Source organism: Corvus cornix, chromosome 1A (genome assembly GCF_000738735.6).
Source record: "Corvus cornix cornix isolate S_Up_H32 chromosome 1A, ASM73873v5, whole genome shotgun sequence".
Classification (NCBI taxonomy): domain Eukaryota; kingdom Metazoa; phylum Chordata; class Aves; order Passeriformes; family Corvidae; genus Corvus; species Corvus cornix.
In genome coordinates, this window is record NC_047057.1 from 65,301,252 (window position 1) to 65,406,561 (window position 105,310).

Below are 105,310 nucleotides of genomic sequence, written 5' to 3' on the forward strand. Positions count from 1 at the left end.
AACAGAAAGGAGCAATTTTCAGTGTTATCCTCTTAAGAGGCAGCATACAACTCCCACCTCAAAAGCAAAAACCAAACCCCAAGAACAAAACAGCACATGCTGTATTTTTAGAGAGAACTTTAGTCAGGTGGGGCAATTTCTCTGTTCCTCCTTGCTCAGTCCATGATAGCAATCCCTGCCTGCCAATCAGTCTTGTTTGGAGGATTTACTCCTTGTTATGTAATTTCAGATATTTCTTGCAGCACTGAGCTTTTACCGTACTTAGATGGGTAAGAAAGAAAGGAAGAATGACTCTACAGAAGGAGTTTCAGATGCTTTATTTTTACTGCTGTACACATCGTTTTCTGAGGTGTTTGGCACTAACGTGCAGTGTCTTAAAATGATTGATTGATTGCATTTTAAAAATAGAAGTACTGTTCTGATACTGGGATTAACTATTATCACTAAGATATGGCAGAATTTTAAACAGCTTTGAATCTGCACCTTCCTGTGAATGTAAAGTGTCCTTCCCATCCCCCTTCCCCATGTTATACACACAAACCAGAGCATTTCATAGAGAAATGGAGTAAATGCCACTAACTTTGCTCCTCACATGGCCAGTATTGCATCCCTAGGACAACAGGAATAACTGTACAGTGTCCCTTCAGTTTCTGTCATGCATTTTTAGTTTGCTTTCACCATATTTGGAGTCTACCCTGCTGCCTTTTTTTTCCTGAACAATGTTATGTGTTGCTCTATGGGAGAAGCTTAATTACAGCTATTTTAAAGGTTCTTATTTTTAAATATCCTATATTTTCTTGATCAAATCTTGGTTATTGAAGGGGCTAAAAATAATATTTGGAAAAAATGGCTGTGCTGGTTTTGGCTGTGGTAGAGTTAAATTTCTTCCCAGTAGCTGGTAGTGGCTGTGTTTTGGATTTGTGCTGAACAGAGCTGATAACACAGGGATGTTTTAGTGAGTGCTGAGCAGGGCATGCACAGAGCCAAGGCCTTTCCTGCTCCTCGCCCACCCCACCTATGACAGGACTGGGGGGCACAAGGAGTTGGGAGGATACACATCCAGGACAGCTGACCACAACTGGCCACATCTGGGACATCCCAGACCGTATGGTGTCAATCCAGTACACAAAGCTGGGGGGAGGAGAAGGAAAGGGGAGACATTTGGAGTGATGGCATTTGTCTTCCCAAGTCACTGTGACCTGTGATAGAGCCCAGCTTTTCTGGGATGGCTGAGCACCTGCTTGTCCAAGGGAAGTGGGGAACGAATCCCTGGTTTTGCTTTGCTTGTGCACACACGTTTGCTTTGTCTTTTAGTCTTTATCTCATCCCACGAGTTTTCTCACTTTTACCCTTCTGATTCCCTGCCCAGACCCATGGCACGGGAGGAAGCGGGGCTGAGCTGCCACCCGGGGTTAAACCATGACAGTGCTGTAATTTGGTGGCCCAGTACAGTGTAAGCAGGTTCTGATTCAGAGCTGGGTGAGCAACTGCAGCTACAGGGAGACCCTGCCAGCAGCACATTCGTGCCAATAGAAAAGAACAGTTGATGGCATCTACCCAAGGTCAGCTCCTCAAATTTGGGAGCTGGTTTTCTTCCAGACACTGTAAAGTCACTTGTTTAAACGCAGCCAGTCGGCAACAATTAAACGCCTAAATAAAACATGCAGATTTGGTGCTCCTTTTGAAATCTCCCCCACGCCATGCTGTTGATTTTCTACTTCTTACAGTCTTCATTATCCAACAATCAGGCTACAAAATGGCGGTGGGAGTGAGGCAGACATTTTGTAACTGTCTCATTAAACAGGACAATGGGAATGCGCCAAGGGAAAGGCAGTGACCCACGGGGACGAAAGGAGCATGCAGCTCTGTGACGGCTCAGCTTTTAAGCAAATCCTTTATCTTATTTTATAGGAAAGTTAAAGCCAAGCCGTGCTGAGAAGCCACCTGACAGCATCTGGCCACTGCGCAGGCAAAAATATAGTCCAGGGCAGCCCTTTCCCAGCCGTTTCACTGCGGTGAGTGCAGCTCATCACCCATGTGAGCAGAGACTCTTTTCTGGGAGCCACATGGACTCAGGACCACCCATTGACACTGACTCAGTCACTGTAATCTTAACCACATTCTTCCCTTGAAAGTCCAGACACCAATGTTTTCTATTACAGCCCCAGGAACTTCACAGTCTTCAGCACAGCTCTGAAAGCACTTGCAACATTACCAGCAAACGAACACTTAAAAAACAGAGCCTACACCTCCATCTCTGCAAGTGACTTTTGATTGAAATTTCACTGTCTTGTGTGTAATAAGCCAGGGACAGCTAAAGCCAAACAAAGTAACACCAGAGCCGATAAAAGCAAAAAGCACCAAGAATTAATAAGCACATTTTTTCCTCAAGTGTGTGTCCACCAGCCTCCTTGTAAAAGTATTAGCACCTGACAGATCCTAAGAAACAAATATGCAAATCTTCAGGAAAAACTGCAAAGCCCATGCTATTCATTAAAGATTTAGGTACCTGGCAAACTACTGGTTTAGAGATTTAGATATTTCACACTGTTTCCTGAGGGGGAAAGAAAGCACAAACCACCTAAAAAACAAAACCGAAAACCTACAACTTTCTAACACAGAAAAACTATGGTATAAAGAAAAAATGGCTGAGGGGATTTTCCTTCCTTTTCTTTAATGACAGAGAATAAGCAAAGCATCTGAGCTGCTAGTGTATTTGAAAAGGCTGATAAGTTGTAAAAAAGCCCCCAACACCCTGGAATTATATAAGGAAAAAAATCATCATTATTAATTTTAATGCAGCTCTTATTTTGAAGGACTTGTAATGTAGAAATGAAACCAACAGAACAGCTAAGGGAGACACATCCCTATACCAAGGCATGCCGAATACACAGGATTACACAGGTACACTGAGGCTAGAAGAAATTAGGCTGAAGCATTTCTGTTCCCTCTGTTCCATTCATGCTCCAGGGTGATGCTGCTACTTGATATTCACAGAACGAGGAAGAGGTGACCGAATGGGAAGGGCTGGCCCTCAAAAGCCAAAGATAGGTAACTCTTCCCACAGTGCTGGTGGCAGACTGAACCAGCTGCTTGGAAAAACAGTCAGAAAAAGCGTATTTTGAAACTTTATCTCTTGGAAGAAATGGCAGACAGCCTGACGGTGTTGAAAGAAAAATACTCTGAGCCCCCAGGGAGAGCAGGGTAAAATGTTCTCAGAAAAGGGAAGAATTTAGCCTATAGTTGACATACCACTGGGATACGTTTCCCAGTAACCCACCTCTAAAGCCATGGATTTAAAACCAACCTGGATTACAGCTGTCCTTTGCTTTTGTTACAAGCCCTCGAAATTGTGGAAAGAATTCTGAGTTTTGTTACAAACTTCAAAGCAGGTCAAAGTTTATGAAGAAGTTCCCTATGGGTTGTGATCCTTCAGAGTTAAGATAACTAACCTGAACTGGGAGAAAAGAGCTCTGAATTAACACATGGCTTTACCCTGGAAGTGTGGGAAACTCGTGGCTTGACAAAATTTCCTTGCAAACCCAGGTGAAGTTGAGTGGTTTCTGTGATATTTCACAAAGACTGTCTGGATGCCTTTGAACTTGAAACTCAAAGCGGAATCCAGCAGCTGCAAACTTAAACACAGCAAGACAAAGATTAAGAAAAAAATGTTTTCATGAGCTCCTGGGAAGAATATACTAAGTTTCACCTGCTGACATTGGAAAAGCAGAAGTTTACACACCCTCCAGTTCTACTTCAATTTAAATAAAGACAGTAGGGAGCGCTGGCAGAGGCACATTTGTTACATTTTTGACTTACCTAAGAGAGGTGGCATGAAGGAAACAAAAGAAAAGGACTGTAAGCAGAAAAAGAGAAAGGTAAAGTGAGATGATTACAGACAGATGAGAGTAAGGATTTAAAACCTGCAAATATTGGGAAAAAGCTTTAAAAATCATGCTGAAAATCAGGGAATGGGAATAAAAAGACTAAGCATGTTACTCATGACACATTTCTTTGACATGCTTTTTTTCTTAAGTGTAGAACTCTTTTGAGCAGTAAAGAATTTTGATTCGACTGTTAAATCCCTAGAGAACGTGAAAAAAAAATCCTAAATTTTGGCAGCACACTTCTATTCTCTTGGGTTCCACTTCTTTGGTGAATTACTCCTTAGCAACTTGGAAATGCTGCAAATCACATATGCTGATTCTAGAATAATATCCCCTGCCCCCCAAGTCTCCAATTATCCTTTAACTGAGCAAAGCTGTAAGAAAAGTAGCAGTTTGTATAGAATGGTCAGGCAGATCACCTAGGGGGCATGGCAGAATTCCCACTATCCTGCCATTTCTGCCTATCTGACTGGGAGAAGTTTTGGAAGGGAGGAGCAGAAAAACATTTGGGGGAAAATCACGAGGTATCAGATCTGGTTTTTTTATTATACAGTTCTCTGTCTGTTTTTGACTAATAGATATCCTATGGAGGAACTTAATAGTTACATAGACAAGAGAAACTGCGATTGATATAGCTGTGAACAGACAAAGGCAGCAGTTTTTGATTCTGAACCTGGAGAATACTGAAGTAAAAAATCACCTGGATAAAATGAACTACAGCAACAAACCCCAAAATGCTTCCTTGTTAGTTTAAGAAATACTGGATTCACCATTATGACCTAATGTATCTCTTTACATACATTCCTTCTTTCTACATCATTTATGTAAGACCAGTTGCCGTGACAACTGAAAGACTTGCTTTAATAAAGCAATGTCCCCCTATTTTTAAATACTGCTGGTTCCTGAGACAAAGAAATCCACCCCACAACTCAAAGATGCAAAATAATACAACACAAAAGAAACCAAAGGAAAAAAAAGAGAATCCTGCACACCAAAGGAATTTTGTGAGGAAGGTGGTATTTCTGGTTCACAACTCCAAGCACAAGCTTGCTGCCTTTTATAAGCTTTATTACCAATACCTCCTACATCTCTAACTTCATTCTGTGTCCCCATGGCAAACCAATCCAAACCTGTGTCTCCTGATTGGGCTCCAGTGAAAGCATAACGACACATAATGTAAGTATTGCAAGGATAGAGCATTAAGTGCTGAGCTCTGCATGCACTGAGACACCTGAGAGCAGGTGAAATGTGCTGAGAGGCTCACGAGGGACCCTCTGCACATCTGAGCAAACAGCCTCCAAGGAGGGACGTCTCTGCAGGATCAGGTGAGTAACAATCCTAAAGTTCTCTCTTAGTTGCAGAGACATGGAGGTGTATTGGCTGCAGATACAACCGGAGCCTGGTGGGAAATTCTGCGAAGGCAAATGTGAGCATCTTGTTTCACTGCAGTGGAATGCTAACTCTGCACACTGCCATTCTTCAGACAAGGACTTCACTGCTGTGCACTTTGCGCTGGCCTGGAGGGACTTCTGCCTATACCAAAACATCACCCAGACCACTAAGAATTAACAGAAAATGTACAAAAGAGAACAACCACACATTGTCATGGGAGACAAAATTAAATATCCCAACAGACATTCCTGTTCATATGACATTCTGGCCAACAGCCTCCTCAGATACTACAGCGATAACAGTGCAACTACTTTCATTACTATTGCTAATTCAACGGGAATTTAACGGAGTAAGTAGTTTAAATTAGCATTTTTTTTTTTAGGAATTCCAGGCTGGCAGTAGTAACATCTGTCTCTCTGAAGTGACAACAGAGACCTTAAACTTCAGGTCTGCCTGCTCTGCAACATGAGGCATTGCATTACTAACCCGGAGCTAGATAATCATTCTTCTGCCAGCCTTAATGAGTTTCCAGCTACCTAAGAGTGCTTTGAACTAATGAACACCGGTAGCATGAGTGGCAGCGCAGGAGGCTGGACCCTAGACCTGATCTCTTGTGCTGCCACATCCAGGCGGTGCCCTGGACCCCACTCTGGGTACGTTCTAAGGTGCAATTCTGGCACAGACCTCGACCTAGTTCTTACTCATGTGACAGTGACTGCCCCCAAACCCAGCCCTGGACTCCCAGGGCAACTGACAGAGGCACAGCCTGGCTGAATCAGCAGCTGCTGTGTTGCACCAACTCCAGTTTCTTCCTTGCTTTTTGCTCATTTCAGCACTGGGAGCACTTGTCCTTCAAAACAGGCTCCCAGAGGGCTCGCTGACTTCCATGGAAAGCACGCTCCACAAATGGAGAGCTTTCTGTGGAAGGATGAAGCTAAGGTCCCAGGAACCCTTGTGTTGGGTCTGTAGTTACCACTTCATGCTCTTCCCCCCCCCCACCAAAAGTATTTATTTTCAGAAATTCTTTTAGAACTGTCATTAACACCGTGTTTCTGATTTTACATAGAAGCTGCTTTTTGAAGATATTTTGCAGCAAAAATTCTGCACAATTTATTCCATATATGTTTTTTACTTTTAAAAGCATCCCTCTCAGTCACACTATGCATTTTTGAGTAGGAATTACCTACTTTAGAATAGGTTACAGTTCAATGTTCAAAATTTCCATCTTTCATGCCTTTGCAACTGTGAAAGAGTTAATATCACATCTTAATGGAAGTTTGCCCTTAATAAGAAAGCATTAAAACAAGCCAACAATAATAAGCTAAATGAAGGCCATTCTTTTGCCTTTGGTCAATATTTTCATAGCGACAAAACACAAGATATTTTTTAAGGCTTCCCCCCCCATAAATCATAAATGCTTTGGTATATTTAATTTCAAAATGAGTTCCCTGTGGATCAGGCCAACACAATGGGTGAAGAAAACCTTCCCAAACTCTGCTGCATCTTAGATGGAAAAGTACAAAAACCACTCTTCTGCAGTTTCCCCCTGCTCCTTTTTTCAACTGTTCCTCTTTCCCCTACACCAAAGGACCAAGCTGTTGATGCTAATCAAAAGTTTCTTAGTCCTATTCTGAGGCTTCAAAACACTGTAACACATATTTCTTCTAAATAAATGAAGGCTTTTAGACTATATTAGGAGGAAAATACTCAGGTGACATATATTTGCTACACCACACAGATATAGCTCATATATTTAGAGATAGAAAGATCCCCCTGCAAGACAAAAAGCAAAGGGAATACCTGTGTTTTGTGACAGTCTGCACAAGTACTGCTTGGTGTCTGCGAGAGACTCAGTGGACTGTTACTCTTGGATCTGTACCAGTTTTAATTCTGCCCAGTGAGGTGTTTGTAAGACCTGACCAACTTTTCCATGCAAGGGCATTGGCCAGACTCTGAAAATACTTGTTTCCAATACTTGCTTGTCATAACGGATTTAATTTGCAGACTTGAATGTCCTTTCTCCTGTCCTTCTGTCCTTACTGGTTACACAATACCAAGGGCTCCTCAGTGAAATGTACAGCACAGCTGTTCACAGCTGCTTTGACACATGCACACCAGCCTTGTTACTGGAACAGGTTGGGACTTGGTTCACCACCCCACTAAATCTATCTGATGGTAAGTCCTGTTCCTGGAAAAACTTCTGTAGGAACTGCAAGCTCTGGTCCAGCTGTGGGCAGATGTGAGGGCAGCAGTGGCAGGGGTGGCAGCGAGAGCCCTATGGATATGGCTGCACTATGGCCCCAGTGCAGAAGGGTCCTGCCTCCCTCCTCCTGCAGCTGGACCAGAACAAGCTCTCTGATAAATCCCCAACTCTTCCAGCTGGCCTAGGCAGCTGTGATGTTCCGCCCACCAGAACACCACGGAAGCAGCCTGGGATCACCACTTCCACAGGTGCTGGGTGCCACAGTTGGCCTTCATCCAAATAGAAAGTGTCCCCTCTAAACATTTTGCAAGAGTGGTAAAAGTAGTGACAATTTACTTAAAATGACACTGTAAGATTTGCCAATGTCTTTGGAGACAGAGGCCAGCGTGCAGTGTGAACACGCGAAGGCTCGGGGAAGCAAAAGCCCCAGTGCAGCTCCAAAAGACGGTGAATTTCAGCTACTTTGCGTGGATGTGGTTTTGGCTACTTACCACATATTTGAAACAATTGAAGTGGGTTTTTTCCATGTTTACTTTGAAGCCAGCTATTTTTAACGTCACAGTCCCTGCTAAAGGAGGAAACTGTGTCTCTGAGGTATTGGGAATTAAACAGAGGGAAGAAAAAGGCACAGAGAAAGTAGCTGCCTTACAGAGAGAACTCAAATATTTTGTTTCCTTCCTTGTTCACTCTGTAGTCAAAAGAGAACTTTACAGTAAACACTAACTCATATTTTTTAAAAAAATGAATGTAATTCTGAATTCACAGGAATTCTTTTTTAACTCCAGGAATCCCTTTCTGATAAACTGCAATATAAAGGGACATTCCCATTTGCAGATTTCCACTTGGATTTTACAGTCTTAGAGCATAGGCTGACCACTCCCCTGTCTGTGGTGACATGTGGTGGCACATATATCCAGTCAAATATTTTGTGCAGGCAGTTTTCAGACCTGGAGATACAGATGAGGAGGTGGAGGAGAGGCAGCAAATGTTCTGAGGACCTCGGAAATGCCAATCAAGACAGAAATCGGACACTGCAGAGGGCACACACTGTGCTGTGACCACAGACTTTTGCGCCAGGAACCAGAGGAAACCAGTGCCAAAGGGATGGTGCGGGAAAGGACAGGAGTGAGGGGACACAGAGGCTGCAAAGACAAGCAAGGAATTCCACCCTAGGGAAAATCAGGACCTACTGTTACCAGACTGCAGCCTGCCCTGCCCCTGGTGCAAGAGGTCATACACCACTTTACCACAGCAGAGCTACACTCTGTATCTGACACCAGGCATGAACTCTGGAGCCTTAGGTCTTAAATAATGCAGAGAAGGATCAAAGCCAGCAGCTATGTGAAAAGAGGCTTCTTTCATAACTTAATTGCTCATTTGCAAAATACCAACGTTATTTATTTAAGTAACTATGACCTCTTCTGATGCACTGGTAATGTAAATGCTCATGTGTGGCTGTAAGAAGAAAATCATGATAATAAAATACTAATACCTTAGATTAGGAGTTGCCCAATTAACTTTGCTGGGATAGCATCCCTAAATAAATGGATCTGCACTGTACCTCTTTGAGGCAGGGGTTACAGCTGTTTCCACTTCTGTCCCAGGCTCTGAGCTTGCAGAAGACAAATGCATTTGGAGCCATTTTGCAGATGCTTTATTCTCATGCAAGTACCATGAGAAATACACCAAGACTTTGGGAATCCCTCCTTTAGCTGCCCTCTGCTGTTCTTGTCATAGCTTATGGTGGATGCCTGTTCCTCCAGCTGTAGTGCCAAGAAGCATTATTTTGAGGTGCAGAAGATGTCTTCCATGGCTCTAATTAAATAGATCAAACACGTACAGGCAGGGAACAGCATGTGCACACCAGTCCAGAGGACATGTAATATCAACTACAATTGCAACAGTTTCACTGGAACAACATCAGGAAGGCCAGGAAGTGAAGGAAGACTCTTCCATGCCTTGACAGTGGTACAACACTGGACATCATCATCTGTTCCTTACATAAACGTCAGCAGCAAGATACAATGATTGAGGGAATGTCATTAGTATCTCCTTATTACTTGGGCCAAACTGGGATAAAGAACTGCAGTTCTTGAACAGAAGATGACAAACTCTGGGGAGAAAAACAGGGATAGGGGAGGTATATACAAGAGTTCTATGAGTGGAAAAATAAGAATTTGTATGAGTTACTCCTTCATGCTCTGTGTGACACCCAGGTATCACAGTAAGGATACAGCTTCTGTTTCAGTTGATTCTCAAATCTGGGACATTAATAAAAATAAGACAGGAGCCCATGACAATGTAAGATAATTTTCTCTTCAGAAATTGTCTTTTAGATGCATATGCAATTACCTTTAGGTGATGTCTACACGTTCATATGGAGCCTCACCTGAGTAGGGTACATACCTGTATTTACTTTCCAGTGACACCAAAGAGCTATGCAGTCTTTTTTTTTTAATCACCTGCACAGATACTCTGTAACACATGTGTTAATGTAAGAAAGCAAAAACACACACCAGAGGTGACTGCTACTGCTGGGAAGAGAAAATGTGTGACCTCTCAATCCCAAGTAAACACATTAGTAGGCTTTAATCAAGTCAAGTGGTATTGTTAGCTGTATTAGCACCACTAAAGAGTCCTCTAGGTATAAAAGAACCATGCATGCAGAATGATAGCATCAGTGCATTTAAGGGCGAATAGTATTACAGCCATATGGTTACCGCTTTAAAAACCAAGCTTTCGAGGGTTCAAGAAAGAGATTAAAACCCCGTAAATCATATTTACATAGTGAATACACAAGAGTTATAATTTTTTTTTGGGACTTGTTTTATTTAAATTCTGCTGCAATCAATACATATTTTGGAAAGCAATGCAAAACTCCTCAAGCAGACGATACTCTTCATTGTTGTTTGAATATGAGAATATTCCTCTTGATGTGCTGAGGTAATGCAGGCTTACCAAGAAAGATGTTCTAACTGAAACAGGTGAATTAATAACCCTGAAAGAAGGTGGAAGTTGCACAGATAGGAAGAGCACTGTTACACCTGACCAAAACCAGAATGCCACGCTGTGGAACTGTGGATTTCTCCACAAGTTTAGGCTGTGGCAGGATGTTCTAAGCCTTCCTTGTATGAAGGTTTGGTCTTCTAGCCCTCTGAAGGAAGCACTTTCCAAAATCCAAACAGTCTACTGTGCTTTTTAGCAATGTTTCTTGAAAGTACACTTTAAGAACAAAGAGCAGAAAAAGTATCTGTTACCATGAATGATCACTTTCTCAACTTCTTAATGCACATAATGTGACTTACCAAAATACTTCTGGTTTTGAGCCATACTACATCAAGTCTCCTTTGTTGGTTTTCATGTCATATCTGGAGCAGCCAATGGTTAACAGATTCTGATTTGCATGTTTATCAGTGAAACTGAAATAAAGAACAGAATTTTGTTCAGAGTTACTTTTATTCTCCATGCCTCAGGGAATACAAGCACTGTCAAACTTCAGTACTGACGTATTTGAAAATCCCAGTGAGCTGTTAAAGACAGTATCACACTCATCAGAAGCCACTACCAATGATTCCACACAAGATGGACCTAAGTGAAGGCAATTTTGAAATAGGTCTCATCTATGAAATCTTCTAATCAGTAACACTTACTGTTCAGCTGATGTCCATGAGTAAGTCTGGAGCCTGTTTTTAGTAGCATGCTGTTCAAAATATAATTATTTCTTAAAAAACCTGGAAAATTTTCTATTTATGATTCTCAAGATTTTCACTGTGACCATTTAAAAAACTTACGAAAAAATGCCACATTTGTATTTATGATCAGCATGGCTCGTGCACCTTCATACTGACTGTAATATGTTATTACAAGCAAAAATCTTCAGCTTTTTGTAGCTGAACCTTGTCAGAATGCAACACAGCAACCCAAAGTACCCATCTCATTTAGCTCCATGGCCTTGATTTTATACATTAATAATTTGACCACTATTATTACCCAAAATCAAAAAAGGGTCCATATCAGCTGATATTGGAAAAACAAATCTCTGTCACTGCATGGCAATGTCAGAGATCGAGAACACAGTATTCTGGTGGGCTCTGGAACAGCTGTGTAACTTACACCTTGGGGCTTTCAACACTGACTGTGTTCTCAGCTGCCATAAGGTCCAACAAATTATGTGATGCAAAAAAATCCTGCTGCATTGAATGCAAGAAACTAACTGGAGGGAAAAAATCATCTACCTGTTATACTATGCTTTGTTATCTGGGAACAATCCCAAATTGCCCCTCAGGACTGTTCAAAAGTTGTACCAGAGTTTTTCAGAACATTTGAGTTTACATCATTTAGCTGTAAAATCCCATTGTGGATGTAACAATTGCTATATCTGGAATTACTGCAAGCATCCTGGTAACAAAAGCAAGAACACACCATCTTCCTCCACTAGAAAGTTGCTGAGAAGGTAGTTTTAGCTTCAAGAAACCATGACCACTCTTATTAAGCAGGACACATTATAACAATGATCTTTTCTGTCATCCTCAGGTCTGATAACACAAGTATCCAACCTGAAAATTATCACTGGCAAAATATCTTTTAATTCAGAAGGAAAGCACACCCATAATGGAATCTGAATTGTGTTTTACCGCTTCTAAAACTTCACAATGTACTGATTCCAAGAAGAGATTGGCCTCCATTTTGGTAAGAAAGTACCAGCTTTTTAACTTACTGTCAGCCTGCAGCAGCTGCTGCATTTATTCATATATTCTTTCACCTTGCCAAAGGTGAGGTTCATTACTCTTTGTACTAGTTTGAAAACAAACCAGTGGGAGGCACCAAGTCAGAATAACAATTTAATGGGGAAGTTAAAGTAAAGGAAAGAAAACAACGAAAAGAAAACACTGGTTCAAACTGACAGAGTCAGGATACAAGCTGAGTCCCTGTTAGGCAGGGTGGTGGTAGCAGTGTGGTAGAATGGTGGCTGCAGTCCTCTGAAGCGGTGATCCTGTAGAAAAAAAGGGTCTGCTCTTCCTCAGAAGGTCCAGTGGTGGCTGTGTAGCTCCTGTCCTCTGGAAATCCAGTGGGAAGCCTGTGTCTCTGGTGTTCAGCCTCAGCTTATATCCACGATGGGATGCTTGGTTCCTCCCTCTGGGTGGAGCATCTCACAATGGGGTAATGAGTCATGAGGCCAAGTGTTGATTAGGCTCATTAACAGAAGATAGTCCAGAGGGAGTTATCTCTGAGTCAGGTGGCAGGACAATGATGGGCCATTAACAGCAAGATAGTCTGGGGGGAGGAGGCAAGGAAACACTGCCCCACCTGATTTCAACACCTCATGAGGATGGTGATAGAATACACTGCAACCCAGGACATTATCCACCCCTTATTCTATTACCATCTACATCATCCCAAATCAATACCTTCTTTAAACTCTAACACACACATACATATATATATACAATGAAACCCTACACACAGTTCTCACCTAAGATTAGGTCTCCTTGTGGTACACAACGGGTTTCCCCATCTTTCTGCATTACCCACCAAGTGCAACCAGGTCCTTGAGCAAAGACAATCCCACGGATGGGTTTGCCTTTGCCTGAGGTGGGATTAATCCAAACAGTCTTTCCTAAAATACCCCTCAGGTGTACCACAGGGACTCTATCTCCATCCACTGTGTGCAAGGGTTCAGACTCGGCAGGACCAGCTCGATTGATGGACCCTCGGGTATTGACCATCCAGGTGGCCTTTGCTAAGTTTACTTCCCAATTTTTGAAGGTCCCCCCACCAAGTGCCTTTAGGGTAGTTTTAAGTAGTCCATTGCAGCGTTCAACTTTTCCAGCAGCTGGTGCATGATAAGGAATATGATATATCCATTCGATACCGTGTTCTCTGGCCCAGGTGTTGATGAGGCTGTTCTTAAAATGAGTCCCGTTGTCTGACTCGATCCTGTCAGGGGTGCCATGTCTCCACAGGACTTGCTTTTCCAGGCCCAGGATGGTGTTCCGGGCTGTAGCATGAGGCACAGGGTAGGTCTCCAGCCATCCAGTTGTCGCTTCAACCATTGTCAACACGTAGGCTTGCCTTGGCGGGTTTGGGGAAGGGTGATGTAGTCAACTTGCCAGGCTTCACCATACCTGTACTTTGACCATCGTCCACCGTACCACAGAGGCTTCACCCGCTTGGCCTGTTTGATTGCAGCACAGGTCTCACAACTGTGGATGACCTGTGAGATGCTGTCCATGGAAAGGTCCACCCCTCGGTCACAGGCCCATCGGTATGTTGCATCTCTCCCCTGATGACCAGAGGCATCATGGGCCCAACGAGCTAGGAATAATTCTCCCTTGTGCTGCCAGTCCAGATCCACCTGTGATACTTTCACCTTGGCAGCTCGGTCCACCTGCTCGTTGTTGCGATGCTCTTCATTAGCCCGACTCTTGGGTACGTGCGCATCCACGTGTCGAACCTTCACGGTCAGCTTCTCTACTCGGGCGGCGATGTCCTGCCAAATCTCAGCGGCCCAGATGGGTTTCCCTCTGCGCTGCCAGTTGGCCTTTCTCCAGCGATCCAGCCATCCCCACAGAGCATTAGCTACCATCCATGAGTCGGTGTAGAGATAGAGCCTCGGCCACTTCTCTCGTTCAGCAATATCCAAAGCCAGCTGGACGGCTTTAAGCTCTGCAACCTGACTCGATCCACCTTGTCCCTCGGTAGCTTGTGCAACTCGTCGTGTGGGGCTCCATACTGCAGCTTTCCACTTTCGGTTAGCACCTACAATTCGGCAGGAACCATCAGTGAAGAGGGCATAACGTCTTTCAGTCTCCGGTAGCTCATTATATGGTGGGGCTTCCTCAGCACGAGTCACTTGCTCTTCCTCTTCTTCAGAAGATAATCCAAAAGTCTCACCTTCAGGCCAGTTTGTTATAATTTCTAGAATCCCAGGGCGATTCGGGTTTCCAATACGGGCACGCTGTGTGATGAGGGTGATCCACTTGCTCCATGTGGTGTCGGTGGCATGATGCGTGGAAGGAACCTTTCCCTTGAACATCCAACCCAGCACAGGTAGTCGGGGTGCCAGAAGCAACTGTGCTTCAGTGCCGATTACCTCTGAGGCAGCTTGGACTCCTTCATAGGCTGCCAAGATTTCCTTCTCTGTGGGAGTGTAGTTGGCTTCAGACCCTCTGTAGCTTCGGCTCCAGAATCCCAGTGGTCGGCCCCGAGTCTCACCAGGCACCTTCTGCCAGAGGCTCCAGGACAGACCATTGTTCCCGGCTGCAGAGTAGAGCACATTCTTCACCTCTGGTCCTGTCCTGACTGGGACAAGGGCTACGGCGTGAGCAATTTCCTGCTTGATCTGGGCGAAGGCTTGCTGCTGTTCGGGGCCCCAGTGGAAATCATTCTTCTTGCAGGTAACCAGGTAGAGAGGACTCACGATCTGGCTGTACTCGGGAATGTGCATCCTCCAGAAACCTATGGCGCCCAGGAAAGCTTGTGTTTCCTTCTTGCTAGTCGGTGGAGACGTTGCTGTGATCTTATTGATGACCTCGGTGGGAATCTGACGTCGTCCATCTTGCCACTTTACTCCCAAGAACTGGATCTCTTGGGCAGGTCCCTTGACTTTGCTCCTTTTGATGGCAAAGCCAGCTTCCAGGAGAATCTGGATGATCTTTTCTCTCCTTTCTCAAACACTTCCTTTGCTGTGTTTCCCCACACGATGATGTCATCGATGTATTGCAGATGTTCTGGAGCCTCACCCTTTTCCAATGCAGTCTGGATCAGTCCGTGGCAAATGGTGGGACTGTGCTTCCACCCCTGGGGCAGTCAGTTCCAGGCGTACTGCACACCCTTCCAGGTAAAAGCAAACTGGGGCCTGCATTCTGCTGCCAAAGGAATGGAGAAGAAGGCATTGGCAATGTCAATAGTGGCGTACCACTTCGCTGCTTTGGACTCCAGCTCATACTGAAGTTCCAACATGTCCGGCACAGCGGCGCTCAATGGTGGCGTGACCTCATTCAGGCCACGGTAGTCCACCGTCAGCCTCCATTCTCCACTGGACTTACGCACTGGCCATATAGGGCTGTTGAAAGGTGAATGGGCCTTGCTGACCACCCCTTGGCTCTCCAGTTTGCGAATCATCTCATGGATGGGAACCACAGAGTCTCTGTCGGTGCGGTATTGCCGGCGGTGCACTGTTGCTGTGGCGATTGGCACCTGTTGTTCTGCAACTCTTAGCAGTCCCACGGCAGAGGGGTCATCTGAGAGGCCAGGCAATGTACTCAGTTGTCTGATATCTTCTGTCTCCACAGCAGCTATCCCAAAAGCCCAACGATGTCCTTTTGGGTCCTTGAAATATCCATTTCTGAGATAGTCTATGCCGAGAATGCACGGGGCCTCCGGGCCAGTCACGATGGGGTGTTTCTGCCACTCGTTCCCAGTTAAACTCACTTCAGCTTCCAGTACAGTCAGCTGCTGGGATCCTCCTGTCACCCCAGAAATAGAAATGGGTTCTGCTCCCACATACCTTGATGGCATCAGAGTACATTGAGCACCGGTGTCAACCAAAGCCGTGTATTTTTGTGGGTCAGATGTGCCAGGCCATCGGACCCACACAGTCCAAAAGACCCGATTCTCCCTTTCCTCTACCTGGCTAGAGGCAGGGCCCCTCTATTCCTGGTCATGTTGCATGTTGCTCCCTTCCGGTGAATACGTTCCTGAGGTCCCTTCAAGAGGATCGGTCATGTTATCATTCCGGTACCGTCTGGAGTTCTGTGTGCGAGAGACCGGAGCAATATTGACTCTAGATGCGCTTCTTGTGGTAGTTGTCCCTCTTTTTAGTTCACGTACCTGAGCTGCTAAGGAGGAGGTGGGTTTTCCATCCCACTTACTCATGTCTTCTCCATGTTCCTGAAGGAAAAACCAGAGGTTACCTCGTGGGGTGTATCCTCTCTCCCTGGTTGGGGGACGCTGGCTCCTAATGGCAGAGACTCTTGTTGGTTCTGGCGAGATGGGGTAAATCTCTTCCTTATGTTCCTTTTTCAATTTCTGATGGCCTTCTTCAATCAAGCTCCGGACTTGCTCAGCCGAAAGACTTGTTTCCACGGATGAGACATGGGTGCGAAACGGGGCTGTGACGGTGTCCTCGTAAATCCTCAGTTTGTTCACCAAGACGCCCACCCTGTCCTCGCCTTCCCTCCATTGCAGCGTTGCCAGGTAACGGGAGTATATCTCTGGTCCAAGGCGTGCGAACCTCAACCACATCTGTGACGTGCACTGGACACCATCTGGGCTCTTAGGAAATCTCTCATCTTCTGAGAAAATGATCTCCAGCACAGCCAATTCCCTCAGGCACCGGATACCTTGTTCCATTGTGCTCCATTTTCCTTGGTGCACCTGGAGGTCTTCTTTACAAAGGTACCTGTCCCTTACACTTGTAAGCAGTCGCCGCCAGAGGCTGAGAGTTTCTTGGGTTCTCCCGATCCCCTGGTCAATGACCACATCCCGGGACAGAGATCCCAGTTGCCTGGCCTCACTTCCATCCAGAATGGTGTCATTGGCTGCAGCGTCCCAGATGCGGAGCAGCCAGGTCAGGATAGACTCGTTCGTCTGGCGGGTGAATTCCCTCCGCAGGTCACGCAGCTCACCCAGGGATAGCGACCGAGTGATGATCTCTGGCTCTGCCTCTTCTGCTGGGTGCGAAGGTCCTGCTGCATCCTCGTCAGTCACTATGCGGACTGATTTGCTTTTTGATTTCTTCTTCTGCACGGGGGCAACTGCAATCGGTTTAGGCTGTTCTGGTTCAGTGATGGTTTGCATGGGGACGCTGACAGTGCTTTTGGTTCCCTTCTCCTCTGTGTCAGTCTGCGTGGACATGGACGCTGTTGTCTTGTGTCTGGATTCTTTCTCCTCTGTGTCAGTCTGCGTGGACATGGACGCTGTTGCTTTGCATTTGGTTCCTTTCTCCTTTGTGTCAGTCTGCGTAGCCATGGTGTTTGTTGCTCTGCTCTTTTTCCCTCCCTCATCCTGAGGATGCTGTGCCATAGCTCTGATTCTAAGCATGGTGTACATGGTGCAGGCTGTACAGAGAAGACAAAGCAGAACTGACAGCAAGTTTATGCCGTCTTTGACATCCAGAGGGAATTCAATATTTTCAAAAACTGCTGTGCCTGGCCTGAAAGGCTGGAAGAAACCACTCTCTACTTCTCCCACCAGGGGCTGGGTGCGATTGTTGAGGAGATCCCAGACATAGGAGCCCAGACTAGGACAGCCAAACAAAACTGAGTATATACTCCGAATGGTATTCATCGCCTCGCAGGTTATTATGCTATAGACATAATAAACCATTAAAGCAATTCTCATACCATTCCCTGGTTTTAACAGGAGTAATACAACAGGCAGGTAGTTCCCCATGTGAGGAAAAATATAGAGAGCAAGATACAGTACCCACGTAGACAAGCTGAGCACCATGGTGAATAGGTTTCCGTTAACACAAAATTGTAATTCTGACTTTCTCTCAGAGCTGCCCCACATTGGGCGCCAAATTATGTACTAGTTTGAAAACAAACCAGTGGGAGGCACCAAGTCAGACTAACAATTTAATGGGGAAGTTAAAGAAAAGGAAAGAAAAAAACTAAAAGAAAACACTGGTTCAAACTGACAGAGTCAAGATACAACCTGAGTCCCTGTTAGGCAGGGTGGTGGTAGCAGTCTGGTAGAATGGTGGCTGCAGTCCTCTGAAGCGGTGATCCTGTAGAAAAAAGGGTCTGCTCTTCCTCAGAAGGTCCAGTGGTGGCTGTGTAGCTCCTGTCCTCTGGAAATCCAGTGGAAAGGCGTTGTCTCTGGTGTTCAGCCTCAGCTTATATCCATGATGGGATGCTTGGTTCCTCCCTCTGGGTGGAGCATCTCACAATGGGGTAATGAGTCATGAGGCCAAGTGTTGATTAGGCTCATTAACAGAAGATAGTCCAGAGGGAGTTATCTCTGAGTCAGGTGGCAGGACAATGATGGGCCATTAACAGCAAGATAGTCTGGGGGGAGGAGGCAAGGAAACACTGCCCCACCTGATTTCAACACCTCATGAGGATGGTGATAGAATACACTGCAACCCAGGACACTCTTTAAGGATTAAAGGACTTTTTATGGGACTTGCTAGTAGCCAGGTAGGGGTTGGTCTCTTCTCCCAAGTAACAAGCAACAGAACAAGAGGAAACAGCCTCAAGTTGTGGCAGGGGAGGTTTAGGTTGGGTAACAGGAAAAATTTCTCCATGGAAAGGATTGTCAAGCATTGGAACATGCTGCATGGTGGAGTCACCATCCCTGGAGGGATTTAAAAGATGTGTAGATGGGGACATGTTTTAGTGGTTGCCTTGGCAGTGTTTGGTTAATGGCTGGACTTGATATGAGAGGTCTTTTCCAACCTGAAGGATTCTGTGTTTCTGTAACACTACAGCAACAAAATATAACTTTTCTTGTATTTCTGAATTTCTAATGATATAAAGTGGTATTAATAAAATACTCATAGGGCAAACTAAAACTCACCAAAAACACCAGAAAAAATGTGTTCTGACACAGCTTAAAATATATTTAAACCATTCAAAATTCACCTGATTCTATCCTTCAAGTCAAAGGGAGCAAACCAGGAGGAAAGTTTCTCAGGTGTAATTCATGATGCAGCTTTCAGTGAGCACTTGCGACCACAGACACTGAACAGGCACAACCCTTGCTACTCCTCAAAGCACTGCACAAAGAATGCCCAGATGAATGGAAGAATCATACCCCACACATCTGTGTGCCTAAGCAGGCTTGCCCCATGCACAGGGAGATGAGGACAACCCTTGCCTGGGCTGTGACAGTTGTGATAACACTCATGGTCTGGCTACAAAGACCAAAACTCTCCACAGGGTGCTTTACTGTGATTTAATCTTTAAGGCAGAAGTATTTAACCTTGCTAATGACATTTTCTAGGAACTGCTTCAGAGACATTCTTTCATGTGAGAGACTGAAATGTTAAGGGTTAATGACTCAAACGATGGGCCATTTGCCAAAGCAGCAGGTGCTTTGCTGAGTCCCCCAGCTGGAGCAGAGGAGAGGATTTGGGTGCGTTGTGGGGGAACCTCTGGTCTGCAGAAGCACCACCCCAGGGGCAGAGGCAGTGACCATCCACCACCAGAGGGTGACCACGAGAAAACCAACCTTTGTTTAGCAACGAGCTGGTTTTGAGCCAGGTAAGGGAAGAGGTCGATAAGAAGCAGATCCTGTGAGGTGGACTAGTGCTTTTGATCACGGCAATGTCCTCCCTTACACAAGCGGCTCAGGTGTAAAATCCCACCTGAGGAAGTATCAGGACATTCACACAGAGGCCTCAGAGTTTTCATCCCTTCTGATGGGGCATAACCAGCTCAACTGCACTGACATGAGAGGCAGGGTCATGTCTTAGAGGGTGTCATAAACCATCAAAGATACCTGAAATGCCCCCAGACTCATTTCTACAGCCTTCCACCAGAGAACTGTGCATGATCCACAGTGTTGTATCAGACAGTGTAACACTTCCCACAGTCCAAGGAGAGGTACCTGAGCATTCCCACCTGAACCTGAACACTGAACCCACTGAACTTTGTGTTTCATGGATCAAGACTGAGACTATCACCTCAACCAACAGACAATGAAATTGTAACAATCAAGTCTTGTCACTGGATTCATGGGTGGTGATATCTTTCCACTATCTACTCTTATCTTTTCTCCCTTCTTTTCCTTATATGTTTTCTTAAGTGGTACCTTTATACTTTTATATTGCTGTATTTCTGTAGATACTAACCAAGCCAGCTACATACTTCCTTTCCATTGCAATCAAATGGTTCTAAAATAAACCTGCTATCTATCTCCCTATCTCTCTCTCTAAAACCACAGTGTCACTTCACTCTGATCCACCCCAAGGGATCTATTAACAAGAACCTCAGTTACCCCACCTTTGTGTGTGGGTCATAACATTTCCCTCATCAAAATTATTTTTATTGTAATCAGTACAAATTAGGCTTCCAAGTCTGCTTGCACACAAAACGTCAAATTGAATTGATCTAAATCTATTTTCTTTGCTTCATAGATTTTTTTTTCTACAATGGATATATACGTATTTGTGTAAATCTGCATTCTAAACCTTACTCTATTATTTTAAAAAATAACTAGTAGTTTTAAAGACAAGGTAAAATAAAATGTAATAAATTATAACAACTTCTTAAATTATAAATAATACATTAAAAAGAAAACCAATACTCAGCTTCCACTGTCAAACCTATCACTTCAAACTGCTCTGCTTCTATAAGGAAATTAAAGTTTTATGCCCCCAGTACTGGGAATCCAATAGGAGCCTGATCCTTTGCACATGAAATGCCTTCCTTTGCCTCAAATCTCAAAGCCAGCTCTGTTCTGGTTCTCTCCTTCCCATTCCATCATTGCACTAAGGATTCCTTTCTGCTTTCCTTGGCCCATTATAACTGATACACGTTTAACTATGCACATACATATCCATAAAATAAATAACATGTTCTTCATTTTTATCCTTTAAAATATGAATTGAATTTTCTTTGGTGACAGTCTGCTCTTTTGTCTGTGCATTACCAGCAAAAGAATAACAATGCTCAATGGATTTCAATCAAGAATTAACAAGAGGAATGAAAAATATTTTATGCAGTTCCTTTTCTTCATATGCACAACTAAACCAAGCGTGTCTTCTCATATTTGTGCAGACAGACACAGTTTTCATACAATCATAAATAATCACTGAGAGTATCAGCACAGTAAAAAGTTAGTGGAGAACAAACACATAAAAAACCTTTCTGGTTTTGTTTATTTATCACTCTTTCACAGCACTTTTTCCTATTGTAAGTCAACCAGTTTGACATTGCTGAAAGAACCCTTGTCCAACAACAGCAGGACAAAAAAAAAGAAGCCTTGGAATTATTTTCTGCAACAAACTAAAAGTAAACCAAAATAGGGCTCAATATTCACATGACATTTGAAATTTCATTTCCCAGATTTTACTGTGGGGAAAAAGGGCAAGCTAAGCACCCCCCTTTGGCTCTCCCATTTTGGTAATTCCTCACTAGTGTGTGTACCTACAAAAGACTTCCTCTGAACTCCAGTTTAATCTCTCCCTTGACTATCCTGGAGACATTCTGTTTAAACACGTTCTCGTTTTCTTCAAGTCATGTTACGCGTTTCTTCCCTGAAGTGCCGTGTGTTGTCCTGAGAGGGTAATACAGGTAACATTTAATACCTAATTGTAAAATAATAGTAGTATTTATCAACCTTGAGTTCCACTGGCACTACTAATTCTCACAACATATACCCACATAACTGAAGCCACAAGCTCTGGGACTCCAAAATCCATTTTTAGGTCCAGCAGCAGGGAAGGAGGAAAGAGAAGTCCCTTTGCATGGAGACCAGTGACTAAACCAAATCTCTGTCCTGGTTCTGACAGCTGCCCTTAGGATTTTCTCTCACTCTCCCTAAAACACAGATTTTGTGCAACCACAAGGAAGCAAGAAAAACAAAGGATCCATAAAACATATCTGAATTTCCCTTACAATGGCAGCTCATTTTCCATTTGTAGTGTTGTACTGAACATTCATTAATTCAACAACAAAACAGTGGATGATCCACAAAGCCTATGGGGAAGTCTTTAATTTCAGTTTCCTTTGTATAGTTGTTGATAAAAATATCCTCAGAGTAGACACTCATTAGACAGAAACAGCTCTGCATCTGGCTACAAGGATGTAGGTGAAATATGTAAACTAAACAATGTAGAAACTAATACATACCACTAATGCAGGTATAACCTTAAAAATCACAGCTTCTCTCTAAAATTCACAGAATTTCAGTTTACAAAAAGATCACCACCTTTGCTAGTGGAATACACCGCTTTCACCTGAAATATCACTGCATTTTCCAGACTCCTGGAATCAAGTGGCTGCTTTGCCACATGCACTCTAACAAACACTGTTTCAGCAAGGGTCACTGGAGGAGCCCTCATGTTAAACAGCTTACTGGAGGTCTGACGCCCAAAAAAAAGACCTAAGAAAGTCTTCCTATAGTTGAACACATATCTGCTTCAAATATTAATATGATGCTCCAGAACAGTACAACATTTATGAACATCTGAAAACATTCTGGCCATGTGGAAACACCATGCCTGCATTCTACACTTCTAAATTTTATTTTGCTTTCAATTTTAATTATCAAAGCAGACAGAAGTTTAAATATTGAAGGATCTAAGCATAATTCATTAAACTTCTAAGTTTATTTATGTAAGCAGAGAAAAACAGGAAACTAAAAACAATTGCAAAATATTTTCAGTAATTGAAATGAAGTAACTGACATCAAGTATGGAAGGGAAATCTGTATTTTGTTTTAATATGCAATTTTAATATAACACCTACTTAGGGTGGCATTTGAGACCTCACATAAATATTTTAACATTCTAAATTGCATCTTTACTGAACTGTACATAATCACATTTATTATTGCAATTTTCACTGAAACAGAAACCTGGTAAACATACATTTAATCTCAGTACCTTAAAGCAGTAACAGAGCTGTACCTTTGCCTGCACTCTATGTCCATCTTCGCTGTGCCCAGGACTATTTCCAAGTGGAAATGACTCCTTAAGCTATAAATGCACAGTAAGATACATAACTGGCTGTATGACTGAAATGGCTTCCGGAAGGAGGAGGCAAAATCTGAACTGTCACCTCCAACTCTGTTTCTCAGCGACACGGAGGCAGACTCCCACAAATAGCTGGAAAGTTATATTAAGAGGTTGTGTGATGTCCTGCCAGAGTCTTTACTAGGCTTCTAGAGTACAAAGGTCATATATTGTTTATTTATAGATAAGGAGGATACTGCACAAACCATGAGGTTTAGGGAAGCTTGTGCTTCTAAGCTAAATAATTCTGTGAAATAATGCAATATACACACACATTTTGAGAAATTAATTAAAAGGTGTACCCTTTAACTAATATACAGTTTTGATTTGAGAAGAAAAGACACGTCTAAATCTTGCTCAGCTGTGGCAGAGTTGACTTACTATCTAAAAGAAATATACAGGAGATTCCTCCTCTTTTAGATAGGCTGAGCAGTGTCATGATGAGGATTCCTCTCACTATGTATTTGTAGAGCATTTAGCGCAGCTGTATCTTTTGTCTCTACACACAAAACTACCTTCTCCTCTGCATTTGATGGTTGGACTCGATGATCCTAGAGGTCTTTTCCAACCAAAACAATTCCAAGATTTGCATAGCAACTGTAGATGTTTTAAGTACAATGCTGTGTGTCCACCTTCGGTTGCAGGGCTTGGTTAAGGTTTGATTCTCACTCCAGTCCTGCCAATCACGCGGTCAAATGACTCCTGCCTTGCCTCTGCTCCCCTGGGAACAGGTAGTGGAGCGCTAATGTTTCCCAGACAGCTGTTGTGTGCCTTAATTATCTCCACAAAGGGAAACAGAATTACTGCAAATTCTCGTCCAAGGACATTAAATGCATGCAGTGTCTGTCAGTAACATCAGCAAATCAATCAGTATTTTGAGTGCATACAAACACAGGCTGTTCCCTAACAAATAAACATTTTTTTTCTCTTTTCAGTTAAAGAAAGGACTAAAGTAGCCCCCAGTCCTGTACTGAACCCTGCTTTACCTCCCACTCCTCACTTATTAACAGGCTGGAAAACAGAAGCATATTGTGCCTCTCTCTCCAGACACTGTTTTTTATTTGAACATTTCTGATTTTCAAACCTGACAGAGCCTTTAATAAGACATAATAGGCAAGCTGAATGTCAGTCCCAAGAGTCAGAAAAACACTCCATTTTAACCTGTCTGAAATGCAGCAAACAGCTTCAAGAAAGAAAATGAACAGAGAGAATTACATCAGTATTCTGTGTTAACACACTTCTACTGTATCAGTCTGAAAGACGGGTGTACGCTTGACATATATGGCCTCTGGAAGATGTATAAAGTCACTGATTTTAGAAGTTTATATTCAGGCTTTTTGCTTAGGCTGCATTTAGTTTGATTATAAACAGTATTTTCCCAATTCAATTCAGAAATTAACTGATTTCTTACCTTATCTGAGAAATACAGCTAATGGGGATGCTCCTAAGGCAGTAAAGCTGGTCATTGCTGGTCACTCCTGTCCCACAGTGCTGAGGTTTATGGTTTCCTGTGATGATGAGCAGGACTATTTTCTTAATCTATTGACCCCCACAGTTTGCTTCCAATTTCTGCTCAACAGCAACACCTGTGGGAAAAATAATTCCGTTTTTTACCGCTTCCAGCATCTTCTTTTGCTACTTTTGGCATGGCTTTTGATGGGTTGCATCTTTCACTGACATCAATGTCCATGGCATTTTCTTCCTACACCTGCTATCCTGCTGCCCTCATTCCTCTCCACCCTAATGATGACTTTTCATTTGTTCTGTTTCCTTCCCCCTTACCCTCTGCCTATGAAGAATACTTATGAAAACCCAGAAAGGTGTTTTGTTTAGACACTGGGTTAAATGTCAGCATCCACATTTATTTCCTGCACTGAAACAGATGTTCCAAACAGCTTCTCTATTTTCTACTGCTAGTGACACCACTGGTGTCAGATTTCCAAGTGAGCACAGCATCAACCTGTTCCTGCTCCAGTTCTTATGATCAGATATTTGGAATAGCTCAGGGCCAATAGAGCTAAGCATTTTTCAAAGTCCAGTCTTCTGTCCTGCAATCTAAATAGGACTTCAGAATTTTTAACAATGTGACCCTAATCTTTCAGTGCCCCATTATGTCATACAAAAAAGAAGGTATTTTGTCTTCTCCCAAGCTTTGTCTTTGCATAAGGAATTTAGTACATGTGTGGATCAAATATGGTATTATACCAGCTTGTCTTGAATTTTAACCTGGAACTCTACTCATTTTGGAATAACACTGTTATGTAATGTAATGTCATGCATTATATTTCTTATATTTTGCCAAAAGAGAAGATTTGATTTTTAAGTTTAAGATTTTTAAGTTTCAGTGGACTAAGATTTGCAAAGTCCATTTGCATTAAGAAACCTTCTTAAAATGAAATCTAGTAAGGAAAAATTCCCACAGACAGCAAGACTCTATGGCGATTTAGTTAAAATCAGTCTCTCAATTGTCATGATTTTGTATGTTTGTTTGGCTGGTCATTTTGTTTTGCAGGAATAATCTTATTAGTCTACAAAACCTGGTGAGCAAATTGTAATTTTAATACTTTTCTCTTTCCACTGTTTTCCATTTGAAGCTCTTACTGTGTTTTTATTTCACAGAAGGTGCTACAAAGGGGAAACCATGTCTGCAGACACAGCAGCTCAGGCAGCTGAAGTTACTGAAGTATTTATTAGCCCATCCTAAGGAGATCTTGTGTCTCAATATGTAACAGAGTGATGATGATCTACGTTCTTCTTATCTTCCATAGATGTCAGGGTTCCTCATGCACCTTTAACCTCTCTCTTCCCATTACTTCTCTCTACCATTCACGCCTTTTATCACTGGCAAGCAGAAACATCCCAGAACACGTTGACGTCAATAAGCTCCTAGTTAGAATCAGGGCTCTACACAAAACAAACACTATCCAACACAGGATAGCAAAGTCAAAAGCCTACGGTGTTTATCCAGCAAACAAAAAAACCCCACTGTAAGCGCTGCAACAGGATCAAATTTTACAGAGAGGTACTTCCAGAGTAACACCCAGACTCCGTAGTCCAGCACAGCTCAGACTGAAATGCGCAGAGCAGTTAAATGCATGCTCAAATGCTTCATCAACTGGAACCCATTGGGGTTTTTCTGCTATTACCAAATATGCCCACGCTTAAAACTGATATGGCTGCTAAGACTTAACTTCTCTTGAAGCACAGACCCTTTAGGCTACTGGTTATTCCACTCACAAGGCAACCCGGTCCTGGATTACTTAACTGTGCTCTACCACACTTACATAATGCCTAAACATCAATTACATTTCAAAAATACAATCTTAAAAATTCTTTTCCAGTTTCACTGTTGGACTCTATAAGGCATCCTTCCACCTCCAACTAGCACGAGGTAGTTTCAAAACAAACAAAAATGAACTGGCTCTTCACAACAGGTGTGTTATGCTGTAGGACTCCTTGCGAGGGAGGCTGCAAGGCTCAGAGGGAGGTCGGGAAAGTTTACAGAACAGAAATCCACTTCAGTTGCTAATGAGAAATAAACTATGCCTGGCTGCATGTTTCTCTGGGGTGGGGGAGCACCAAGAGATCACTTAGCTGAAATACGATCTACAATTTCCTTGTCCTTACACACTTCCTTAGGCATTTGGGTTTGGACAGGGCTGAGGACAGGTGCCAGTCTGAGCAGCTGGAAAGTCCTTCTGCTGCAGGACGAGTCCCAGCACTAAGCTCAGATGTTCCAGCCCTTCCTGAAGGGAGCTCTGACTCCGTGCACACTTCTGTGGAGCAAGTGATCAGCAACAGTTAAACAAAATATACAATATTACACACTGAGGCTTAACCAAATCCTGTTTTAGCCCACTGGCTCAAACCGAGCAAAAAAGTTTCACAGTTTTTAAACTTTACTGTTTTAAGGAAAAACTACCCATTTTTTTCAGTTCCACACAAAACTAAATAGCTCCAAATATAGTTAAAGAATAATAGAGATTTTGTGAATTTTTAATGCAGTTCACCTTTATAGTCCAAATTAAATTTCATACATCCAACCAAATCAAAACTGCTCTACTGATCACCTCAAGTTCTACCAATCCATTACCAAGTTTAATGACTTTTAATTCAATCTCTCCACCTGCACATATGAGTCCTTAGTATTCTTAGCTAAATCACGAAGCAAAAATAATTGAATCTGTGAGAAACACACATTTGCCTCTTCCCCACTCCTATCTATTCGTATCAGAATCAGGTGTAAGAAGAAATTCCACCAGGAAAGTTTTTTTCAAGAGGATGCCAACTGATTCTGCAGATTCAGCTAAAGAACAGACTTCAGTGCATTTCTCCAAACAGATTTTCCTCATCTCTCTGTACAGAATACAGGAACAAAACTAGAAAAGGGGTAGGGGCCATGACTACAGTAACACAAAAACTTCACAGATCTGTACAGGCCCTTGTGAGCAGCCAAGGTCTTACTTTCATCTTTCAGGTGAGAATTTTAAGATACTGAATCTTGAAATGGATTATAATTTTGCCAGCTGAAATTTCACCCAAACACACTTGGCAATCAGTTCCACCAATTATAATTCATACACAGTGCCTTGGCTGCAGCCTAGTATGAAGGATGTAGTTATTTGGAAACATGCTTTCAGTTTCAGGGATGAAAAGCAAATCCTAATGTTTTAAGAAAACTGTTGAATTGTTTAGATTGAAGGTGAAAATTTTGCCTCCTGTCTTTATTCTAAGCAATACAACAGTTTTCTTGAACTGCTGAAAAGTGCCCTGCATTACCAACACTGAAAGCAGGCTGATAGGATTTAACCAGGTGAGATAACCCTTGGAGTGGGTGGTCTCCGTGTACTGTTGCAGGCTCAGGGTCATCCTAAGTGTTGTGTCTTTGTTTTTCTAAGTGTAGGGAGAGAAAAATCTAGCCCCTCTGAGGTTTGGTATCTAACCCATCGTTGTATAATTTTTAACACTGATTTTCCTGTGTCTTAAATCAATCCTCCCAGTATGCACAGGAGGCTACCAGGATGTGTCCTGAGAACCCCCTCCTTTTCCCCTACCAGACTTCTGCCTGATGATCTCATTCTCCACTCATATCTTCTCATCCCACCTGTAGGCCAATAACTCATAAATCTGTCCCTTCTTTCATGGCTTGTCTCACTTCATCTCATCCTGTCTCATGGCTCTTCTTGGGTGTTCTGTTGTCAGTTATGACTCACTATAACTCAGACTTAATTCATATCTGAAACTCTCTTCCCTCTCCGTATTACTTGTCAATAAATGCTACTTAGGTCCAATGAATGCCCTGCCTCCAGAAAAGAAAAATAAAAGGAAAAGAAAAAACCCCAAATCATGTTTTTGGACATTATCAGGGAAACCAAACGTACAGACCACAAGTTCAGGAACTTTAGAAATTAAGGCTGTCCTTAAGTTTTTTTCCCTTCTTAGTGTCATCACTGCATTTATATTTTTACAGCTGACATTCACCAAACCACTCCTCCCTAGTCTTCATTTTGCATCAGGAACTGGTCTAATTAAAATCCACACAGCTCTGGGCTGTGTAGTAGGTGCAAAGCCATGGTTTTGAAACAAAGGCATCCAGACCTCCCCACTAACTAAACAGCACCCGGACATCATGATCACCACTCAGTGCAAACCCAAAGTTCCAAACAAGGAACTGACCCTTCTGCACTGTCTGGAACCATTGCCTTGGTTACCAGACCCAGCAAAAATCACATGCTCTATTAGTTATTTGATACTAATTCTTCCTGTGCTCAATGCAGAGTGTTTTGGAATGAGAAAGACCATGAGAGTTTGAGAGTTTTGCAAAGTTTTATAATTAGGAGAAGTACTAGAAATACTGACTGTGATAAAATATTGATTTCAAGTTTCTCAGGTCCCAAAATGACACAAAATTTGTGAAATGGAAGCACTCCTTCCGCAAAAACAGAACTAAATTAAAATCTGCATCTCTCAAACATAGCAACACTTGTAAGTAGCTTTGTTGTATCTGTAATTTGTTTAGAAAATGGTGTATCAGGATAGTGGTAGAAACATGAAATGTTTGCAAAAAGCATTAAGCACATTTTTTTCCCCAAAGATGGAAAAAAATTTCCTTTCTAAAACAGCTTGTTACTCATAGTTACCCAAATCTTATACAGTCTGAAATTTCTCAGAGGAAAATCTGACTTTTAGAGTTTTGTTATTTTGAGGAATGATCACAATCTGAAATTCAAATTCTATCTTCCCCATAATGATGAGTTTTCAGAACATTAAGGAAGGTCAGTAATTCTCATCTAAAATACTGGATGTTTGCTTTGACCACCACCTTTGGGTACAGAACGAGTCCATAATTTCAGCTTACAAAATGTTCTTAGGTACTATTCCTCCTATCATCAATAAGACTTGTGTAAGGCTTGTTTCTCCTGTCTTTAAGTGGTAACTCTTTTGAAGGAACTGCATAACTGAATGGTAAAACATTTTTTTAATCTCAAGCGTACTTATTTTCAAAAGGATAAAAAGTTTAAATTATTTAGATACAATTAACCTTCTTGCAAGAAAACAGTATCACTCTTCAAAGTTGAATAGAAACTTTTCCTAAATCTACATTAGGAGATTCTGACAGCAGTTTCCTGTTCTTGCAGAGAATACTCTAGTTCTAAAGTGAGACTGAGAATGTTTCTTCTAAAGTGAGACTGAGGATGTTTCTGAAGGCTAATGAGCTGGCTCAAGGCTCTAAAACACTTGGCAAAAAACTAAGAATTTTCACCACTGACTTTACTTATTTGGGATGCCACGGCAAGCAACTACTTGCATTGAGGGCCCAATGTTGGGAAAAAAAAAAAAAAAAAAAAAGACAAAATACTGAAAGGAAAAGTACTAATAATACTACACCATCACTCACTGGTCCCATGTGTTACATCTGCATTATGTGCAGCAAAATCTGGTGCTCTGGGATTTACTATGAATTTTCCATGTAACTTATCTGAGGTTCTCTCAGATGAAGAGAACTGCATGAAGTCCCAGAAGCAGTTTGGTAGCAGAATCTGAAACAGTACATCAACAGTGTCTATGAACACACTGCCAAAACCACGGGAATACACACATAAAAAATACCAACATGAATAAATATCTGCAAGCTGATAGAGTGTGTAGTTCAGGAATTAAAATAATATCCAGAATGACTTTGCTGTTTACTTGCATCTGCTTTTCAGTCACATATGATGTAACATTCAACAAGAGTGATTTTTCACATATCAGTGATATAACCATTAAATATATACCCTTAGGAGGTACCTCTGCTTTTGTGGAATTGTTTAAAATACTTAATTATGAGCAACAGTTAATTATAACAGCTTAATCATTGCAATGAGATAACATAAGACTGCAATGACTGTACAAATAAAATGCTTTCTCTGAATGCACCTTGGTACTGGTGCACTCTGCAAGCACAACTCTTACCTTTACTCCCATTAGCAGCTCATTTGCTTCCCCTAATTAATCAGCTACAAAGCCGTGTATAGCCAACCTCTGCACTTACATCATCATACAAACATGTATGTAATTACTTGCTGCCATTAAGCGGTCACATTGCACATCCATAGTCTGTCTGTCATCACCTGCTCACATGGAGCATGGAAAAGGAATCACACAAGTGTTCTCCTTGCTTCAGAGACATGGAACAACTCAACAGAGCTGTGCTATTTCTCCTGTATGTATTCATAAAACAAAAATCCATTTTCCTATTATCTAGAAAATTACAACATTTCTCTAGATTGTTCTTGCTTTCCAACTAGAAAGTCTCATTTCTGCACTGAGAAGAACTGTAAATGCCTTATTTTCTTTCAGCTGTATCCAGGACATATATACAACCTAAAGCTGCCAAAAATCCTTGAGGCCTGGCAAGTGACACAGGATCTCTGGCACCTATGGGAACCAAAATTAATTTCTTCCTCACTGTCGACCTAGCCCAGGACCTAATTCCTGAGGTCACCAGGAGTGTTACAGTGCCTTAGCCTATCAGCAGAGGAGGGCTGTTCGCTTTGCTCCAGCGGATGTCAGAGAAGGGTCCTTTTCCTCCACCACTTCTCAGATGGCCATTGGTGCTCTGGGCAGAAACAGATGGCAAAATCTGATCTGGCTAACAGATGTGATGGACAGCAGCATCAACATGTTGACCTTGGAGCTGCAACTCTACCTTTCCAAACCTGGCTCCATCTTTAAGTTCCATGGAGGCATTCTGACTAAACAACTTTCATCCTTCACATAATTTTTTATTTACCTCATTTTCTCAGCCACTTTTTGTGAGTTAACAAGAACAAGAACTGCAGAGCACACCACATGTATGCACCAATTACTCTACCATATGAAAGTCCAAATACCTGAACACGTTGCAGATTAGTCTCCAGTGGCTCCTCTTTTTGTGTTCTGAGTTCATTTTGCCAGATTACTGCTTCTTCTTTTTAGCGGCAGCCTGAGACAGATATGCTGGAACAGCAGAAGAAGAAGAAGCCATCTGAGTATGAATTTAGTCAGAAAACACAGAAAAAACACAGCAAAAGTCAAAACATCATCATTACTGTTACCCCCTACAATCTATTTGACTGATAAATGTGACATACCGTGCAGAACAGATAAACAAGCAACAGCAAACAAACCATGTCACTGTTCCTTCAGCAGTTGTTTGGAACCTCCTGAACTGAATTGCCCTCAAGACTACTGGCAGTGCTTGAAGCTTTGCTGGATTTAGTGACTACTTTGCCAACTCTTCTCCTGCTACCCTTCTTCAGTTGAACCAGAAACATGTTTTAGCTGGGGTACAACATCTGCATACACAGACACCTCACTGGCTTAGGCCAACTCACCTGGAGTGTGCACGTTATAGGAAAGCTACAATCCAAACCTAATGAAAACTTTCCATCTCTTGGTTACTCAGGAACTAGGGGCAAATGATTTGTTGCTCGCCAAGGCCAGATCACCTGCCACAAAAACTGGGATAAGCTTGCATTGAATAAAGTGATGCTGTACCAGTTCATACAAGCAGAGAATTTGGGAAAATTGCCCTGTGAAATACCTGTAAATTCATCACAACAAACACCAGAGAATTGTTTTCTCTCGAGGCCAGTAAGAAAATGTCTTCTACCTTTATGGAAGAGTTGGTTCACTGACATTAACATGAAGATTAATCGACATAAGTACACATCTATTGCAACTTCTCGTAGAGCTGGGTGAGAACAGAAATGTTACAGAATGCCCAGAGTATACTTCATTTCTCCTTCTTTGGTATTTTCCTTGATTCTGCTCGTCTTTCAAAACTCCAGGCAGCCCCACCAACCAGACACTGCCACGGGCCATATCAGGCACGAGTCCAAGTCTCCTCTAACCCCTGGTTCTCCAGGTCTCTGCCTCTTCTCACCATTCTGTCCTGATGACTGCACGGCAGATTGATGTGTCACCTCATCACAGGTCAGACAGCAACACAGAGGTCTAATTAAAATCCAAATCCAGTAGCAAAAGATCCACATGCTTCAAACACTTCTGTTTGCTAAGTTTTTGCCTTTGTGAGAACATAAAGCTCTACATACCCATTTCAAACAGGTTCTAAAATGCATCTACTATTCATGTAAAGTACTTTCCATGAAGGTATTCTTTCATTAAATATCACTGAGCTTGGGTCTCTTATGAATATTGATGCAAGCCTGACATTTTCAAAACTTGGCGCAATGTGACTTCAGAAGATACAATCTTCCCTAACACCAATTTCTAAAGATTTTGGGTCCCTCTGAAGGTTGCTGAACCTGATCACCCAAATTACTAATTGTTTTCCAATATTAAGGCAAGGTATATTGTGAAAAATGACAGAGCAGCCACTATTTGGAAGAGATTAAATGATTTACAGATCAGTAACATCCCATGGAGCTCAAAATCATGTCCTTTCCTGGTAGGCCAGTAGCTGCAAGTATATAATCTCCCTAAAGTAAACTATAAGGCTAGAGTGGAAAATGATAGATAAAGTAAACTCTGTGCACTGAGTAACTGCAGGGAGTCTAAAGCTGAGGATCTAATAATTAGTCTTATCTCTATCAAGGTGCAACAAGAATAAGCTGAGAAATGCAAGAATGCCTGACAAGGCCCCAGGCTCTCCACAGCTGCAGAGAAGCCTCATTGTTCTGGAGAATTTTAAGGCCGATCTCACGCGGAGGGAACACGAGACATTTCTTTTTGCTGCCATGCTGCTGATGGGGGTGTCTGGAAGGTACATTTACCCACACATTTCCCTTCACACACAGCCCAGTTCTGGGTTCCCCTTTTCAGGGCTGCTCAGGCACAGTGAGCAGCAGGTGCACAGGGAACAACTCTGGGGTAGCCAAATTTCTGCTGGCCCGTGGAGGGGAAAGCCCAGGGGAAAACACTTTAAAAAAAGAGATGTCTTCCTTGGAGTTCTTCCATTTCAATCTCTGCTTTGCACAAGCAAGTATTTTAGAGTTTGAGATTTACTGGTGATTACTACACATTCAAACAGCAGCTGACATTTCACCTTCCAGATTGAAGGGAACACCCAGGACAAGAAGGTGGTCACTCCTTCCCCATGCTCTGATACACACTCAAACAAAACAGTACTAGGCTGGAGCGCAGTTGCACACTTCTTTCTCTGGACTCTTTCTCTGGATGACTTGCAAGTGCCTGGGTAACAAGTTTATGGGATTCTTCCTCCAAAACCAAGACAGTTTCTCTTGAAATGTGCAAATGATACGGCACCATTTCATTTTACATCTATCTTTACATTTATCTTTCATTTTACATCTGCATGATACTGTGGACTCTCAGCTTTCTCCTGCTCTAACAGAAACTGCATCAGGTGTTGCTTGCAAACTGCCACTGAAAGCAAGTGGAATTTTGTCACTGGCTTCAAGGAGAGCTGTAATGGCTTTTGTGTTAAAGTGTAGCAAATGATATCCGTTTCCTTGGACAGCATAAAATACTGTACTTGGCATACAAAAAACTGTTTGACTAAGAAAAAGGACCCAAAATTTCTTCTTTTAGTGCTTCAAGCCTTTTTAATGCCTATGGCCCTCCAGGCAGCTGCACAACTTTTACAGAGCAGTGGAGGAAGAGAAACTAGAAAAAATGTAGCTGAAATATGAGTAAACGACCTAATCTGCAACACAGATCTGTAGCAAACCTGGTTTCACTGCCAGTGAAGTCCAAGACAAGTTTCATCTTCACAACAAGTAGCAGAACATTTTTATTCAGTATTACAAAGCACGAGCACTTTACAAGTTCATATACTTAAAACATGCTGCCCATAATTAGGTCAAATAATGTTTATGCCACATGATTTTTCTCCCCAAGTTTCCTGAAACTCTCGCAAAGTCCAGAGCCTTCTTTTTGCATTTTCTGAGAGAGACAAAACAGAATAAGAAGTTTGGGTTGCCCTACACCTTCCTTTCTCAAGCAGAAGACAAATGTATCATTCTTACTTCAAGATCAAATTTTATTACCTGGGATATTGTTGTGGCTCTCAAGTCTACTTTAATTCACCCCAATGTCAACTGACAAAGCAAAATCTGACCTTTATTTACACAGCCTGCAAAAAAGTATCCCTAGCAAGCTGAAGCACACAGACAGGAGTAAATACCTTTATCTGTTCTATGGTTTGCACAAACACTCTTTGCAGCCTGCAGTGCCCACGTGGCAATTCTGAAAATTCAACCCCTGCATGGTACCACTGCTATTTGTACTACAATATTTGATATTTGACTGGGGGATGAGATCCACAAAGAATACCATTTAAATAGAAATTTTGACCCATAAAGTCACTATCCTACTCCACAGGTCTGTTCTCTGCCAAATGCAACTGGTCCAAGTCTGTCATCATGTGTCCCATCTGCCTTTCCAGTGACCCCGTACCGGCAACCTCATGCAGGTAAATCCCCGAGGAGCTTGTTCCAGGAAGGGCCTCTAATGCTGCATGTGGAGAGGGCAGATGGGATTTGCAGCAAGCCACAGCTTGATCATCCTGAGAAAATGCCACTCCTTATCCAGCCCCTCTCCTTTAACACATGTATGGGGGGCCCAAAAAGGCCCTAAAGCAGAGGAACAGCCCTGCTTGGCCTCACAGGGGCTTTAGAGGCTGTGAAAAAATGAAATGCTACATGAATGATATCCAAGAGTCATGGGCACAGCCTTTGTTAGTGCTGAATGCAACGATTATGATTTGAAAAAGCCAAACTTTACATTAAGAATCTGACTGAAGGGATTTAAACCTGATTAGAGGGTTTAAACTAGGAGATATTCCTTACAGTAACCCAATCTAGCTCAATGAGACTGTCTGTATCAAATCCATATTGCTATTTTTATTTCCACAGTGGAACTGCACTACCAAACATACTGAATTGAGCTGGCCACAAAGAAAAGTGCTGGCAAAAACGATTCTGAAACAATTTTAGTTACATAAAATGCCTATGCTGCTCTGGTGTTTTCCATCAAGGAACAGTTCACAAGGCTCTGCCTTGAGGGTTACACTTATTATTTACATGTACAGAAACTAGCACTTAGAATGACCTATCCGTATTTTAAATACAGGGGACTGAGGCATGGAAAAAGAATAATGTCCATCCTCTCCTAAGAAACAGTGCAAAAAACTATCCAAGGTAAATACATGATTTGTAAACTATTACACAATGGGCTTTTATTTTCATTTAGACATTTCTTTCCTAATCCTTTTAGGACTAGAGTATCATTGGTCTAATTGAAGACTATGTGCCTTTATTTCCTCCTTCCCCTCAGACCAAGGCCACACCAATCAGCATGTGTTCATCCTGCAAATCAGTCTCTGGGAGCAGCGTGCTTTCCTCAGCAGCAGGATGCTGGCTTCAGCTCCGAGCTCCACTCAGCTGCTCTGCTACTTGCCACTAAAATGCAGCATGTCAATCACTTGCACCGCTCATGAGAATTAGCACAACACAAGTCTAATTAGAAACTAAACACTGTGTTATCTGCAATGATTTGGAGATGGAGTAAGCTGATATGCGTTTTAAGAACCTTTCTTGCTGCACAGTAGTTCATGATAACACCCATCTCACAGCTCATTAGTGAATCAAAATACTATATTGTATAAATACTACTTTGCTCTTTTCCTTTTTTACAGAAGCCCCAGGTCTCAGAAGCCTCCATTACCGAGCACATGTGACTTGGTTATATTGGAACATTGTAGGAAATGGAAAGCAGCCCTGACTGTCCAAAATCAGCAAAATGAAAGCCAGTATACTGTATACTTTGGTCCTCTCTCTAGAGAAGTAGCCCCAACTAGCCTCCAGACATTTTACACTGCAATACCTATTGGCAGAACACAAAGAAACTCTACACTGCATGACGCTGTGCGTGGACTGTCAATCCTTCTGCTCCCTTTAGCTTGCTCTTTCCTGGAGAAAACAGTGTAACCCACTATAAATCCAGACAACAGCAAGCTTCAACCAGGAATCCAAACATGAGCAGGGGGAAACCTGGCAAAGAGCTGAAGCCAGAGATGTAAATGTTTAACAGCAAGAGAAGGACGTGAAGGGATATGCAGCTGTTTCACTGCACAGCTTCTCCAAGGGGGAATTGGAGAGCACAGACGTAGACCACGTTCTCACTTCTAGTTGAGATAAACATTTACAAGCCATTCATTTTAAACAGGAAGGCATAACATTAGGACATGACCTTTATTTCAGTGTGAAGGCAAGCCACCCCAGCTCACTGCACTGCAGACATCCAGGAGAGATCCATAATGTTCCACTGCTCTGTTATTACAGGTGGGCTGGATTTTAGATTCAACGAGGAAGGTGCAATTTTATGGCTCTGTGGAAAAATCTTTAAAATGCTGGTGGGTAGATGTCTAATGATGCCAGACTGGTGCTGCAAAACATCATATGTAGATAAAGCACTGAAGAAAATGTCCGTGTGCCAATGAATGAGCATTTAGGCAAATAATTCTAAACTGTACATGCAGATTTGGTGTCATTACACTACTATTACAGATGCCTACCCTGCTTTTCGTCTTTTAAAAGGGTGCAATTCTGATGCTTTATCATTAGCATTCTAGCTGGAAGCCAATAGAACTTGAAAGATACCAACAAAAGACACTGGAAGATTAATTTAGAGAGAAAATCTGCAGATTTTGAAAAGCCACAATCGACTTGTAGCTTGAAAGACGAAACACACTTCTTTGTATCACATGCCCCTTGCTCCCCGTATGGATATCTGTGTGCAGACAATTTTTTACTGTGGGAAACTATCAGCCATCACTTTGTGTTAATTGGGAAGTACATATTTATAGCAATTTCTTATAAAAATCGAAGTAGGTCAAAGATTGAAAGGTGGCAAGTTCGGGCTTTTGTATCCCAACCCGAGATAGTTTAATAGGTAGATCTCCTGCACAGAGCTGAATGATTTGAAACCTTTGCCAGGGCTATCAGCAAGTTTTCTAGAGTGGCTCTCCAACACTGTCATTTCCAGAATGACGAGTGATTTTTAAACTTTGGCTCACGATCTTTAAAAAAAATTGTAATATCCATACAATCCATGATAGAATCTGGTAATTCTGCAGGGAAAAAAAAATTGTACAAATATATTAAAAGTAAAATTCTTCCCTGTTGTGAAACTGGCTTCTCATCACTAAAAGCCTTAAGTGGACCCTCAGCCTTACCTTACAATTCCTCTCAATCAGGAGGAGACAGAGGAACCCCTCAAGAGGTTTAGTTCAGGCTTAGGAAACAATTCATTCCAACACCAACTGCACAGAACCAAAGCTCTGGAACGTGCACTTCCGAAAGCTTGAGAATATTATTTTTGAAGAAGCACCCGACACAACCACGACTTGGAAATACGAACTGTACCAAACTAGAAAAGGTCTTTTGCATTATTTAATAACCTGGAAAAATGCTAATGCTGTATTTCATTTTTGAAAACTGCAAATACTTTCTAGTGAAAAGCAAGTGTACTATTTCTGGTGAGACAGATATGCTGTGCTTTGTGAGGTTCTAGCATTTTCAGATAGGTCATTGACACAAACGTGATTTTTACTAGAAAGTTTTTTTCTATTCTGGAATACTTTTATTGCCATTTGGTCTTCCTCAAAAATAACATGTGCAAAACAAATATTTCCTGTGACTCTAGGAATTGCTTCAGACACTGAGACTGGGGCTGCAATCCATATCCATAACACACTCCACGGAAATCTCAGATGCAAAAGCATACGTGAACTTGAAAATCAAAACTAGTGCTACTTTCTCATCATATCAAAAGCAAATAATTAGGAACATGTTTTAGAGCACCTGGCTGGCACCCCATTGAAGAATGGGGTACAGATTTTTAACTTCAAACAAATCTGTTTTAAACAACTCTATGCAGGCACAGGAATTACCTGTGAGCTTCTGCTGATTTTCAGTTGCCTTCCAACTGAGAACATGCTAAAAGTGAAATGACCAGGCCTGCCATGTCCTAACTATGAACTTCTGAAGAGAGTATATTTTTATACACAGTCTAGCAAGGAAAAAACAAAAGACAAAAATCCAAATTTAAAGCAATACTTAACTGCTGGGAACCTATTTGTAAGCATTATGTCAGCAATTATATCAGCATTAACTTATTAAAAATTCAGGAAAAACTAACTTGAAAAGAAGGAAAGAAAGACTTTGGGAAACACATAAAACTCACAGGTTTACTTTACTTAATTAAAGAATAGTGCTGGCTGGCATTGCCAAGCTCTGCAGTGGCTCTGGCATGCCTGATTTTGCTGTATAATTCAAATTTTCTTTTTGTTTCATGAGATTTACTGTTCCTGTTTAAAAGGGTTTTTTCCTAAGAGATCCATCTTCTATTTATATGCAGATGAAAATGATCTAAATTGAGATGGTTAGATTCATGAATAGAGCCCAGAGACATTTAAAAAAGGGGGTGCCTCTTTAGTGCAAAAAACTAGTACAGTTCAACTGCAAACCAGTAGGATCTTAGTGCAAGGCGTGTAAAGCTGGATGTTCTTTTCCAGGTTATAAAAATCATGAACTCGTTTTTTCTGAGAATTAATTGCCATAGATCCAGGCCAGTCTGGTCAGGTGAAAAGCAGCACAGGGCAAGACTGAGAAATGAGAATTTCAGTTAAGCCTTAAAACACATTAATAAAGGTATGATCTTTACTAAAAAAATAAATGTTCATATCTATATAATGTATATATGTACAGTTTAGATTGTTCTGTATTTCTGGTAACAACTGTGGTTATTGCACAGAGAACAGTAATTTGTCCAAACCAAACCATAAATAATTAAGGCCAGGATTTTGACATTGGATCTATGTGGGTGGATTTTTGCACCCCTGCGGATTCAATGGCAGGATGAAAGATTAGGAAAGCCAGAAATACACGCAGAATGTGAATATTGCTTAAGTCCATCACCTGGCATTTCCAGTGCAGGGAAGTGTCTGCTTTCACCGCCACCCTCCCATCCATGGGCCTGGGACAGACACTCGCAGAACAGCAAACAATGGCATTCCTGTCCCGCCCTGCCCAGAGCAGCCAATTCCTACCCCATCCACCTCTTCCAGTTACGAGTTAGAGCTAAGCACACACAGAGCTGGTGTGTGGAGTTTCACTTCTCCTGACTATTCTAGTAAGTTTAGCCTAAACCCCTCCTCTCAAGCTATATATCAAGCTTATATTATAGGCTTTTTTTTTTTTTCTTCCTAAAAAATAGTGTTTATTTTTATTTCAGCTGTTCTGAAACTAATCAGAGAAAAACTCCACCCATCGCTGGTGTTTCTGGTGTGGGGCAGGGGCAGATTTGCTGCTCCTGCTGGCAAGTCGTGAACGGCTGTCACACAACAAGTAACTCGATGCTATCAAACACCCTGATTTCCCTTGATACAGGATAACTTGTTGCAGTAACATTTGGGAATCTTGACTTAAATCATCATCAAAATACAGCTCCCATTCACATGGAATAAAAGGGAAAATACTATGGTTGACATTATGGACAGAACTAGCCCAGATGATGTTCCCCAGTTGCCTTAATTTGTGGGAGAAATTCAAAGCTTATCAACAATTCAGCTGATTTCCATGGAAACAGGATTTCAACTTGTGAATCAAAACTGCATGAGGGCCAAAATGCCATATACAAATTATAAAAATATTTTTCCACACTGGGATTCTCAAAATAAGAGTCAAATAGTTAAACAGAATAGAAATAATGAATTCACAAAGGACTCATTTTTCATCATCCACACTATCTTCTTTTGTATAATGCATATCTATCTATATATGCCTACATTTTGAATCTTTCATTAAATGCCCTAAATATCAAAATACTTTCATGGTTTTAAAATCTAGTAACTTAAAAGCAGAAAGTATGTGGAGAAGACACATCAGCATTTAGCTCAGCATCTCACCACAGGCCAGTCACGATCTGGACTTAAAACTTTGCCTAAACTCTGCTTATGGAAACAGTTAAATACATTTTTACTGAGTATCCCAGTGGAAATATTATCAATAGCATTCTCTGCTTCATAATTATCACTTCATCTGAATACCCACAAAAAATGGATGATTATTCCCCTGGAACACATTGGGAATATGTGATTTCTCTAAGCAAACAAGGCTCACTGTTGTACTTTTGTCTTTGCAGTAACTCAGGCTCTTGCAACAAATGCTTGCAGTAACATTTAACATTGGCAGTGACAAAGCTATGTAAGAGCTAGATTATTTTTTATTTTTCAGTATTTCAGTGTAGGAGGTTTTACAGTCCTCTTTCAGTTTACACAATTTTTCATAATCTACAAAACAAACCCAGAACTGCAAATATCCAGTTCAGCCCAAGGATACAGAGCAGCATGTGGTGTTCTGCGTTATACCAAAACTGCTGAATTTTTTAACATCTAACTGTCTAGGAAGAAATTTTCAGATCACATAACTTGGAGAAATTTTAAATTCTCTATAAAGATCATGCAGTGTTAAGGATCTGACACAGCTCAGATTTTACATTAATGAAAATAAGAGGAAAAGTTTAGCAACAACGTTTTTCAGCTCTTAAAATAATGAACAGATTCCCTTCCAAACTGAAGAGTAGCAAACAGGAAGAATTCAACAGCTTTAATTTAAATTACGGGAAGTCCTTCCATTCCATCCTATGACAATTTTATCTGGCACATAGGTGGTGGTTTGTTAATTTGTTCTTTACTTCCAAATATCTTTACTATTTGACCAGATCTCTAAGGTGTTGAATATTTACCCACTAACTTTTCAGTTCTATGCCAAATTTTCTTTTTGAATAAATAGCATGCACTGCAGATATATACTGAAATATAGAAGAATACTTCAGAATTATCTATTTGTTCTGCTGGGGTTTATTTATTCTTTCTACATAACCCTGGGTTTAGGAAACCTTCAAAGCACTCCCAAAATAAAACAGCAACATTACATGGAACTTTTTAAGTCAAGGAATCATGGTTTCCTAAAGATAGCTTCTAATGAAAGTCAGGGGTTTTTTTACACCATCTTTACTGATGCAATTATATTTAATCACTGTTAAGAGTCAAGATTTTTAGCAGCTAGATGAAGTATACTGGATTAGCTTAATAGCCATATCTTTCTCAGACTTTCTAAAACCTGTTTTTCTTTCCATTGAAGCAGAGAGTGAGGGGATTGGAAACTTCCAGTGATTCTTTTGTAGACTAAAGTGGTTTCACTCTGTCTGCTCATATAAGAAGACAACTCTAATTCTCACGGGTCAAGAAAGAGAACAAACAAAAACTACATTCCCTCTCTATATTAGCCAGAAGCACATATTGTCAGAAAGGAAACAGGATAGAAAACATTAGCTGCTGTACCAAAATATACAGGCATAAAATAAAACCTTTCAGGAAATTTGAGACCCAAATCTCTTCAAAGTTTTATGAAAAAGAGAAGCCCATGCATTTAGAGCTAAACTGGATGAATCCATCACTTGACTCAATACCCCAAGGAAAATGTGGCACGTAGTATATTAAGTTAATAAAAAACAAACAAATGTACCGCTAATAAGTCTGAAAATTCAAACCTTAAGTTCCTCATTATAAAAGCCACAAGTGACTTTCTAAGCAGGACTACCCAAACCACTATGCTGTGTCCCCAGGGACAATCAGTTTTCCTTCTCATCTTCTTTGCTGCTTTTGTACTGATGTATAAAAGTTTAGTTGTCTGGGGCTCAACCACTTTCAGGCAGCTTTGAGCAGTCACCAGCCTAGTGATGAGATGACCATACGTGATGAAAGGACAAGGTTAACTCACAGTTTCGGAGTTAGTGTTGGTGTTTCATGTGCCACATGATGAATAACAACATGAGAGGCCCCTATTCTTCTGAAATATAATTGGCTTTTCTTTAGAGAACGGTGTAGAGAAACACAAAAAACCGGGGTAACATTCAGGTCATGCTCAGACAGATTGACTTTCTGGTGCCTCTTTCAAACCTTATCTTCTCCTTCTCCTCTCTCAGAAATGCAAATGGATCACCCCAACTTTCCTTTTGACAGTTGTGCTCTCCATGCAAACATTTGGTGACTAACTAGAGATTGCTAACCCAGAGACACCTAAAGGCTGGCTCTTTGATTCCATTTTCCTTCAGACATGCTGAGCTCCAGAACAGCCTGCTGCTTTGTCCACCTCGCCGATGCCCTGTCACTGCCCCATGGTTTCCTTCTGCATCCCTGCTGAGGAGGGGAGAGCCTGCTCAGCCAGACACAGCCCCACTGCTGAACTAAACCCTTGAGGCTCCCTTCCCACCATCCCCAAATCTTACTTCACTTTTGTGCATTGCTCACAGATTCATCCCTCTCTTCCCTCTCTCCTGGACTCTGCTATGTCCTGCAAAAGTAGCTGTCATTTTGCTCCTTTCCCTGGACAGTTCAGCTGCTCCTGTTCTTTGGTTCATTCCTCTAGAGTTAGATGTTTTTTTCTCAGCAATTCCTCCTGTAAACTGGAATCACATGTCCCACAAATGATCCTGTCTCTAATTAGGAGATCTTTTATGTCTCTAATGTACATGTGCATGCCAGAATTTTCCGCCACACAATGCAAGCATCTATCCTCTTCTCTGCTTCTTGCTTTTGGGATTTAGAGCAAAGTATCCCTCTGCTACCTCCTGTACATTTTCCTCAAATATTTTTCCCAGCTGTTTCAGGGTTTGTGTATTCATTCCTGGCAATTTTATTTCACTCTTTCATTTTGCCTGGTGAAAGCGTAACAAAGCTCTACCTTCATCTTGTCATTTTTATCCCCCTTGTCAGGCTCGTGCACAGATACAGCTCTTCCACATGTGCCTGTATTCTTGGTCTGGCAGTTTTGCATTCTGAGGGGTCTGGTTCCTTGCAGGGGCTTACTCTGCCCATTTCTAGGTGCCGTTAATCAGATTTTTTCTCTCTGTGGGTCTCTCAGCTTGCCTGATGCTAACTGTGTTTCCATGCACACCACGCTACGTAAATAACATGAGGGTTCCGTATTTTTGCAGCAAACTTTAATATGGGTGTTCGGAGAGCTTTAGTACCTATAATAGGTGGATATCTAGTCGGGTACAAAGACAGTAAAATACCCAGTGTTTCAAACTATGCTCCTCTTCCTAAGTTCCAGTTGCGTTGCCACAGTCACTGTGACAGGAGATTGTTCTCATCAGTTAGGCAGACACTTTCAAATCTCCTCACCTCTGTCCTGCCTAAGTAGTGAATTTCTTTTCCTAGACTTCTAACAGCCATGTTTAGGAAAACTACAACATTCTCTAATGGCAAGTTTCCTAAGAAGAAGTGATCATGTCAGTCAGTCCCAACTGCACATAAACATTCTTGCTTGAACCTAACAAATCACCTGGCAGAAAGACTTCTCTCTTCTGCAGTGCACCTCCTTGACTCTGCAGCAGATACAACCTGTCTCTCCATTAAGTCATGCCTCTAAGAGCTTCTAAGCTCCACAAGCTGAAGGGAAGTTACGTTTTAATGAAGTACATAAGCTCTGATAAATAGTCAGAAGCTGTGCTCTGGGAAGATGCTCAACCCCACAGGAGCAGGGCACCCCATGTCCCTTCTGCTGAGAGGGGGCTTGGCAGGTGGGCATTCCTCACTGTCCCAGGCTGAGAAGCTTCACTGAGTCTCCAGCACAGATGCACCTACCTGAGGCATCCTAATGCTCTCTGACCCCACACCCTCAACTCAAGGCTGGAGGAGGCCAGAAAGGATTCCCAGGACAGGCGGTGTGTCCAGGCGGGTCCAGGGGGCTGCCACACCCAAAGAGGCACAGTACCCTCAGGTCTCAGACACAAGTACAACAGGGCTACACTTCAAAGGAGTAAAAACTCATTTAGAGTGCTTTATCAGAGCAAGTGGAAGCCCTGCAAATGAGGATGTCAGAATTCAAATCGTTCTGTGGGGTCACTGTATGCTTCATTTGGCCACAAATACCACCAAGCCACACCACCAAATGATGCTCACATCCAGGAGAGCAAAGTGCTGGGATTCAATCTGCTGCTGCCTCTTTTGGAAGCCTCAGAGCAAATTTCAAGAGTTGAGTTCTAAGATTTGGGACCGGTGCAGGCCTTTCTTTTTGCAAATGCGATTTTAAGGCTCAATTTAATTGTTGCTAAAAATAAGGTAATAGGAGGGTTCCGGTCTTGCACTATAATGAACTGCAGGCTCAATTGTTTGAAGAAGGAAAATTGCATTGATGAGACTGGATCAAAGACAAACAAAAAGATCAGTTATTTCCTCTTGAGGGTAAAAAATTTGGGAGGCTCACGCTTTTTCAAGCAGCCCTTACTGTGGTTTAGAGGCAGAGAGATCTTGTAGTCAGACTTGATTTATTAACAAAACAACAAGAAAAAAAAGAGAAGTGAGCACATGAAGACTCCAGTGTCAGAAAAGACTCAAAGAAAACCAAATGTGGCAGTTCCTATTACAAAGTGGAACATGTACCCAAGCTTGCTTTGTTTCAGAAATGAGCTGCAACGCAGACAAGGGAATGGCATTTGTAATAGCTACAACTGTCTGCCATCCCCAGGCAGGAAACCTCCTGCTAAACTTCAGAGGCACCACCATTTTTAATTCCTTGCCAACATATACACTTGTCACAACTGTTGGGATGCCAACCATTTCATGACAGAATCCAAACAGCAAGAATTTTTAATCCAGGGAACACTCAGAGAAAGTTGTGTCAGTCCCTGTGCCTCATTCCAGTCTGAGAATAATACATGGCACAGCCATTACAATTATATCTACATACGCTTAAAATTATTTAGTCTTTCATGCCATTTTTAATGATTGTTTATTGTAGCCAGTCTACATCTGAATTTTGAGGGTACACTATTTCCTTGTCCAATAATACTGAAATTAAAAAAAAAAAGAAGGAGCAGAGAGGTCAGGTAATTGCTTGAACCCAGATTGTACAAAACCAGTTTTATAGATGCATGACCTGATTACATCAACCATCTCAGGAGCCCTAAACTTGCCTGTGATTTGAGAAGCTCTTCCAAAGAGAGTTGAGTGGTCACATGGTATTGATTAATCATGTCAGGCTGCTAAACCATATCTAGAAATGGGAGAAAGATACACTGCACTTTCATTAAACTACTATGCTATAAGCAGTATTTGTAGTAGTGCTGCATGAACCTATGAATTTAGGGCAGTCTGTGTGCCTGCGACCAGCAGCTCCACATTTACACTCTAAACAACATGTCCTTAAAACTTACTTTTCAACAACAGTGTGCACTCTGGAGTTTTCACAGAGCAGAAGCAGTTCCCTCCCACAAAAAAATATACATAAATTTAAAAACCTTCAACAAAATATAAGAATCCTATCCTGAGCATCACATGCCTAGGTTTAATGAAATACCAGATATACCTGCAAAAGGGCTCCACTCCCTTCCTTTAACATTCCACCTTATCCTATTCTGCTACCCATCTCAAGTGTTGCTACAATCCCCTGACAGACACATTGGGCTGGAAGTGCCTGAAGTCTTTGAAAATGTGAGACAAGGAAGACAATGACCTCAGAACTGGTGGGGTTTTACTCAGCATCTGAACTGGGTTTCTTAAAAGCTGATGCTCCTCATCTCAGGCCACCTGAAGACAGAGAAGTGACAGGAAAACGGGGAATGGCTTCACACTGACAGAGGGCAGGGTTAGATGGGATATTGGGAAGAAATTCTTCCCTGTGAGGGTGGGGAGGCCCTGGCACAGATTGCCCAGAGAAGCTGTGGCTGCCCCTGGACCCCTGGAAGTGTCCAAGGCCAGGTTGAATGGGGCTTGGAGCATCCTGGGATAGCAGAAGGTGTCTGTGGCAGGAGGTAGAACTGGATGGGCTTTAAGGTCCCTTCCAACCCAACCCACTCCATGGTTCTGTGATTCTGTGGTTCAGTGTAAAGAAAAAATTAAAGACTGACCAGAGGTGTCCTGAATTGTCCTGTTAAAAGCAGCACATCTCTTCCCAGCCAGTTTAACAGGCACTGGTTCCAGTCCCAAGCAATGTGGGTGTGTGGGTCATCTCCTGGGACTTCAACCTGCTGGCCATGGGACACCCAGGAGTGGGCACTCACCATACCTGATGAGGATACTGGCACTTCCAGAAACCTCCCTTCCATCCAGAGCAGGCTTGTGAAGTAGGTGGGGAAACCCACCCATGTCATTTTATCACCTACAGAGAAATGATGCTTCTGGGTGCTTCAAATACAGGAATACCAACTTATTTGACGACTATTTTTCTCATGTTTTGCTTTACCTGAGTATGGAGCTTCCAGGGATAAGAATTCACATATGCTAATTATTTTTTTATTAAAAAATTTGGTTTAACTGACAACTAATACAAGCAAGTTACTGGATGTAGCAAAATAATGCTATGAGACTATGAAAGTACTTGCTAACCTGTTTGGTAATTCAAAAAAACATGATATTTAAGAAAAATAAAGAACATGACTTATACCAAAATCTTCAAGAAAGATCATGACTTACCCCAAATACTCTAAATTAACATTACTGCTGTTCTACCTTTCTCCTGGTTACCCAGAGGGTTTAAGCATCCTCTTATGCTATTTCTTGCAAGATCCTTTTGTTCCTTAAAATCTTAAAATAAAATGTCTTTTTTTCCAGTGTTTGATAGAGCTTTTTCTCACAGGACCTCCTGCACAGGAATCCTGTACAGAGACAAAGAGCCACATAATGAAAACCACTGCTGTGTTTAACTAAAGCTGTTGGCGCTTTTTAAAACCCATGAGAAACAGCACTGAATTCTAAGGAACATACACTCATCTCGTGATCATTTTTCAGCTGGAGATTGAATCAGCCAGCTGACTGTACAAATGAAGATTTTCTTTAGAGAAGAAAAAGGTTATAGTTAAAGCACAAAGTTCTCAGAATTTAAAAGATGCCAAAGGAAAGGCTGCCCTCTGCTCAGGAAAAGGGAATTGTTATGACTGAACTTGCCTATGACAGCAAGTCTGAATAATATACTCAACACTGAAAGTTCTCCCCAAATATTTTAAGATTGGCAATATTCTAAGGAACAGATAACAATGACAGTAAGAGGCAGCCAGGCTCTCCCACAATTAACTTCCCTGGTTTTACTACTCTCATTTCAGTTGCAGAAAGTCAATACCTTTACAATTATCTAACTTTAGGTTATGTATTAATCTTTATGTTACATACTGTATTTCTACCCCAGCACATTCCTTCTCTGGGGAAAAAAAAGAAAAGAAAAAAGGATTATCAGTCATTTCCTGTGGGCTGGAAAGAAATCCAGCTTGAAAGGCTCGCAAGAGCAATTTAATATTGGAGCAACTGCACTGTCCATTCTCTGTATTCACTGCTCACCAGCTGAGTGAAGATCACTTGTGTACAAGGGCATCTGCTTTTCACAGGTGGGTCTGGCAAGCCCAAATTATTCAATTTCTTGCCGAATTACAAAGAAAACTGCAGCTGAGAGAAAAAGAAAACCCCCCACAACCAAACCTCTTTTTCACCTGAACACATCCAAATTAACTTTCAAGCAATTTAACAAGCGTGGGGTCAGCATTTTCCCTCAGCTATTATTTATTGTACACACTGATGATGTTCCAACTACAAATTTATTTTAATTAACTATTTGTGACAATATCATTGGGCATTACCTGATTTTATTGTTAACTGGGTTTCTTCCTCAAAGAATGAACTTCAGCCTACTGAGACTTTAACCTTAACAAGACTTCATACATTAGAGTTCTTGGAATAGACCACTTCCTTAAAAATACATGAGGACCAAGTTTTAGAAGATTTTAATTTAGTTTCTGATCTTGCAATTTATTCTGAGGTCCAGTCCTAAAGAGATACATGTATTACTAGACATAGATACATCAGAGGTAGCAATAATAACTCACTGTTTTCTTCATAAGAACAACCACCTCTTAACCAGACTGATACTTTTTCTTTTTCTCCGTTTTTAAAAAGAAGATTCTTATGAGCTATTTGTGTTTTAAATTCAGTGTAAAATATATGAACACACAAATCTCAGCTTTTTAACACCGTTGGCACTAACTAAAGACATAAACCAAGACAAAAATCAGCAAACTGGTAACATTTCCTCAATAGAAGTCATCCCTCTAGAAAATTATTTAAGGCCTCAAAACTCCTGACCCCCAAGTACCTTTTCATCAGATACACAGCTCCAAACTGGTGTCCCCAGGTTTTGCAGAGATAAATGGGCTTCACAGCCAATAAACACAAGCTGGTTTGGACCAAGCTGTAAGAGGAATCAAATCATAGATTCCTAGGGCCCTTAGAGAAACTGTGTTGTGGCAACTCTCACACACCAGTGGCCCCCCCAGACTGGCATTTCAGCTCATCTCAACTGCCTCAGAGCTGACATAAAAGATGTACAACCCCTGAAGTTAAAAGGTCTGCTACATACAGGGCTCTGCCCTCAGACACGGGCAATCCAAACCACTTTACACATTTATACACGTGTATCCATCAACACACAGGTTTCCTATGCAAAACAAAATAATATCATTCTGTGCCAGGATTCCTGGGCAGCTTTTCCATGTGCTTGATGTAATCCACAGTCGGGCCACGCAGGCTCCAGATCAGCACGATGGATTCCTCAGCCAAATGGTAATTTACAGTAGTCATTTCCAGAAATAGGACACTGATGTAATGGTTACACAAGTCTTTGCCTGTGTTCATTAATACCTCTGGTGTTCTGGGGTGCACAGTGTGGTACTCGTGTCCAGCTATCGTTCTTATCTACAGCATTTGGAGTGATAGCAAAGAGAGAAAATAGACATGCTTTGCCTTATTGCAGAGGCACAGATGATAGGAGGATAGGGAATAACCAGATTCATTAAATAAACAAATGAATCTGCATGCTGTTGATTCCCCCACACTTACTACTGTGCATTCTACCACAAATATTCTCTTTGATGCTCACAAAATAGATGAGCTACAAAGGCTGCAAGAATGCTTATGCCCATTACCGTCTTAATTATAAATTTGTCTGTCTACAAACAAATGAAAAATAATTGTTTGTAGGCCCAGACCAAACTCCTAAGGCTTTAAAGTGAGCATTCCATTGTTTGTCATTTGTCCGAAGCAGCATTTTATATTGCCCTGAATGTGAACACCTGCAACATTAACAACTGTGCCCAACATGCATTTAGAAAACAAGGTTTCTGGAATGTGTTTTGGTTATATATACGACCTGAAACAAGCTGGAGAAAAAAAGTCATGTGGAAGAGAACATACTGATAGCCTCTGGAAAATGCTCTTTATACAAAATCCTCTGACTACAGTCACAGAGAAGGGATCCTGACGACACCCCAGCTGCCTGCACTACATTGACAGAGAAATAAGGAAATACACTGGAAGAATTTAATTCAGGAGCTAAGAAAGACAAAATACATTGTCCTAGTCAGTCGTTCCTACTTTCCCTGCTTACACTAACACTTATTTTTCATAGTTAAACACTTCTGTACTTGGACACATATTTTCAAAAGAATAAAGAAAACATAATACATCCTTTTATTTTTTAATACTAAGCAATTTCTTTCTATATAGATAGAAAGAAATCTATATAGATTTCTTTTCTATATAGATATACATTTTTATATATTTAATTCTGGTAGTAATCTTGGGCTTATTGTTCTTTTTGCTTTGATTATTTAAACAAATATTGCATTGAAATTTTTTAACAATGCCACTGCTCCTATAGACAGCGGTCAATGCACAAACAGGATCCTCTCTGCCCTAGAATTATACCTTCACACTTTGCACCAGCTTCTACTTTGCAACTAAGTTGTTTGTTCTTTTTTTTTAATCTTACCTTAAGTTTCAGAAGACCTGCAGGAGTCCTGCAGACAATGGGATGGAAAACTTTTGCTTGGTGACCTTCATCATGCATTTTGAATGACAATTCAGATGAGTAAGAGCTTTTCCAGTGTTAAAATAATTTCTGCTGTAAATTTCACACTCCTAACAGGTTGACTACATCCAGACCGATACACTGCAAAAAATAATAAAAATAACAATTTTCACCACCCAGAAATGGGCAAATATGTATCAACTGAAGCAGTAAATATCTGTAAGGGTTTTCTTCTCTCTCTTTTATAACTCTGGGGCAGGATATCAATATTAGCTGTAAGAGAAAGGCTGCCTGCACACTGCATTTAGATCTTGAACACACAAAGAGGTACATAGACCAGGGAGAGTATAGAAGTCAGAGTTTTGCAAAAACATCCATTTTTTTAAACTGGGTCCTATGTCGGAGTTGTAGGCAGGGAAGAACAAGACATTTTTTGCACGCACATTTTAAGTTCGCAGGGGCAGTGATTCTCAAACAATCCCCCAGACAACGACTTTGTTCTTCTTGTGTCCTTCTCAACCTGCTGCTCGATGCTTCCCTCCCTCAGTCCATGAGCTTCACGATGGCACTGCGCAGAGCGGCGCTCTTTGTCAGGACACTGCACTGTGCCACCAGGAAAAGCAGCAGCTCTCCAACCGCTCCCTACACAGGCTGTGGAAGCAGAGCATTGCCCGCACTGGGGAACGGGACAGAAGCAGTGCTTTGAGCTGCACACCGCCTGCATTTCAGCACTGCGGGAAGGACCTGCAGCTGCTCTTTGGCTTACACGTCACATAGCCTGTAAAATAACAGCAAAGCTGGCCCCGTGAATTGGCCAGTGCAGGGGTGACATCATGGCCTCTCAAGCATCTTGTGGACTATTTATCACCAAGTTTTTCTGGCAGGCAGAATAACCATGGTACAGGCAGAGGTGGCACCTCACTTGGTAATTGCACGGGTTGTAAACTCACACTGGAGACTTCCTAAGGACAACTGTGTCCTGTGTCCAGGAAGCCAGAGGTGGAATTGACATTGCAAGCTTAAATCTAAGATAAAACTCATCAGTGGCTGCAGAATTAACATTGTCTCTCAGCAGCCAAGGGCCTCCTCCACACAGCTCAGCTCGGCACAAGCCCGTCCTGCACCCAGTGCTCCATGAGGGACCCGTTGTGGATGTGCCAGACTGGCCCTGGGTGAGCCGCACCTCACAGAAGCAGGAATTCCTCCTGCCCTGCTCACACAATGCTTGCAGACACCTCAAAGACTCCTTGAGCAGTATTTGAGCAGCTTGACAATTCCATCTTCAGTAGTTGTTACAGTGCAAGTTTTACCTGTAAAAATGCTTGTCCCAGACTGGATAAATATGTAAATAACCCCCCTCCGTATCTTTAATAAAATTAAATGTATTTTTGCATTTATATTTAATAAAACATATGAAATACTAAATGTACCTGTACCCGCGTACAATACACAAACTCACAACTTTCTATAGCAACACATATGCTGTTAGACTCGGTGAGCAATTTCTATAGGGGCAGGGGGATTAATTTCAATCCATACTTCTAAACACGTGTCTCAGAGCATTAATGTATACTTTAATTACTGTGCCAAGCAGATGAGCACATAATAGCAGCTATCATTTCAGAACTTTACAGACGTGGTTCACTATTTGAAAAAACCCCTCTTAGATGAACATTTGCTTTACAAAAGCAGCAGACTCTTGATCTTATCCATGTTGCTTAATTTTAAAATCAAATCACAATTTCATGATACTCAGTATTGTTCTTGAAGCGTTGTGTTTTGCAGTTATGCAATTACATGACACCTAACAATTTTTAAGACTAAGTATATCTCTAACCCTTGTGTTTTGCTTAAAACCTGTATCACAGCAGCTCAAAAACCACTCTGCTAAGAAACTCTACAGCGCTTTAACATCTTCTGGCATTTAAACTATGATATGATTTTTGAATCCAAACTAGTATTTTTCTGAATTAATACCTGAGATTAGTAACGCCACACTATTAACCCAGGAATCTGCTGTGAAGGCCAAGGCCAGCCAACAGCATCAGCTCCTGGCACTGCTTCCAGCTGATGGTCAACAAAAATACCCACACCCCTTAAGGGGGCTGGGCAAGAGCAGTACGACTCACAGGCAGCCACCCAGCCTGTCCTGATGGCAACATCCCATGGGACAGCATGGGTCAGCCCCACCACTGTCCCGAGAAGCTCCTGTGCCACTCCTCAGTCTGGTGAGCATTACTGCAGTGTAGGCAGAATGAGAAGGACCCCCACAATGGCCATTAGCCCTGTGAGAAGGGGCTAAGGGGCCTGAGGAGGCTTTGGTGACAGCCTCTCCGCACCCAAGGGGAGGCTAGGAGAAGCCAGAGCCAGGTTATTTGCAGTGGGATATGGTGGAAGAGCAAGGGACAACAGACAGAATTTGAAATATGAAAGGTTCAGGTTAGAAATAATGGAAAACCCTTCTGCTGTGAAGTCAGTCAAGCAGTGGAAGGGGCTGCAACAGAGAGGCTGTGCAGTCTCCATGCTTGGAGGCTTTCACGACCCAGCTGAATGAAACCTTGAGCCACTCGGTCTCAGAGCTGGCCAAGCTTTGAGCAGGAGGCTGGACTAGATGCCTCCCAAGGTCCTTCCATTCTGAAGGATGAGCCTATGACTGCCTTGTGCTGCCGACCGTTGCTGCCTAACTGGAATGTTCTCATCTCTTCTCAAAAGATTCTCTTTGTTCTGTTCACTTCTTAGAGACCCTTACTCTTGACACACTTCAGGCCCTGGAAAAGTGTCTTATCTGACACCAGCGGGATTTTTTTCCCTCTAAGAGCCAACAGCTTCAGACAATTGAACCCCGAAGTATTTTAGCAAATACTCTACAGTTCTCGGGTTGGTTTTGGACTTAATTGTTCCTATACAATGAGTAACAACACACACACACACACAGCATTTAACATGCACAACAGAGGAGTGAAATACCTGTAAAAAAATTTTTCCTCATCATGAACAAAATCCAATTTAGTTTAGGACATTTTTCCCGTATCTTTTAAAACATACAACCCCATATCTCACCTTGACTGGGGTCAAAACAGCTGCTGAAACTGTTGGTATAAATGTATTTCCATTACTTTCCTCCCACACATGTTCTACATTTTCAGCTCCCAAAGCATACTGCAGAGATCAGGAACAGCCCTATGGCAGCTTCCATGAAGAACAGAAACCCAGAGCCCTCTGGCAGCCTGGCCCATGAAGCAGATTTCCACACATGGACCTGGAATGCTGAGCATAAACACCACCAATACAACCATACACAAGGGAACTAGGAAGAAGCAGTGTTGATCTACCTAGAACCCAAATTATCTGACATTTGAAAATGCTCCTTAGGCTCTTACATGAGGTCCTGGGGACATTTTGGTACACAGATGTTACTGCTCAAGTCTAAAAATAGGACAGAGGGAGCTCACTGAAAAAACTCTTACAAGTATTACGAAATACACAGCTATAACAGGTGACCCCAAAGCAACTCTCACACACAGCACAAACCCACCATACTCATATTAGAAGACCACCTTCCTGAAGCAACTGCTTTAGTTCCTGGAATGCTTCTGCTTAATTTCTTTGTCTTGTCCAGCTGGGCCCTAACTCCATTTTGCCAATGTGTATAATTTCCCCTTAGAAAATATCAAATGGACAAATCAGGTTCCAACCTCTGGAATCAAGATATTACTGAGTTCCATAAGCTATTAAGGGGTTCCAAACTATGGCAAACAAATCCCTCAAGGCTCACTTAGAAAAAAATATAAAAACACAGGTCTAAGCTTGCCAGACTGTCTGCCTCTCACATTCACAGAAAACCGCCTCAGAAGAAAAAAAAATCTTTATTATGTATGAGGTACAGACCATCTGCGATGGGCTCTGAGAGCCAACTTAAAAGTGGGGGGGAGGAGAGTGTTCCCAACTGCATTCACAGTCAGTGAAGAGCTTGAGACTCAGCAGCTGTCTGTGAGCAGGGAAGAGGTGGTGGGTCAGGATGAATGAGGCTGCACAAGACCTGCCAGGGTCAAGGATGGAAAGGCACATTGTTACACACAAACTGTGTATAGAGGCCTATGGAGAACAGCAGCAAGAACCAAGAAAACCTGGTGGAGACAGTAAAATCATCCCATAAACAAGGTATTTTAGGAGTGCTGTTCCCCTGTCACTGAGGAAAAGTAAGGGATGATAATATTATTCCTGTGGTTGTAACACAGACCACTGAATGCCTCATGACATGGGAAGTAATAGCAGCAGCAGTAAACTGGTAGCAGCAAAGAATATGGGAAGGCTTTCTTTTTCACGCTTTCTTTTAGAGAATTATACACATCTTTCCATATTAGTCTTCAAAATTTTCATAATTATTTTGACACCTCTTTTCACTACTCCAGTACACATATCTGTATTAGCCATTTACTATGCATACCATACAGCTCAATAATGTTTCATTTCTGAAAAGGAAAAAATAACTTTGTTTTTTTTAATTTTAACCACTGAAACTACAGTTACATTTAACCCTCCCCACTCAAAAAACCCCAAATCCCATGAGAACATTTTCTAACTAAACCCATGAGAACATTCTCTAACATCTAGCAGACTGCTATGCCTTTGTGTGTTTGCAGCTCAATAAACAGGATAGTTCCTTTGGCTGTAAATGACCTGTGACCAGGTAAATATGAATAAACCTTTACAAGTGACTGTTGCTGATTCTGTCAGGAAGCAAATCTATTTACATCTCTACTCAAGCCAAAATCATCACAAGTATTTGTCCTGTTACATAAAACTTCGCTGGCTTTTAAAAACTACAAATTAAACCCTGCATTCATTGATATTGCTGGCTAAAACTCGGCTCATGCCTGTGGGGCCAGGTTGTCACCTGGAATGTGAGTGTGTATATGGGCTGATCCTGTAAGTACTTACCAGTGGTGGTGAATCTTGCCATCACACACCGAAGTCCCTTTTCCCAGCGGTCTGCTCCACCTGGCTGCTGGAGATGAAGGCTCTCCACGCTGAATCCACGGGCTCAGACCTCAGGCGTGCTGCAGCAGCTCCACAGTGAGCGATGCCCTTCCAAGGGCCAGAGCTGGACCTGTGGGTTTGCAATGAGGCAGCTCAGGTGTCGGTTCTGCTGAGGAAGCACTAATCCCCAGGGAAAGGATGGGGTGGGGAGTTCGGGGCAGTTGCAACTCAAAGCAGCTTCCAGGAGGCTTGCCAGAGGTTGTCTGCCAGCACCCCAGCTTTGCTCCTGCACAGAGCCCGTGCATACCAGGGCCTCCAGTGACATCCGTGCCTGCACAGGCTGAGGCCTGGTTAAAACAAGCACTTTCCAAATGGGCACGAGGACATCGCTTTCACTTTGCTCAAGCACTACAAAGACCAGGAGAAACAGTGCAGTAGTGCTGTGCTTAAAGTTGCTCATTTATTTAAAATAAAGTCAATTTTGCATACACATGCCAATATCTGTAGAAAATTTACTGGACGTGCCCCTGCAACTCCATGCTGGTCTGCACACACAAAACATCAATTTGGATGAGCCCTTGCTATGAGAATGCCTTTTTACCCACCTATCTAGGAATACAGTTATGCCTAAGCAGGGAATTTTAAGTTGTTTCCCAGACTGTTCCTGAATCCAACTGCAACCTGTTTATTTTGACCTCAGTTCTTAGAAACTGTTGATGCCACGGTAGAAATATGCTGTGTGTTCCAACAGGCAACAAACAGTCCTAATGAGAGCACACTCCATCTGTGCTGCCAGCGCACACAGCCTCAGCCTATAGCTCGGATATGCTGGAGCTGAGCGCGCAGGGACGAGCTCGTGCTGCAAGGGATGTCCTGGCACAGCAGAGCTCCCCGAAACAGGCCTCTGGGAGAGTCCCGAGGCAGCCAGGGTAGGCACCAGCAGCACTTGAGTTCTCCCCTCCCTGTTCCGAGTTTGCAGAGTACAAGCTTTTATGTTTTTTAAAGGTTTCAAAACTATAAAGTAAAGAAAGCTGACTTAAAAACTGCCCAGTGCTTTCAAAAGGTAGGAGTTAAAGCGTGCAGAACATATGGCACTATTTACAGTCGGCTCACACACTGAATTCAAGGGAATTTTCCATCAACCTCGTACTCTGCAGAAGGTACATTACAGAAAAATACATGTGGGGATCCTTTAATTTCTCTTGCATCTTCTCTTATAAGATGCAGCTGGGGAGCAACACCCACTGGTATTGGTAGCATGAAACGGCGATCCTTTCCTGTTACTGAGTCTGGCACAAATTACCATGGATTTAGAGGCACTATACAAAAGACAGTGCTGATTTGTTTCTAAATTTGTATCTTGATTAAACTGTCAGGCTACAACACAAATGCAGAGCTCACCTAACTTCAAAATCCTACAACAATAAATTATCCAAGAAGTGCAGTACAATTTGAAAATGCTTATAAACAGATCAATACTATGCTTTATGTTTAGATTTTACATCTCAGTCATGCCAAATCAAATGGAATAGAAGCAGCATTTTATATTCAAACTGTAAACTCAGTGTGTTCCGAACAAAACTGTATGTGAGGAGAGACTGTGAAGCACAATTTTAAAAACCACCAAGCTGGCCGACAGAATAACAACTGCCTTATTATTTTCAAAATTATTTTTAATTTGTTGTGGTAGACAAAAAAGCAAATATAAAGGGCCAAAACACCTATTCTCAGGAACATGCATGCAAACTTTCATAGGTCAGATCAGTGTTTTTCAGCATTTACCCTTGTAAATAGAGCAGAATTTGGTCTCATCCATTAAAGCAAAGTCATTTACTTCAGAATAGTTTCAGTGATACTTAATATATTTTAACTATCCAGAATTTCAACATCTAGGATTAGTGCTGTAAACACACATAGGCACTGTGGTCTAATGAAAGAAAAAGTCAACGTAAATACGGTGCAGCAAAAGTGAGATCAGCCATGCAGGACTTCCAAAAAGTAGCTTAGGAATTAAACTACTATTATTAAAGCTACTGTTATTGAACTGTGGCTGTTAGAACTTTCACAGTTTATCGAACCAGTCTGCATAATGCAAATATCATAAAACAGAATAGATCAGTTTTCCATCATGATTACAAGCCACTGCTGTTCCTAAAGCTTATGCTTTTTTAACCGATGTTCTTGTATGTTCGAACACAATTTTTCTACTTGCTTTTACATGGTACCCACGTAAGAAAAGAGCTATTCTAAATTAATTAATCAACACACACCTTTCCAGAGAGGGAATATATAATAAAAGTATTACATAGTGAAGTTCAGGCACATTTTTATACTTTCAGAAGAGACCAAATTGATCCTCCCCTCTCCCCACTTTCAAATGTGGAACTTGGCTGCTATGGGTTCTTTCCCACACAAATCAAGCCCTAGCTCTTTTGAATTGAAACAATATGGGATGATTATTGTGGGAAATTTTTTACTGTTACTGTAATTTAAAACTTTCTGTACCCAATTTTGCATTTTCTATAAATCAAAAACCCATTTCACTTAGGGCTACAATTAAACAGAGGAAATCAAAGACTAACTTCTAAGCAAGTCTTACTATTAATCATAGGATGAACTAGTAGTATAACTACTTTTACTGCAGTTCCTTTCTGCCTGAGAACTACATTTTCATCTGAAGCTGCAGCTCTTTAGAGGAGACTGTGCCACAGATGAGACAAATTAAACAGAGGTACAGCGAATGGGAGAGCACCATGTGCTGTTGAAGATGAGCCTGCCCAGCAGTCCAGCACCAGGCACAGGGCTACTGCAGAGACAACTACTCGGGGTCTGATGCTGCCACTCCAGAAGCTACCATGCTTCTTCCTTCACCAGGAGTAGCCACGGAGTCACATCTGTTGCTTTACATATCTGAACTGAAATCAGCACCTTTCTCCTTTTAAAAGAAAAATTTACAAAAGCAGTGGATTTCAACACTGAAGTTCATCTTGAAAACAGGACACACAAGCGCAAAATTAAAATCGGAGTACAAAATGAAACCCTGTGGAATATGGAAAAATAGGTCTTCTGTTTTTTTCAAACTGGAAATCAAATGATGTATTTTTATTTTCTAAAAAGAAAAAAATGCATCTTGATTGCTAGACAAAATAAAATACAATTTTTCAAATCAACAGAAACATGTTTCACCCAGCTGTCTTTATTTTTTTTCTCTGTCTCTGTTTCTCAAAGAAAAATTTTTATGTCATTTCTTTTTTTCATATATTTTATGGAGAGATTTAATATCTCATGGTGTAATTCTTTGCAAAACTCCTACAGAGGTACAAGTCATACAAGTCACCACATTATTTGCAGCAGTACATCTACAATAAGAATAAGTGATACTAGTAACTTATTAATAAAATATATGCTCAAACCAAAAATTGGCTTCCAGTTAAATAGTCTGCAATGTGTATATTCCATGCTAAGGAGGAACCTTTTACCGATTGCAAAGTAAAATTCAAATGTATCTTGTAAAAAAATTCCACTTTTTAAAATCACACACAAAGAAAACAGCTGTGAGGAGTTTGAGGAGTTACTGGAAGGGCTTCTTACACAAAAGAAAACCTTCCCAGCACTGACTTACTACTCTAATAATGTGACTCAACAAATCACGAACGGAAAAGGTTTCACCTCTGAGCAGAACTAGATTTCAAAAGTAAACGACTTACTGAGGCTATAGATTGAAACATTGTTTTACCATTGATTTTCTTCCTAACTAAGATCTCTCATGTACTTGCAACTCTCATTATCTCTGACAATGAACTCCTGGAGCAATTGGCACATCTGTTTCTCAAAAAGTGCACTGAAACCGTATCAGTCTGGCTGTGGCAGCAGGAGCTCCCAAGCCTTTGCTTCAGGCTGCTGAAACCTGCTCATCCCTTTGAGCACACCTTTCACCAAGGAGAACAGGGAGCTCCCTTTGCCTTCCTCCAATCCGCGTATCAAAGGCAGGCACCGACCACACAGGAGGTGCACGAGCAAAACAATGCCTGCAAACACAGCTTTGCCTACCAGGAATGTTGGAAAGACTGGATGTGAATTGACCTAAAGGGTAAAGAAAGAAAGAGTGGGGAAAACCCAAAAAAATCACAGAAGTTTGGAAGTCTTGTGCAAAGAGCATGAAAAAACCCAGAACACCCACTTCATGTAGATGGCTACAAACCCTGCCCAACTCAACAGTCCAGACTGGAACATCTGCACCTTCTCTTTTTCTTTTTAGGTTTATCATATTAATTTCTCCCATTTGATCTCAACTGATACTGCACACAAGGGAGGGTAGCCGCCTGCCCCAGCCAGCTTACACTCCCCTGGTGCTGAGGACATCCATATGCAGCTGGGCCTGGAAGTGGGAATTAGAGTCCAGGACCACCAGTTACCAAAAGCACTCCTGAGCCAGCTGGAGACACCGAAATAAACACCAGCACCACAACTTAGGGGCCCAGCAGCACTCACATGAAGATTTTCAGAGCCATTAATAATCAGACTATAAAGCGGCCAAACTGGGCAGAGGAATACTAGGAAACATTTCAGAGAAGTCTGCCTGCAGGACTCCTGTATTCCTACTTTTGGTTCAAAGCACTGGTTTGCCACTCAGCACCAAGCAGCTGCGGACGAGGGGAGAGGGGATGCGGTGGAGAGGTGGAGAGGACATGGAGAGAGGACATGTGGAGTCCCAGTCTGGGACTACACGTGGGTGCACGGGTCAGGCCTATGCATAAGCACCTGCAGGATTTGGTTTTCACGGGCACACTTATTAAAAATGAAGGGAAAACCAAATCCAAACAGCTTTTCCAGTGTTCCTGGAACACCCTGGCCTGCTGGAGCAGTCCACAGGGTGGAACCAGCGTGGCTCCGTGCACTCAGTTGCTCCTTGTTGACCACCCCATGTATGCCTGGGGCACTCCAGGGTGGCCGTGCCCTTGGGGAATGGACACTGGACACAGAGTGACCCGCACATCTGCTGCTCCAGCCACTGCAGTGCCACGGTGTCAGCGTGGAAAAACCTGCCTCCTGGCTCCCAGAAACCAATCTCCTAGTGCAAATGGAGGAGAGGCTGCTGCAAAAAGAAAGAAATCCTAAACTCAACTACATTTAGGCAAGCAGTAGATAAAACGAATAGAATTGTCAGAGAGGGGAAAAAAAAGCCAAAATAGCCAGCAAACAAAACATGTAAAATATGTTTGTGTCTTTATTTTTAAAAGCTGCCTCCCAGCTTTCTATTTTGCAGGGAGCACATAAAATGTTATGCTTTGTAAGTTTCAGTTTTCATGGTCATTGTTTAGTATTTTGTAAAGGTTTGGGGGGTTGTTTTGTTTTTTGGATTTTTTTATACAATGATCTAATTAACTTCCCCATATAATCTTAAGAGGCTATCAACATACTGGATTTTAATTACTTGCACAGCAGAATCCTAAACTGGAAGAACAAGAGACCAGGCAATTTCACAGCATCTTTCTCCCAAGCTGTTCTGATCAAACTTGGACTTTGACTTGGGGTATATTGATGCAGATGCTGAGTGGGTTAATCTCTCCTATTATTTATCAGTGCATAAAACAGAGTGACTAATTTACAAGATGGTGGTGATGAAAGAAACTTCATGGCAAGCAATACATAACCTTTCCACTTTGGTAAGGAATACTACCAAACTTTGGGAGGCAAGGCTTCCCAAAGCTATCAGAGAAAGCCTCCATTCAAAGGCAGTCAAGGCCTAGAACAGCAGCTACATCCCAGGTCTAGACTATGAGATGTCCCTTGTGCAAGGCGGTGCTGGATCCCTCAAATTCTGCAGGCTTTGCATTCCGAGCAACTCTCCCTTCCCAGATCGGTGTTCTGTGCTGTGCGTTTGCTGTACATGGTTTGTTCAGACATCAGCTGTTTCTCACAGCAGAAATCTCATGGGCAACACCAGATTTATCTCCAACTTACAAGGGGAAGTGCTGAGGCACAGAAGGAGGAGGAAACTTGAAGAGGCTCTTACTCTTACATCCAAGGCTGAGTCAAAAATAATCTCCCAACTTCTCACTCACTTTTCCAGACAAGGGCACCACAATTCCCACATCCCACTTCATCAAGGCCTAATTTCTGGACAATAGCACACTTAGACACATATTTTACAAATTAAAGGATATTGTAAGAAAAGATAGAAGAATGACTAAATAAACTCTGTGATCAAAATAATCTGCAGTCCCAGAAGTGTTAACTCCAGTGATTTTGATGGCACAATACAAATTATTCTTTGTACCCATTATTCCTTCCAGTGGCTCCTACAGTAGTAGGTCATGGAACACGACAGACAGAAAAAAGCTGGCGGCTGTCTGAAGTGGTTTGGGTGAGACTTAAACTCTATGTAGGCCTTTAACTAGTCATCAGCAAGAAGATGATATTCACTCTGTGAAGAATGGCTTCATTTTTTTTAATTGCCATTAGAAGCAATACCCACCCGACAGCCACTGGCCGCCTGTGGAAACCTTTTTGTCCTGAATGCTCTACAGAAATGCTCATACAGAGCCAGAACAGAGGCTGCAAGTGCACTGGCAGAGTGATTTTTCAGCTTGATCTCTTGGTGTTAACTGAACTGTGAGACTTTTCTATTTGTTCTTCCACTACTTGCAACCTTAAAACTAATATACACAGTAAAGGCGTAGGCCTAGTTTTTCTCAGATTAATGTTCAGGAGAACTTGTTAGCACTTCCTGCTAATCCTTCAACTGCTCTTCAATTTACTCTTAGGTTAGATTGTGTCTCAGGAGGAACATACCGATGACAAGAAAGTTACAAAATTCAGGGACTGGATACAGGTGCACTCACCCCCCTTTTCCAGGTGAAATCCAACCCACCACCAGGCCTATGTGGACTCTTTGGTGTATTCAGCTCAGCAGGCATCAAAAGTTAAAAGGCTTTCAGCAATTATTTCAACAATAATGTAATTTTAGTGCTTCTGTGTCCAGGCAAGAACCTTATATGGGTGCAAACCAGCCATATCCAACTGACAGTGTAAAGAAATCTATTTTGGGAAGAGAATTATGCTCATACTTTAAGTTCCTTCCAACTTGATAAAACCAATTGCAAGATGTGGCCCACAGCGTCACCGACCAAAGGGACCTGCACCAGCAAGGACATACATGTATGGTACCTTCCAGAAACATGAAGGTGTCCTTAGAAAAACACAATTATTCTGTGTTCACTCCTGACTTCCACTCTGGCCTGCTCCTTACAACAGGTACAACCACCTTCCAGTTGGCTTTCCTGTCCCAAACCAGCCCTCTCCTTGAGACTCCAAGCCACCTTGTTTCCAGCTGGCTGCACCTGCAGCCATGTGCTATTCCTTAATAGATTTTAATTAAGTAATTAAATAGAAACCCTTAATCTTCTCTTAAACCAAACTGTTGAATTTTGATTCCTGAAAGCATTTTAGGGAAAATAAAATGCAAGCATCAGATAGGTATCATTTTTATACTGCTAAATATCAATCCCAAAACCATTTTGTGTTACAGACAAGTAATCACTACTCTAAGAAAGTGCTAGATAGCATCTTAAATGTATACGTGTGAATATTATACATGCAACTTCACTTTTATTTACTCCAAATAGGAGCGCACTCATACAAAAAATACTCAGATCTCATATGTGAGACATATATATAGCAGAGTAGGTTATACTTTTAAATGAAATAGAGACATTCAGAAGGTACCAATAAGACAGTAGAAATAATTGTTTTAGTATAATTTAAAATGTAAATGTCACGTAATATGTAATTTAAATGTAAAACTGCACCTTAAACCTTCAATCCATCAATGTAAATCTCTATTTAAGAAAAAAAATTTCCATGTGATCATGTTAATTCCTCCTTCTGTAATAATTATAGAATGAGAAACATATAACCTTCAATTAAAAGCTAGTAACTAGCTATCTTCATAACAGATCAAGTTGAAAAACTGTTTTAATAAAATGGTTACTAATAAAAATAAATTTTAAAATGTTATTTATTTATTCACATAATAACTAAGCAATCGAAAAAACCCTATATGTCACACTGCATCAAAACCAAAACTAAACCTCATGATGAACCCCTGCAGCAAAATTATGTATGTCCTTTGGGCCTGTAACAGAGTTTCCATCCATTCTGAGATAATGTGATCAATTCCTTCCATGTACCCTGCAATTCATAAATGCATGCTGGAGTAGGAAGAATACTGACGCTGTGTCCCTTAAAAACAGAAAGCAGGACTCTGACACTCCTTGGGTTAAACTGGATAAAGCAAGAAGGTGCAAAAGCTCACTCAAAAAGCTCAAAAGTCCGAAGGTTGTGCAGAATGTAGCGTTCTTTAAATGCACTTTAAGAGTCATTCGAGTTCAGGCTTCCTGAATCAGGTTTTTAAATTAGTGTTATTTGGGTTTGAGAGTACAATCCGAAACCCTCTGATATCTGTGGGAGACTTTCCACTGACTCAGGATTGGATATACTATTTTGTTTCCTATAGACAAATTAGACAATACATCTTACCTGCCAAGGGTAACAAAACTATCATGAGAACTCTCCTTCCTTTAAAAAAAAAAAAAAATCTGCAACCAGAGAGAAAAATAAATATATACATTAAAAAAGGAGAAAATAAAGAATGATTTATCAAAGAGGAAAATCTTTTGAAAATAATACTTGCTGTATATACAAATGTAGAAGTAAATATACCAGAGCTCTTTGTGTTTGGGTAGCAAAACAAATATAGCAATCAAAATCTCTTGGATGCAACAAAACAGCCTTCCTAGCCTTTTGCAGACTGCATTCCAATAAAAAGCAAGAGCAGCTCTGAAAAGATTGCCAATGCAATAAAAGTCCATGTCAAAGCTTCGTGTTCACCAACACAGAACTGCCTGAACTGAAACAACTGTCCATCTGAGACACTGTCAATATTTGTAGCTGCTTTATGGTTATTACATCCTGCAGATGAAAATGCAAATGAACTCTCCCACAGAACAACCCCTCCTCGATCACCTTTGCTGCTGCAATTCCACGAGTCCAGTTACTGTGAGCAATGCTTTAGAAATAGTAACATAAGTTGTGTCAAAAAACCAGTATTTAGTGATCACTTTTACAGGTCACTCGAACTGACTCCTCTCTCTGAGGAATTAACTCCAGTGCAAAGCAACCTTGGCCTAGCAGGGCTGTGAAAAACAAGAACTCTCTACTCTCATATATTTCTCTAAGCTACTCAGCTCCACGGCCTGTCCCCCCAGCATTAAAATAAATAGACTTGATGGTGCTGCTCCTTGTTTTCTAGCTCCTGAGATCAACTGTTTGCAGCGTACTTTCCTACTTTTGAAACTACATAAAACAAGAAAAAAAAGAGAGAAAAATAAAGAAAAAAAGACCAGCCTAAATAGCGCTATTTTTTCTAATTTGGCACTCCAAAAATATTTGCCTCTGTAGTTATAAAACCATGTCAACTCTTTTATTATTGAAATGTAGCTGCCTTCTCCTCTGGAAATGTCTGCTTACATTGACAAAAGAACTTCAGGAGCTGAATGAATACCACAGCAAACATATCTGTGTGAAGGTATCTGAATAAATGGGCAACATGCTAAGTATCCCTCAGATTTAAAGTGTGGCAAAATATCAGTTAGCAATTCAAATGCAATCAATCATGGGCTGTAGAAAATGATGACTTAATTAATATTTGATAAAGGTATATTGGTTATTATAATAATAAATTCATTTTTCCTTAGCTCCTCTTCCTTCCCCTTTGCAAAATATTCGATCGGAATGCAAAGCAATTTACTTTTCTATTTGTGCTTTAACAAGTTTGAAAAGAGCAAATCACTTTGAAACTCCACAGAGATTGGACAGGAGCTAAAATGTTTTCCTTGGCAGATAACAGGATACGACGGTTGAGGTTAATTTAAATTTACGTGTGTAAAAATAAATAGGCAGTACATTGCCATCTCAAATCTATAGACTCCTTCCAAAAAGGCTGCCCTAATTTAAATAAAGAATGCATAAAGTAATGCATCAGCTACATACCAAATATTGACCCAACATTCCCTCTTTTTTATTCATAGAACAACACTCATTTGGAGGACCAGTGAGATAAAGCTCTTTGGAGGGCCACCCCCTCCCCCCCCTTTTTTTTTTAAAGCAAAACAACAAAACATGATTCATGCTTAGACGTGTATTTTGGAGCATCATGCCTAGACAATTTTTATGAGAGTTTTGAAAAGTTTTGTGGAAGACCCTGAAAACCACTATAGCAGTCAGATCTTTATTTGAAACTGTTATGTATATAGTCTTAATCCAAATCCCATTTGAAGTCGGTGGAAAAACCCCCGTTGCCTTCAGAGGCCTTTGGATCAGATCCTTTGTTTCCAGAGGTACAGAACAGCAAATTTCAAACGTATGCAAGAACGAGGAGTATACAACTACTAAATAAATGGTAACATTAATCTGTGAAAAAAGACAGTTTTTATAAAGGGCAACTCAAAATGATGAGATCTCATATTTGATGGTATATTTTTTTTAAAAGAGAGGCTCCAAAGGGCCTGATCCTCGGCATTTTATTCCTACATATCCCTCTACAAATGAAGGTGTCTTGAACAGAATTATGTTCTATTTAAGTCAAATTTACATGAAACCCTTCTAGAACTGGAGATTTAAAATATCCTCTGCAAGTGCAGAGGAATACCTGTGGACAGATTTCTGCACCATTCCTAAGAGAATCACAGGCTGCTTTGCTCTCTAGTGAGAAGTTACAGGCCAGACGAGTGATTCCACAAATTTGCACACAGACTACATTAGTGAATATCTGGTGGAGAGGGATTGCTCCAAAGCCCATCAAACTCAGCTCAATAGAATTCAATGTACTGTGGCCCAGGTATGGAGTCAGATGCATAAACAAGTACAGATCTGCACAGCCCAGTACAGTTTACAGCAGACAAACTGAGGACTTGCAAAAGTGTGTGTGCACTTCCAAACATCTACCCGTCCCTTTTCTATCTACTGGGATCACTCTGTTGGGGAATGTCTATTGTGCTGGCTACAGGGATTCCAACTTTTTGTCTTCTGGCTGCAAACGTGAGTCTAGCTAGCTGCACGCATACTGAATAAATGAACACTTATCTCTGCGACAATCAAACGCGCTGGGCGAGCACACGCTGCACGAACACGCATGCGGCTATGAAGAAACACACTCCACGCTGTGTCTTATTTGAGAAACAAAAGACATGCAATCATATTTTTAAATTATATTTCCCCCCCTCTCGGACAGGTACAGGCGCCATAAATCAGCATTAGAACTGTGGCAGCGTGGCTTTGTTGTGCATCTCAGACCTGCACAAGCACCACCACTGCGGGGGGAGGAGGGAGGGCTGATTACCGGCACCTGCTTCAAGCTGCGAGGGACTGATGCAGTTAGCAGGAAAAATGCCTAATTAGAGCACACTTCCATTTTCCTGAGGGAAGGTGTCACGATCACAGGCCTGCCCCTGCCCTGAGCACCCATGTGCACGGCAGACTCTGAGAACCAAGGCCCTGCCAAGGTTTATGGAACATGTGGCACACGGACGGAGGCCGAGTCCAGCACAGAACCAGTTCTGCTCGCAGGGGAGCTGATGAAGCACTGAGTGGATGTGAATTACATTCCACCCCCCCACCCCCCCACAAAATAGAAAAAAAAATCCTGGGTTTTTTTTCCCCAAGAAAACTGGATGAAACAAGGGATTCCTTCCACTCCTTTTATTTCTCCTTAGCTGCTACAAAAGATTTATGAATACTTGGCACGTACTATGAGAAGACGGTGATGTACCCACAGAGCCACACAAAACACAATCCAACCTCACAGTCCTACTCATCTTATATATTCAACAAAGACGAGAACCCCAGACTGCACCCACATCTCAAAGAGCTAACTCCCGCTCCATTCTCTTTCCCTTTCTCCTCTCCACCTCCTCCTCCTTTTTCCCTCTCCTTTACCCACAATAAAATCTTTCTTACCCCAATCCAAACCTGGCAGCGTTCATCCGTACAAAATTCCAGTTCATTTAAAAAAGTTTAGTCAGATGGCCCACTTGCTATCTCTGGCAGTAAGGGTCCCATGGTAGCCCACCTGCCTGCAGACCATGCTGCTGTGCCATGCACGGAGCACGGCTCTGCCCAGCACTCCGCACCCCTCCCAGGCCTAGAACACATGGACCTTGCCCTTGTGCTCCCCACGTTCTCCACACTAATAGGTAAAAGCCAGATTTTCAGCCAAGACAGGTGGGAGGTTAAGAAGAGAGAGTTCATTTATCAGCAACTCCTTAAATTTCCTTTTGGAGGACGAAATTCCATTTGGAGGATTGAGATGAGGGAGAAACACTCATTTTGCCCCCAACTCAGTCTATCTTAGATTATTCTCACTGTGTTTCACTCAATTATTACCTGAAAATATGCAAAACTTCATAATTATTATCTGAAAATATGCCAAACTTCATCCTAGCCAGCTATTTAAAAAATCTTTTAATTAAGCAAAGTATTGTCTATGCTTTTCATTCTTCATTCCATGCACCAAACACTTTGTACGAGAATCTTGGCACTCCAACACAAAACACTTTCAAAATGTAAATGCTCCAGCTCACATGCATAATTTCTGAAGACATTCATCTGAGGGGCTGAATACTTCTAGCAGCAGTTATATTTCAAGTTACAGACTAAAAATAATTTTAAATTTAAACCCTGGAAATTGCCAATCTAACGAATAGATTTTAATCCCTCTTCAATTAACATGCACGTGGTCTTTATACACTGCTATGTTAATTTTCAGCATACTTACAGAAACCCTCACTGTGAAATAAACCAGGCAATTCTGCTTCTTTTACTTTCAGAGGTCATTTCTAGCAAGCCACCACAAAATAATGAACTAATATGCAAGAAACAATTTTATATTCCTTTAAGCTTATCAATAAAACAGCCCCCAAGTATCACAACCTAAGGATAAAAAAATACCTTCTTTAGATAAATAGCATCATTAGGAGCAATATCCCCAAGTACTCTGAAATTTCTCAGTGAGGAGTGTTCAGCAGTTTGTGATTTTATAACGACTACAAGTTAAACCCCTCAACTAATATTTTATTTGCATTTTACTGTGTAGCTGCTACAGGCCTCTAAAAACTACTTTGAAGAAATTAATTTTAGCTATCACTAAGCAATATGCTCCTAAATTCCTTTCTTAATCTATGCAGTTCACTAAAACATTCTCTAGTTACTTTGAGCATGATCAGCCAATAAATACTGCTTTACTACTTACAGTTATGAGTTGTATTTTAGTTTATGTTGCCATAAAACACTTCTAATGCAATGCCAATATAGAGATGGTTTTGATACAGTGCTGTCAATGACCTGAATTTAAAACTATTTTTGTATAAGTCACTAGGTATTTTCAAATTATTTTGGTTTTTTTTTGGGGGGGAGGCTTTTTTTTGGTTGGTTGGTTTGGTTGTTTGGTTTTTGGGGGTTTTTTTGGTTTTTTTTTGTTTGTTTGTGTTTTTTGTTGGAGTTGGTTTTTTTGCAGAGAAAACCCCCAAACTTAATTGTATTTGGTCTGTTACTTACTTTAAATCCTAGACATAAATAAAATTAACAGGAAAAGATTAAAATATTTTACACGAGCCTCCTATTTTTTCTAATGTGCAGAAAAAGCATTTTGGTTTAGAAATATATATGAAAGAACTAATTTCCTCATAAAGTTTCTTAAAAATATATTTATTTCCAGATACTTTAATTTCTTTATATAGACTAGTCTATATAAAGAGTTGAAAATACCTATTATCATAAGTCTGGCAATTTCACAGCAGTAATAAATCTTAAGTGTTTAACCGTCTGTCAAATTGCGCCTAATTCAGTACGTCTCTATCCACATGCTACTTTGGTCTATAAATGGCATTACTCTAATATTTAAGTATTCTACTTAAAATAAATTCCTTCATTAACAGCCGAAGAGAGAGAGAGTGGGAGTGTGCATGAGCATGTGCCAGGGCGCACACATAAAAGATAAAAAGAAAATACACTTTTGGCACTTATGGACCTTTAAAGGCCTTGAAAAATAGTATTTTTAAAATATATTATAAAAATGGTAATTAGAAACTAATCCTGAACAATTCCAGGTATTAAAAAATTAATACATGAATGCTGAAAATATTTATGTTCAAATTCACGTCGCTAAAAAAATCAGGAAACGTAACCGAGATGAGATACAATGACTGAAGAGCATCAGATAGTTACCTGCAAAGCCAGGAGTTGAGCAATGCCACCCGGTCCCTTCTCTCGTATGTGTCCCTACAAAAAAACCCCATGCACTGGCTGATGGCTATGTTACAGCTGCTCTGCACAGGGATGCTCAATAATGCTTCACACAGACTGAAATATTAAATAAATGTAAAAAACTTGCACCGCCCAACTTTGTTTCTTCTCTTAAGCTCCCTTCTATTTTTATTTTTTAGAAGGGAAGGGGGAAGCGCCATTCAGGAAAGCAGCTATATTGTGCTCAATGAAGGCAGGACTGGCACAAGTCCTAGAACATTTGCATTCAGAAATAAAAGCTGTGATCGACCTTTGTCTGCTAAGAAAATGAAGCTTGCTGGTTTTAAACAGGCTAGCGAAGGGAGGGGCAGACTCGATAGAGAGGGAGAAGAGAACCTAAAAAACAGCAACAATAGCAAATATTAGTCTATCACATCCTTAATAGGCAGCAAAGCGATCCTCCCGAATGAGCCTGGACATCGCCGGGTTGATAACGCACTCCTGGTTAATCATAAATTATCAGGCAGACGCGAGCCAATGTGCCGATCCCCACGTAGTTCCCGAAACTTGATTTTCCCACTTGGCATCCCCTGCGCTCCGGCGGGAGCAGCTTACCCTGGCAGGGCGGGACGGCGGCCCGGGAGCCGCCGATGGATGCAGCGCTGGGTGTTCCCCTCGCAGCTCCGCAGTCCCCGGGAAGGCGGGCGGGAGGCTCCGGGCGAGGCGGCGCATCTGCGCGGCCGGGCAGGCCCGGGAGGCGGCCTCGCCCCGCGCCCCGCACCGGCCCCGCCGGCAACAATGGGCGGCTGCGAGGGGTGGCAGGGACGGCGGCGAAGGGAAGGGAGCAGAGCAGGCAGAAGGGAAGGGAGAAGCGAGGGGAGGGAGCGAGGGAGGGAGCGAGGGGGGTAGAGACGGAGGGAAAGAGGAGGGGAGGGGAAAAAAGAGAAGCGTGTTAAGCTTGTCTGGTAGTTAACAAGTCTTGAATGAAGAATGTTAGCAAACAGACAAACAGCATGTCTGATGCATGCTAATAGTCCTGGCTTCACGACTGACAATATGAATAATTCAGTAGAAAGGAGGGAAAAGAAGCGGGGGGGGCGAAAAAAAAAAAAGGCATCCTCCCTTCACACTCCCAAACGTCTGCAGAGGAGACGGGAATAAAAAGTGTGCCGCAACTTTCTCCTTCCCACCCATCGCACAGAAAATACTCAGCAAAAAGGCCAGTCGGGCACCAGCCCTTTCGCCCGCCCTGCCTCTCGGAGATTTTCGATTCCTATTTTTGTTGCCTATTAATTTCCCCCCCCCCCCAACCCCCTCCCTCTTTACCGCCTATTTTACTTCTTTTGTCTGGGAGCTGGCACCTGTCCCAGAGACGGCATTTTACTGCACATCCCCTTTTCCCTCCTCAGCAGAGAAAAGGGGGGGGGGGGGGGAAGGAGGGGGAGGAGGTCTGCAAGGACGAAACAGCCTGTGCACCCCCTGCCCCCCCAGACACCCCACCACCCCCCCCCCATATTTCCTTTTCAGCCATGGTCCAATTACAAGGGGTTTGGAGGGATATCACACGCCCTATTTCACATGGCGCAGATACCTACAGCCATTAAAAATATATTTCTATGAAAGAGAAAGAGAAAGGCAGAGAAAGCGAGAGGCTCGTTCCTGAGCAGCACTGTGGACGGGGACTCCGGGGAGGAAAATCGCCAGCAAAAGCCCTCATCCTCAGAGCACACAAACCTGCAAAGCCCGAGTCATTGCTCAGGAAAAACAATCCATTTCCTTAACGGAGGGAAAAGGGAGTGAGGGAAAGGGATGAGCGGAGGGGCGAGCCCTCGGTGCTTTGCCCTCTGCATTGGGATGTACAGCACAGGAGAGGCGAGAACCAACCCCGCTCGGGAACGCTGGGAGAGGAGAGGAGGGCTCAGGCAAGCAGAGGAAAAAGAAGATCCTATTTGCAGCATTTTTAAAAGTTCTGCTCTGGCAAAGGCCGTCTGAAGGGGAGGCCCTTGCAGCAGGAATGCGAGCAGCAGCAGCCTTTCCAGAGTCCAGCCTCCTCCTTGTGAGCGACTGGAGTAGTCTGGTGGAGGAGGAGGAGGAGGAGAAGGAGGAGGAGGAGGAGGACGACGACGTGAGCCAGCGAAACGCAGCGGGCTGGAGCTGATGATGAAAGCGGCACGGCCCTGCGCGGACAGGCTCCTTTCCATCCCCCGCAGCCACGGGAACACGGACACGCACTGAGCCCGGCCCCGCTGCGACCCCCGCCGGGTACTCCCGCGGGCCGGGGGCTGCGATGGGGACGGCGCCGCCGGGAGGGGACCCGGCAGAGAGGCAGCGATGGGAGGAAAGGCGCTGCGCTGGAATGTAAATGCACCCACGCTATGGCAATATGCTTGACAGGGCAGTGCGGCTAATGAAGCTTTTAATTGGGGGAGGTGGGGGTGTGTGTGGGGGGGTGGTTTCTACGGAAATATCTCCCGGGATTAAAACGGAGAGAAGAGGCTCCTCTCTGCATTCACACACCTACACCGCTCTGCGTAACACAGCAGTCCTCAAGGACCACGAACTACAGCACACACACACAAAACCAACCTCAACCTACCGAGCTGAAAATGGCTATTTGAAAAAGTAAATACTGTATGTGACAGAAAAACTTTGTGATTTTGTTTTCTCATGCCCTTACTTCCAAACCAGCTGCACAGCCAAGCTCAGGCTGCTTGGCCCTTATAACTCTCTTGGCACCGAGTCAAAAGCTGATAAGCATTTGGGCGAGACAGCTCAACTGCTGTGCTGGAAGAAAAACAGCTGCCATGATTGCTGTTTGATTGAGAGCGCTCGCACACACTCACAAAAAACATACCAGGCTGCAAGGATGGGCCACAAATGCCTGAGGATTCAGCTTCGGAAGATCAACATACACTTCCTTAAAAAAAAAGAAAAATTATATAGTTTCGCCTCCATACACCCTCCCCTTCTTTAAAGAAAACGTGCTGCGTCGACTTGCTTTTCTTCTTCCCATCCCCCCTCCATAACCTCAAGCAAACTCAAGGAATTGTGCCAAAAGTCCCGTTGCTAGTTACCAAGTGCATTTTTTTAAACGTCCCTTTGATACTTTCCCTTCTGCTTGCCATGGAATATGCAAGTAAGATAATCTTTCCATTACTTACAAGAAGTAATTAAAAAAGAACTTCTAGCTCAGCGCTCCTTTCCCTCTTTCTCTCTAAAGGGGCAAGAGGAGGGAAGCAAGGGGGAGAAGGATGTTTTTTCTCTTTGCCGAGTCCAACATTTGGCTTTTTCCATTTGTGGCAGATCACTGTAACGCTATTGTAAAACAACTTCCTGCCCCTTTTGGCTCGCGTTCCAGAAGCTGCTAGGCTAAGTTCATAGCACAAACTTTTTTCCCCCTTGCCGAAGAAGAGAGACAAAAAAAATTCCTGCAAATTATTTTCCCCCTTTCTGGCTAATGGACTCACAAAGTGAATTTATTGCAGCTCTTTAAGAATGTTACACAAGAGACGTCGGTATCCCAGCTGGATAATTCATAAGCTGAAAAGGTGGGGTCATTATAAATATATGTCTGTGTGTGTCTGTGTGTGTCTGCATTTTAATTCTGTCATTCTGAATTGTAAGTCTCAGTACCATCAGGTGGATAATGAGCTAAGCTGCTTCATCTGCCGTACTAATTTGTATATCTATCATAGCACAGATCATTGGCTCAGTGCATACAGCCTCCTACTTTCCAATTGCTTTTGTGCTCTAAGGTGACCTGCATCTCTCTTGTCTCCCTCCTCTCCTCTAAATGCTCAGCCTCATGAAAATACCCACTGGAAGGTCCTAAACCCTTCCTGCTAGAAACGGAAGACATTGTAGTCTCTCTGCTATAAGCCAAAAAGGAAAACTAAGGCCTCCACAAGTTGCTCTCTCACGGTCTCTCCCTCCCTCCCTCCCTCCCTCCCTCTCCCTCTGTTTCTCTCATAGCAACAGCATTTCTTGGTGCGCCTGCTTTGGCATACATCAGCATTTCCACCGTCCAAGTGTCCTTTTGCGTCACATCTCGCCATTTCACTCAGCCAATGAAATCTCCTTCTTGCAATAAAAATATATAGACTTTTTCTGTTATTGGTATATTCAAAATTTTTTTTCATGTGCTTTCCTAACAAAAAACGTTGTCAAGCATTTGATTTGCCCTGCACTAGGGGGGGAGAGGATGGAGAGGGGGAGGAGACTGTACAGGATTCAACCTTGAAGAGTCTTCTTTGTGGAAAATATGTTACCGTAAGAAAAAAGGGATTACATAGTTACTTAAAGAAAGTCATAGTTGTCCCTCTCACTTATTATTGATTTTGCTTATGCTATCACTGCTTTCCTGATGTACTTTTAAAGCAGCTAGACAGCTTTGACTGATTTGAAAAGTCAATACCATGTGTGTCTAAGTTTGTAAAATATTCTTCAGGAAAAAGAATATATTCATTGATATTTTATTCCACTAAATATTGATCATGAGGTGATAGAAAAAACTGCAATGTAAAAAGAAAACCCTTAGATACTTGTTTCTATCCCATCCAAAGTGGCTGCTCTCCAATGCACTATCCCGCAAAATGGAGTGGAGGGTTTCAGTCAGAGGTTCTTTCACAGATGCATTTCCCTCTTCCATAACCTCACAAGTGCAGCATTTCAGTGACCAGCTGCGGCAAAGATGGTGACAAAGGCTCTGTTCTATGCCCCAGGTATCCTGGCTTGTGAGGCAGCCGTGGAGCTGCACACCCTGTGCCTGGCACGGCCAGCCTGCCCGGGCTGGAACAGCAGCATGGACATGGAGCCCAGCTCCGGCCTCAGGCCTGACACCGAGCGAGTTCTGCTCTCAAAATGCACCATATCAGCCAAGTCGAGAAGGCACAGGGTGGCACATGTGGCTTTCTTGGAGCTGCGTGGCCCAGCCATAGCTCCAATGACTCCTGCAGTGGCAAATTTAGGGAACCTCTGTTACCCATTTTGATCCAGCCTCAGATCTCCAGAAAATGCTCAACCACCAGCATTCTGAGGAGAATACACATTTCTTCTGTAAGCAAAATTTATGTTTTATGGTTTTGCCTTACCAACTTTTTTTTTTTTTTTAATGGTGTGAAACCACAAAATGTTTCTAATATTTATTTTTAGGGAATTATAGTAAAAGCATACTAGAGATTATCAGGACACAGTTGACAAGATATTTAAACAGTAACTTTCCCACAAATATTTATTTCGGTAAAATGACACCTAGTAATTCTGACCTCTTCTAATAACTGGTCTCTATTGCATATAGACTGTGGATGCAGACGATGTGCATAAATTCTGGGTGGTTAAAAAGTAAAAGCAAGCAAAATTTCTGGATAACAGACTTAGCAGCAGACAGCCATCATATCCAGCTAAAACTCTTATCATTTTTGTTTTAAAATAATGGCATGACATTCCTGATAGTATTTATTTTAAGAGAACATGCACAGATGAAAATGTTAACCCTGCACAGAAAAAAAGAGATTACATGTGATAGTGCACTCAACGACTTTTAATGCCAATGAAATATAAAAGACAGACCTATTTTTTAGGGGAGGATCGGACTTAAGTAGACTAATTGCTTAGTTCAGAGTGTTCTACTTGTATTTAATCAGCTTTCTGACTGACTTTCCCCTTTGTTTCTCAGACATGATTTTTAGCTCCTCATTTATTTTTATACTTTCTATATAAAATACAGATCTTCCTGTTCTTTATTCTCCATACCTGCCCCTTCCTTTCCCATTTTTTCTTAATGTGAAAACAGCTGAAGTTCATCCCTTCTTTTGCCTGCTCCTAATGGGGATAATTCTGGTGCATTTGGAGGGTTAAAAGTGCCTCTCCTTTACACAGTTATGACTTGTATTCATCACTCAAAGCTACCCTTAGTCAAGGAGATACATAGATGCATTCTGTCTGTCACCACAGTTGTGAAGTAAGATTGAAAGTTGTCTAACTTTAGGTTACCGCAGTACTAAAAAATTACAGATTCAGGAAAGAGGAAAACAATTACCTCAAGTCCAACTTGTAAGCTTCGCTTAACAGAAATGAAATTCCAAAGAGAGAGGTGGAAGAATTATTTTAAGATTCATCATGCCTGAATAAATTCAAATTATGCAAATAGTGTTAAGCAAGTATTTTCACACCACAGTTTATACAATTACAGAATTTTATAACTCCTTTCTTTTCCTTTATCACAAGTTCTGTCTATTGGAAACTCACTATAAATACTCCTACTGAACACTAATTCATTTGCTTGTATTTTAACTCAGAGCAGCATCTCTCGTTCTTTCCTCTCAGTTTGGTATGATAGAGACATCCACACTGAGGTCACCTCTAAACAGATCATGATTTTTTGCTCTCCAGATAATACAGCTCATTTGCAATACAGGGTGGTTTGTAATCTAACAGCCTTCAGAAATATTTAATAAAAGATGATCAGGTGCATGGATAGGGTTTGTTTGTTTTTTAATAATCCAATTAAACATATTTGGTGGGTTTTTTTTCTTTTTTTAGGATTAAGTTATCCAGAAAAGTGTAAATTCCCTCTTTTTTATTTTATTGTATCATTAAAATAATTCCAATGCAGGTTATAAAAAAACATCACCAAGAATAACTTTACTTAACATTTAGACAGTTTTTCTTCTTAAAGGCACTCTCTAGGAATTAAAAATAAAAATAATTAAAATCTATCTAGAAAAGCAAAGCAGTCTAGTGCACCATTCCCTGAAAGGACCAGTCTGGGGATTACAGGGGTGCACACTTCAGAGAAAGGACAGCAATTACACATTGTGCCATTGTGCAGGTCACTTAGGAAAGTTCTATTTACTGCTGGATAACTTGCATTCTTTCCAATGGATCGGTGGCCTATTAAATTACGGGGGAAAAACACTGAAATACCAAACAGACAATTCTGAAATGATCTAAACTGTAAAAGCAAGCTGAATGAGGATGTATTTCTACACCCTTCCCTTCAAAACATAACGAAGCATTTTGCAAAAACACTTCCTCCAGTACACTGTACTTTAACAATAGTGTTGTACAGAAAACTTGGCATTAAACTGGTATCAGCATAAGTGAAACTGTGGCACTAGGACAAGTTTATTTTTTAATTTAATTTTTTTTTCTTCAAGAAAGGAGGCATTAAAGGGGGTGGTTGCATTAGCAGGTTTTTAAGGGTGCTACCGACCCAATTTTGTTTATCTTCCAACTTTTTTCCCCCGTTTTTTACTGTATTCCTGCCTCGGGACGGCCGGCCCCACTCCCTCCTTCCCGCTCCCCCGGCGCAGGTGAGCGGCGGCCCCTTGGCAGCCCTTTGGCAGCCCTGCATGCAGAGCCTGCTCCCAGCCGGCATTCCCGGCAGCCTGGCTGTCCCGCTCGGAATGCTGTGGCCGGGCACTCCTGCTCTGCCTCGGAGCACCGCGTTCAAACAAGCGGGGGGGGGGCTTCAAACCCAGCCCTCCCTCTAGCTAATGGGCACCTCTGCTTAGAATCGGGTGCCTCGCAGAAAAAGGTGCTGGAGATTTAAAAAAAAAAGTAAAAAAAAAAAAAATCTAGAAAAAAAGGAGAGAAGAAAAAGAAAGGAAAAATAACACATAGGAAAAAAAAAAGAAAATGTTGGTTTTTAGAGAAGGATAAGCTGCAAAAAGTAAGCAAATATACATGATGAAATCTGTATTGAAAACTTACAATTTCTCAGGTCTAAAAAGGGCTTAAAATTCCTTTATATCATAAATTACTTAAAGGTTTTAAAACTAGTCAAGAGCTATCCAGTGACCAAATTTTCTGATATCAAGTATCTATTTTTTAATTACACCAGAGTGCAACAATCCTCAACAAAGTGAATTGCAATGCACACAAAAGTTACATACAGCACAAATTCCTTTGTGGATTTTGGTAGTGAAATGTTAGCAAAGATGAAAAATTTGCATAAACTGTAAGAAAATAAAAAGGGACTTCCATTACAGTATCACTTTCATAGTATAGCTGCAATTACTTACTACACACAGAGACAATCCAAAATGGTTGTAGATACAGAATTCTGTTTGTGAGCTAAGTGTTAGTATCAGATCTACAGTTCAAGTTACCATTTCTTTTGAGCCCATTAAAGGTAAAATATATGGTACATAAGGTGCACCTTAGATTGGCTATATAAAGGATGACTGGAACCTCACATAATAACAGTATATTGGCACTGGTAATTTTAAATCCCTCTCCTTGAAAAAAAAAAAACCCTCCTAACATGAATGATATTGACACATTACTGTTATAATCAAATATAATGGTAAGAAAATAATGAACCTACTGGAAGTATTCATGTGTTTATCCGGCCAGATAAATACAAGCTTCTACACTCTTGGTAATCAACTGCAGGTATAATATGTAGTTGTGGAAAAAGGACAGTACTTCATAGAATTTGTGTTCCATGAATGGTGTCATTTGAGTCTTTTGCCTTCCTGTCTGTCATGTCACATTTATTGGAGTTGTCACACGTGCATTATTAAGTTTCATGGATTTCCAAGGGATGCCTAAAGTTATAAACTCATCTTTAACAGGATTCTGCTACGTTTCAGTTTTAGTGAACAAAATGTCCTGCACAGATGCAAAGGTGATATAACTAAAGGTCTCTTCTCTCCCTGTGGACAGAAATGGCTAGTTCCAAGTCTGGGGCTTGGGATGAGGCCATGCTTCTCCTGGGCTGACACTCCACACTGGTGTGTAAAACGGGTTTTAGAAAAGAGGGTCATTTTGGTGTTGCCAGCAAACGAGAAATTCAGTGCAAAAAATCTTTATTTTTTTTCCCCCTAATTTCCCACTTTGCTGTTTCAAAGACGAATCAGCATCTAAGCAGATTAAACGTGTGCCATAATTTAATAAAGGTGATTTTACTGAAGTTTATTACCAACACAAAAGCCCTTAAAAGGAAAAGACCAAATGAAGTTTTGGCTATGTTGTCTACACTAATAAAGTGCAGCATGAATACTAAAACTGGCATTGCAAAAAAAAAAGGGGGGGGGGGCGCAAAATTGTGAAAAGCTGCTTCCAGGCTTATTCAGTGAACTATGTTTTTCAGTTCATCCCAGGGGATGTCTGTGACTAATCCATGGAAATTTCAAGTTTCAAATTTAGCCGTTTTTTTCTTACGGCCTAAAAGCTTTTTGCTGAAGATTTTAGATGGCTGATCAAAGCACTGAAATATTAAAAGGTCAACTCTTATATATATATTCCCAGAAAAAGTTACCACCAGAAATATAATGCAATGAAATTTTTTTGGTTCACCAAAAATTTCAAGAAAACTGTACAGTTTTTTTTCTAATGCAAACAAGTCACTTAGTAAGAAAACTGTACAGGGGAAAAAACCAGACCTTGTGCCTCCTGGCAACGGGAGAATGTGACTGAGTTTGACGTGGAGAAGTCTCCCTGACTCAAGTAGAAATACAGCTGCTTTTCAAAAAATTTTGAAGCCAAATACCAAAATTAAAGTTGATGTCTGAAGCCCATATTACTTCCGTCATTTATCTGTAATAAAATTAAACAATTCCACCTTCCCCCACCAATCACTTCAATAAAATCACATACTCTGTCCCCTCTGTACATGTGTGCAGTATGGGACTTGTGGATACAGGTATGTATGTGTATGTATGCAGTTATAGTCTCCTGCTACCACAGCCCAGTAAGTGTGAATACTACTAGAATAAGACTCTAAATTAATGTTGTTTATGTAATTCTTCTCAATAGAAATATTTTTATAATGCAGCCTAAAGATTACTAACAAAGGGTTATATTTGAATTACAACAGGAAAATCAATGGAAGGCACGGTTCATGACCATTGTTTTTCTAGTTATATAAATAAATGCCACATTTAAAAAACCTTAACACAACTTAAATATAGAGTAAGAACTACATGAACGAAGTTGATCGTAACAGCACTACACCAGCAGGAATTTTATCACTCAGTGTTACCGTAACAACTCATCCTATGTTCAGAGAACCCAGCTCCCTGCTCTGGGACTGCCTGGATGCAGGACCTTGCTCCCACACCTGAAAGCAGGAGGGAGACGGACATAAACATCAGGGATTTCATTGAATAAAGCACTGCATGCGTAGACCAAAATGTTCCAGCCTTCAGCTGGCAGTGCCCTGAGTGTTCAGCTCAGAGGGGAGAGCAAAACAGGTACTTCAGACTCATCGTGGGGACTTGAAAAAACAATTTTGCTTTAAAACTGCGCTTACAGGACTGTTTGTGTAGCAAATGGGGATCCCACACTCACAGGGAAACATTTCTATCGGAGTATCAGGTTTACTGTATTATTGTTCAGGTTTTACTGGCCAAAACACTAAGAAGTCTAAGAGAATTATTGGAAATCTATTAGAAAAGGCCCTTTTGTGATTGAACTACTGTGCAATTCTAGCTCATCTTTGCCTTTCCCTAACAGAGAACACCATTTTGAGGCTGTCATGCATTTTTCCTTCCAAAGGGGTTAACGCCAGTGGAAAACACAAGGATCCTCTTACCACAGAAAAACTGAGCAGTGCAGTTTCCCAGAGAAGCTGCCTTTTTATTTTTACAGGTGCAACTGACGTCTGTCTTGTATTTTCTGCTCACCCAAGTATTAATTTAAAAACCACACATACATGAATGTATGATATGCAGCTATCTGCACCCAGGTAGCTTTTTTACACTTTCACATACTTCTTTTTATCCAAGTATTTAATGGAAAGAGGCAGAATAACAGATTTTGACATAAGACAAATCAGGGAAATAACCACTCATTTCAAATGAATTTTGCTGAATTACACTAGGCCTGAATATATATCCTAGTGTTTAGAAAAATGTTTATCTTCCAAATGTAAAGAACAGGCTTCAAAATTTCCATAGCACACCTAAAGCCTGACCAAACCCCATGTTCTACAGGACTATTTTTTAAATTTTTCATGTTTTCTCTCCTTAAACTGATATATTGCAATGGTCCAGCGAATCAAGGAAATCAACAGGGAAACAGAAATGGTTTCGTACTAAAAGCGGTACAGACAAGTGTACACCAGCTGCTAAAGAGAGAAGGCTGTCAAATATGAATGGTTCCTCCTTGGTTTTCACTGCAGGGGTCACATTTGGAAACAATTTTGATACCAAAATTAGAAGCTCGTATTTTAATTTCAGCAACATCTTTGTCTAGGAAATGAGAGAAATCTTACCTACCTTTAAGCTTTACCAGGTACACTAGATGGAAAAATCAGTGCCAGAAATAGTAATGCTGAGGAATCAAATTCACACAGTAAAATAGACTATTCTCTGCTCATTCTATTAATCTAAATCTTTCCAGGGAGGAAGCTATTTTTTAAACAGTAAAACAAAACTAAACAAACAACAAAAAAAAAATCCTGAGACGTTTGAGTCAGGAACATTCAAAGCAAAAACATTCCAAAAGGTTCCCTTCACTAAGGATCTTTCAGAAGAGGCACTTCTACAATGGCATCCTAAATTATCATACTGCATGCTGAAATGTTTAACACACTCTGAAAAAAATTGTTTTTCCTTTCAGCAAGCACTTCCTATAGCTATTGTAAGGTTCCAATGTCTTTCTAAGGAAAAAGAAGTATTTTAAAATTTGAATATTGGCCGAGTATTTTCTTAACTTTTTTCTTTTCAACTCCAAGCTGCTATCCACATTTTTAAAATTCTCCTACAGCTCATTAACTCCAAAGAAAGAACAACCATATCAATGCAAGAAAAGGAACCCCCAAAATAATGCAAATAGCATTGCCTTGAGACTCTCTTTAGTCTCTAAAATCCTGCAGATAACAGAAAAGCAGTACTAGTACATGATGAAAGGGGATGGACTTTGTATTTTCATTAGTAAACATATTAATTGTAAGTAACACGAGGGAGCAACAGATTTATGTCAACCTGACAATATTATTTTTAGTGGAAAACAGGTAAATATACATTTCCACTCCATCTTCCAATAAAAATCTAAAGATAGCGGACTTCAGGAATTTCCGGTAACAAGTAAGGGACACAGAAGGGCTGGTTTCAATATTGCTGCAGTCAGCATCACTTGCTGCTCACATTTGGTTCAGCTCTGAAGGCAAGTTTTCACTCACAGGGCATGATGGCTCAGTTGCTCGGCCACTTCTTTTGTTAAAGAGCTCATTCTGCTGTATTACAGAATGTACTTTTAAGTCTAAGAGTAGATTATTAGAAGTGTTTGTTTAAATAATTCAACTGCAAGGAAACTTAAAGAGAGACTAAGGTTTTACTTGAAATGACTGGAATGCAAGGACACATTTTTACCTTAATCCTATTCATGTTGACAGCCACAGAAGTCTCAAAGTTTACTACTCTAGTATTATTTATTTTTGTGATGGCAACATTATAAGCTCCCCCCAATACACTCAGATCCCTTGTGCTCAGTTCTAACCCTGCTGTGTTTTACACAACTTGGCTGTCATCAGCAATTAGGGGTTATTTTTGGTTTGGGGGTTTTTTTGATAGAAGTAAGAAATGTGGAAAAGCCGTATGCTAACTGAAGATGAGTGTTTATAGATTAATTATTTTATGATCAAAAATTGTATTTCACAGATTTTACTGCTGAGCAAAGAAGAGCATATAGATGAAAAATAACCAAAATCGTTCAGTAAAAGGTGGTGGTTTTCTGCATGCAAGTCTTCCAGATAATTTATCTCAGCTTCCATGTTTATATATGTTCCCTAGTCACAGCAACTAAAAATGAGATGCATCACATTCTGCCACCAGTTACTTTTGAAGCCAAAAAAAAAAAAAAAGGAAAAAAAATTGCAGCCTTTTTGCATAAAATCAGTGATAAAGACAAGGAAGTTCTAGTTCTCTCTGGCTCAGTACCCCGGGCTTGCCATGCTCGGCCTCAGAGGGCCCTGCGTGTGTGTGTATTGCTGCAACACACAGAAAAAGTTACAGAAAAGGTGCTGAACACAATCCCTGGGACACAGCACCACGTTTCCTTATGGGCCGAGAAACAAGGCTCATTCTGAGACCTCAGAGGCCCAAGTTTGATGCTGCAATTGCCATGTGCTTTCTCACTTTCTTTCTAGGGAAGAAAAATCACTATTTCTCACTAGTCTGTGCTTCTTCCTTTGGAATAATCCAGTCAGGGGCAAAAAAAAAAAAAAAGGTTGAAAAGTGAGCAACTGAATTACAGGGAGAAGACCCAAGCAATATATTTAGTTCAACGAGGGATTAAGTGCCACGGCCACTGGTAATTAAAGAGCTAACACGTGCTCTTTGAAACAGTTTGACTTTTCCTCTGGCTGCGAGTGCGGCGCACTCGGAGGTTCGGGTGAGGCAAACCTGATACTCTGCCATTCTCCGCCAGCACGTGCCGAAATTAGTTCTCCATTTTGTGGTGGCCCTCGGAGAGCAATTCCCATTGAGAAGTGAACAAAGGCCGTGACCCCGGGGTCAGAGTGTAATGCAGGAAGCATGACCTCCCCTTTGTTCAGAACAGCACTGTTTACTCTGCCTAAGTAAAGATCACCAATACATTAACTAAAGAGGATTAAAAAGGTCATATCCCTAGGGATGGAGCTCACCAAGTGGCAACTCTCTTCAGTCACTAAATCACTGGACTTCCCCACCTACCCCCCCTTCAAAAAAGAGACACCTTAAGCTATCATGGCTCAGTGGAACATTATTTTCAGAACAAAAGTCTGCACAAATTCATGTTTCAAAACCAGGTTAATTTCTGCAGAGCTAGCCAGCTGCTTGGAAGTTATTTTTAAAGTTATAAAAATACTTTAAGTGAAAACTTATCACCTCAATACAATTTTTAAATTTTATATCTCCTTTTGAAAAATTCTGAGTTGATTTATAAAATTGTTTGGGTCTTAAAGTGGTTATTAAAAAGTGCAAGTAACCATTATAAATGGAGTTCTTAAAATATCCTGTAGTCTGTGGATCGGTAGAGAAGTTGCCTGTTGCTGTAGACAATTGCTAATTTCATGATAGCTCACTTGCAAAGAGGAGAACAAGGAAAATAAACTGAAAATATGCTGCCTATAAAATTTCACATATGCTTATTGCTAAACTTTATCAGGCTAAATAAGCAGTTATTTTAGCTGTTAAGATTTCTCTTACCAACTTCTCATAATGTCTTACGACATCATTATTAATATGAATATTAAAAGAAGCATCTCTTGAAACAGCTAAATTAATGCTGCATTGGTAGCATACAGCTAGACAGCATGTTGGAGTGTCTCCTTTCCATTCTCACCTCTAATCCACTGGCTTGCTGAATGATCCCAAATTTGCTTTGTACCTTGGTCTCCTCATCTGTTGTGACGTGGCTCACTGGGATGCAGATGTTACCATCAGTTAGATGGCCACGACAGCAGCAAAAGAGCACATAGAAGGGAGTGGTCCAGACCAAGGTATTTTCCCTTCTTTATCCTCAGGCAGAAGCACCTCTAATTAAGGTGAACATTATGTTAGAGCTTCCAGAAGAAAATAATAGGAATCAGGTCAGGCAAGGGGGCAAGCTTTTGATCAAAGTCTTTGGTGCAGGGAGCCACATAGGGTAAGTCAGTTGGAATCAGCATGAGATCCACCAGCAACTCTGAGAAGAGGACCAGGTCACAACTCCAAAAAATCAAGGTCCTAGAGTCCCACAAAACAGTATGAACCATTCAGGGGAAGGGCTGAGAGGGTGTCCTTCCATTCTCAGACACTTTGTGCAAAATAGCTATTTTTGGATCCGTAACAGTATGTTCACCTTTCTAGTTTCTAGCAGCATGAATTAATGCAAGAGGTGTGGCAAGCTGGGATCTTGTTACATCCAGCCTGCACTGGCCCTTCTTCACCCACCTCTGCAGTTCCTGCTCCTGTGCTTTCTGATCTTTTCTCACCCCAGCAGTAGGAGTCAGAAACTTACTGCGATCAGGAAAACCAAAAGGAGAAAGTCCTCCTAGCACATGCCCCATGAGAGTATGGCATTTAGCCCAAATGGATCACAGCAGATTCCAACATGGCCAAGAGTAAAGAAGAAACTTCCAAACCATGTGTCTGCACTGTGCTGGGCGGCATTCCCACTGCAGGTGGGTGAAGGACTGGCACTCGGGGTAACTCTCACCTGTCCAGTTCTGTGGCTGGAACAATCAAATCTAGTACCACACTTTCCTGTGACTGCTGTTCCCTGAAATCTGATATGACAGCATTGGGTTTTTTATTATACACCAGGAATCAAGGAAAGAAAGTGGAATGAGAAAGCCTTGACAACAGGTTTAAAAGGGCTGTGTCCAGGCCAAAGCAAAAATGTACAGCAGGTATTTAAAGTAAATGACCTAGAATACAGTGCAATATTGCCACCTTGTATGTTCATCAGATCTTCCCATCGATTTCAATGGAAACACTGCTTTTTGGCACAAAAGATTATGCAGGCATAGTATATCTGTCAGGAAAAAAGGCTAACAAAATCTCTAGACACAGAAGGAGCAGGTGGGCAAGAGCAATGTGAGTACTGAGCAAAGCTTTGTATCAGGCTGAGGCAAAGGGGTACCTTTTCCAAAAAGCACTGGACTGAAACAACCAGAACAAAGAATATACTTAGACATTAAGATTTAAAAATGGAGATTGGGAGCATAAGGACTGAACCAGTGACATAAGGACAATTTATTGACATACATTAGAAGCGGGAAGACTGCACAACAATGGTCTGGCAAGTCTGAAATAGTACTGGGAAACAAAGGGAGTGAAGAAAGAGAACGAAAAACACCATAGAAAAGATAATGGCTGATTATGACCTTGAGCTATTTAGTCATGCAAAAGAGGAACCTTGCCTTTTCTCACCCTATATGACCACACTAACATTTCTTGTTAGCTGGGTTCCTAATCTGGGGTATTCATAAAAAATAAAAAATACCCACTACTTCTTCCAGTGGAAATTCCTAGTCTTTCCTTTTTCAGTTCTCCTTCACCTTCACACCAACCAACAGCACTCTCCCTCCAAGATGAGAAGCAAAAAAAACACTCGGGAAAGTTAGGGAATGAGATGTCCCTTCTCTTGAACAGGAAAACAGAGAAAACATTATTCTGTGACACAAAATTCTTGCATCATCCATTTTTTGGGGCGATGGAGCAATCTTGATCCTACCTCATATTCTAAGATACGCCTCTCTATCTCCTGATAGAGAAATCCAGACAGATAAAAGGTGCCTTTTAGGTTAAAAAGAAGTTATCAGGCTTAATACAGATGGAAAAATCTATGATATTCAAGTCACAAAATTGTCCCCTCTGGTCCTTTCAAACAGCAAGTCCCATTAATCAATTCTTTTGCAAGTAAAGGGTGCAAGAACAGCAGATAGGAAAACAGAAATAAAGGGATAAATTAAAGGCAAGCCATTCTGAGGACACATGCAGCCTTTCGGAAGCAGCCCAAGGTTGGAGGCAGGGCTTCCAACAAAAATCTGCACTCTTCTATCAGGAATGAAAGGGTAGCAGTCCTCAAAAATAGCCACAAATGATGATCCAGATTACACACCAATGAATTCTGTGATTTAGTAAACCGTCTGGAAGGCTACTTTAAAAGATTATAACTTTAATGCCTGAGCAGGGATTACATAATGGGGAGAAAAACAACATTAATAACATAATGAAAAATACGTCTTTTTTAACTTTGAGTGCATCCACAGAATTCATTATTATTTATTTGGCCTTTCAAAAGGGCTCTGACAATGTGACTCATGAAGACCATAAAGAAAACACAATAATCACGACTGGAAGTTGGAATCCTGATTAAAAACAAGCTAAGCAGCCAAAAGTAAAATGCACGAATGAAAAGACATTTTGGCAAGAGAAGTGTTAAGAGCTGTTGCATGCAGAGGCCATGCTGGTATCAGCTTTTAACTTTAGTTCATGTCTAGAAAGATCAGCTGTAAAATACAGAGTGGCAGAAATGACAAGCAAGGGGAGAGTACTGGGGTTACTGAAGGGTTTACCCAAGCTGAGTGAATGTGAAACATGATAAATATTTTTTTTATAATTGCTAAGGAGATCATATTGAAACATTCTCCAAGGGAAGAGACCACCATAACAAGTCAACAGAAACTTTCAGGGATATGCAATAATGCCAGGTAAGTCAAGCAGGAAAACAGAATCCTGTATTGAAAACATTATCCTTCTAATATCCGCCTGCCAGGGAAACAGCTTCCTGGAGAATGCTAATGAGCCTTTCCTCATTAAAGCTACAGAAGTAACAGGAGTGCACAGGCAGGTGTCTACAACAATGTCACTTATAAGAGACTGCCATATATGAGGACATAGAGTGATCAAACTATTTATGTTAGTGAGCACATGAGCAACAGGGAACACAACAGAGATACACAGTCTGAAAGTCAGGATCTGTAGTCCAACTTTCTCACCTGCTTCCAGTCTTGAAAGGGAAATGATTCAGCTAAATTAAACAAGCAGTAAATTCAAACTATAGGAATATATTATTCTTCAATGTGCAGCCTGAGCACATGAAAATCAATGCCTTGTTAAGGGACATCAGTGGGAATCAGAAAGAATGACTCTATCCATAGCCTACAAAAATAGTGTTGGAAGGGATTGTTTGCTGGAAAGACTACAAGGACCTTTGCACAAAGTAAAGGGACCTACCTGCCCCACTTTCTGACAAGGACAGGGTATTCCAAAAGGATCTGATGCTGGTCATCTTCACCCTCCACCTCTTACCAATCAACCCTTTGTAAAATATGTCAGGGTGGACTTGGCATTAATTACACTGTGGGCCTGTTCCAGTGCAGTGATTACTACTTTTGTTTTCTATGGCCAAAAGAAATGGCAAAAAAATAGATGAGTTCACTTTATCTAATGTGAAATGCCTCATCTGCTAAGCTAGCTATGGTGCCTGACACAATGCTGTCAATGTGTCATTCAAACGTCACAAAAACACATAAAAACAAGCATGTTTACTTTGCCACCTGCTCTCCCCCCTACCACCACAAATAATTAGCAAGAACCTAAATTATAAGAATTTGCTTACTATATAAATGCATTTCTTTTTTTTTTAATCTTACTATTGTTTTTCCCATCCATGCATCATTATTTGCAAAACCCATTTAATAATTACAAGAGAGTCCAAGTTGTGTGTCAGATCCTGGGATATTGCCACTCATACAGTAGTTTGCTACACTCAGCCTTTGGTCTTGTGGCTAGTAATTCACCCAAGCTGTGAGAATACCTCACCACAACCCACACACTGCTGCTCTTCAAAGGAAGACAAGGATACATAATTAAGAGATGATGAACTCAAATAGAAGACATGAGATGTGAGAGCAGATTCTGTAACCACACCGGTGAGTGGTTTTACTACCAAAGTTTCTTCAGCTCTGTCTTCACTCATGGTATCAGTAGAACTCACATGTTTTCAAACTATATTTGCAGCAGCAGAGGGAAAAAGGAATGCTAAAACCATGCCACTGCATAAAAATAGTTTTAACATCAACTGGCCAGAACTGAAATTGTAAATCAGCATTATTAAGAAACTGCACTTGTAACAAGTGGGGCCTATGTCTTAAAAAAAGCGCAAACCAACATATAGTTTTACTCAAAATACTGTCAAAATTTCATCCCACAAGAATTGTAACCTGAAAATATTCTCAGTCTCATTTCAAGACTTTATGATGCTGTAATTGTGGCCATAATATAAAGAACTATAGACAGAAGTATCTGGGTGTGTATGTGCTAGCTCAGGGGCTAAAGGAACAACACACAGCGTGGAAATGAAAATTCAGACATGGGTTCAGGTCCACTCCAGCACGTACAGGATTGGTCCCTCACTGGCTATTCAGAATAAACAAAACATCAAACCACTTTTCTTATTACTCTGCAGAGCTGAAACTAGTTTTTGTTGTTCTTGTCATGACTGGTTAGGGAAAGAGTTGAAAAGTCTGGGGCAAAACAAAATGTGAATAAAGCTAGCAGAACTCAAGTGAGGACCACTGACCAGCCTTCAGAAATAGGCATTAGAAACAGCAGGATTAAATGCTCGCTTGTTTTCTGATTAACAACAACAACAAAAGAATAATTCAATTTTACCTAAAAGAAGTCTTCGTTTTTTTCCGATGAAGGACCACATCTCCACAAGCCAGGGACCCTTTGCAGGGCCAGAGCCTCCCAGTGGCAGCCACACCCTCCTCTTCCTCATTTTTTTCCACTGACCATTAAATACTTTCCAAGCCCGGCCCTGAAAAAAAACCAACCCAAAAAAACCCCCACATTTTTAATGGACATCAGATACCATACTGCTGATTTAATTAGGCAGATTAGAAACAAATATATTTGCACACACATCCATATTTGTATTTTCTGTTTCATTTCAAACAAATTTGGTAGGCCTGATTTGAATCTCTATTCAAACCACAGGAAAACAACAATGAAAATGTGTTCTATGCTGACAGCAGAAATAAGCCCTCTGGCTATCTCTTTTTAGAGTTTTATATGACGTGTTGTCCATTGGTACTGGAAAAATTCACAGAACAGGGGCTTTTCAGAGAATCTTCAGATGAACCTGTATGTTTTGTAGCAGTAATAGATGCCAGCACAAGACAAGCTGACATAGACATCCCAGAATTTGTCTCTTCAGGGATTCTATGGATTTGACACTCAGGCAGATCTATGACTTTATTTTTTAAAAAGTAAGACTTTCCCGGCTCACGTATCACTCAAACTCTCCCAGGTAATAATGATGCTGTGTAGAAAGTATCACACAATGTTTCCTTACTCTTATTATATTTCATACAATTTATTTTATCCATAATTCGGCAGTACACAGAACTATCTGGAAATTTATTGTTGCTATAAACTGTTTTGCATATTGTGTCATCTGCTGGCTTTAATTCATTATTTAAATGACACTGTAATTATACTACATTTCATATTCTATTTAACCAGAAAATACTCAATACGAATACAAAGTGAGAAAGCAAGCTTCCCCCCATATCTCGAAAAACACCTACTTATTTTCAAATAACCAGCTCCAGCATTCAACAATAAAGCAGAAGTACAATATTTAGGGTTCAGCAACTTAAGTTCAATTTTTTTTTTGCAAATAACTGCACAAAGATATTTTTGTTTCGCTATCATTAGGACTGTGAAATTAAAATATTAAAATAAGCTGCTTATTTATCTCAATTTAGAGCTAAATTTATAACCTGAATCCACAGATTCATGCTATTATGCCTGCTGAAAAAACAAATTAGTATTAAAATAAGAACAGAGGTTATTCTGAGCTGTGTGTTAGAGGATGACAACATACATTATAGGTAGTATATTAAATAATGCCAAATCCAAAATGATTTTGTAAGACCAGCATCTTCTACATATTTATTCATGTACAATTGTACACCCACAGAAAAACACTGTTACAAGCAAGTGATACGCTTCACTACTAGTCGAGGTGTTTGCAGTTCCACACAGTCCTACATCCTATCAGGCTTCCAATATACAATTCTGAATTCTCAAAGCCTGCATAATGCTGTATTTGCACATACAGTAAATATGTATAATTGACTTGCAGAGTATATCAATACTGAAGTCTTTTAGACATGATTATTCCCACAGAAATCTTTGTTCTCTAAACTGCAGAATATTAGGTAAGTGCCATTTATACCAGAGTGCTCTAGTACACCACTGACTTTTAAATCCAAATACACAATAAGGGAAAATGCTAGCACATTAGTATTTTACTGGCCCACAAAACAAATATTCACCCTTCCAAGCCCTCCCATCCATGTATTCCATATCAGAAAAACACACTTACTCCAGACTGTCTGCATTCCTATTTACGGAGATGCTCTGCAATAAAGGGAGCGAACAGAAATGTTAACAGAAGAAACAAAACAAAACCCTAAACCAAACCAACAAACCCTACCACCAAAATGCCCAGCCATACAGCAGTCCTTGCAAGAAAAGGAAAATGTTCAGCAGACAACAGCCTAACAAAAAGCAAACAGAGAATTTAGTGCCGCTATTGCCTGGATACCAGTTTGGGATTTAGGCAGCCTTGGATTACAAGGACTATTCCCTTGAAAATCCAGCCCACAGTTCCTGCACTGTTTTCTACCAATACCACATCCAAACTGTGACTAAACACCTCATTATGCTTCTCTGGCACTGTCTGAAGCACACATATTGTACAATTTTCTGGGGCACCTAAAAGCAGAGGGAAAAAAGCAGCTAGTTTTTACCAATCGGTAATGAAATGATGAATAAGTTCCCTGCAAAAGCTTGCACGATCAGTAAATCTTCTTCCCGCCCCCCTCTCCCGGTCCCTTTTGTCCTGTGTAGGCAACAGGTGACAAAATACAGCCCCAGACTTCAGCTTTAAAAATAAGAAAATGTATGTAGATTATGAGACATCTCCATTGTAACATAGCCTTTTTTAATAAATTAAAATTTAATGAAGAGACTTAGCCAGGCCTCTACATTGGCTTCAGAAAGTAAATGCCCTTCTTAGTATTTATTTGTAGAGGTTCATTTAAAGAAAATACAGTCCTTACAGGTACAAACAATAACTAGTGACTTGAGGTAACAATCTGGTATTGACAGATCTTGAAAGAGAAAATCCCAACTGCATTTTCAAAGGAACTGCATGCCTCAAATATTTCACTGGAATCTCTTTTTCCTACAACTTGCTAATTGATCTTAAATACGCAGATGAATTATGAGCCAATAACCTCCAATTTTCTTAGCTCTTACTCCGGACAAACATTATATTCTGATTTATGAACATCTGAAATATTTAATTTGCTGTTCATGGCATTTAAACAGTTAATCTAATTTATGGGAAGTAAGGATTCCACATTAAAGACTCCTTCTACTTTCTCCTTTAAGCTTCACCACTTCAAAAGCCTTTTCCCCATCCCTTATTATTTAGAAATAATCTCCCTTTGTGCACCAGACATACTATGATAGTTCAGGAGGCCGTGGCAGTTACAGGGTTCCTTTGCCAGTCCCCATATTGCTCATTAAATAATTTTACTCTCATATATACACACGCAGCTGGTAAAGGGATGCCTCTGCTGCATTCAGCTACATCTACACTTCCAGAGCGAGTCTCAAAATAAAAAATCACAGCTTTACAAAAACGATCAGCTCCCATCACTGTACACTTCCCAAGCCTCCGATTGCTCACGCTATGTTTGCAGAGCTGTGATGTAGCAGTACACCTGTGTCTCTTGTAGCAGAAAATCCACAATAGGCTAAAAACGTTTCAGTTCTGTTAATACCCACTTCTCAGTCCACAATTAAATAGAATCTTTCTTTAAAGACAGGATTCCCTAAAATATTTTACATGCTTACAAACGGTTTTCTATTTCGGAAAGCTTTGCAATTTCTTCCCTTTGCAAAAATTCAGCTGCGCAGCACCAGCGAAGAGCTCCGGGTACAGCAGATGGTTAAAATTCTGCATCATTTTTAAGAGCCTAAGAGAAAGCACTGACTTTTTTCGGGGGAGGGCGGGGGTGGAAGAGAGGAGAGAAAAAAAGCTGAGAACAGCAATTTGCAGGCCCCCCCCTTTTTTTTTTCCCCTTGACAGCAGCAAGCCCCGCCTCAGTCTGGCCCTTCCTCCAACCTCTGCTAACCTAAAAACCAGCGCCAGCCTGGCAGCGGGCCAGGGATTCAAAAGTAAACGTTATCCTCCTGCCATTTTTCAGTGCTGTTTATCATACCCTGATCCCCTTTTTTTTATCCCCCTCCCCCCGCCGCCCCCCCTTTGCCATTTCTGAAATCCCCGTCTCTGCCCCCGGTTTGTTTCGCTCCGCGGCGACATCCAGTCCTGGGAGTCCCGCTCCGATGCGCCGCGGCAAACCTGCAGGACGCGGTCCGAGCGAGGGATGCGGCCGTGCCCGGGGCCGCGGGCGGTCCCGCAGCGGAGGCCGCACCAGGCGCACCTTTCCGCGCGGCTGTCCCGTGGGATGGGGTGGGACGGCCGCTCATCACCCGCTCCCCGCACAATGCACTCGCCTCTCCCAGCCCTGCAGTTGCCGGCACAAACGCGGCTTTTGGCTCCGCGGCTTTCCCATTTTCGTATTTAATTGTGAGGTGAGTGCTTAAAGACCAGAGCCGTCCATGAGCGGCCGTGAGGGCGCCGTACAGCGCTGCACCTGACTCTTTGTTATCCCTCACCGCTCATCCCCATCCCCGGTCCCTTCCGCTCCGCGCTTCCTCCTCCCACCTTGGGCTGCTCCTCGTTTATCAGTGCTCTGTAAAAAAACCAACCCGTCTTATTGAAGTAGGTGCCCGTTAGTGGTTTTTACCTAGTCGTGCACTGCATGGAGTGGATAGCGGGCATACCGGCAGGAGGAGGAAAAGAGATTAAAAAAAAAAAAAGAAAAATAAAAAAAAAAGAAAAGGGGAGTGGGTGGGTGGAGTAAAAATAAATAAAAAATAAATACATAAGGAGAGCGGGATGGTGCCGCTGGAGCCCCCCGAGCCGCCCCTCTGGCTGGGGAGGAGCGGGAGCGGGGCCGGGCGAACACGGCCATGTTGTGCGCGAGGTCAGCGCGGGGCACTGCGCTGTGCGGCGGAGCGCTGTATCTGCGGGCTAGTTGTGTTATTTCCTTGTTAAATCCTCCACCCCCATCCCTCCGCACATTCCTGCCCGGCAGAGCTGGATCTGGGGGTTATTTGTATTATTTCCCGTTAAATCCACACCCCCCCCTTCCCCCCCCCCCCCCCCCCACTCCTGCCAGGGAACGCCGGCTCGGGGCTTCGCCCTCACCCCCCGCTTTCCCCTCTCCGGGCACAGCGCAGGGGCACAACGCAGCGCGACTCAGCCACAAGGTCATGTGCCATCGGCCGGACGAACAAAAGCCCTTCCCTCGTTATTTATTTATGGATTTGGGGCGTGTTCCCGGTGAGGAGGAGCCTTTGTGTGTGCAGGTTTCACACCCACCGGGGCGCAGCGGCCGCGGCTCCTCCAGAGGCGCCGCGGGACAGCCCGCGGGCTCATTAATAATTGCTCGCCATCTCCATATTGAAATTGCGGAGCAGCGCATGATTAATTAAGGAGGGGAAAAAAGAAAGGGGCGAGTGAGGGAGGCCCGCGCGGGCCCGGCCGCGTTAACCCCTTCGTGCCCGCCGCCCGGGAACTCGCCGGGAATATTAATTAATTCTGCTGTTTGCGTGTCGTTAGGCGACCACGTGAGGCCTCTGGCACAGGCCCTCCAGAGCCGCCGACTAATGAACAGCATTTCCTGCAATCCGCTCATCATCACCTTTTCATTTGGAAAAAAAAAAAAAACCCACAAAAAACAATTTGTAAATCTGTGATTGTAAATTATTCTCATGCAGTAAGGTTAAAAGAGTATTTACAAGGTTATTTATATAAAGAGATATTACAATTAAAAACCTGCGAATTGTGTAATTTAAACTCATCCAAGTGTGCCAAATCATGAAAATATTTCCCATTGCAATGCTGTGATTAACTCGCACGCGGAATTGCAGCTCCTCAGACAGAAATGGGAGTAATAAATACGCTCTATACAGTAATCAAAATATTTAACAACCATTTTTTCAGAGCGCTCCAACTTCACACTGCTGTGTCTCCCCCGAGGACTCGGTCACTCGGCTTTCCCTGTCACAGGGCCGGGGTTTGTCTCGGGCAGAGCCAGGATTTCTGAGCGCTCCCGGAGGCGCTCGCTGGGAAGCGAAGCTGCGAAGCGCTCGGACGGCACCCGCCGCTCGGCGGGGACGCGCCCGGCACCGAGGGGGCCCTGGCTCGGGGGACTCGCGCGGCGGGGCCGACCGTGACGCGGGCGCGCTCACGCACTCGGGGACCGGGAGCGCGCACAAAGACACGCACACGCGTGGCGGGCACGCGCGGGCCGTACCCGCGCTCCCGCAGCGCTGCGCCCGCTCCCGCACCCCGGCAACCCCCTCGGTCCCCCCTTCCCTTCCCTTCCCCAACTCGCCTTCTTAACTCTGTTCCTTTTGCAATCCTTCCCTTGTTCTACATCCAGCTACTCCAGAATTTCACCTGTGACTCTTTGGCCATTTATTCCCATTTAATCTTTAATTCCCTTGGTTATTAGCATCACTTACAGTTTTTTCTGCAGACGGGCCCTTTATTTGGCCGGGGGATGTGTGGAATAAATGGACTGTGCACTAAACTAAAGCACCTTCTTTTGTTAAGCCAAGCACACATTTATTTGACTTTTTAAACCCCCCTTTTTTGCAGAATAGAATTCTGGCTGTCACCTTCTGGGTGGCTCCAGCAAGCAGAATTTATCCAGGCATGAATCAGACCAGGTATGCCCCATCTCCTCAGCATGCCCCATCTCCTCAGCATGCAGCCTGGTACCAAATTCATCCTGAGCAGCTGTAATCCCATTGGCACTATTCAGCACATCCATCGACATTCCGCCCAACGACAGAAAGGACAGGCTGCAAACTGACACAAATTCCTTTATAGAGCCCCACTTTCAGGACCTGCTAGATAATAATAATTCGTATTGGCGATTTTCCCCATCTGCATATTAACAGATGCATGTTTGTCAGAGTCCTCCCGTTTCCTCTAAAGCATTTGGTGACTTGGAGAGAGCTGAAACACCAGTGGGCTGATCAGGCATGACAAAGTTTTGTGTTTTTCTTCCTATTGCTGGAATTCTATAAAAGTTTTTACTGGTTGTGATCTGTTTATCCTTGTAATAGGTGAAGCCACACTGGGCAACTCAACGAAGTCATGCTGTGACTACCACTGTCAGGAACATTTTCATCCCTTCACAGATCAGAATAAAGCATACTGTGCCATGAAATATGAAGAGCAACTTGTTACACCTGAAGGTTTTGCATTTGAATTGACATCCAACAAACAAGCAAAGTGCAGACCGAGCAAACCACAGCCCATAATTACTTAGAAAGGCAGGCCCCAGTTCTTTGGATAAGTGTTTGGCTTCAGAGGCTAGAGAATTCTTTGGAGGATATAATCCTTTAGCTATAAAAATACTAATAAATACTCAAGTGAAAATGAGTAAAAACCTTGTTCTTTCTTACGAAGTTTGCTCAGTGTTGTCACAAGAGCAAATAACAAATAATTCGTACACGCAGAAGTTGCATATACCAAAAAGTTCTTCATTTTCAGTGTCCTTTACTGCTTTTCTCTGGTTTAAAGCAGCAAGGCATTGTCAGAGCTAATACAATAAATAGTCAAACTCAGCAATGAAACAGAGCAGTAAGACTTTAATTTCTCATTTATAAAATAATTTTTAGAACATGTAAAAACATGCTTTTAAAATAATTAAAGGTATACTGAGGGTATTCAAGATGGAAAAGTAACAATTTTAGTATATTTTTTCTCATTTTTTTATCTACATGTTCAATGACAAACTTCCCAGTATTATGAAGCTTATGGGAATTGGCTAGTGATTCCAAACTCTACATGCCGGTTTGAAATTCTCTCCCTACGGTTTGTAGCTCAAAGGGGTATGAGGAAGTTGCATGGTTGTATATTATTAAATTCTAATGGAAAAAATACTCCCTTAAAATTCTTCACTGCTTTATTAAATGATCCAAAAAATGAGAGGTGGGGCTGGCATAACTGCCAGGTGGAATGATTGCCAGATACCTCCTATTAGAAGACTACATTTTCAGTTGCCATAAAGAGTTTGCCAAACTTCAACTGTTTGGCTGAAAATGTTCCTCACCAGGTGTGTGCCTGGGGGATGATTTGTATGAAAATCTTCAGCCAAACATCTTAGGCCTTTTTGAGAAGGAGCCTACCAAAGATTGGTCATGCTGCCAAATTACAGAAACCTCTTCTTTGAGAAGCTCCTGCTTGCCCACGTTTGGAGCAGGGGTTAGGATGGGAGTGGCATGGTAAGTAGGGGGAGTTGGCTGCTTCACTCTGGCCAGGCTGCCAACTTGGGAAAGCCTCAGCTTGTGTACACCAGCCAGGGGCTCGCTGAGGTTTGACAGAGAAAATCCCAAAGCCCTCACTTTCACAGACCATGCTGCTGGTGAGATGCAGACAAACCTCCCTGCCCGACACCAGAGCTCTGTCATTCTGCCTGGGATGGTGGAACTGTCCACCTGGGCGCCACAAAACCACCATCCTCAGCTCTTAATGTCTTTCCTGTGGCATCCCCACAGCCTAGTGCAAGTTGCTTGATTTCAGTATGGAAGAACTAAAACTATTAAACCAGAATACAAGGAAAAGAAGGGAGAAGGGAAACAGTTAAGTGACAGAGACTGGTGGAGCAAGGGAGGCAGGCTGAGTGTGAAAGGTGGGAATAGACTCTGCTTGAACAGGTAAGCTAAAACTATTTGCAAAAAGAAACTGGGCTTCTTGGCTGGGGAAGCAAATGGGAGCAGGTACAAAATAGACAGTGCTGAAAAGCCAGAGCATTGTCAAGGGAAAAGAGGGAATCACCAACAACTGTGTTGTTTATGGAGATGGTTGAAATAGAGAATTATCTTCTTATTGCCATCAGATGGCTCAAGTAGCACTGTGGGATGGTTCAGAATACTCCACTCCTCCTGATGACTCATTTGGATCTTAGTAGACTGCTACAGGATAAAATCTCTGTTCATGCAATTTGCTATTAACCCCCTTCCCTAACTTGCAAAAAACCAACTTGCTCAAGCATGTGCACTGACACACAGACACATGCATACATGTGTCAAAACTATATTGAAACAAGGGTTAATCTTGTTCAAAGAGGATTAAAGTGTATAGAATCAAGTAGAGAAAAACAGGAATAAAATCTGCTCTGCAGCAAGCAGCATTTCTTGTATACAGCCCTTGTTTGTACAGTACAATTCTCACCCATGGGCCTTCCATCTTTTCTGCTGGGGCCCAGCTTCAGGAACTGGATGAAACAAAACAATGCCAATATTGGCGGCTACCCTATTTTGTATTCTCCTCACTAACAAGGTGCAGTTCCATGTCTTATTTGCTGGATGCTTCTCAAACTACCCACTGGAGGCTGAATTATAAGGTTTTGCTGTGGCACTATTTACCACTGTGGTCCTTGGACACTTCTCAGAGATCCTCTAATTCATATTCATGGAAATCCCATGAGCTGAAGGAGAGATAGTACCCACATTTTAAGAGTAAGATTTTGGCACAAGTATCCCCTCCATCCTGGGAGCCTGAACTCCTGGTAAAGCACCGCAGATACTGGCACTGTGTGCTGGAAGCACCTTTCCCCTGGATCCCACTGGCAAACCCTTGCCAGAGTTCACAACCAAGGAGCATATGAGGAACCAACATTAACTGACTTATAATATGAGTGTGTTAAAAAAAAAAAAGTAAAATACCTGCCCTCATGGATTTCTGCCAAACACACACCCTTTGTTCTATACAAGGCACAGTTCTAAAGCAAGCTCTACCAGGCACTAAGAGGTTAGGGAGTATTTCCCATTATCCCAGGTTAATAAAACTGGTTTTCTCAGTGTTATAGTGCTGGAACACCATAAAATAAAATCAGTTTTAAAAACTATTTTCTATCCTTTAATATCTTCATTTTAAGTAAATATTAAGATTGGGGAAGGTTTGACTCATAAATTTTGCACGGTTGGAAATTCCAGTAATGCCTTGGGGGGCGTAATGGGCTGCAGAGCATTGCTGGTTTGTGTCCAAGCGGATACAGTGGGCACTAGCCAAGATCCCAGCTCCTGTAACTGGTGACAGCTCAGGGTCCACATGGGCTCACATGTGTGCTGAACTGAGGAAAGGACTACAAAGTGACCATCGAAACTACCTGCCAGGCCAAAGTCAGATTTGCTTTTCCTTTGGCACAAAAGGAAGACTGGGAAGCTGCAGCGAATGCACATTCCTTTCACACTGCCTGAGGCAGGAGGATCCAGGTCAGGGCAGTAGCGAAGGCCACAGTGCACTTACTGGCTGTTTGAGTCTGTGATTATTTTGGATTATTGTTCCAGTAACACTGTGTTCAGCTTCTTGTGAATTTTCATCCTTATTGAATATTTTCAGTGTTTTGAATGTGCCTAGAGCTGAAAGTCGTAACTCAAAGAAACCTGTAATAACATGAATGCTTACACTAACTTTTACAGGCACCTTTCAGACACCTCCGGAAGCAAACCTCTGAGTGTGATAAATCCAGAAATCACAGGCAACATGCCTTCTGCAGCTAAATGGGAGAGTATTTAGAAAGAAAATTGTTTTCCAAGGTGAATGAGTGTGGCAAGAACTCATTGCAAAGAGATTGAACCATAAATTCCTTTTTGCACAGCACAAGAGACCTTGAGTCCCAAAGGGCAGCTGAGTCTTTGGCAGAATGAGCTTCTACACTGCAGCATAATGATGCCAACAGCAACGACCCTGCACTGTGGTCAGATGGCACCTTCCAGGAGGACACTTGGTATGTTTTGGCAAAGAGCAAACAGTTGCCTGAATATATGCTACACACAAATTACTGAAACTCTGATGATATGGGCAAAATGTTGCTAACATCATTTCCAACACAAAGACCAGCATCTTCTCAATGGAATGGTAGTGGCCTTTTGGGATGAAATGTTCTTGGCACACTGTTATAACCTGAAACCAGCCTCACTCAGGGCAAGCTTGACCAAGGCTGAAGAAATTATTCCAGGAGAACAAGAGTTAAAATAATCCAAACAAAACTTGTAAAGGACTCGAGTATTATTTTGAAGGGATTCTTCTAATCTAGAGAAAGGAAAATTCAAGTTTCTCCCTACAAAGTACTTTTGTCATTCTTGCCTCAGCTCAGGACTTCTATTTCACCAGAAATATACTTATAAAAAACTTCTAAAATCACATTCTGAAATCCTAAATGACCTATGTGGAAGAAATGTCCTAAATCTGGAACTGTTGGCTAGTGTGTGAGCATTTTCAAAGAAAAAAACCCAAAAAACAAACAGAAAAACCTGAATGTGAAAGCAGCTCTTTCATTTTCCTACAGAATACAGGATTACTTCTGATAAAACTTGTAACTTATAAAGATCTGTTTCTTTGGAGAAGTACAATTCACCCCCCTGTACTCTCATAATTAGAGAAAAATGAACCTGGCAAGTGATTTAATGATTAAAAAGTAGGTAAACTAAGAGTTAAACTTCCTGTGTTCACAATGGACACTGTTAATTTCAAAAGGTGAAAAGGCAAGTGAAAAATAAAAGGAGCTTAGGAGATGAGAAAGTACTGGAGCTTCCTTCTTAATGTCCAAACCAGCACAATGTCGTTCCCAACACTCAACTGCAGGTAATCCTCTGTATAAAAGTCATATTCTTATCTAAACCTTGTAAGAGCAGTATTCACATCTTCCAGAACAAGACATACACTCTTAGAAAGTAAGGCTGATACCCAAGTAGAAAAATAATGGAAGAAGTGGGATAAACCCCCAGACATTCCTCTGTTCAGTGGATTAGAAAAGTCAAAATCAACCACCCCCAAATTTAAACCAACCTAGCCAAGTGTTATTTCCTAGCTTTGGTTTCTTTTTGTCACAACATGTTATTGAAACGTGGATTTTGGTTGATGAATTTACTTGTAGCACAGGACTGTGTGACAAGCAATGTTTCTGCATTTTGTCATATGTCATTAGTTTCCTCGCCATAAACCATGCTGTCACTCAAAGATACCTTCTATGGGTCTTTTTAGTCTCAATAGATTAAATTTTGTATTATTTTAAAATAAAGAATGGAAAATGAGCTGGAGTAGTGAAATCAGGGTTAATTCAATTGCATTTTTAAGGGTATCCTGACATTTGAAAAAGTGGCCAAGCACATTCTGGCTGCTTGTTTTGATATAGATACATCTGTCAGGAATTTGTGCACAAGCTTGTATGGGACTCCCAGGATTGTGTGTGTTGTAAAATAAATCTGTATTGGTCTGCTCCCAATCTAAATACACTTGTGACTAAAGCTCTCACATGCAGATAGAGATCTAGCAAATCAAAATATGTTTCCAGGAGCTGTAACTTATTGAATTTATATACAAAATCTAACAGGCGATGGAAAAAAAAAATACATAAAAGATTACTTGAACTCTTCCATAATACACTCCTACCATTAGATCTTATTTTATTGAATGATTCATGCCTTATTGGCTTTTCTAGATTTGCTTTTATATTTCTGCCTCACTATTTTAAGATGTATTATCTTTAGTCCAAAAACTGCCATCCTACCTAAACCTATTTAGAATTTTCTATGATTAAATCTCATTGAATGAAGATTAGTGAGAATTATGGCTCTTTCATAGTGCAGTCTGAGGGAACACACCAGCCACAGCTTGCCATAACCCAAAAATGCCTTGCCCACCTTTACATTTTGTAATATCAAGATGTGAAGCTATAAAATGGATTTTTTTCTTAACTGAGAAAAACCACTGGAAGACACACTGATTTGTGTTCAGCTTGTTCTTCACAGAAGAAAGTCTCACAGTTTTCATACATTCATTATGAAATATTATTTGTACCATGTGCAGACAGAGGATGTGTCGCTTCTGTAGAGATGCCGACAGGGACCCAGATCTCAGGGTGGGGGGGAGCTCAAACCAGGACATGTTTGAACCACAGACCAGTTCCTCTGGAACCTGACTGCTTTGCAGGAAATTCTCCGATCTGGAGCCACCACAGATGGCTCAAAATCTGTCTGCACATGCAATTAGCAGAAAATGAACAGAAATTGCCATTATTTGGGAAAGACCAGGGCAGTTGCTGAAAAAAGTACTTTGAAGCTTTTATCTCCCATACTTTCTGTTCACTTCAAATAAAACCCCACTCCCCATTTAAAAAATCCTAAAAATTATCTTCTTGGTCATTTAAGGAACCTGGAGCATACTGTGTGGTTTGAAGTTACCTGAATTCCTGAACTTCAAGGTGGCAGCAGTGGACAGGGACTCTGACTTTGGGCCTGACCGTGTTGAGTGCTTAGCAAAGACAAGGACTTTGGTTCTAATGCCTTTTGGGCTACAGCCCTTTTTACAAAATAAGTAAACATCTTACATATTTGTAATATATAATCTCAAATTTTAGTTGAAGAAATAGCATTTAAAGGGTATTCCTCTGCAGAGTAGTTAACAAGCATTAATTAGAAAAATCCACACCAACTTCATCACCTTATTGACTAAAATAAACATTTTCCTTTAAAAAAATGCATATAATAGTTTAATCTGAAAATTTCCCCAAAATTCTAAGTTAGTGCATGATTATTTCTAATGGAAAATCTCAGTATGCCTTTTCTGCAATGAAAATGTTTAAAAGATAAAATTCTTAAAAAATATGTTTTCTTACATGGCTAATTCCAGATAATTAAAAAGAAAAATCATCTTCTCATGCTCACCATATTGAGATCAGCATTTTGTAAACAGAAAAGTTTAAGATGAAAAAAATCCATGTGTGTGAGGTTTGTTTAATAAAAGTACTCCAGTTATTGGTCAGTTATTCAGCTATGTCAGAGTACATGGTAAGCAAGCCCACATCCCTTTGAAACACCAGCTTCTGTTTTTGAGGTGTATTTTAGTGGCAAAAGAATATTAGTTACACTATGAGTTGTTGATTTATTGAACTGTAGAGGAAACAGCCTCAGACACTACCTGAACTGCTTCAGCCTGAACTGTGTAGGCTGCTGCTTTGCCAGTATTTCAAAGTATGTTTAGCTGAATGAGCGTATTTTGAACATTACAACGGGGTGGAGTCACCTCTTCACTTCATCTGCACTTCATGGGAGCTTTGGTACAAAAAGGCCCAAAGTTATACACAGTGGGAAAACAGGCATAAATAAACATAAAATAAAAAAGTCTCTAAAACATTTTGCACCCCTCCAGCACCCTCCCTAGTAAAGGGCATGAGAGAACCTGATGTCATGAGGAGTATGGGAGTCCCTTGGGAGTTGCCTCCCTGTCCTCTTTCTCTTCCTCTTCTCTTTCCCCTTTTTCTCTCCCTTTCCCTTCCCCTTGGTGAGCTCTTGCAGCACTCCATAGGTTGTGTGCATTTTAGGATGTTTTCTTTCACCTGAAGTGACCTCAATGGCTCAAGCAGCACCTGAGGAACAGCTCCATCCCCTCCACCAATCAGCCCAGTGCCAGGAGCAGGAGGTGAGAGAGGGGCTGGCCCCAGCTCTGCCCACACCCTCTGAGGACACCGCACTAACGACCTGCTTGCTGAGGCTCAGCAGGATACCCAGGGCTGTCAACAGGATACAGGGAAAACTTGTGTCAGTATGTGAATGTCATGGGGCCACAGGTCTGATCTTCTCCCCAGTCACAGACCTTACTCCTCACGACTTGAAAGGACTCAGGATTTGTGCTGGTTTTGCCTGGGGTAGAGTTAAATTTCTTCCCAGTAGCTGGTAGTGGCTGTGTTTTGGATTTGTGCTGAACAGAGCTGATAACACAGGGATGTTTTAGTGAGTGCTGAGCAGGGCATGCACAGAGCCAAGGCCTTTTCTGCTCCTTGCCCACCCCACCTATGACAGGACTGGGGGGCACAAGGAGTTGGGAGGATACACATCCAGGACAGCTGACCACAACTGGCCACAGGGACATCTCAGACCATATAGAATCATCCCAATATACAAGGAAGAGGAGGAGGAAGGGGGGGATATTTGGAGTGATGATGTTTGTCTTCCCAAGTCACTGTGACCTGTGATAGAGTCCGGCTTTCCTGGGATGGCTGAGCACCTGCTGTCCAAGGGAAGTGGGGAATGAATCCCTGGTTTTATTTGCTTGTGCACACAGTTTTGCTTTCCCCATTAAACTATGTTTATCTCATCCCATGAGTTTTCTCACTTTTTCTCACTTTTCCGATTCTCTCCTGTGTCCTATGGGCATGAGGAAGCAAGCAGCTGCACAGGGCCGAGTTTCCACCTGGGGCGGAAACTCCATGACAGAGTTTCTCACACAATGAAACCCTTGTTCAACTGCAGAGGGAAAGGCTACCAAAATGACAAAGCAGAATCCATATGAAGCAAACTACAGGAGAAGCTTCCCCACCCTTCTCTTTCCAGGTTTCAGAGGAGGTCCTTTGCTGGGCTGGTCTAAACACCAGTAACTCAACAAGGATCAGGTTGTTTCACATCAGCCTGGGACCTGGGGTGTGCAGGGACAAGGTTGGAGGCAAATACCACTCTGAGGACAGGTCTGATACAGTCTGGTTACCTTGCTGGAGGGAAGACACTGTCTGGGCTTGAGCTGTCCATTCAGTTTAACCATCTGATATGGAAAAGCAGAGCATGTGGTTCAGGACAGCAAGCTCATACTTGTTTCTAAGTCATCATTGGCCAATACCTAGTTCCAAGCTCCGTGGCGAATATTTGAACACTTACACAGACATTGTGCAAATGAAAGGAACTTCTTGATGGAAAAACGGCTGTGTGTGTCAATTGTGGGGTAAACATCTTCAGCTTGTCACTGCTTATAAACAAAAACCTGGCCAAGGCAGTGGTCACGGTATGAAAGACTGCAAAGTACAGTACATTATTTTCAACTTCTAGTCACTTTTTTTAAAATGGGATTAGTTGTCTTTAGTTATCCATTACCTGCTCTCCAGAATTTACTACTGATATTCATTAGTGTTACAGGAGTACTTGAGATCTCATCTTAATTTTAGGGCACTGCTGTGGTACTGTGCACGTTGGATAATGTACAGGGTTAATATAGATATTAATGAGGAGAAATACAATACAGGGCAAGGCTGGGAGCAAGAGCAGTGGTTTGGGGGATGTGTTGCATCTTTGGGGAAGAAGAAGAGGCTAAGCACTAAACAAAATGCTGCCTTTAAATTAAGCTTAGTAACTCAATGTGGAACTAAAGTAGTATCTCTGACTTCAGAGGTCCCTTTAATTCAAGAGGTGTGTGATTTAGTATTACCTGTTGTTATTTCAACCTTTAGGTATCCAAATATTGATAAATAGAAATAAAAATGGGGGATGAAGGAGAACAGAGCTATTAACAACCGTGAAGCTAATCAAAGAGTGCTCCCTGAAATTACAAAGATTTTCTTTTTAAAATGTAAGTCCCAACTAATCATGAGACCATGATGTGCGGTACTTTCAGCACAGCTGGGAAGATAATGCCCTTTTATTGATTGTGTGAGGCTGGTATTTGGAGCCATCGCCACAACAGTAGCATTTGCTTGGGGTGATCAGGAATAATTAAAATGTTTCATTTGAAAGAAAACTCATGCAACTCTTTATTTATTATTTAACTAATGGGAGGGGCTTTCATCTATAAATGTTCATCTATTATTTAGAAAGGAAAATGCAGTATGGAGTTTTTCTTCATATATCAGATGGTTTTCTTATCTGCAAGGGCTGAATGTAACAGTTTATAAATGGAAAAAAATAGCTTTTGAAAGGTACTGCAGTATTTTCCAAGTGACAGAATGTCTCTGAAAAAAAACACATTATGCCTCAAACATCCCCTCCCCAAAATACAAGACTGTAAATAAATAGCATTATTTCACACAAGGAAGTTATGATGTTGAACCGGCAAAGACCTCTGTTGTCTGCCTATAAAC

At 41.7% G+C, this 105,310-nt stretch overlaps 3 long non-coding RNA genes across 3 annotated transcripts; 2 read left to right on the forward strand and 1 right to left on the reverse strand.

Moving 5' to 3' along the window:
- Positions 1–38,155: 38,155 nt before the first annotated feature.
- LOC109146136 lies at positions 38,156–92,533 on the reverse strand. The gene is made up of 5 exons (XR_005604461.1): positions 90,634–92,533; positions 88,911–89,058; positions 55,477–55,645; positions 50,497–50,676; positions 38,156–38,167 (listed from the first exon to the last, which is right to left on the reverse strand). It is a non-coding gene; the product is annotated as an uncharacterized LOC109146136 (long non-coding RNA).
- On the forward strand, positions 71,381–76,291 carry LOC109146138. The gene is made up of 2 exons (XR_002047966.3): positions 71,381–73,364; positions 74,538–76,291. It is a non-coding gene; the product is annotated as an uncharacterized LOC109146138 (long non-coding RNA).
- Positions 92,534–92,597: 64 nt separating the features above from the next.
- LOC109146137 lies at positions 92,598–101,023 on the forward strand. Its single transcript, XR_005604462.1, has 2 exons — positions 92,598–92,915; positions 95,526–101,023. It is a non-coding gene; the product is annotated as an uncharacterized LOC109146137 (long non-coding RNA).
- The last annotated feature ends 4,287 nt before the right edge of the window (positions 101,024–105,310 follow it).